At 40.6% G+C, this 121896-nt stretch overlaps 2 protein-coding genes across 3 annotated transcripts; both read left to right on the plus strand.

The window, feature by feature from the left end:
* The first annotated feature begins 23342 nt into the window (after nucleotides 1-23342).
* LOC146267960 (zinc finger protein 862-like) lies at nucleotides 23343-25522 on the plus strand. Its single transcript, XM_084709421.1, is given in 6 exon segments — nucleotides 23343-23419; nucleotides 23593-23751; nucleotides 23753-24290; nucleotides 24443-24672; nucleotides 24752-24984; nucleotides 25083-25522. Coding segments are annotated over 6 exon segments (1677 nt in total).
* Nucleotides 25523-30981: 5459 nt separating this feature from the next.
* myom2b (myomesin 2b) lies at nucleotides 30982-121047 on the plus strand. 2 transcript variants are annotated; one of them, XM_084709059.1, is made up of 36 exons: nucleotides 30982-31125; nucleotides 32062-32167; nucleotides 33466-33523; nucleotides 33678-33832; nucleotides 33972-34058; nucleotides 35719-35807; nucleotides 35928-35978; nucleotides 36907-37071; nucleotides 37205-37366; nucleotides 37676-37817; nucleotides 55081-55280; nucleotides 55459-55512; nucleotides 56190-56317; nucleotides 56422-56605; nucleotides 63516-63690; nucleotides 63785-63906; nucleotides 64655-64842; nucleotides 64985-65111; nucleotides 65195-65373; nucleotides 65487-65601; nucleotides 66022-66184; nucleotides 66317-66423; nucleotides 73703-73747; nucleotides 74112-74248; nucleotides 74360-74504; nucleotides 74610-74672; nucleotides 75273-75340; nucleotides 75512-75625; nucleotides 113507-113594; nucleotides 113689-113727; nucleotides 113932-114037; nucleotides 114630-114793; nucleotides 119340-119376; nucleotides 119751-119773; nucleotides 119887-119942; nucleotides 120179-121047. In XM_084709059.1, exons 2-36 carry the CDS (start codon nucleotides 32082-32084, stop codon nucleotides 120623-120625), a joined length of 4269 nt encoding a protein of 1422 aa, XP_084565185.1. In that variant the 5' UTR covers nucleotides 30982-31125; nucleotides 32062-32081; the 3' UTR covers nucleotides 120626-121047. The 2 variants fall into 2 exon arrangements, with proteins under 2 accessions (XP_084565185.1, XP_084565186.1); XM_084709060.1 differs by lacking the exon at nucleotides 32062-32167 and having other exon boundaries at nucleotides 31037-31125.
* Nucleotides 121048-121896: the final 849 nt, after the last annotated feature.

The raw sequence follows: 121896 nt of genomic DNA on the forward strand, positions 1-121896 counted from the left end.
AAGATCCACAAGGGCCTTTATTTCAAGCCAGTAAGTGAAGGAAGGGGGCTTGGTGAGCTTATCCATTCCAGAAAGCCTTGTATCTTTATGCATTAAGGCGTGGCCTGTAGCGCCACCTATGGGTAATGGTGGACCATTTGTGGTGTGGTAGTTACTCTTGGCCTATACTATTAATGTTTCAGGATTTTAAAAACTTTTTACCATTGCATATAAAATCGGAAATGCAATACCAACAGGATCCACATGGGCTTTGGGTAAAGTGTGGTAGTTACTCTTGGCCTGTACTGTCAATGTGTCAGGATTTGGAGACCTTTTTACTATTGCATACAAAGTAGGAAATGCAATGACACCAAGGTCCTCAAGGGCCTATGCTGATATTCAAGGAATGAGTGGGGGCTTGGTCAGCCCACACAGTCCTGATATGTTGCGTGTGTGTCTTGCCAAGCCCGCGCGTGTCAAGGGAAGAATGAGTGTCTGAGAATTTGGAGCATGCGCGGGGAGGAGCAGGGGACACATTTCATTGTAAATTTCCCTAGAAATTAGCCAAGCATGCATGTTTCAAAGATTCACCAAAAATCGACCTTTCATCTTAGAGTCAACTTTTTCTCAGATTTGTGTACTAAACATTCTCAAGAGTCTTCATATGAACTTGTTTGACTGGCTTACGTGTAAAGCATTGCGAACCATTGAAAAATGTATATTCTTGACAAATTGTAACTGTATAGAAAAATCAATGCTGCAGAATTTCCAATGGGATACCAAATCTGAAATGCAATAACATCAACATCCACAAGGGCCTTTATTTCAAGCCAAGAAGTGAAGCGCTTTAATCTTCACAAGAAGTGAAGTGCTTTGTGCTTTAGGGCGTGGCCTGTAGCGACACCTATTGGTAATGGTGGGCCATTTGTGGTGTGGTAGTTACTCTTGGCCTATACTATCAATGTTTCAGGATGTTTTTAACTTTTTACCATTGCATACAAAATCGGAAATGCAATACCAACAAGATCCACATGGGCTTTTGTTAAAGTGTTGTTGTTACTCTTGGCCTTTACTATCAATGTTTCAGGATTTGGAGAACTTTTTACCATGGCAAACAAAATCTGAAATGCAATACCATCAAGATCCACATGGCCTTTGCAAAAGACCAAGGAACACTCTCCTGAAATGTTGCGTGTGCGTCTTGCCAAGCCCGCGCGTGTGTCAAGGGAAGACCTATGGGTAATAGTGGGCCATTTGTGGTGTGGTAGTTACTCTTGGTCTATACTATCAATGTTTCAGGATTTTTATTACTTTTTACCATTGTATACAAAATCGGAAAAGCAATACCAACAAGATCCACATGGGCTTTTTGTTAAAGTGTTTCTTTGCCTATACTATCTATGTTTCAGGATTTTGAGACCTTTTTACCATTGCATACAAAATCGGAAATGCAATACCATCAAGATCCACATGGACCTTTTTTTCAAGCCAATAAGTGAAGGGAGGGGGCTTGGTGAGCCTATCCATTCCAGAAAGCCTTGTATATTTGTGCTTTTTGGCGTGGCCTGTAGCGCCACCTATGGGTAATGGTGGGCCATTTGTGGTGTGGTAGTTACTCTTGGTCTATACTATCAATGTTTCAGGATTTTTATAACTTTTTACCATTGCATACAAAATCGGAAATGCAATAGCAACAAGATCCACATGGGCTTTTGTTAAAGTGTTTCTCGGCCTACACTATCAATGTTTCAGGATTTGAGACCTTTTTACCATTGCATACAAAATCGGAAATGCAATACCATCAAGAGCCACATGGGCCTTTGCTAAAGACCAAGGAATGAGTGGGGGCTTGGTCAGCCCACACTCTCCTGAAATGTTGCGTGTGCGTCTTGGCCGCGCGTGTGTCAAGGGAAGGCTGAGTGTGTGTGAGATTTTGGAGCACGCGCGGGGAGGAGCAGGGGAGACATTCATTGGAAATTTGCCTAGAAATTAGCCAAGCAAGCATGTTTCAAATATTCACCAAAAATCGACCTTTCATCTTACAGTCAACTTTTTCACAGATTTGTGTTATGAACATTCTCAAGAGTCTTCATATGAACTTGTGATTGAATCAGAGTATCAGTTTTTGACTGGCTGATGTGTAAAGCATTATTTTAGCGTTAGCGATAAGTTCAATTTGCTTTATATCAATCATTTTTTGAGATATGAATTTGCTTTTGCACATGGTAACATGTTGTAGTGTCTTCCTCCGATCTACCAAGTTTAGTGTTGATATCTCAAAGATTTGCTGAGACATGACTTCACATCCTGTTTGGCGGCTTTTCTGATGAATTTGATTGGCTGTACCGGACAGACGGTTATGAGGATCAAAATTCCTTCGATAACTTTTGTGAGGCTTGGTCTGAAGATCATCTCTGGTGATTTTGAAGAAGATATGACAAAAATTGTAGGAGGAGTAGGCTTTCAAAGGTTTTTGATAAAACCGGAAATGGCGGGAAATCTATAGAACCGGAAATTAACGCCATGGTGTGCGTTGAACTCGGCTTGATCCACGGAATCCAATGGTACCTCATTTTTGAAAATGAGTCATACGGTTCAAAAGTTGCGTGTGTAAACACAAGTCCAACTTTGACCCATTGGTGGCGCTAGAGTGGTCTAATGGGAGACATGAAACTTGGTGTAGGTATAGAAGAAACTGTCCTTAATGAGTGTGCCAAATTTCACAAAAAGTTGTCGATGGGGTCTAGGGGCTGCCATTGACTCCCATGGTACAAGAATTACAAAATATAACTGCAAGCAGTAATGGCAGATTCCTCCAAACACTGCGAACCATTGAAAAATGTTTATTCTTGACAAATTGTAACTGTATAGAAAAATGTATGCTGCAGAATTACCAATGGCATACCAAATCTGAAATGCAATACCATCAAGATCCACAAGGGCCTTTATTTCAAGCCAGTAAGTGAAGGAAGGGGGCTTGGTGAGCTTATCCATTCCAGAAAGCCTTGTATCTTTATGCATTAAGGCGTGGCCTGTAGCGCCACCTATGGGTAATGGTGGGCCATTTGTGGTGTGGTAGTTACTCTTGGCCTATACTATTAATGTTTCAGGATTTTAAAAACGTTTTACCATTGCATATAAAATCGGAAATGCAATACCAACAGGATCCACATGGGCTTTGGGTAAAGTGTGGTAGTTACTCTTGGCCTGTACTGTCAATGTGTCAGGATTTGGCGACCTTTTTACTATTGCATACAAAGTAGGAAATGCAATGACACCAAGGTCCTCAAGGGCCTATGCTGATATTCAAGGAATGAGTGGGGGCTTGGTCAGCCCACACAGTCCTGATATGTTGCGTGTGTGTCTTGCCAAGCCCGCGCGTGTCAAGGGAAGAATGAATGTGTGAGAATTTGGAGCATGCGCGGGGAGGAGCAGGGGACACATTTCATTGTAAATTTCCCTAGAAATTAGCCAAGCATGCATGTTTCAAAGATTCACCAAAAATCGACCTTTCATCTTAGAGTCAACTTTTTCTCAGATTTGTGTACTAAACATTCTCAAGAGTCTTCATATGAACTTGTTTGACTGGCTTACGTGTAAAGCATTGCGAACCATTGAAAAATGTATATTCTTGACAAATTGTAACTGTATAGAAAAATCAATGCTGCAGAATTTCCAATGGGATACCAAATCTGAAATGCAATAACATCAAGATCCACAAGGGCCTTTATTTCAAGCCAAGAAGTGAAGTGCTTTAATCTTCACAAGAAGTGAAGTGCTTTGTGCTTTAGGGCGTGGCCTGTAGCGACACCTATTGGTAATGGTGGGCCATACTATCAATGTTTCAGGATGTTTTTAACTTTTTACCATTGCATACAAAATCGGAAATGCAATACCAACAAGATCCACATGGGCTTTTGTTAAAGTGTTGTTGTTACTGTTGGCCTTTACTATCAATGTTTCAGGATTTGGAGAACTTTTTACCATGGCAAACAAAATCTGAAATGCAATACCATCAAGATCCACAAGGCCTTTGCAAAAGACCAAGGAATGAGTGGGGGCTTGGTAAGCCCACACTCTCCTGAAATGTTGCGTGTGCGTCTTGCCAAGCCCGCGCGTGTGTCAAGGGAAGACCTATGGGTAATAGTGGGCCATTTGTGGTGTGGTAGTTACTCTTGGTCTATACTATCAATGTTTCAGGATTTTTATTACTTTTTACCATTGTATACAAAATCGGAAAAGCAATACCAACAAGATCCACATGGGCTTTTTGTTAAAGTGTTTCTTTGCCTATACTATCTATGTTTCAGGATTTTGAGACCTTTTTACCATTGCATACAAAATCGGAAATGCAATACCATCAAGATCCACATGGACCTTTTTTTCAAGCCAATAAGTGAAGGGAGGGGGCTTGGTGAGCCTATCCATTCCAGAAAGCCTTGTATCTTTGTGCTTTTGGGCGTGGCCTGTAGCGCCACTTATGGGTAATGGTGGGCCATTTGTGGTGTGGTAGTTACTCTTGGTCTATACTATCAATGTTTCAGGAATATTATAACTTTTTACCATTGCATACAAAATCGGAAATGCAATACCAACAAGATCCACATGGGCTTTTGTTAAAGTGTTTCTTTGCCTATACTATCTATGTTTCAGGATTTTTATAACTTTTTACCATTGCATACAAAATCGGAAATGCAATACCAACAAGATCCACATGGGCTTTTGTTAAAGTGTTTCTCGGCCTACACTATCAATGTTTCAGGATTTGAGACATTTTTACCATTGCATACAAAATCGGAAATGCAATACCATCAAGAGCCACATGGGCCTTTGCTAAAGACCAAGGAATGAGTGGGGGCTTGGTCAGCCCACACTCTCCTGAAATGTTGCGTGTGCGTCTTGGCCGCGCGTGTGTCAAGGGAAGGCTGAGTGTGTGTGAGATTTTGGAGCACGCACGGGGAGGAGCAGGGGAGACATTCATTGGAAATTTATCTAGAAATTAGCCAAGCAAGCATGTTTCAAATATTCACCAAAAATCGACCTTTCATCTTACAGTCAACTTTTTCACAGATTTGTGTTATGAACATTCTCAAGAGTCTTCATATGAACTTGTGATTGAATCAGAGTATCAGTTTTTGACTGGCTGATGTGTAAAGCATTATTTTAGCGTTAGCGATAAGTTCAATTTGCTTTATATCAATCATTTTTAGAGATATTAATTTGCCTTTGCACATGGTAACATGTTGTAGTGTCTTCCTCTGATCTACCAAGTTTAGTGTTGATATCTCAAAGATTTGCTGAGACATGACTTCACATCCTGTTTGGCGGCTTTTCTGATGAATTTGATTGGCTGTACCGGACAGACGGTTATGAGGATCAAAATTCCTTTGATAACTTTTGTGAGGCTTGGTCTGAAGATCATCTCTGGTGATTTTGAAGAAGATATGACAAAAATTGTAGGAGGAGTAGGCTTTCAAAGGTTTTTGATAAAACCGGAAATGGCGGGAAATCTATATAACCGGAAATTAACGCCATGGTGTGCGTTGAACTCGGCTTGATCCAGGGAATCCAATGGTACTTCATTTTTGAAAATGAGTCATACGGTTCAAAAGTTGCGTGTGTAAACATAAGTCCAACTTTGACCCATTGGTGGCGCTAGAGTGGTCTAATGGGAGACATGAAACTTGGTGTAGGTATAGAAGAAACTGTCCTTAATGAGTGTGCCAAATTTCACAAAAAGTTGTCGATGGGGTCTAGGGGCTGCCATTGACTCCCATGGTACAAGAATTACAAATAATAAAACCACCAATAACAATAGGTTTCCTCCTTACGGAGGAATCCTAATAATACTACCAATTACAATAGGTGCCTCGCAGCTTCGCTGCTTGGCCCCTAAATATAACTGCAAGCAGTAATGGCGGATTCCTCCAAACATTGTGAACCATTGAATTTTTTTTATTCTTGACAAATTGTAACTGTATAGAAAAATCAATGCTGCTGACTTACCAAGGGGATACCAAATCTGACCAATTCCAAATATAGCTGCAAGCAGCAATGAGGTGGCCAAGCAGTCAAATAACCCAGAAAACATTTTAGACATCCTCAGAAGAAGGTAACAAGTACACGCAGCAAGTTTGGTGTGAATCCATCAAAGATTTGCTGAAATACAACCCAACTTCCTGTTTGCTGGCTTAATGGCACATTTTGATTGCCTGTAGTGGGCAAACCGTTTTGAAAATTAAAAACCCATGTGAAAGCCATTGTGAGGCTTGGTCTGAAGATAATATCTGCCAAATTTGGTGAAGATTGGACAACATTTGTAGGAGGAGTAGAGAAAAAACTTTTTCAATGAATTCAAAATGGCGGCCGCATCAATTCGGCTGTTAACACAAGTTATTATGAGTCCCACACGGGATGTCCCAAGATATCATGAGACAAAGGAATCACTTAATAAAGGCAAACAAATCAATAGTTATTGGCCAAAACACATTTTTGCTTCCTGCGGCCACGCCCAGTGATCACATGACACCAAATTGTGTAGATATCCTCAATCATCAGTTCCGAGTCATCATACCAAGTTTGGTGTTGATATCTAAAAGATTTGCTGAGATATGACTTCACTTCCTGTTTGGCTGCTTTTCTGCTGAATTTGATTGGCTGTACCGGACAAACGGTTGTGAGGAACGAAATTCTAATCGATAACTTTTGTGAGGCTTGGTCTGAAGATCCTCTCTAGTAATTTTGAAGAAGATTGGAAAACAATTGTAGGAGCAGTAGGCTTTCAAAGGTTTTTGATAAAACCGGAAATTGCGGAAAATCTATATAACCGGAAATTGACGCCATAGGGTGCGTTGATCTCGTCTTGATCCAGGGAATCCAAAGGTACCTCATTTTTGAAAATCAGTCATACGGTTCAAAAGTTACGTGTGTAAACACAAGTCCAACTTTGACCCGTTGGTGGCGCTAGAGTGGTCTAATGGGAGACATGAAACTTGGTGTAAGTATAGAAGTAACTGTCCTTAATGAGTGTGCCAAATTTCTCAAAAAGTTACCATATGGTTCTAGGGGCTGCCATTGACTTCCATGGTACAAGAATAAAAAAAAATATAACTGCAAGCAGTAATGGCGGATTCCTCCAAACACTGCGAACCATTGAAAAATGTTTATTCTTGACAAATTGTAACTGTATAGAAAAATGTATGCTGCAGAATTACCAATGGCATACCAAATCTGAAATGCAATACCATCAAGATCCACAAGGGCCTTTATTTCAAGCCAGTAAGTGAAGGAAGGGGGCTTGGTGAGCTTATCCATTCCAGAAAGCCTTGTATCTTTATGCATTAAGGCGTGGCCTGTAGCGCCACCTATGGGTAATGGTGGGCCATTTGTGGTGTGGTAGTTACTCTTGGCCTATACTATTAATGTTTCAGGATTTTAAAAACGTTTTACCATTGCATATAAAATCGGAAATGCAATACCAACAGGATCCACATGGGCTTTGGGTAAAGTGTGGTAGTTACTCTTGGCCTGTACTGTCAATGTGTCAGGATTTGGAGACCTTTTTACTATTGCATACAAAGTAGGAAATGCAATGACACCAAGGTCCTCAAGGGCCTATGCTGATATTCAAGGAATGAGTGGGGGCTTGGTCAGCCCACACAGTCCTGATATGTTGCGTGTGTGTCTTGCCAAGCCCGCGCGTGTCAAGGGAAGAATGAGTGTCTGAGAATTTGGAGCATGCGCGGGGAGGAGCAGGGGACACATTTCATTGTAAATTTCCCTAGAAATTAGCCAAGCATGCATGTTTCAAAGATTCACCAAAAATCGACCTTTCATCTTAGAGTCAACTTTTTCTCAGATTTGTGTACTAAACATTCTCAAGAGTCTTCATATGAACTTGTTTGACTGGCTTACGTGTAAAGCATTGCGAACCATTGAAAAATGTATATTCTTGACAAATTGTAACTGTATAGAAAAATCAATGCTGCAGAATTTCCAATGGGATACCAAATCTGAAATGCAATAACATCAAGATCCACAAGGGCCTTTATTTCAAACCAAGAAGTGAAGCGCTTTAATCTTCACAAGAAGTGAAGTGCTTTGTGCTTTAGGGCGTGGCCTGTAGCGACACCTATTGGTAATGGTGGGCCATTTGTGGTGTGGTAGTTACTCTTGGCCTATACTATCAATGTTTCAGGATGTTTTTAACTTTTTACCATTGCATACAAAATCGGAAATGCAATACCAACAAGATCCACATGGGCTTTTGTTAAAGTGTTGTTGTTACTCTTGGCCTTTACTATCAATGTTTCAGGATTTGGAGAACTTTTTACCATGGCAAACAAAATCTGAAATGCAATACCATCAAGATCCACATGGCCTTTGCAAAAGACCAAGGAACACTCTCCTGAAATGTTGCGTGTGCGTCTCGCCAAGCCCGCGCGTGTGTCAAGGGAAGACCTATGGGTAATAGTGGGCCATTTGTGGTGTGGTAGTTACTCTTGGTCTATACTATCAATGTTTCAGGATTTTTATAACTTTTTACCATTGTATACAAAATCGGAAAAGCAATACCAACAAGATCCACATGGGCTTTTTGTTAAAGTGTTTCTTTGCCTATACTATCTATGTTTCAGGATTTTGAGACCTTTTTACCATTGCATACAAAATCGGAAATGCAATACCATCAAGAGCCACATGGGCCTTTTTTTCAAGCCAATAAGTGAAGGGAGGGGGCTTGGTGAGCCTATCCATTCCAGAAAGCCTTGTATATTTGTGCTTTTTGGCGTGGCCTGTAGCGCCACCTATGGGTAATGGTGGGCCATTTGTGGTGTGGTAGTTACTCTTGGTCTATACTATCAATGTTTCAGGATTTTTATAACTTTTTACCATTGCATACAAAATCGGAAATGCAATACCAACAAGATCCACATGGGCTTTTGTTAAAGTGTTTCTCGGCCTACACTATCAATGTTTCAGGATTTGAGACCTTTTTACCATTGCATACAAAATCGGAAATGCAATACCATCAAGAGCCACATGGGCCTTTGCTAAAGACCAAGGAATGAGTGGGGGCTTGGTCAGCCCACACTCTCCTGAAATGTTGCGTGTGCGTCTTGGCCGCGCGTGTGTCAAGGGAAGGCTGAGTGTGTGTGAGATTTTGGAGCACGCGCGGGGAGGAGCAAGGGAGACATTCATTGGAAATTTGCCTAGAAATTAGCCAAGCAAGCATGTTTCAAATATTCACCAAAAATCGACCTTTCATCTTACAGTCAACTTTTTCACAGATTTGTGTTATGAACATTCTCAAGAGTTTTCATATGAACTTGTGATTGAATCAGAGTATCAGTTTTTGAATGGCTGATGTGTAAAGCATAATTTTAGCGTTAGCGATAAGTTCAATTTGCTTTATATCAATCATTTTTTGAGATATGAATTTGCCTTTGCACATGGTAACATGTTGTAGTGTCTTCCTCCGATCTACCAAGTTTAGTGTTGATATCTCAAAGATTTGCTGAGACATGACTTCACATCCTGTTTGGCGGCTTTTCTGATGAATTTGATTGGCTGTACCGGACAGACGGTTATGAGGATCAAAATTCCTTTGATAACTTTTGTGAGGCTTGGTCTGAAGATCATCTCTGGTGATTTTGAAGAAGATATGACAAAAATTGTAGGAGGAGTAGGCTTTCAAAGGTTTTTGATAAAACCGGAAATGGCGGGAAATCTATATAACCGGAAATTAACGCCATGGTGTGCGTTGAATTCGGCTTGATCCAGGGAATCCAATGGTACCTCATTTTTGAAAATGAGTCATACGGTTCAAAAGTTGCGTGTGTAAACACAAGTCCAACTTTGACCCATTGGTGGCGCTAGAGTGGTCTAATGGGAGACATGAAACTTGGTGTAGGTATAGAAGAAACTGTCCTTAATGAGTGTGCCAAATTTCACAAAAAGTTGTCGATGGGGTCTAGGGGCTGCCATTGACTCCCATGGTACAAGAATTACAAATAATAAAACCACCAATAACAATAGGTTTCCTCCTTACGGAGGAATCCTAAATATAGCTGCAGGCAGCAATGGCGGGTTCCTCCTTAACATTGCAAACCATTACCAAATTGACATGACACAGACATGTATTTCACACATGTACACAATATTCCAAGACAATTGGATCAGTGGCTGATTTTAAGTCATTTTCAAAAATTCTTCACAAATTGTCACTGTAGAGAAATGTCCATGCTGCCGACATTGTGGGTTCTTGATACTCTTTTGTTCCCCATGAGCAATATGAGGCATGCGTACCAACTTTTAGAAATTTTGGACAAACGGGGTTAAAATGCTGTTGTCGTCGTTGTCATCTACCGCTTGTCCGGGGGTCGGGTCGCTGGGGCAGCAACCTAAGCAGGCCCCGACTTCCCTCTCCCCGGCCACTTCCACCAGCTCCCCCTGGGGGACCCCGAGGCGTTCCCAGGCCAGCCAAGAGACAGTCCCTCCAGCGTGTCCTGGGTCTTCCCCGGGGCCCCTTCCCAGTGGGACGTGCCCAAAACACCTCACCAGGGAGGCGTCCAGGAGGCATCCTGATCAGATGCCCGAGCCACCTCAGCTGGCTCCTCTCGACGCAGAGGAGCAGCGGTTCTCCTCTGAGCCCCTCCCGGATGACCGAGCTTCTTACCCTATCTCTAAGGGAAAGCCCGGACACCCTGCGGAGAAAGCTCATTTCGGCCGCTTGTATTCGGTCACCGCCCATAGTTCGTGACCATTGGTGAGGGTAGGAACGTAGATCGACTGGTAAATAGCGAGCTTTGCCTTTCGACTCAGCTCCTTCTTCACCACGACGGACCGATGCAGAGCCCGCATCACTGCGAACGCCGCACCGATCCGCCTGTCGATCTTGCGCTGCATTCTTCCCTCGTGAACAAGACCCAGAGATACTTGAAGTCCTCGGCTTGGGTCAATGTGCCTTTCATCAACCCCAAGTTTGCGTGCTACAGGTCTGTTGCTGCTTGTGAGTGCTTTCTGCACAGCTTTCTGTTTGAAAGCTAAAATATAAGAATGTTTTGGCATGCTAATTCAGATTTCTACAAAAAGGAGAGACACGCGCAGCTTCAATTTTACACTCAGCGTTTGTTTGACCTCCTTGTCTAGTTGTTTGTCTGCAGCGTTTAATCAAAGAAATATGGTATATGACAGCAATATTTTGTATGTAACTGGCCTTTTTAACATCACAAGTGGCCGCAGCTTTGCCCCTTATGGTCTAGGACTTCCCCTAGCTGCATTGCAAATCAAGAATAGAGCTTTTCATTTGGCCCAGTGGCAGACTGTCTGAGGTTGTCAAATGTCACCACTCATGGAATGCTTCTTGTCCAATAAAATAGACTTACTTGAATGGAACTAATTGTTGTGCACACATTTATATTCCAGTTATAAACAAACATCAACCATATTGTACATGGACAAAGTTGCTTCCTAATTGCATTCACTCTTATTTCATAGTTTTTGTGATGTCAAAGTAGAATAACTACATATGTGTCTTACATAAACATACACACTCAATTTTAAATCAATTGTAGTCAGTGTAGTTAAATGTGGTAATATGTCCATATCATTGTTGTGTTGGAAATGTATGTGAATGCTGGGTGGTTGACTATTTCTTATTGTATGATCTGTTTGAGATGTAAGCAAGGTAAATATTCCGTGAGGTCTTAAGATAGATAGCAGTTTTAGAATAAACAAATACTTTATTAGCAATGTACAAAATTTACAAGTTAAAGGCAAATGAATAAGTAACATGAATATAAGTAAAAGAACGTATGTCGAGCACACTCATGCTGTTTGAGGTTGTCAAATATCACCAGACATGGACTTCTGCCTAAATTGACATGCACCAACTCAGAGCAATGAGTTTCAACAACCATCAGCACAGTTATTCAATTTGTTGACTCTACTCTTAATGCAAGACTATGTTAAAGTTATTGTCTGACATTCTTTGTCGGCAACTGTTTATGGAGGAACCATCCCTCAACAAATTGCTTTGGTCATGCTTTCTTAAAAGTCTAGTCCTTAATTTAGATGTGCCAAAGAAGATGATAACATGACCAAGCTGTGTTTGGTTGATTCAACTGTATAGTTCTGAAGAAGAAGACCTTCTGTTTCTTTTAACAGTAGAATTAGCTGTGGCCAAACTAATCACAGAATGCCTACTAGTCTAAAATGTCTACTAGACTAAGGAGTGAAGGTGGGAGCTTGGTACTGTTGGGGCCATGTACTGTTATGGTTTTTGAGTCAAACAACTTGCTAAATGATTAAATGTCAAATCCAACTTTAAATGTATAAAAGAGAGAATTAAACCTAGAGGTTTAAAAGGCTACATTTGTTTAAACAAACTACAGACAGGATTTGGGGTAAAAGCTCTAGAAATTAGCCGAGCATACATATTTTAAATACTCACAATTAATCTACTTTTCATCTTACATTAAACTATTTTTCAGATTTGTGGGGGTGCCGTTATAGGTTCGAGAGGCTTTTTTGCTCCTCATGAGAAATAAGGCATATGTAATGAATTTCAGAATTTTGGGACAAATGGGATGCAAATGGAATCACTTTGAAAATTGACAATTGGGGGGGTGGCCGTAGCGCCACCTATGGATAATGGTGGGTCATTGTGGTGTGGTAGTTACTCATGGCCTATACCATCAATGTTTCAGGATTTTGAGAACTTTTTACCTTTGCATACAAAATCAGAAATGCAATACCATCAAGATCCACAAGGCCTTTGCTAGAAACTAAGGAATGAGTGGGGGCTTGGTCAGCCCACACTCTGGAGATGTTGCGTGTGCGTCTTGTCAAGCCCGCGCGTGTGTCAAGGGAAAGCTGAGTGTGTGTGAGGATTTGGAGCATGCGCGGGCAGGAGGAGGGGAGAGAGTGATTTCTCCAAAATAGCTCTGAAACTAGCCAAGCATGTATATTTAAAATATTCACCAAAAATCTACTTTTCATCTTACATTCAACTTTTTTTCAGATTTGAATACTAAACATTCTCAAGAGTCTTCATATAAACTAGTGATAGTATCAGAGTATCCGTTTTAGACCGGTGGATGTGTAAAGCATTATTTTAGCGTTAGCGATAAATTTGATTTGCTTGATATCAGTCATTCTTTTAGATATTAAGTAAATTTTTCAAATAAGAACATGTTGTAGTGTCTTCCACCGATATACCAAGTTTGGGGTTGATATCTTAAAGATTTGCTGAGATTTGACCCAACTTCCTGTTTGGTTCCTTTGTTGATGATTTTGATTGGCTGTACCGGACAAACAGTTTTGAAAATCAAAAATCCTATTGATAACTTTTGTGAGGCTCAGTCCAGAGATCCTCTCTGGCAACGTTGAAGAAAATTCGACCAAAAATGTAGGAGGAGTAGCGAAAAAACGTGTTTCCTCAATCTTTATTGTACAGAAAAATCCAATATGGCGGCCGTTATAGGTTCTAGAGGCTTTTTTGTTCCTCATGAGAAATAAGGTATCTGTAATAAATTTCAGCATTTTGGGACTTATGGCCTGCAAATGGCATCACTTTAAAAATTGACATTTTGGGGCGTGGCCTGTAGCGCCAACTATTGTCTCACATGGCCCATGTTTGGTATGGTAGTTACTAATGGTCTGCAGTTTCAACATGCCAAATTTCACAACTTTTTACTATTGTGCTCTAGGGGCTGCCATTGACTCCCATGGGTAAAACATAATAATAATAATACCACCAATAACAATAGGGTTCCCTCCTACCGGAGGAACCCTAAATATAACTGCAAGCAGTAATGGCGGATTCCTCCAAACACTGCGAACCATTGAAAAATGTTTATTTTTGACAAATTGTAACTGTATAGAAAAATGTATGCTGCAGAATTACCAATGGCATACCAAATCTGAAATGCAATACCATCAAGATCCACAAGGGCCTTTATTTCAAGCCAGTAAGTGAAGGAAGGGGGCTTGGTGAGCTTATCCATTCCAGAAAGCCTTGTATCTTTATGCATTAAGGCGTGGCCTGTAGCGCCACCTATGGGTAATGGTGGACCATTTGTGGTGTGGTAGTTACTCTTGGCCTATACTATTAATGTTTCAGGATTTTAAAAACTTTTTACCATTGCATATAAAATCGGAAATGCAATACCAACAGGATCCACATGGGCTTTGGGTAAAGTGTGGTAGTTACTCTTGGCCTGTACTGTCAATGTGTCAGGATTTGGAGACCTTTTTACTATTGCATACAAAGTAGGAAATGCAATGACACCAAGGTCCTCAAGGGCCTATGCTGATATTCAAGGAATGAGTGGGGGCTTGGTCAGCCCACACAGTCCTGATATGTTGCGTGTGTGTCTTGCCAAGCCCGCGCGTGTCAAGGGAAGAATGAGTGTCTGAGAATTTGGAGCATGCGCGGGGAGGAGCAGGGGACACATTTCATTGTAAATTTCCCTAGAAATTAGCCAAGCATGCATGTTTCAAAGATTCACCAAAAATCGACCTTTCATCTTAGAGTCAACTTTTTCTCAGATTTGTGTACTAAACATTCTCAAGAGTCTTCATATGAACTTGTTTGACTGGCTTACGTGTAAAGCATTGCGAACCATTGAAAAATGTATATTCTTGACAAATTGTAACTGTATAGAAAAATCAATGCTGCAGAATTTCCAATGGGATACCAAATCTGAAATGCAATAACATCAACATCCACAAGGGCCTTTATTTCAAGCCAAGAAGTGAAGCGCTTTAATCTTCACAAGAAGTGAAGTGCTTTGTGCTTTAGGGCGTGGCCTGTAGCGACACCTATTGGTAATGGTGGGCCATTTGTGGTGTGGTAGTTACTCTTGGCCTATACTATCAATGTTTCAGGATGTTTTTAACTTTTTACCATTGCATACAAAATCGGAAATGCAATACCAACAAGATCCACATGGGCTTTTGTTAAAGTGTTGTTGTTACTCTTGGCCTTTACTATCAATGTTTCAGGATTTGGAGAACTTTTTACCATGGCAAACAAAATCTGAAATGCAATACCATCAAGATCCACATGGCCTTTGCAAAAGACCAAGGAACACTCTCCTGAAATGTTGCGTGTGCGTCTTGCCAAGCCCGCGCGTGTGTCAAGGGAAGACCTATGGGTAATAGTGGGCCATTTGTGGTGTGGTAGTTACTCTTGGTCTATACTATCAATGTTTCAGGATTTTTATAACTTTTTACCATTGTATACAAAATCGGAAAAGCAATACCAACAAGATCCACATGGGCTTTTTGTTAAAGTGTTTCTTTGCCTATACTATCTATGTTTCAGGATTTTGAGACCTTTTTACCATTGCATACAAAATCGGAAATGCAATACCATCAAGAGCCACATGGGCCTTTTTTTCAAGCCAATAAGTGAAGGGAGGGGGCTTGGTGAGCCTATCCATTCCAGAAAGCCTTGTATATTTGTGCTTTTTGGCGTGGCCTGTAGCGCCACCTATGGGTAATGGTGGGCCATTTGTGGTGTGGTAGTTACTCTTGGTCTATACTATCAATGTTTCAGGATTTTTATAACTTTTTACCATTGCATACAAAATCGGAAATGCAATACCAACAAGATCCACATGGGCTTTTGTTAAAGTGTTTCTCGGCCTACACTATCAATGTTTCAGGATTTGAGACCTTTTTACCATTGCATACAAAATCGGAAATGCAATACCATCAAGAGCCACATGGGCCTTTGCTAAAGACCAAGGAATGAGTGGGGGCTTGGTCAGCCCACACTCTCCTGAAATGTTGCGTGTGCGTCTTGGCCGCGCGTGTGTCAAGGGAAGGCTGAGTGTGTGTGAGATTTTGGAGCACGCGCGGGGAGGAGCAAGGGAGACATTCATTGGAAATTTGCCTAGAAATTAGCCAAGCAAGCATGTTTCAAATATTCACCAAAAATCGACCTTTCATCTTACAGTCAACTTTTTCACAGATTTGTGTTATGAACATTCTCAAGAGTTTTCATATGAACTTGTGATTGAATCAGAGTATCAGTTTTTGAATGGCTGATGTGTAAAGCATAATTTTAGCGTTAGCGATAAGTTCAATTTGCTTTATATCAATCATTTTTTGAGATATGAATTTGCCTTTGCACATGGTAACATGTTGTAGTGTCTTCCTCCGATCTACCAAGTTTAGTGTTGATATCTCAAAGATTTGCTGAGACATGACTTCACATCCTGTTTTGCGGCTTTTCTGATGAATTTGATTGGCTGTACCGGACAGACGGTTATGAGGATCAAAATTCCTTTGATAACTTTTGTGAGGCTTGGTCTGAAGATCATCTCTGGTGATTTTGAAGAAGATATGACAAAAATTGTAGGAGGAGTAGGCTTTCAAAGGTTTTTGATAAAACCGGAAATGGCGGGAAATCTATATAACCGGAAATTAACGCCATGGTGTGCGTTGAACTCGGCTTGATCCAGGGAATCCAATGGTACCTCATTTTTGAAAATGAGTCATACGGTTCAAAAGTTGCGTGTGTAAACACAAGTCCAACTTTGACCCATTGGTGGCGCTAGAGTGGTCTAATGGGAGACATGAAACTTGGTGTAGGTATAGAAGAAACTGTCCTTAATGAGTGTGCCAAATTTCACAAAAAGTTGTCGATGGGGTCTAGGGGCTGCCATTGACTCCCATGGTACAAGAATTACAAAATATAACTGCAAGCAGTAATGGCGGATTCCTCCAAACACTGCGAACCATTGAAAAATGTTTATTTTTGACAAATTGTAACTGTATAGAAAAATGTATGCTGCAGAATTACCAATGGCATACCAAATCTGAAATGCAATACCATCAAGATCCACAAGGGCCTTTATTTCAAGCCAGTAAGTGAAGGAAGGGGGCTTGGTGAGCTTATCCATTCCAGAAAGCCTTGTATCTTTATGCATTAAGGCGTGGCCTGTAGCGCCACCTATGGGTAATGGTGGACCATTTGTGGTGTGGTAGTTACTCTTGGCCTATACTATTAATGTTTCAGGATTTTAAAAACTTTTTACCATTGCATATAAAATCGGAAATGCAATACCAACAGGATCCACATGGGCTTTGGGTAAAGTGTGGTAGTTACTCTTGGCCTGTACTGTCAATGTGTCAGGATTTGGAGACCTTTTTACTATTGCATACAAAGTAGGAAATGCAATGACACCAAGGTCCTCAAGGGCCTATGCTGATATTCAAGGAATGAGTGGGGGCTTGGTCAGCCCACAAAGTCCTGATATGTTGCGTGTGTGTCTTGCCAAGCCCGCGCGTGTCAAGGGAAGAATGAGTGTCTGAGAATTTGGAGCATGCGCGGGGAGGAGCAGGGGACACATTTCATTGTAAATTTCCCTAGAAATTAGCCAAGCATGCATGTTTCAAAGATTCACCAAAAATCGACCTTTCATCTTAGAGTCAACTTTTTCTCAGATTTGTGTACTAAACATTCTCAAGAGTCTTCATATGAACTTGTTTGACTGGCTTACGTGTAAAGCATTGCGAACCATTGAAAAATGTATATTCTTGACAAATTGTAACTGTATAGAAAAATCAATGCTGCAGAATTTCCAATGGGATACCAAATCTGAAATGCAATAACATCAACATCCACAAGGGCCTTTATTTCAAGCCAAGAAGTGAAGCGCTTTAATCTTCACAAGAAGTGAAGTGCTTTGTGCTTTAGGGCGTGGCCTGTAGCGACACCTATTGGTAATGGTGGGCCATTTGTGGTGTGGTAGTTACTCTTGGCCTATACTATCAATGTTTCAGGATGTTTTTAACTTTTTACCATTGCATACAAAATCGGAAATGCAATACCAACAAGATCCACATGGGCTTTTGTTAAAGTGTTGTTGTTACTCTTGGCCTTTACTATCAATGTTTCAGGATTTGGAGAACTTTTTACCATGGCAAACAAAATCTGAAATGCAATACCATCAAGATCCACATGGCCTTTGCAAAAGACCAAGGAACACTCTCCTGAAATGTTGCGTGTGCGTCTTGCCAAGCCCGCGCGTGTGTCAAGGGAAGACCTATGGGTAATAGTGGGCCATTTGTGGTGTGGTAGTTACTCTTGGTCTATACTATCAATGTTTCAGGATTTTTATAACTTTTTACCATTGTATACAAAATCGGAAAAGCAATACCAACAAGATCCACATGGGCTTTTTGTTAAAGTGTTTCTTTGCCTATACTATCTATGTTTCAGGATTTTGAGACCTTTTTACCATTGCATACAAAATCGGAAATGCAATACCATCAAGAGCCACATGGGCCTTTTTTTCAAGCCAATAAGTGAAGGGAGGGGGCTTGGTGAGCCTATCCATTCCAGAAAGCCTTGTATATTTGTGCTTTTTGGCGTGGCCTGTAGCGCCACCTATGGGTAATGGTGGGCCATTTGTGGTGTGGTAGTTACTCTTGGTCTATACTATCAATGTTTCAGGATTTTTATAACTTTTTACCATTGCATACAAAATCGGAAATGCAATACCAACAAGATCCACATGGGCTTTTGTTAAAGTGTTTCTCGGCCTACACTATCGATGTTTCAGGATTTGAGACCTTTTTACCATTGCATACAAAATCGGAAATGCAATACCATCAAGAGCCACATGGGCCTTTGCTAAAGACCAAGGAATGAGTGGGGGCTTGGTCAGCCCACACTCTCCTGAAATGTTGCGTGTGCGTCTTGGCCGCGCGTGTGTCAAGGGAAGGCTGAGTGTGTGTGAGATTTTGGAGCACGCGCGGGGAGGAGCAAGGGAGACATTCATTGGAAATTTGCCTAGAAATTAGCCAAGCAAGCATGTTTCAAATATTCACCAAAAATCGACCTTTCATCTTACAGTCAACTTTTTCACAGATTTGTGTTATGAACATTCTCAAGAGTTTTCATATGAACTTGTGATTGAATCAGAGTATCAGTTTTTGAATGGCTGATGTGTAAAGCATAATTTTAGCGTTAGCGATAAGTTCAATTTGCTTTATATCAATCATTTTTTGAGATATGAATTTGCCTTTGCACATGGTAACATGTTGTAGTGTCTTCCTCCGATCTACCAAGTTTAGTGTTGATATCTCAAAGATTTGCTGAGACATGACTTCACATCCTGTTTGGCGGCTTTTCTGATGAATTTGATTGGCTGTACCGGACAGACGGTTATGAGGATCAAAATTCCTTTGATAACTTTTGTGAGGCTTGGTCTGAAGATCATCTCTGGTGATTTTGAAGAAGATATGACAAAAATTGTAGGAGGAGTAGGCTTTCAAAGGTTTTTGATAAAACCGGAAATGGCGGGAAATCTATATAACCGGAAATTAACGCCATGGTGTGCGTTGAACTCGGCTTGATCCAGGGAATCCAATGGTACCTCATTTTTGAAAATGAGTCATACGGTTCAAAAGTTGCGTGTGTAAACACAAGTCCAACTTTGACCCATTGGTGGCGCTAGAGTGGTCTAATGGGAGACATGAAACTTGGTGTAGGTATAGAAGAAACTGTCCTTAATGAGTGTGCCAAATTTCACAAAAAGTTGTCGATGGGGTCTAGGGGCTGCCATTGACTCCCATGGTACAAGAATTACAAATAATAAAACCACCAATAACAATAGGTTTCCTCCTTACGGAGGAATCCTAAATATAACTGCAAGCAGTAATGGCGGATTCCTCCAAACACTGCGAACCATTGAAAAATGTTTATTCTTGACTAATTTTAACTGTATAGAAAAATGTATGCTGCAGAATTGCATACCAAATCTGAAATGCAATACCATCAAGATCCACAAGGGCCTTTATTTCAAGCCAGTAAGTGTAGGAAGGGGGCTTGGTGAGCTTATCCATTCCAGAAAGCCTTATATCTTTATGCATTAAGGCGTGGCCTGTAGCGCCACCTATGGGTAATGGTGGGCCATTTGTGGTGTGGTAGTTACTCTTGGCCTATACTATTAATATTTCAGGATTTTAAAAACTTTTTACCATTGCATATAAAATCGGAAATGCAATACCAACAGGATCCACATGGGCTTTGGGTAAAGTGTGGTAGTTACTCTTGGCCTGTACTGTCAATGTGTCAGGATTTAGAGACCTTTTTACTATTGCATACAAAGTAGGAAATGCAATGACACCAAGGTCCTCAAGGGCCTATGCTGATATTCAAGGAATGAGTGTGGGCTTGGTAAGCCCACACAGTCCTGATATGTTACGTGTGTGTCTTGCCAAGCCCGCGCGTGTCAAGGGAAGAATGAGTGTGTGAGAATTTGGAGCATGCGCGGGGAGGAGCAGGGGACACATTTCATTGTAAATTTCCTTAGAAATTAGCCAAGCATGCATGTTTCAAAGATTCACCAAAAATCTACCTTTTATCTTAGAGTCAACTTTTTCTCAGATTTGTGTAATAAACATTCTCAAGAGTCTTCATATGAACTTGTTTGACTGGCTTACGTGTAAAGCATTGCGAACCATTCAAAAATGTATATTCTTGACAAATTGTAACTGTATAAAAAAATAAATGCTGCAGAATTTCCAATGGGATACCAAATCTGAAATGCAATAACATCAAGATCCACAAGGGCCTTTATTTCAAGCCAAGAAGTTAAGTGCTTTAATCTTCACAAGAAGTGAAGTGCTTTGTGCTTTAGGGCGTGGCCTGTAGCGCCACCTATGGGTAATGGTGGGCCATTTGTGGTGTGGTAGTTACTCTTGGCCTATACTATCAATGTTTCAGGATGTTTTTAACTTTTTACCATTGCATACAAAATCGGAAATGCAATACCAACAAGATCCACATGGGCTTTTGTTAAAGTGTTGTTGTTACTGTTGGCCTTTACTATCAATGTTTCAGGATTTGGAGAACTTTTTACCATGGCAAACAAAATCTGAAATGCAATACCATCAAGATCCACAAGGCCTTTGCAAAAGACCAAGGAATGAGTGGGGGCTTGGTAAGCCCACACTCTCCTGAAATGTTGCGTGTGCGTCTTGCCAAGTCCGCGCGTGTGTCAAGGGAAGACCTATGGGTAATAGTGGGCCATTTGTGGTGTGGTAGTTACTCTTGGTCTATACTATCAATGTTTCAGGATTTTTATAACTTTTTACCATTGCATACAAAATCGGAAATGCAATACCAACAAGATCCACATGGGCTTTTGTTAAAGTGTTTCTCGGCCTACACTATCATTGTTTCAGGATTTGAGACCTTTTTACCATTGCATACAAAATCGGAAATGCAATACCATCAAGAGCCACATGGGCCTTTGCTAAAGACCAAGGAATGAGTGGGGGCTTGGTCAGCCCACACTCTCCTGAAATGTTGCGTGTGCGTCTTGGCCGCGCGTGTGTCAAGGGAAGGCTGAGTGTGTGTGAGATTTTGGAGCACGCGCGGGGAGGAGCAGGGGAGACATTCATTGGAAATTTGCCTAGAAATTAGCCAAGCAAGCATGCTTCAAATATTCACCAAAAATCGACCTTTCATCTTACAGTCAACTTTTTCGCAGATTTGTGTTATGAACATTCTCAAGAGTCTTCATATGAACTTGTGATTGAATCAGAGTATCAGTTTTTGACAGGCTGATGTGTATAGCATTATTTTAGCGGTAGCGATAAGTTCAATTTGCTTTATATCAATCATTTTTAGAGATATGAATTTGCCTTTGCACATGGTAACATGTTGTAGTGTCTTCCTCCGATCTACCAAGTTTAGTGTTGATATCTCAAAGATTTGCTGAGACATGACTTCACATCCTGTTTGGCGGCTTTTCTGATTAATTTGATTGGCTGTACCGGACAGACGGTTATGAGGATCAAAATTCCTTTGATAACTTTTGTGAGGCTTGGTCTGAAGATCATCTCTGGTGATTTTGAAGAAGATATGACAAAAATTGTAGGAGGAGTAGGCTTTCAAAGGTTTTTGATAAAAACGGAAATGGCGGGAAGTCTATATAACCGGAAATTAACGCCATGGTGTGCGTTGAACTCGGCTTGATCCAGGGAATCCAATGGTACCTCATTTTTGAAAATGAGTCATACGGTTCAAAAGTTGCGTGTGTAAACACAAGTCCAACTTTGACCCATTGGTGGCGCTAGAGTGGTCTAATGGGAGACATGAAACTTGGTGTAGGTATAGAAGAAACTGTCCTTAATGAGTGTGCCAAATTTCACAAAAAGTTGTCGATGGGGTCTAGGGGCTGCCATTGACTCCCATGGTACAAGAATTACAAATAATAAAACCACCAATAACAATAGGTTTCCTCCTTACGGAGGAATCCTAATAATAAAACCACCAATAACAATAGGTTTCCTCCTTACGGAGGAATCCTAATAATACCACCAATAACAATAGGTGCCTCGCAGCTTCGCTGCTTGGCCCCTAATAAAACTAACAATAACAATAGGTTTCCTCCTTACGGAGGAATCCTAATAAGAAGAAAAGGTAGAATCACTTATGTGGCTTCGCCGCTTCTCGGCTTGGCCACCAATAACAACAGTTTCTTTAGTAGTTTATGCTTCTCTGCAACTCTGTTGATTACAGTGACTGTGTCCAAAGCTGCAAGTACGTCCTTTTTCAACGTTAATTTGTTTGGTCATTATCATCGTCATTGTCATCATAGCATATGCACTTGCTCCACAGATTTATAGCTGTAGGCCACGGCATCTGACTCACATTTTTTCAAAATATACCACAACGTGTTTACGGTTTCAAGCGCTGTGTACAGAAACATAGAAGCTCTCCCGGGCTTTGGGGTTTGCCTCGGAGCATTCGTTTTCGTCACACAAACGTGGCAGCCGCCCATTAGTGTACAGGTGTATGACGTAACCAACCAAACCTTTGATTGGTCCAAGACTCTCCCAGAGCATCATGGGAAATCATTTGCCGCGAGAATCGAAGCTAACCGTCTTAATACATCCATGAAGCTAACAATAACAATGGATCCAGGGATCGAGTTAAAACTTTTCAAAGTATGTGGCGCCATATCGCCAGTGTAAAAAAGCCCGCCGCGGAATCAGCAGTAGCTGTGGAGTGCAAAGAAAAAACGAGAAAGAAAATGTATTTTTCGAATAAGTGGCGTATTGATGACAATGGGAAAACTAGGGAATGGTTAGCCTACCTTCCCGGCGAGCAGTCTATGCATTGTACTTACTGTCGAACCTACACGTCGCCAGAAAATGCTAACAATTCGTTCGTCAGAGGAACAACTAACCTTAAATTAGAGGCAATAAGAGACCACGAGTCATCCAAGTCTCACATCAAATGCACTGCCATACAGTTGGCGAAGACAGAACCCCAGGAGCAGAGTGTGGCAATAAAGGCTATCTGCTCCATGCAATCGGCGCAATTGGACCGGATGAGAATTCTGTTCAGAAACGTACATGCGATCGGCAAGAAGGGAAGACCTTTTCGGGACTATGTTTGGATGTGCAAGTAATTACTAACTTGAAATTGTGTTTTGTGATGGCTAGATAGATAGCTAGTTTTAGCAACAGCGAGCAAATAATGCAGCATAACGCACATTGTTAAATGGATAAAACAAATTACATATTTGTAATGGAGGTCAGTGTTATTAAAGTCACAATTGTCCTGTGAACTCCTTTCAGAGTGGATGAGCAGAAAGGACTGGTGATAGGGAAAACTTACCAGAACAAGAAGCAGGCCAGAGTTTTCATGCACTACATTGCTGAGGTGGCAAAGAGGGATCTTAAAAATAAGATTGAGAATTTAAAGTGTCTGGCAATTATGTCAGATGGATCAACTGACAGTTATGGAGGAAGAGTTTCTGTACACCAGAGTGAGCCAAGCAGGGAACGTTGAGGTGCACTTTGTCGGAATCCAGGCTGTTGAAAAGCCAAATGCAGAGAACATCACAGCAGCCATCATAAGGATGATGAGAGAGGTGTGTGAGGATGAGAGTTGGCAGAAAAAACTTGTTGCTTGTGCAACAGATGGAGCAGCAGTGATGACAGGGTCCAGAAGTGGAGTGGTCAGCAGACTACATGGCGACAAGTCCTACATCCTGGGTGTCCATTGCATAGCCCATAGGCTGGAGCTGGTATTTAAGGATGCAGTGAAGAGTAGCCCCCAGTGCAAAAAGTTGGATGACCTCTTGTCTTCCCTCTATGTGTTCTATCACAAGAGTCCACTCAACAGAGCAAACCTGAAAAACAGCTTCAAGGCGTTAGGAATGAAGCCACTCATTCCAACTAGAGTAGGAGGTACCAGGTGGCTTGCTCATCTCTTCAGGGCACTAGACCACTTCCTCAGAGGCAATAGGGGCCTAATCCAGCATTTTGAGCAGGTACAGTAGTATAGGCTAAGGCAAAGCTAATGATAATTTTAGTTTAAATTACTTGACTAAACTGAACTGACTCAACATAATAATACTTAGGCCTATAATCAATAATTGAAAAGTTGAACAAATTGATTCAAATGTGCAATTGTGTGTTGAAGATCCAGTCACCAGATTCGGAGGGGGTGAATCCTGTGCAGAAAAGCAAGGCACGTAACTTCTACCAAACGGCAAAGGATCCAGCTGTAGTGATGTTCAGCTGCTTTTTGCACGACAGCCTGACCCACCTCAGCAACCTGTCTGCATCCATGCAACGGCCATCTATAACAGTGGCAGAGGTTCGGAGCAGCCTGATAGCCACACAGGCTGTCTTAACTAAACACAAGAACAGGTAGGTGTGCGTGCATGTGTGTGAGGCAGAATATTTTTAAATATAATGAATAAAACATAGTGCTTTGTTGTGTTCTAAGACCCGGACCCAGGCTTAGGTCATTCTTAGAAGATCCAGCCACATTTGAGGGTGTTACCTTGGCAGTACCCAGAGAGGACCTCTCCCTGGCTGGTGTGAACTCCAAAAAAGACAAGCTGATAGACACATTTTGCAGCAGTATGGCGACACAATTTTGTGACTTCAGCTCTGGAGTACTACATGCTTCCAAACTGGTGGATATCACAAGCTGGCCGAAAGCAGACACACGTGAAGGTTATTATTAAGCACATTCAACATACATATTCTAAATCGTTAAGTAGAAACGTTTTACTGTTTGTGCTACCTTAAGTTTTCCTTGTGTGTGTCTGCAGATTTTGGAGATGCAGATGTGGATTGTCTTATGAAGCACTTTGGTCCACAATTGGCTTCCTCTGGGGCCGATTTGGATCTGATTCCAGACCAGTGGACGTTCCTCAAGAGCAGTTTGTACCAGCAGCATGAGAACATGGAGCAGATGACCTGGCCGGAGATAAACCAGAGACTGGGAGGCCAGTGCCCTGATTTCCTTCAGCTTGTTGACATAGTACTCTGTATTCCATCATCCACAGCAGACTGTGAGCGGGGTTTCAATTTGATGAAACAAGTGAAGAGTGACTGGAGGTCAGGTCTAAGGTTGGACACACTATCTGACCTGCTCACAGTGCAGCTAACCAGCCCTAACATTGAAGACTTTGATCCAGACTCAGCCATCCAGCTGTGGCATCAGGCCAGCGTCAGGAGGCCAGACTTCATGGAAAGAGGAGCCAAGTAGAGGAAGACCCAACTTGAAGATGACAGTGAAACGTCTGAGGAGGAGGATGACTCTGAACAAGACTAAAGTGACACTTTATTATTTTACTGAGAGATGAGTTATGAATTAATTGATATCTGAACGCAATCTGTTTGCACTTAAAATAAAGAAATGTAAATTTAAAGAAATGTAACATGTCAAAAGATGGAAACTATTTCACACTACAGATGTTTTTTTATGTTTTTTTTGTTTTGTACATTAAACATGTAGACCTTTAACTGTCTGATCAAATGTTTTATTTAGTTTACTTCTATTTTGATCAGAAACAGTCTTTTGTTTTAGATAGTCGGTCACACAAGAGGCAGTCTGTTTTGTTCACCATTAAGGCAAGGTACATTTACTTATATAGTACATTTCCATTTGCCAATCTCCAATTTTAATAATGAAAAAGAATGTAGGCCTATTAGAGCAATTCAAAATATGCTAGTGCATTATCTTTTATAAATTTGATTTCTGGAAAAAAGTGGCAGGTAAAAAATAAAAGTGGATGGTAAAATTTGGCATCCACCTGCCATGTGGCAAAAAAGTTAATTTCCCACCCTGCACAACAGCTCACTGAGCACTTCTCCTCAAATCAGCTTTATGAACCTCTCCAGTCTGGATGTCTTCTTCACCACAGCACTGAAACTGCATTAGCTAAGGTAGTCAATGATCTATTATTAGCCTCTGACGCGGGCTCTATCTCTGTTCTGGTTCTTCTAGACCTAAGTGCAGCATTTGACACTGTGGATCATGAGATTCTCCTGGAGCGTATGGAGAACTATGTTGGGATTTCTGGTACTTCACTTCAGTGGTTTAGATCCTATCTATCTGATAGATCACAATATGTCCACTATGATGGCTGCTCATCCAGGAGCTCCACTGTAAAATACTGAGTACCATAGGGTTCAATTCTAGGCCCTCTGTTATTTTCACTCTATATGTTGCCTTTAGGAAACATAATTAGAAGCTCTGGGGTAAATTTTCACTGTTATGCAGATGATACTCAGCTATACATGTCCATAAAGCCTGGAGAATTTCCACATGCTATGGAAAAATGTGTTTCCGGGTTGAGAACTTGGATGACAGCAAATTTCCTTCTTCTTAATTCGGATAAAACCGAGGTTCAAATTTTCGTCCCTAAAAAATACAGAAATAATGTATGCAATCTGACCTTAGACTTATCCGGCGTCAAAGTATCTCAAAGCCAGCTGGTAAAAAATTTACGAGTAACATTGGACCCAGACCTTTCGTTTGAGTACCATATTAAACAAATCACCAGAACCGCATTTTTCCATCTATGAAATATTGCCAAAATACGAAAATTCCTCTCAAAGGATGATGCTGAAAAACTAATACATGCTTTTTTAACGTTCGATTGGACTACTGCAATGTGTTGTTCTCTGGCCTCCCAACTACCTACTTGAAAAATGTACAGCGGGTACAAAATGCTGCCGCTAGACTATTGACCAAAACAAGAAGGTTTGATCATATAACATCTACTCTTATCTCTTTACACTGGCTCCCTATCCAAGCCAGAGCTGATTTCAAAGTTTTATTACTAACTTACAAATCTCTGCATGGATTGGCACCACTGTACCTCTCCGGTCTCCTTGCACCCTATTGCCCCACAAGGACTCTAAGATCTCAAGATACCGGCTATCTGGTAATACCCAAAATTAAGAAAAAAACTGGTGGAGGTAGGGCGTTCTCATATAGAGCACCTCTTCTCTGGAAGAAATTACCTGTCTCAATTAAGGAAGCTGATACTGTTTCGACATTTAAAACTAGACTACAAACGTTCTTGTTTAGCCAATTCTATGCTTGTTAGAGGTTAGTATGCGTGTACTTTCTAAGTAAACCTGAGGTGTGCGTTTGCCTATGTGTGTATCACATGTAACTTTTAAATTGTAATTTTACTTATGTTCACACTGCCCATTTAGATGTTACAGATAAAGTAAACCTGTTAATGTATATTGTTACTGTTATAGTTCCGTTGCTCTATATTGTTATTGTTATAGTTTACTTGTTGGAGACAACGGGGGACTGGTTGTTTTCATCCTTATTCTACGGTGGCCCTGAAGTGCAAATGACACCCCCTAATATGAGTACATCCCCCAAATGAAAACACTCCCCCAGAATATGAGTCAACTCCCCCCAAATCGGATGACTTGATCACCTCCCCCCAATACAAAAACACGCTCCCCCAAATGGAAAACGACATTACATTCCAATACCCTCTTAGCTTTGTTAAATTGCTGCACTAGTCCACACTTGACCAGTGGGGATCTCATTCTATTACGACTGTAACTGTTAGCTGTGCCTGGCATTCTCTAATCCCTGCTCTCCTCTCTCTGTCCCCCCCCCCCCTCCTCTCTGTCTGGTTTGAGCTGTCAAGACCTGCCTGGTCGTCGGTCTACCAATGCTGGACCCGGTCGTCAACCGGAACCCAGTCTCCATGACGGCCAACACCGGTCCCATCCAATGTCTATAAAGCCGAACAATGGATTTTGGTGTTTCAAAACCCATTGACATTGTATGACTATGTTTAGCTTGTGTTCTGCTCCTCTCTCTTACCAACCGTCTCTGGAGGAGGGGATCCCTCTCTGAATTGCTCCTCCCAAGGTTTCTTCAATTTTTTCTCCCGTTGGGAGTTTTTCCTTGTCTTCCTTGAGGGTTTAGGTTGGTTGAGGGGCAGTTCTATGGGCGTATGTGAAGCCCTCTGTGACATGCTTGCGTGTAAAAAGGGCTATACAAATACATTTGATTTGATACTTTGTTAGCAATTAAACAGGGCTGAAATGTCACATGACCAAAAAGCAATTGAAATTTGAAACATTGAAAAAAAATTCTAAAACTGTGTGAGATGAAAATGAACAAACTAAAGGCTGCGCAACATGTATGCATAGTCAGAGAATAATCTCAAAGTAATTTTAGGATTATAGGTCACATGACCAAAAAACTATAGAAGTTTGAAATATTCAAAAATTCACTGAAGATAATGTGAGATAGAAATGGACAAAGGCTGTGCAACATGTATGCATAGTCAGTGAACACTCTGAAATGAATTTGAGGTATATAGGTCACATGACCAAAAAGCTATTGACGTTTCAATCTTTCATAAATTCTTCTAAAATTGTGTTTGATAAAAGTTTGAAATCTTCAAAAATTCACTGAAAATAATGTGAGATAAAAATGGACAAACTAAAGGCTGTGTAGCATGAATGCATACATCTTGAATAGTTTAACATTATTTTGATGCTCATAGTTCATGTTGTTGAAAATCTATTGACTGTTGAAATTCTACATTTGTAATTAGTTGATGGTCCCTAAACACATGCGTTGTTGAGGCAGCAAAAGCATTGGCCTAACGGCCGGTCATAGTGGTTTTAAACGGTTAAAATAACACAATACTGGGCGTCTGAATGTCTGTTGACTATCAATCTTCAAACCAACTTTACCACAATAATTTACACAGTTTTTTCAGATATACAATTTTACAGTTTATAGGTCTGATATTTTATAATTAGTAGACATTGTATAGCATCATTTTAAACATACATTTCTTCATATGGAAACAGGGCTGGACTGGGACAAAAAATCGGCCCTGGGATTTTGGGACCAGGCGGACCACACCCACAGTGACTGGTCAGACACATTCCCTGCAGACAGTCCGTTAAAATTTGCGCGCATTCTATAAAATGAGTTGCCTAGTGTTCTGCGTTCATGTGATAGTTTTGGATCTTTCAAGAAGGGTCTCAAGGCTTATCTGTTGATCTTACACCTAAATAATTTATTAATTCTTAGCTATGATTTGTATATTTATGGTATAAAAAAATATATACATATTGATATTTGATATTGTATTGTTATTATTAAAATGTTGCTTAATATTGGCTTAGCAACTTTTTAAACAGTTTAGTGTTAATTTTAATTCTTGTAAGATTAATATTTTGTCGCCTTGGACAAAAGTGTCTGCTAAATACTATACAGATACTATACAAACACACACACAGTCTCCCTTCCTTCCCTGTTAATTTGCCTACTCCTTACCATGTCCTCAATTACTCTGTCTTCCATCTTTTCCTCACTCGCTCCCATGGCCCTGTCATGGTCACTCTCCTTCTCCTCGGCTTCTTCCCTGACCCTGTCTGTATGTTTCTGCCTCTCTGATCCAGCTACCTCTCCGTCTTCCTCAACAGGTAAAGCTGATGATGAAGCAGTTAAAGCCCCCCCAAACAAAATTCTTTTGGGCACATTTTGTGACATTCGCCTGTAGATTTAAAAAAATATTTTTCTCCCTTAACTTTTCTGCACCTCCCTTGCACTTTGGTGGTCGTTTCTCCATTTTAGCTATGCTTAATTTGAACAATGCTAAGCCAGCATACGCATTAGCCAACATCTTGTGTCTCAGGGCCTGCGGGAGGCGATATTATGAATCAGAAGAAGGAGGTTCCTGGATTTGATTTGGACAAGCCAGTGCCAATAAAGAAAATTAACCAAAGGGCCGTCTCTATGGGCTGGCCTGACCAACAACAAAAAAAAGCCAATAAATTATATTGGCGATTTGGCCCAAAAATGCGTCGGCCCACTGAGAAAATGCCCTGTAATACCAGATGGCCAGTCCAGCCCTGTGTAGAAAATTATGTAATCTGGAATACCACTGCTGTAGGCTATTTGTGTACCAAACCAGCTTGTTAAAAATAGTGCCTGGTTGAATTTCACATTTCACTTGGGGATCAGAACATTCTTAACCACGTCTTAAAGAGTAACAACACACCCCCATTCTCTGCCATAGGCTGCCCCTTTATATCATCGAAAATGCTTTCCAGTTAAAAGTTGTGGGTGGGGGATTTTTTAAAATCATAAATATTCCTGAAATGCTAGAAATGATCGCTACATTAATACTGCCAATGAGTCTATCATAGCCTGCCTCATAAAGGCCCTCTTGCATCACACATTTCTTAAAAACTTTTCAACCTGTGGGGGCCAAGAAGAGTAGGCATTTACAACGAAATTTTTGCAAAACACTTTTGCAAAGATTTATCAGAATCAAGATTAGGATTGATTAGTTTAGCCCCATGAATGAGGAGTTATTACTTAACAAGGGGCTTAACGTCAGATTTTGGTGTTTAGTTACCAAGGTAGGCTATCTTCATATAGAGAGTGCACAACAACAATTTGAATACTTGAATAATGCCAGTGTTAGATGTACATTATTGTGGTAAATATCCTCCGGCTTAAATCAGAAATGTTTTTGTGCCTAGGCAAGTAAGTTAACGTTAGTTAAACACGACTAATATTCAGCACACCTTTATAGTCAAGAATAAGGAACATCATGTGTAATTAGCCTATGGGGGTGATCAAATCTCGTCAACCCTCGGTCTTCAGCACAAAAGGGCTCAAACGAAGCAGATGTGATGGTTCGAGTTGATGTGAGTTATATTTAGACGTATGCCTAGCCATACATGGGTGGCAGAAGCCGCAGGCAGCTCTCCGTCGGGTTAACGTTGTTTTCATCAGCGACTGACTCCTGAAGGGTTCAGGTTGACACACCTCTGCAACGACCTTGCTATTCTCTTGGGGTAAGTAGGCCGTTTTTTCTTCCACCCATACCGAGATTTTCACAACAGGTGAAACAGGAGGGTCTGCACTTTCACAAGTAGGATATTTATTTTGTTTAATTAGGCTACATCATTGGAAATCTTTACAGAAAATAATTCAGTTGTTAGGCTTGCTCGGTTCCATCTTAATCCCTATTTGTACAATCCATATTTGATAGAAACAGCGGGATTATATAGATTTTTCAGGTAAGTGAGTATGAGAGTAAAATCTGTTATGGTTCTGCTGCGGAGTTAAAGTGTCAGCTGCTGATATTTACAATGCCTGCCAGGCTGATGTAAGACATTTTACAATTGAAACATACCCATATAGATGGTGAGATTTACATTTAAAACAAATATTAAAATACTCTTTTTTACTTGGTGACCAACAACGATATATATATATATATATATACATTTGGTTTATTTTTTATTACATGTCATGGGATATATTTTGTGCTGCTGTAATATATGGGTTGTAAAATAATCTGGCTCACATGGAATGCTGCCAGCTTCAAGTGAAAAAGATGAAGATTAAATATATTCACCACACTAAAGCCATGCACAGGATCCTGATACTTATTGAAATATTCTCTCTATAGACTCTATTTCCAGACAAGTTTAATTCTGAAGTTGTAACTGAAACTTTGTGGATGATTTCTTTGACCACTAATCTGCCCTCAACTCTAAACCCAGGCATAATGGAGTGTGGAATAAAGACTCCACAATCCCGTAGCCTTTATTGTAAACCTATGGAGAGTTTTAAGAGTCAGCATTGGGCAAACAGAACAGGCACATGCGCCTCATGCCCATCTACAATGGCAAGCTACCTCATTATTATATTGTGACTCCAAACCACGTCCACTACACTTTTACTGTTGCCAATGTGAGGTACAGTGTGTCTGGTTTGACTCACAGGTCAGTAAAAGTAATCAACTATGGCTGCAACCGTCTACAGACACAAGCACTTCAGCCATGACTACCACGATACTCAGAGCCCGTATGTGGTCAAGGAGTACTCAAGGTAAGGTGTTTAGGTACTCACCAGATACAGGCCATGTCTGAAACATTCCAGAAGTCAAGAGTGCCGGACAGATTTACACACTATTACCTGCAGAGCGGGAAAAAAGCACCAACTAAAGCACTTTAAAGCAAGGCCTTAAAAAACAACAAAACAATTAATTCAAATCTAAATTCAGATCTCTTCAGATTTCTTCTTCAGTGTTGGTTTTTATACCCTGACTGAAAAAACTGGTGCAACAGTCAAAGTAGATCTGTTCCAGTAAACGTTTCAAATGGCTGCCAGTGTGTTCTAGTTAACTCTAAATTATAACTCTTTAATAGCCTAACTTGCCTGTTCCATCACCCAATCTTACATCTACATCCTCCCTGCTAATTGCCTGTCTCACTTTACTATGGTCACCAGTACCATTAGAATCCACACAAACATTTAATTCTTAAAAAATCTCTTAAGCAATGAATAGTCTCCTCTTAATGAATACATTCTAATTTTGCAGTGTTTACCTGTACTCAGTCTATCTGATTAGCATTCTAGAAAAATTGCAGTTATTAACACACTTGTAATTTAATTATGCTAGTAGTACACAATTACTTTCAAAATTACTTATATTAGTTCTGATTATACTATAATACAAAACTAATATAAGCAGTGCCAGGCACAAACAGATTCATTGTTTTGTGTCATCCTCTGAACTGCACAATCAAATCTCAAATTCAGGGTAATATACTGTGGTGGGTGTTCCATACAGTGTCAAAAGAGAAGAGCCTAGTTTCTGTCTTCCATTATTCACACTATTCTACTGTTCTATAACTGTCGACAGAATAGTTTTTCTCCTGACAAATTTCCAGCCGCTTCTATTGATACAAATTCATGATGATTCATCGACTCTAATCTCCATGTATGCAGAAATGATGAGCATTAGCTGCACTGGTTGCATTGTACTGTAGGCCCTGATCTGTGCTGTAATACTACATGTACTTTACCTGTCGACATACCAGAAAGTTTGACCTGAACATTAAAATCCTGAACATTTGTGTTGCCATGCCACACCATGAGGCTTAATCGTACAGGCTGATGAGTTTGTGTTGCTCAACTTTTCACCATGATGATACGATATGATATGATTTATACTAGTTGCATCTGCTTCAGTAACAATACTCATGCGGTTTCAGGCTAACTAAAGCCAGAGTGTAGTGATTTAACATATCCAATTATGCTATTTAGGAATGATAAAATGGTGCACTGTAAAACAATTTCCTGTTTCACACGTGAGAGTAACAGTATGTTCTTTGTTTCTGTAGCTCTGAGGTGGTGGAAGACGATTACCAGTACAAAGCAGAGAAACGAATCCAAGGAGTGGTAAGGTCTAGAACCATTTGTGACTTGTTGTTTATATGTCTACTTGACTTTGAGTATACTTGTCCATCTGTGTGTCAGTTACTCAAGTTGATGGGTTAAGCAGCATTCCTTCTCAGGGTGGTAAATCTTTATGTTCATAAACCTTGTTTCCCAGGTGAGGAAGAAGATGGTTGAGAAGTACATTCGTGAGGAGTCCATGATCAGGGGCCCTAAGTTTGTGGTCCGACTCCGTTCACACACTGTGTTTGAGAACACACCTATAAAACTGTTCTGCACTGTGGAAGGATACCCCACACCTGTGGTAAAATGGTCAGCAATAGTTAATATTGGCTATAATGTTGTCACATAACTATTTACAGCAAGAAGCATTGTCTTTTCTATCAAGTGGTAACATTGTTTCAGTCATTATGTGTCTTAGAGTGTGTCCTTTCTACTTGTCTCCCACCAGGTATAAAGATGGCATCATCTTGGATAACGCATCAGGAAAATATGTTGTTGGTGAAAAAGCTGGAAGCCACACTTTGGAGATTTTTAAGTAAGTGTTATTCTATGAATGCTGTATTTGTAGATGATTATTTTACCTAATTGATCTAGATAGAATAATACACAATATTGTCAATTTGTTTAAATAATCCAAGACCATGGTGGGTCATGGCCTATTTGTATTATTAAAGAAGAATTTGAATGAAGATTACAGTGTGATATTGAGTTAACACATAGCTCATACTGGGTACTGTAAGTTGAATAGGAGACTGCGGCTATACCACTGTGTTGGCAGGGAAGCTCTGCTCATTCCTATTTAGTCCCTCACTGTGGTAGGCCACTCCCACATCTTCAGGAGTGTCAGCTGTTCATGGTCAAGTGCTGACTTCAGTGACACAAGATCCTGCAGCTACTTAAAGAGCTTTGAGCTCATACTCATTTTACCCTTCTCTCCCCCTTATCTGTCTGGGAAGGAATCTGGGTGCAAGTCTTAAAACTGCTGTAATTCCTTAATGCAAATGAAGGGATTCAGTAATATCATACAAACAATAATTTCCTAAGATTCCTCTAACATGCCTCTGCGGTGAAAAATCTGAACAGTAAGGTGTGACAAAATAAAGTAATAAAGAGTAAGGAAATGAGATATGGAAAGAGAATTGAATAAAGAAAGGGAAAGACAGAGAGAGGATACTAGGATAGGGTAAGACAATAAACGAAAGACAGGAACAAAGAAGGAGAGAGAGGAGACAGAGTGTGAGAGTAACTGAAGGCAAGCCAACAAGTCAAGGTTGTGTTTCGTCTCTTGCAGCTTGACATACAGTACTTGTCATTCATGTCCTCCATGTAGGACAGCTCAGCAGTGCAGGGGCCAGCATTGATCAGCTCTTGTAGAGGCCTGAGGTGCTAGTAGAGGGAAAACGCTTACACTATTAATGGCAGATTTGGGTCCATTAATCAAAGAAATATAAAAAAGAATGTTTCACTCTTGAAATATAGCTATTAGTGCCAAACAAATGGCCCATTTCAGGAAAAAAAGTATTTTGCAAATTATGCAGGCTACCGAAAAAATGTTATGTCCATAATTTGAATATACATTACCGCAAAATACAGTTTTTATAAAGTGGGGTGTCTAGCAGTATCAACTGTACATTTCAAAATAATTGCCCATACAGTCCATGTTCATTTATTTTATACTTTAATAGTTTATCGTCATTGAACGTTAACTTCATGGCATTGCTTTACCAAACTTTATTTATACATATATCATGTATACAAGGGGGTGCGCGAATTGCAGACTTCGGTCCGTGTCCGGGCCGAGTAAAGGTTCAATCTGAACCTAGATACGTTTCTTATACAGAATTGTTAAATTAAATACTGATGAAGCAACTGTTATTTTCAATTATCTCAGCTCAGCGCAGCTGGAAAAGTCCCAGACAAGTGCTCAATACTATGATGGGTGTCCAATCACGTGTGTTATTTAAATCACTTCACGAAACTCCAATCAAAGCGAAAGTTTACAGTGCATGTTAGGAGATAGACGGCGAGAGAAGCAAAAGCTGAAGCGAGAAAAGTTGTAGAATGGCGTGTGCAAAAGTCAGGGAAGAACATATTGAGGTAAGCTTCAGTAAGACAAATCATTGCTGTTGAATATGTTAGCAATGTGGTACTGTTTCCATCTCAAATGTGTGCCATTTTTTCTCCGTGGGGGACAGGTGTGAAACTCAGGACACTGCTCAATACACGGCTGTAGCAGGGAACATTCATGGCCAGGCCTCCACACAAGCCTCCATCATTGTCAAGAGTAAGTCTGGACGCACACTTCTGTCTGAAAGTGTTAATTCAGCTCTGCTCTTAACTTAAACATGAAACGCTGAAAAGGACTTGTTTGATCAGGTGTGTTTATAAGATATGTTTTCTACAGGGTTTAAATTAGAAGAGGAGACATCTGTGTATGCATGGCTGCCTTACCAGAGTAAGTCCTACCAACATCTACACCTACTAGCTGAGAGCTCTACCCACTGACCTCGACCTAAATCTTCTGGAGCTGCAGAGAGGCACATCAGGATGGTTCTCATCGACACAGGCTCAGCCATACAGTATTTGGATGGAAAGACAGGAGCCTTGATCAGGCTTCCTGAAGACATGTTAGGAAAACACTGTTGGTTAACTTCTGTGTCTGACAAACACATACTGTATGTCATGGCGCCTGAAAAGTCAAGGGGTTGGTTTTATGTGTCGGTCTGTTTTTGAAAAGGAGAGCGATAAAACTGATTGAAAATAAATTATCTTGCACTGTGTAGATTTGGCTATAGCGTAATAAGTTATTCCTTAATCTAGCTTTTTCATAGCTTTTACTGCACTAAAAATCCATTAAAACAGCACTAAACTGATTTTCTGCCCTTGTATTTAGAGCCCTCTTTCAACAGAAAAACTCAACCAGTATGTTGCATCAATATGAAGACATTGTAATATACATTGCATTCACATTTTATTCATTTCTGTGTGCCTTTCCTTGAGAAAACATAAAATGTGGGATTCATTTGGTCTTTTTTGAAATTTTAAAGTGAACAGATCACACCAATGATGTGTATTTAGTTTGAACATTGGGGTTGAAGTAACATAACACAACATTAATAATATTAAAACATCGTTATCGTTTGAATATTGGGGGGGTTACCTCCCCCCCACCTCCCACAAAACTACACCATTGGATTACACAATACATTGAAATACAAATGCTTAGTGATACACCGCAAGCTTAATCATTTTTATGATTGCTTCCAATAAGCAATTTAGTGCTCACTTAGTCCTGAAAGGGTGAGACCTAAGTTTGTCTTGATGAGGTAGTGCTGCTGACGGTTCATTGTATTGATTGTGTGTATCTTCTCTGCTTTTGCTAGTTCCCATACTTCCAAAGATCCAGTACACCAAGATTAACATTACCTTCCTTGAGACCTTTGGAGCAGTGTTTGCCACAGAAGGAGTCTCAGCCACTCTGACCTGCACCATGACAATCAGTCCTAACCTGGCTAACCTGCAGCCCGAGGCCCAGTGGTTCAGAGATGGTAACACCTCAACGTGTGCAGTAACTAACACATATTTTAATATAAGCCAAAACCATTCTTCAACCCTCATATTGTTCACCTTTTTGTGTCTTCTCCTAATTTGCATCCTTTTCGTGCTCATTTGTCTACTCAGAGCACCGTCTGTTTGATTCCAAGTGGGTGAAGATGGAGCAGGGGCAGTGTGTGGCCTCGCTCACTCTTCCTCACTTGTACAAGGAAGATGAGGGTCTATACACTCTTCGCATGGTGACCAAAGGGGGTGCTGCAGAGCACAGCAACTTTGTCTCTGTGGCAGGTAGGACTGGGCATCCAACCTACCATTCTTCTGACCAAAAGGATCTCCTGGTCCAAAGAAGACACCTCAGCTGAGGGAGATGTGATTGATTCTGATATATTAGCAGATCAATCTCAGACAAAAATGCTTTTTGATAAGTCAAGGGTTAGGGTTAAATTAAGTAATTTCCGTTCTATTATGGAGTGTCCTGTCTGTAATCCTAATGATGCAAATGTAAAGAAGCATTCAGATTTCTATCCAACAATTTGAAAATAACTATATTAATAGTGAAAATTGTGTAAACAGGCATTCTGTTTCTGCTCCCATTAGACGGCCCTCCCCCCGTGCCGGGAGCTCCTGGTGCCCCCATGGACATCAAGATCCACGATGCCAACAGAGATTATGTTATTGTGTCCTGGAAGCCCCCCAACACAACTACAGAGGGGCCTATCATTGGATACTTCGTAGACAAGTAAGAGTTGGAGGACTGCAAAGACACTACTGTTATTCTGCATACGTATTATTATTATTGGGTGTGCTTTGCCTCGGCAAGGGCACAACCTTTGTACTCTCACATATATGGGGGTCAGATGGCTGGGCGGTTAGGGAGTTGGGCTATTAATCAGAATGTTGTTGGTTGGATTCCCGGCCGTGCCAAAATGACGTTGTGTCCTTGGGCAAGCACTTCACCCTACTTGCCTCGGGGGGAATGTCCCTGTACTTACTGTAAGTTGCTCTGGATAAGAGCGTCTGGTAAAATGACTAAATGTAAATATTAGGGTTGTCAAGCTATTAAAATATTATAATATAATCGCGTTATTTCGATTAATCGCGATTAATCACAATTAATTGCTAAATTATTAAATCTATTTAATCTGTTAAAATTATACCCCAATAAAATATGTTTTTGTTGAAATAACATTAATATTGTGTATTTAACTTAAAATAGGCCTAACTGGAGGATAATGTCCATGTAACAAGTTCAGATGGAACACAATTTAAATTGTGAGGGAGTTTTATTCACTCACCAACTATACTGCTGTATAATAAACATCCACAACGCCTACTACGATATCCTGCTCCATAATATTCAAATCTCACTCAAACATTCAGATACGTGAGCAACCACAGATTGACCTTAATATTGAACAATACAGTTTCTATTTTGTTGAACCCAGTCAGCTGCTCGCTTCTTTTGCGAGTGTTGTCCGCCATATATTACCGGAGCGAACGCTGCTGCTGCTACCGCTAACGCTGCCAAAGCTGCTGCTAGCTGTGTGCTTTGCTTGTGATAGTTTAGGCTGGAAGTACTCCGGTGATAACTAAACTCAGCCTGACAATCAGTACACACAGCCTTAGTTTTGTCAACCGAGCCAACTTTTTGAAATGGAACTTCCCATCTAAAAGCCCTCTCTCCATCATTCAGCTACCGTCGGCAGTCAAAGTGATGTGACGACAAGTGATTTCCAGGCTCAAAAAGAAACCTGCGTTAACGGCACTATTTTTTTTGTTGCGTTAGTGAGATTGAGTTAACGCGTTATTAACGGCACATTCAAACGAACGTGAAGTTGGCTAGCAACAGCAGCAAGGCTTGCTTACTTGTAGCACAATTCAGCTTCTCCACGCAGGGCTCTAGACTGAGACCAAATGGTCGCTTTTGGCTTTGTTACTGACAATGATCGCTTTAAGCAAACTTCTTTTGAATGAGCCATTGCCCCCTAAATAGATATCATGCTTATTTACGTGTTCAAGGGCATATTTTCAGTTAGCAGGTACTGTTTGAATTGCGATTCCATTTAAAAAATACTGCCGGTGACAACGTTGTTAGAATAGCTTGTTTCAAAGGGGGTTCAGCTTGTTTAATAATAAACAGACCCATCTGCAACCGACACAAGCAAGCACACTCTACTATTTCCCCAGAAATTGTACCCTTTCTAGTTATTAGTGTGTTTGCTGAAAGCAAAGTCACTACTATTATTCTGCATACTTATTATTGGGGGCCAAGCAGCAAAGCTGCTAGGGCACCTTTTGTTTTTGTTAGTTATTTTTATCATTAGAGGCCAAGCAGCGAAGCTGCTAGGGCACCCATTGTTTTTGTTAGTTTTAAGTCTTAAGTCTTTTATTTGTCAGGTACACAGAACAACACAAGGTCAGACTGGGCACTGAAATTCTTAAGACAAGACAACGCAAGCACCTGGCATAACATAACATACACAGAACATAATTAACATCTATGCTGAGCTTAAATAAGTGAAACTTCCTAAATATACAGATAGCAATAAATAATCCACTATACTAACCCTAAATGCACATATAATCTATTCAACCTATAACGTATTCTAACCTAGGTGGAGTACCGTACAATAGAGCAAAATTACAGATAGTGCAAAATTACAGATAGTGCAACCAGCAGCTGAGAGTGACAGTGTGTAAGTAATTAAGAGGCCAATCAGTGACTAAGTCAATGACCATACAGGAGCCTGATGGCGAAGTACAGTGAGGTACAGTAGTGCAATGTTACTGGTGCGACCAGTAGCTGAAAGTGACAGTGTTTAAAGTGACTAGTGTGAAGTGTGTCAGTGGCCATATCAATGTCCATTCAGAAGCCTGATGACCCTTGGGTAGAAACTGTTGTCCAGTCTGCGTGTGCATGACCGGATGCTGCGGTAACGCCTGCGAGACGGCAACGGGGTAAAGAGACTGAAGGAAGGGTGGTAACAGTCTGTTAGAATCCTGCCATCCTTTCCTGAGGCAGCGTGTTTGGTAGGTGTCCTGTAGGGCTGGGAATGTCCTGGGGCCCGTTTGTCGTAAGGGTTGAAGCTAAGTTAATCATTTGTCCCTTTAGCCCGTTAACATTAGTGAGCTAACTTAAAACCGCAAATATCGGTTCGTCGACGGCTGATCCGCATCCAAATCATGTGGTTAATTTCAATCAGGCTAAACTTATCAGGGCAAGTGCACGAGCACGTCCTACTTCAAAAGGCAGGAAAGGTCGATCATCAAAACCGTGATTTTCTAACGGTATAATGGCGGAAAAGACGAAATAGAGAGCGGTGATATTCTCGCCATCTGAGCAAACTATTATAATGAGTCTCTACGAAGACAATAAGCATATTATCTTTGCTAAGTCAAACACCACCACCGCTGCCAGAGCAAGACAGGCATCTTGGCAAAAAAATTGCCGATAAACTAAATGCGTATTTTGGTCAAATGTATAGGCTCATCTTTAGTGCCTTATTACCCCAATCAATCAGATCACATTTCTTTAAATGTGCCTGCTGGCAGTAGGCTTAATGGAAATTAATCTCCGAATTAGATCTTGCTTGCGAAAATAATGATATCAACTCTTTCAGAATAAGTATAAAAACAAGGCCAAAGAGTATCTAATTGCTACAAATTCATAGACACTTATGACGATATATGTAGGGTGATATCAGGTAAAATGGCCCACTTTTTGGTAAATCCTTGGGACAACAATACAATACCATATATGCCTTTTCCATGTGTTTTTATGATTACTTATGACAGTTTTTGATTTTTTGTTGTTGAAATGATGTAATAAAATATAATAATTTAGGCCCTACAGTTCTTGAAACATCAGCTGTGCCAACTTTTTTTGCACGAGCAGTTTCAGGTCAAATGGACCAGCTGTTCAGGTAAAATGGGCCAGTGAAACTGCAAAGGGAAATAGTAATTTATCATCAATTTTATTTTTAAAACACAGTTGCTTATACAGCCACATAACATTTAAACTGCATTAAACAAACATATTCATATGTGCCATAATAAAAAAATGATCCTGAAGCCAAGACTCGTCACAGTTCCATATATATGTGACGGTGTGCCCTCAATACCCAGCTCAACCAAAAGGCTCTCATACTGGTTAAACCACTGGCTAACCACCTCTTTGTTGAGTCCAGCAGCCCGTGCTGCAGACAGGACCTCTGGCTTGTGCATCCCAAGCTCTGGGTTGTGCTTTAGAAAGTTCTTAAACCAGTAATATCCGGCCCTCCCTGCTGTCTTGAAGAAACCAGATATGTTGTTCTTGGCTGCAAAATCAAAGGCCACTTGCTGGACATCACGTTTTGTGAAGGGAAACCCCCTCTGCGCCAATGTGTTGAAGGTGGCAGCAAGCTCCCTGTCCACCTCCTGTGGAAAATAGGGCTTCCGCCCTGACACATGTTCACTGCCAGTCACCTTTCCACTGATGCGTTTTTGCAGTGTGGATCGCGGCACACCCCATGCTCTTGATAAGAGGTGCACACTCACTGTAATTCCTTTCTTCTCTCCCTCCCTGTATTCATCTAAGACCCCCTTCATCCTCTCCTCTTTCCACAGATTGTAATTGTTTGGCCTTCCTTTCCATCCCTTGTTTTATCTTTGTATCTTTTCCTCTCTGGTCCTTGCTCCTCCTCTCTTTTCTCTCCCTTTCCTTCTCCCTCTCTCCTCTCGCTTCCTTCTTGTTCGCCATACTCACTGTACATCAAATATCTACTACCATTATTTCTGTTGGGGGGGTCATGGTGTGACACACACACCCTCACACTCCAACACATTTGTATGTGTGCATTTTAGCTGAAACCACGTTGCCCATTTTACCTCAGTGGGTTAAGGTAAATTAGGCCACCAAGAAAAACATAACTTTTTCAAAAAATATGTTCATATACCAAACTAACAACATTATTTCTGATTGATGCCATCAAGACAGATATTATGCATAGTTTTTTATGTGCATGTTTTTTATAGATTTATCATCCTTATAATACTTTAGTTAGATTTGGTATGCCAGGCTACTTACCATGCAGCTTTCTGGTGCAGTCTTGTTTGAATTATTGGCCCGTCCACCATAGCAACCATAAAGCAATCAAATCCCCCGTTACTTGTCAGGGCTGGGACCCTCAAACCTTAAATGGCCCACTTTACCTGATGGCCCATTTTACCTGATATCACACTATATATGTGTATATGCATGTAGGCCTATGTGTAAATCCCTCTTTGATTTCATTGACTGGGACATGGCCAGGGAATATGATGAGCTGATTCATCAGCTGGTTAAGCGCCAAGTACACTTTTCTTACTGCAACGCATGCTGTGGCTTTGCCAATGTTTTGTGCATTGCTTATACTGATAAAAATGTACCTGACGCAAAAAACCTCAAGTCTGAAGCACAGTAAAAGTTTCAAGTAGCTTTGTTGTCAATTTCTTCACGTCAAGATATAAAAAGGAATCTATGACGTTTTCCACTCTCCCACAGTGAAACATAAAAAGCACAGGCACAACAGATGATACATTTCTTAAGACATTGCGTTACATATTCACATACAGCAGCATAAGCTTATAAAGCACAAAACTTTGTGTGATATTTGCAATGTAGCCTACGGCCCGAGAAGGTCTTGCAAATAATCCTTGTCGGCTGAATTGATATCGCTCAAACAAGAACTCATCCGTGTGAAATAAAGGATCTTGGCGATCGCAAAGAACTCTATTGGTAATGGTATGGAAAGCTAATCGAACTAGAATATATCTCCTTGGTCAGCTGGGTCTCTCAAACAGGGAGCTGCCAATTATTTTCCGGGGGTGTGGCAAGCTTATCCAGATACACTTACGTTAGCCTGCTCTGGAGCAGGTTAGTGCTAATTGATATGTTACTATGGTGATTTATTTAAACTTGCTTCCACAAACCAAAAAGAGGGGCGTGTTTTATCTTAGCCTGAAAATTTGAATTAGCTCGCTAAACTGCTTAGCGAGCTACGACGAATACCCCCCTGTAGGGCTGGGAGCTTCCTGCTGCTGATGAACTCAGCAGGACGGACTACACTTCGTAGGGCCTTGCGGTGCCTGTCTGTGCAGCTCCCATACCACACTGTAATGCACCCAGTCAGAATGCTCTCTATAGTGCATCTGTAAAAGTTAGTGAGGATGACTGAGTTTATACCAAACTTCTTCAGTCTCCTCAGGAAGAAGAGGCGTTTACTGGCCGCTTTGACCACCTCCGTGTGAACAGACCAGGTGAGGTTGTTGCTGATGTTCACCCCGAGGAACTTAAAGCAGCTGACCTTCTCCACTTCGGATCCATTGATGAGTAGGGGTGCATGCTCCTCCTCCTGCCGCCTCCTATAGTCCACAATCATCTCCTTGGTCTTGCTGATGTTGAGGGAGAAGTTATTGTCCTGGCACCATGATGTCAGGGTGTCAACCTCCTCTCTGAAGGCTGACTCGTAATTGTCAGAGATGAGGCCCACGATGGTTGTGTCGTCAGCAAACTTAACAAGGAGGTTGGAGCTGTGCGTTGCCACACAGTCGTGAGTGAATAAGGAGAACAGGAGAGGGCTGAGCACACAGCCCTGGGGGATGCCTGTGTTGGTGATCAGTACGGATGAGGTGCGGTCACCGATCTTCACCACCTGTGGCCTCCCCGTCAGGAAGTGGAAGATCCACTTGCAGATGGAGGTGCTTAGTCCCAGGTCCACAAGCTTGGAGACCAGTCTGGAGGGGATGATGGTGTTTTATTAGGATTCCTCCATATGGAGGAAACCTATTGTTATTGTTAGTTGGGGTTTGCTTGCCTTCGTTGTCTCCCATTGTTATCTCACATATATATTTATTATTCTTTCTTTTCCCACCCCTAAGGATCCGGCAACATTTGGACTACATAGACAATGTCGCTGTCAAAAGTTTTGTCTTGCTAGCAAATGAGTTGCTTGCATTTTTATTTACGTTCCGTTGCACAGTTTAGGAGGTGAAAACGTTTTTGTGGCAAAAAAGTGCATTCTGTCAACGAAGGGTACTCACTAGCCTACGTCACTATGTCAGCACACGTTAGCAACGACGCATGGATACAAGGTGATATAGACGTTCTAGCATGCAAGTTGGAGCTTGGATTATGAGTGAAAAATACCCCTCCAAAAAAATCCTAGTCCAACTATTGGACTTTGTTGAGAAAGCGATTTCGAGTGAAACTGCCATCTCGGATTTTTGATTTAGGTCGTGAAAGTCTTTGTAATTTGAACGATTGCCGGTCGCCCGTGAGACCGCCTAGTCTTAGTATTTTAGGCGGCAGCCATGCTAGAAAGCGTCATAGTAGCTAGTATTTTCGTAATTTTATAGGTACATTTTACAAAAAATAAATAAAAAGGGAAACGATATGACTATTGTGAAGATAGCCAGCGGGTCAGCATATTTTTGTGATTTGTGTAAAACTTGGAATTTGAGTGAGACCGCGTCTTGTTTTGATGTTAGCCTCACTGGCAGTGTGTAGTAGTAGGCTACTGCCTTCTATGCCACAGCTATGGCTAAACTTTATATGTCAAAAGAAACATAAGATTACAAGTGGGTGAAATTATCATGACCTGTGGTTTCAAACCAGTGTAGCTCACTGCAACGGTGTAGCCTACTACTAGTCTAGTACCGTAGCTAACAAAAACATCTCCACAGCTGTTTGCATTAGAAAGTCAAACAAAACGGCGGCACATGTTCGGCACTACCCTTACTTAAATCAAGTCTTTAAATAGGTGAAACTATCTGACTAGTGACTACTAACCTGAACTCCATTGCCACAGCCTAAACTTTGTCAATCTGTTCATGAAAATAATTCATTTCAGCCTAGACCGTACAACGGAAGTAGTTAACGTTAAACTGAATTCAACCAACGCAATCGCTACCAAGACGAACACAGTATAGTGGTAGTAGTAGTACAGTACAATTTACCGGGGCAGCTTTTCCACACAGGGCTATGTCGCATTTTGCCTTGTTACTGATCGCTACCACTGATATTTTTATGAATGAGGGATTTTCCCCTAAATAAATGTCAAGCTTATTTATGTTTTGGGGACATATTTTCAGTTAGCAGATGGAAGCTACTATTTGAATCGCGATTCCATCTGAGATAGCTACTGCTAGTAACGTCGTTGTTAAAATAAGCTTCAAAAGGGGGTTCTTTATTAATTAATGCAATATGAGTAGGCTAAATGCCTGAAAATATCACAAGAAGGGAAAAACTTAGAATGACGTTTAAGTCATAGAAATTAGGTCAAATTTAACACCGGTCTGCCAAATATATGCGTTTTGATTCAACTATGAGGTTGCTGATCACCATTCCCCCTGGCAGGGGAAATGAGAAGACAAATATTTCATTCTACTCTTCACTCTTAGTATTCTGAGTTGTAAATGCTTTTAAATCCTATGTAATCTTTATAAATAATAAGTAGGCTATGCATTTTAATATAAAATATACAGAAATATCAGTTGTAAAATGTAATGTGCAATCAACATAAGCAAGCACACCCTACAATTTCCCCAGAAATTGTACCCTCACTAGTTTTATTCTTTTTTTAATTTTGTTTAATTCTTGTACCATGGAAGTCAATGGCAGCCCCTAGAACCATATGGTAACTTTTTGTGAAATTTGGCACATTCATTAAGGACAGTCACTTCTATACTTACACCAAGTTTCATGTCTCCCATTAGACCACTCTAGCGCCACCAATGGGCCAAAGTTGGACTTGTGTTTACACACGTAACTTTTGAACCGTATGACTTCAAAAATTAGGTATCATTGGATTCCCTGGATCAAGACGAATTCTATGGCGTCAATTTCCGGTTATGTAGATTTTCCGCAATTTCCGGTTTTATCAAAAACCTTTGAAAGCCTACTCCTCCTACAATTTTTTTCTAATCTTCCCCAGAATTTGCAAACATCATCGTCAGAGCAACCCTCATTCAGGTATTACTTTTTTATTTGATTTTCAAAACCGTTTGTCCGGTACAGCCAATCAATATCAGCAACAAAGCAACCAAACAGGAAATTGGATCAAATCTCGGCAAATCTTTGAGATGTCAACACCAAACTCGCTATTTTGACTCGGAACCCTCTTCTGAGGATGACCACACAATTTGGTGTCATGTGATCACTGGGCGTGGCTGCAGGAAGCAAAAATGTGTTTTGGCCAATAACTATTGATTTGTTTGCCTTTATTAAGTGATTCCTTTGTCTCATGATATCTTGGGACATCCCGTGTGTGACTCAATCATTTGTGATAATAGCCGAATTGATGCGGCCGCTATTTTGAATTAATTGAAAAACGTTTTTTCTCTACTCCTCCTACACATGTTGTCCAATCTTCACCAAATTTGGCAGGGATTATCTTCAGACCAAGACTCAAAAGCTATCACATGGTTTTTTGATTTTTGAAACTGTTTGCCCGCTACAGGCAATCAAAATGTGCTGTTAAGCTAGCAAACAGAAAGTTGGGTTGTATCTCAGCAAATCATTGATGGATTCACACCAAACTTGCTTTGTGTACTCCTTACCCTCTTTTTAGGATGTCTAAAATGTTTTCTGGGTCATTTGACTGCTTGGCCACCTCATTACTGCTTGTAGCCATGTTTGGATTTGGTCAGATTTGGTATCCCATTGGTAAGTCTGCAGCATGGATTTTTCTATGCAGTGACCATTTGTGAAGAATATACATTTTTTAATGGTTCATGTCATGTGACTAAAAGGGGGCGTGGCCGGAAGCATACAAGTGTTTTGGCTAATAACTGTTGAAGTGTTTACCTTAATAAAGTAATTTCTTTGTCTGTTGATGTCTTGTGAGATATCAAGCTTGACCATCGATAATATTTCATAACAACCGAATTGACGCGGCCGCCATTCTGGCGTTAATGGAAAAGTGTAAAAACCTTCTGTACGCCCCAAATGTTGTCCAATGTTTATTAAATTTGGCACAGATGATCTTCAGACCAAGCTTCACAAAGGTGTCGGATGGATTTTTCATTTTCAAAATTGTTTGTTCGGTAGAACTGATCAAAGACGACACGTGAGAGCATAACTCTCTAATGTGTCCGATCATCACCAAACTTTGGTTCCTTCCTTCCCATGAGGAGCAGAGGAGGCCTGTGGTGTTATACCAGAAGAAGAAAAAACTATTTGAACACTCAGTACTCTTGAACGCAAAGAGATATTTCAACCAAACTTGGTGTGTTGCATGAGTGCAACAGGTTGCTGTGACTTAATTTGTGCAATGGAGGCCTTGTCCTGCTCTGGACTGCTTGGCCCCTCCATTGCTACTTGCAGCTATATTTATTATTATTATTATTATACTTAGGCATAGGAGTCTATTGCAGCCCGTAGAACCGTATGGTAAAACGTTTTGAAATTTGGCACACTGATTGGAGACAGTCTACTAATCAATTTTACCAAGTTTCATGTTGACCACTCGAACACTATACCAAGGGGTCAAAGTTGGAGGTGTGTTTACACTCATAACTATTGAACCGTAAAACCATTTTTCTAACGTGAGGTATCATTGGATTCCTTAGATATAGAAAATTTGTCTGGACCCTGTGACATCATTGTCATCGAGACGGTTTTTCTGCCATAACGTATTTTCTGAAAAACCTACTTACTCCTCCTAGGCCGTTGCTCTGATTATCATGAACATCGTATTAGATCATCTTCAGACTATGCCGACAAAATTTTTAAAAATTGTCAAACCGAACAAAGAGCACGCCAAAGCAGACGTGAGGCCTTAAATCTGCAACGGTTTACCGTGTGGAGACGAAACTTTGGAAATGTCATCACAAGCATGATTTGCCGGTCGTTACACAGTTTTGGCACAGCACCAACTACTGGTCAGGTAATTTTTTGCTTATATCTTCTGAATAGTTCATAAATCACAAGATTGGTCTCTTTTGATTCTATGTGGCATACCAAGTCGAAAGATATTACATTGTCCCGTGTCTGCCATTTGGGGCATTTGCCATTTGGAATTTTCATAAAAACCTACTTTTTTGAACTCCTCGTTTACCGTTTCTCCTATTTTAATGAAAATGTAATCAAATAATCTTCTGACCACAATCACCTTGATATGTCAAAATATTACTGAATTAGAGCTGTTTATACTTGGGTCAAATCTGACAACGCTTGCCACATGAGAAACGGTTTACTTTTTTATACAGTAACTGAACACAACAATTCTGCAGTGAGAATAGCTCACAAGGATAAGATGGGCTCCTCTGAAATGCAAGGTCATAGGTTCGAATCCAGCCACAATCATCAAGCATGATACTGGATTATCTGTTTAGTGAAACTGGAAGCCAGGTACGCCACAGTAGCTGTCTAGCAATATAATCATAATAGTAACGATAATGTTGTATATGCTTTGTAGATATAATGCTGCTACATATAGACAGTGCATCAGATTTCTAGCATAATAACTTCTCAGTTATCAGTTTGACCAAAAATGACAAGATTGGACTCTTCTGATTTTTTGTGCCATACCAACTCGTGAAATATAACACTTTCCCACATCGGTCATTTTAATTTTGTCCTAAAATGATATATTTACTGAATGCATTGGCGTATCATTACAAAACTCGGTATACGTCTTTTGCACAATGCCATGAAGGTAATCAAAACATTTCGGTGTAGCGCCACCGTGTTGCCAAAAAGTATAATGCAATAAAAAAAAGAGCTTTTTTTAAAAATTAGTTTTATTTTGCTGCTTTAGCTACTGAATGTCCATATTTTGTGCTACTTGGCCCCTTCATTGCTGCTTGCAGCTATATTTTTTATTCAGCTTACTTAATATTATTCCTCTTTTGCATTTTTTATGCCGCCTAACTAGTTTCACACCGTTTAAGCTGGAAACACCATTTAAAATGTATTTGATAGAGGCTGGAATGCTCTAGTGTGCTATGACTTTTGGCACTGATAACGCTTACCATTTTTATGATATTCCAGTCTAATGTGCAAAACCTTTTCATGGGGTTCAGAATGTTTACGTCAAATTCTATTGTGATGTCATAAAGTACTTTTAGAAGCTTTTCTCACCTAGTCACTTTTCACACTGTTTAACCATTTCCTGCCTGAATATGACTTGCCCTTTAGATGCGTGAGTTCTAAATATTTCCGAGGCTTCCAACAGAGTTATTTTTCCAAAACGGAAGCTAGCTAGCTTTAGTTAGCTTCCGTTACCTAGCAATAGGGATGGAGATTTGAACTGATTTCACTATTCGAATAGTATCCGAAATTATTTTTGAATAACCGGATAATCTATTTTTATTAATGTGGTTCTGTTATGTCATTAGCATGACGCAAAGCATACAGTCAACACATGAACCACAACACATTCTGGCAATAATCTGGACTATTAAGATATTAGATTACATAAGGGTTGAATAAAGAAAACAAATGAAAGATCATTTCATCAACATGACAAAAAGACAATGAACTTGAAAAAATGCTGCATCACCAGACGTATAGGCTCTTAAATTGGCGGCATAGCGCTGAGTTTATTACTATGTGAAATTAAAACTTGAAATACTTTGGAAGACATTTAACACATTGGGTAGGCTATTCTCGATAAAAACGAAAGACACACATGGAGAAATATTGCATATTAACTTGGAACCGGAATCCTCGGTGAGCCACCACAGAATGCAAACATAGCCGATTACGCTAGCTCTACATGGCTGCTGGTTAATAAAAAAGCCACAAAACCATTAGCCATACGCATTTTTATTCAGCAAAATGAGCATATAAACATGCTCAAGGGAGCGGCGAGTATGGAGTCAATTTAGGCCGGCGTAGAATAGACTGCAGGAACTGAGGTTGTTGCGAGGTAGGCTACTGCTTAGCCAGGATACTATGCTTCTTGTAGCGCCAAATGAAATGAAAGGACACTCGCAGCAGAACGCAGGGTCATGTAGCCAACCCTTTTTGATGGTTTTCATAATTTCTAACGTCGCAACTATTAGAATTCTCAACACGACGTGATGTTTTTTCATTAAAAATAACTTTTTTTAGGGCTGTGAAATGATTTTTAAAAAAGTAATCAAATTAATCACAGGTTTCTCTGGATTAATCATGATTAATCACATATTACGGATTTTCCGAACTTTTGTCATTAGTGTGCGTCTTTGATTTTGCGGTACCTTGATGCCCGAGTCACCCGTTGCCACTCGCAAAACTTTGGTGAACCCCTCGTCCTCAACAATATCAATCGGTCTATAGCTTTTTGCAATACATTTCGCAACTGTGCAAGTCACCTTGTCACAGGCAGACTTAGTGGGGGCCCTACGCTGTTCAGTGAGGGTGGTTTGAAGCATTCTACTTGAACTCCCCTCGCCGACCAACGCATGCTTTGCGTTGAGGTGGTATAGGTTACTTAAGGCTGGTATTGCTTCGGTGAAACGATAACATTCAGTCATTTAGCAGACGCTCTTATCCAGAGTGATAACGTCTTCCCGCAGAGTGTGCATATCACTTTGGTTTTATTGGATGTTCCATCGTAGTTTTTTTGGAACACGAACTTCTCATCCAGAAGCTGCAGATTGGGTTGAATTGTGGTTATATTAAGTTAAATGCGTTAAAGAAAAATAACGAATTAATCCTGTAATTTAATCATAACGCATTTTTTTCACAGCCCTACTTTTTTATATTAAACTAAGCTCATAAGTATTCGAAAAAAGTATTCAATTACTAACCTACTTTAGGATATTCGATTAACCACGCCCATCCCTAGCAACCTAGCATAATACTCATACCAATGCTACTACCTGCTAGTGTTACTTGTTGGGGTGTGCTTGCCTTCGGCGCGCACAAACCATTGTTATCTCACATATATATTATTATTTGTATTATTCTTTTTGCCCCCCTAAAACTTTGTCAATATTTGTACTACATAGACAACCTACGTGTCAAACGTTTCGTCTTGGTCTCGATTGAGTTGCTTGTATTTGGATTTACGTTCCGTTGCACTGTTTAGGAGGTTACAACGTTTTTGTGGCGACAAAGTGCCTTTTGTTGACGAAGGGTAATCTGTGCAAGCTACGTCACCACGTCAACACACGTTAGCATGGATACAACATGATAGACTTTCTAGCTCGCAAATTGGAGCTTGGATTACGAGTGAAAAATACCACCCACAAAAAAATCCCAACCATTTGGTTTTGTAGAGAATGCGATTTCGAGTGGAACTGCAATCTTGCATTTTTTATTTAGGTTGTGACAGTCTTTGAAATTTGAGCGAGTGCAGGTCGCCCGTTAGGCCACCTCGTCTTTTAGGCGGCAGCCATGCTAGAAAGCGTCATAGTAGTATTTTTTGAAGCTAATTTTATAGTTCAATTTTACAAAAAACGAAAGAGGGAAATGTTATGACTATATGACTATTGTGAAAACAGCCAGGTGGTGAGATTTTAATATAGATTGCTGTAAAAACGTTGATTTGTTTGCTACGTGAGAGCCTGTCAGCCTCCATTGACGATTGCGGCAGCAACAAGTCAACAGTGTTGACACTCAGTCAATCTGCGTCTGGTGAGTATTTTCTTAATTTCGTACCAGGGTCAATTCTACATCTAAGTGGACAGCAGTGTTTTAAAGATATGGCGACTCCGAAGACAGCCAGCGGGTCAGTAGTTTGTTATTTGTGTAAAACTTGGAATTTGAGTGAGACCGCGTCTTGTTTTGACGTTAGCCTCAAAGTCACAGACTCGGCTCTCCCACTGGCAGTGTAGTAGTAGGCTACAGTACTGTCTTCAATGCCACAGCTATGGCTAAACTTTTATGTCTTATAATACGGGTGGATGAAATCAAGCATTATGATTTCATTATTTCATTATTGAGCAATAAAGTACTGTACGCCTTTTCACATTAACCTTAAAAAGGGCGCGTTCCATATTAGTGCGCACTTAAAATAACTAAGAGGTTGCCGAAGAAAAAGACTGTCTACAAGTACTGGTGTTCAGCAGTTTATTAGCAAGCTGGACTAGCAACAGTCGGTTAATTTTTGAGCAATAATATTGCACTGTCCCGTGCTATCAGTGCTAACTAGCTGGTCTAGCTACTGAAACGTTGGAGCTCAGGTCTAGCCTAAAGTTGCCAACTAGATATCCACTTATTTAATTTTAGCTTCGTAGGCACGCAATTACATGACCTGGTCTTGGCTTCTTAAAATGACGTTTCCCACGGATGCACATGGAGATATCCAAATCAACATAAGCTAACTACAACAACAGCCTAATGTTAGTCTATCGAGTCCCAAGTCACTCGTAACTAGTTTACAGCATTTGTAGACTAGCTAGCTAGCATATACCCAGTGCCTACAAGACATTTATGATTGATTTAGAATGTTTAGGCCTGATATTTAAATTAAATATTATTTTATCGAAAGTGTCCCATTGTCGTTGTTAGTTTAAAGGCAACTTTTATAAAATGAGCATTGAGAATGAATAAAATGGTGCAAGATCTAGCTAGGCTAACAAACGTGAAGTTCACAATGTTGTTTGTCCGTTGCATAGCAACAACCACACGTCACGGGACTATTTTCTCTTGGCTACTGAAATGCGATTTTGTGCTGAAAGGCAGCTTACTATTTATATACTATTTATAATTTCGCTAGTAACCGTATTATAAAAGCAATAAGGTACTTGAGGCTGTACATTATTGTCAATAATGTACGGGTTCCAGGGTTTGCCGTTTTGTTTGCTAACAACACCCTGGAACCCGTACATTATTGACAATAATGTACTGCCTCTCGTACCTTATTGCTTAATTATTACACGGCTGTTCTTAATGCTGTAGAATGCTCCATTCACTTAAATGGGGCTTCCCAACGTTCTGCTGTGAACAATTTTCTCATATTTGACCGTTGCTATGCATATTTGACCGCTGTCAAGGAAAGTGGCCTTTTTGCTTCTGATTTACGTCTTTCGTAGCATTCCGCAAGTAGTTCGGTCATTTTTCAACACCAGCGTACTCCGTTGCTTAGCGACGTCAGCTGATCTGAAGCCTAAAGAATGTTCAACGTCTATGAAGTTCAACGTCTTTGGCAAACTGTTTCTCTGCTGATCAACACTACGAATGGTAACAAATAAATTGTAAAAAGACACACTGTGTTGAGTAATTTCATTCTACTCTCCACTCTTAGTATTTTGAGTGGTAAATGAGCAGAAAAAAATAATAATCAAAGGCGGCTGCTGGTCTTGCAAAGAGGGGAAACCTAATTTTCGGCCTACATCATAAAATGTTTCAATTTATTTGGCTAGTTCACTGGCTAGTTCACCCCTACATCTCTAGCATAGCCTACGGTATGAATGAATGAACAAACAATCTAACAAAACAATATTAATCTTGAAGTAGGAAATGTGGGTATTACGTCAAACTGAAACAAGGAATGTGGAGAATGAAATGTATGGCTAGCAATTTTGCCAAGCAAATACCAAGAAATAGGTTGCAGCAATTTGTCTTTTGACTACACTTGCAAAATCTGCGAAGGGACTTTTTTTTTTCCTTTTTATAGTACAAAATCGCTGTCAATCAAAAGGAGACGCAGTCTTTCGACAGACCCTCCAATCATCACGCGGAAGCCCAGCGTCCAGGCCAGCGTCCAGGCCAGCCCACTCCTCCATTCACCTCCAGAGACGGCAAGCGTCCAGGGCGGTACATAATCACAGCATTTATCCAATGACCGTATAGTTTTGAAACACTGAAAAAAACTGTTCAAAGCAACCCCATTAAAGTCCATGGAAGCTGAGCTTCAACAGGGAAATGACTGTGGTGCTACGGGAATGTATGAGAATGAAATCAGTCAGTCGAGCTGCTAATATATGTAGATAATTCTGAACAAACTCGTCTTCGATATGAATGTGTTCAAACGCATTTAAAATGTTAACACAATAGTAAATATTTGACCATGAATGGTTTTTAATGTTAGAGGAAGCTGAGCTTCCCTTGCAGTCTTACAGAAATTGCCACTGTTTTAAATCTATGTAATCTTTATAAATAATAAGTAGGCGATGCATTTTTTATATAATATATACAGAGATCAGTTGTAAAAATGTCATAAAAAATGGACCACTCTGCAACCGACGCAAGCAAGCACACCCTACAATTTCCCCAGAAATTGTACCCTCTCTAGTTAGCCTCTTAATTGTACATTTTGAAGCCATACTATAGCGTTTGTCATATAGTTTTTGTTTATCGGAAAAAAGTTGGTTGGAATGTTCAGAGTCACACATGTGCGACGGTACTCGGTATGGGGGTCAGATGGCTGAGCGGTTAGGGAGTCAGGCTAGTAATCAGAAGATTGTCGGTTTGATTTCCGGCTGTGCCAAATGACGTTGTGGAGAATGTCCCTGTACTTACTGTAAGTCGCTCTGGATAAGAGCGTCTGCTAAATTATTAAATGTAAATGTACTCTGTGGGGCGGGGCCCGCTTTCGAACGATCACATATGTGCGATGCTACTCCTTAACGGGTTCATTTGATATTAATATACCTAAACTGTAATACCATATTGAAGAAAATAAGTAGGGCTTTTATGGAAGCAAATCAGTGACATGTTTTGAATTTTAAAAGACATTTAATACTTAATATTGAAATTTAAACTAAAATAAAAGACATTTAAATTGTGAAATTCAGGTTGCTCAAATATGAATAGTAAAAAAAAAAAAGAATTTAGAAATGTAGGCATAAAAAAAAAAAAAATTGAAATGTACCTTTTCTCATTTTCAAGTTTTATTTTCAGCTTACATGGATGCTGACACCAGCTAAATAGGTATAAACAAAGAAGGTACAATGATATGTTTATGTAGATTTTCTCAATTTAGTTAATAGCAACAACATAGCAGTTAATCTTTTTACCTAATATCAGACAATTAAGTGTCCCCAAACCTAGATGAAGCCTAGCCTATCATCTACAATAGCCCTGTGAGAATATGTCAATGCGTTTACAGGTGTGAGGTGGGCACAGACAACTGGGTGCAGTGTAATGACTCCCCCATCAAGATCTGCAAATACCCAGTACCAGGCCTATTTGAGGGTCACTCCTACTACTTCCGGGTCCGAGCGGTCAACTCCCATGGCATCAGCAAAGCCTCGCGCATGTCCCAGCCCATCGCTGCTCTTGACCCCACTGAGTTTGAACACCTCCATGGTAATGTTATTACAAGTTTAAACAACACATACACATGACCTCACGAAATCACACATGTATACAAACACACACAACTCATTTATTGTGCTTGTCATTACATAATTGGTTCTGATATTTTAAATGAATATTAGATTAATTATATTTTCATTAAATTCATTATGTGCTTTGTTTTTGACAGCTAAGAAATTGGGTGGCAAGCTGGACGTGGTGTCCTACCATGATGACCTTGCAGGTGTTAAATGACTGGCTGCTCTTTGATGCTGCACAGATGAATGTGGATCCTTGAACCTCTGAGAGAAAAACTAACACTTCTCTCAAAAAACTGTCCTTAAAGGGACAATTCATCCAAAAATATAAAATTACATAGTATTTGCCCTCTTACATGCTGTACAATTTAATTGATATTCAAATGTAAAGGGATCTTAGCTTTTGTGTGTAGTGCAGGGCCTAAACACTAAAGTGTCAACACAGTCCAGTGTGAACAGACTATCATTATTTCATTTGGGTTAAAGACATGCCAGCAGCTTGTATCCTGGCTGTCATCAATATAATGACACATCAATCAACAACCACGTCCCTCCATCATCTCTCCTTATGACTGTATCCCAGTAATTAGTGCTGATTATGCATCTAGATCTGCATCATCGGACAAATGCTGATTGGCTTTTGATGAAATTTCCGTCAGGATTTTCACAGCCATCTGTGAGGTTATAACACAACACAGCAACAGACTCTGTGCACAGTGTTTGTGTACATGGTGTGTGTATGCCTTCTATAGATATGGACCCCTGTCTCTGCCATTCTAGTGAATTGAAGTGTGTCCACACAAGACAACGGTATGATTTAAGGCAAAATGGTTGTATGACATTCTAAGTCACATTGTGTGTGTGAATGTGTTTGTGTCTGTAGCTGATGGTGCTGTTCCTGAGGTTCCCTCTGGTGTCCGTGCCTCTGAGATTGACAGAACCTATGTGGTCCTGTGTTGGAAGCCTGTGGCCTATCACGGCAAGGCTCCTATGTGGTACTACATAGAAAAGGTACTAGTATTGTAATGTGTTTTTGTGTGTGACTGTGAGTTATAAAATAATTATGTGTTTGAATCTTTGAGTGCATCTGAGTAACAGCATAATCATTCCCCCAGAGCCTGTCTCAGAGCGGAGTGTGGCAAAGAGTGAACACCCAGGTGCCTGTGAGATCTCCTCGCTATGCTGTGTTTGACCTGACGGAGGGCAAACAGTACCAGTTCCGTGTTTTAGCAGCTAACATGTATGGATCCAGTGAGGCCTCAGAACCCACCAAGCCCATCCACACTCTAGAACTAAAGGGTAAGGGCATTCCTTCCATCTTTCTATGCTCTCCTCTCTATTTTTCTCTCATCTACTGTCTTTGACTTACCTACCTACCTACCTACCTACCTACCTACCTACCTACCTACCTACCTACCAGGGATGCAACAATACAGTCAGCCTACGGTTCAATACAAACCTCAGTTTTTTAACCACGGTTTTTGGTTTCGATCTGACTGTTTTCTGTCATTCTATACTTAGGTGACATATAGACAATTATTTTCTTTATTTTAAATCCAATTTAGCGACTTGCCAAGGTAATTCCGTTGCCGCAAAAAAATCTAATTGAGCAACGAGCGATAAATCTGGCAACTTTCTGCATCTTGTAATTTTTTGGGTTAATTACTTTTATTTAGAAATGCCAATCTCATTACAAACAATGAGTATAACAGTGTTTCCCATACATTGATTTATTTGTTGCGGTCACAACAATAAAATATAGCTGCAAGCAGCACTGGAGGGGCCAAGCAGTCCAGAGCAGGCCATGGCCTCCATAGCACTTGTGCAACAATTAACAGCAACCTGTTGCACTCATGCAACACACCAAGTTTGGTTGAAATATATGTTTGCGTTCAAGAGTACTGAGTGTTCAAAGTTATTTTTCTGGTATAAAACCACAGGCCTCCTCTACTCCTCGTGGGAACGAAGGAACCGAAGTTTGGTGATGATCTGACACATTTTTGCCGAGTTACGCTCTCACGTGTCTTTTGCGGCTTTGCCGCCGCCTTTGATCAGCTCTACCGAACAAACGGTTTTGAAAATGGAAAATCCATCAGACAACTTTGTGAAGCTTGGTCTGAAGATCATCTGTGCCAAATTTTGTAAACATTGGACAACATTTGGGGCGTGTAAAAGGTTTTTACACTTTTCCATTAAATCTAAAATGGCGGCCGCGTCAATTCGGTTTTTATGAAATATTATCGATGTTCAAGCTTTATATCTCACAAGACATCAACAGACAAAGAAATTACTTTATTAATAAAATAAGCGAGCGGCAACCATGTCTTCACGTCATGTGAAATATGTCACAAAGTTCATAATTGACAGTTTTACAGTCAATTCTACATCTAAAAAGTCAAGCAGGGCAGCTTTCAAGAGATATGGGAATTCTGATTTTAGCCAGCTGGTCCGATTATTTTTCTGATTTGTTTAAACTGGCAATCTGAGTGAGACTGCATCCTCGTTACATTGTTTTGACGTAAACCTCAGTCAGGCTCGCTCACTGGCAGTGTGCACAATGTTGTATTTCACTCCATACTACACCAGAAACGTTGTTGCCCATAACACGCTAGCATTCTGCTAATGAATGCTGATTGGTTAGGGAAGGACTGACTATGACCAGAGATCCCGCTTGATGGCATCCAAAGCTGAATCATAATGTCAGACCATTAGCAACAACATCAGCAAGCCAAAACTGTTTCTGCATGTGTATTGACAGCGAGAGCCTAACCTGTCAGCTGTGTTGTCGATGCCTCGAGAGAAAAAAGGAAGAGACCAGAGCTTGCCGTGAAGCAGGATCTCTGGTTGTACAATGTGTATGACGTCATTGATATTTTAAAAGGCTTTTTAGAACAGAAAGTCGACTTAAAAAAGATCAAACACCCAGCAGTGTGTATTTTTTGCCACCCCTTTCAAATTCAGAATTCAAATTACGAGACAAAAATTATATCCTGAGAAAAGTGGATTTTGAGGGGTATAGCTCCATAGACCTAGCCTGGCTCTACCGTCCTACGTACTTCCGCCCAATTTTGATTTTGCTTCTGTACTCGGTCTGGCCATTCAGGACGTTAGTCAGATTTTGCAGGTACATTTTTAACCGGCCAATCAGCGAACAGAGGGAGTGGCTGAGAACGATGACGTTGATGTCGTGCGCTAGTTTGTGTTGTAGTTCCGTGATGGCGGTGGAGAAAGATGCGAGCAAAGCCATTCAGTCCGTTGTGGCAAACTGACGAATATCTATAAACTAAAGCCGGAGCAAGACCAAGTTTTGCTGAGTTTTGTTGGTGGCCATGATGTTGTGGCCCTCCTCCCCACAGGGTTCAGGAACAGTTTGATTTTCCAGCTACGGCAGCTAGCTTGTGTTGGGACCGGGCAGTCTTGAGCGGTGGGACCACCAGGCGGTTGTCTGAAGAAGACTGTAGTTGACGGGTGGGGGTGTAAGGTTGCAGGAGAGACTTGATGTAGTCGGGTGCAGTCCCGTTCACTGCTCGGAAGGTCAGTACCAGGGTCTTGAATCTGATACGGGCGTTGATAGGTAGCCAGTGGAGAGAGATGAGGAGCGGGGTAACATGGGAGCGTCTGGGTAGATTGTAGACTAGGCGGGCCGCTGCGTTCTGAATCCTCTTAAGAAGGCGGGTTGCACATGCTGGGAGACCAGCGAGCAGCGAGTTGCAGTAGTCCAACTTGGAGAGGACCAGTGCTTGGATTACGAGTGCTTGAACTGTTGCGACCAGTTTTTGAAACAGTGCGAGCATTTTTGACTAACATTTGCGCATGTGCAACCTACAAATTTTGAATTCATTGGGTGTGCACAATGTCAGCACAGCAACAATGCATAGATACGACGTTCCAGTCAGACAGCGATATCAGTGTTCCTTCTGTATTAGTACCGTAGCTAAAAGTCTAGGAAAGTTGAGGCTATTTTTCACTAGGTACCTATAAACCTAGCTAAAAGTCTTGGAAAGTTTAGGCTATTTTTCGCTAGGTTCCTACAAACGTCGTAATCTGCCAGACAAGTGGGTTCCCCTGCGTTCTTTTGGTGAGCAATTTCACAAGCCTTTCTTAACCGGCGTCATGGAGCCTAGCAGCTAAATACTTATTTAGCACTAGCGTTGCTACTGTATCCCTGGCTGTGTTTGAGCTGTTGCGCTGTTATACTCAGCAAGTATCGTGTTGTGGTGTCGGAGGAGGACTGATTGAAAAGTGCATCATACATTTAAGTAATTTAGCTAAGACTTGCATGTACAGTATGTAATGTCACATTAAATGTTGTATTTAAACTGAAGCTTATATGGTGTGTCGCTGTATATCAGTTGTACAAATGACAGTAAAAAAGAACTGGCCCATCTGCAACCGACGCAGGCACACCCCACAATTTCCCCAGAAATTGTTCCAGGAGCGATTCTAGGATCAGGCCTTTAGGGGGGCTCAGCCGCCAATGAGAATGTGACATGAATACAGTGCCTTGCAAAAGTGCTAAACGTAAACCCCCTTGCTAATATAAATCCCTGATTTTACTGGATAACAATTGATACATTTATATATTATTATGCAAAATATTGAATGAAAACACTAAGGATGTCCCTTTCTTCATGAACTACCAGCAGCAAATGATAATAAACAATATATTTAAAAAATATATTATTTTTAGGGGTGCTGAGATTAAATTTAGGGGTGCTTGAGCCCTCCTAAAAAGGGTCTAAACCAAGGGCGTAGGTTTGATCTCAGACTCGGTGGGGACATCCACCCATCAACCCCCCCCCCCTCCCCTGGAGCGCAAATCAAGATGCCATTCTGTATACTATCCCTAAAGAGCTAGTATAAATGTATAATCTAAAAAATGCACTCTCCAAAAAAAGAGACTGTAATGCAGAACAACAAAATGTTTTATTATCATAAACCTCACCTGAAGCCCTGATGCTGTTTTCTCAGCCTGCTCTACATCTGGAGTGTTTTCATGCTGTTTTTCCTGCATACAAAATGGTTCATTCATTTTGTAGCCTATCCTATGGTTAGCAAGTTTAACCCTCCTACCATATTGTCTACAGTGTTATTTGGACATGAATAATCAAACAATGATTCATTATATTTGAATAACCAACAGTGTTAACTTATTCACACTCATTCAACTGTTTTTTCCTAGCCTGACGTTGTCATACTCATAATTCTAGTCAGAATATGAGTCTGAGAACTCTCCGTTGGGCTTTGACTACGGGGCGTGTTTCAAACGAGCCTGGAAAACAAATGCCTCTTCGCTCAATTGGATAGACCTACAACCGATCAGAGCAACGTAATATGTTGTTTGTTCAAAACAAATTCAACTTAAGCGCTCTTTTGTGACGTGGTGATTACGTTACTGTTGATCATCTGTCCATCATCGTATAAAGCCCGCCCTGGCAATTTCATTGGTACGCCCAGATTCTGGTTTTCTGTAGTTGTTCCCTAATACGAGAACCTCCAGACCCAAGTTCCCGACCAAATTTTTTTGTGGGCGGGGAGAAGTTGGGCTGGCAGCCAGGCTAGTTTTTTCCATCACCTGTCTAGAAATGCAGTGACAGTCCATCAACTGTGAATTTGTCCTAGGCTAGACTCCTAACCTTGGTTAAAAGATTAGCTACAGAAGCTAGGTTTAGCTGTAACAATATCCTGGTTAACATATAATATCACCAGTTAATACTTCATCCACAGTAGAATCTGCATTTGAAAGCCTGGTCACTACCACTGCTAGTGTGGCTAGTTAATTAGCCTGACTTACACTGCTTTTTGAAAAAGCTTTGTATGTCCCCAGGATTCTTGCAGGTTTCAGTGAGTCAAATTTAAGACCTTTTTAAGACATTTTAAGACCATAAAGATTGCAATTTAAGACCTACACAACGCATTACCCCAAAAATATTTTAATCAAAAGACATTCTGAAAAAAAACATGTAATATCTATGAAAGGAATTCATTAAAAAAAACATACATTTAATTTACAGATAAAGCAATCACAATAGTAACCAAATTGAATTTTTTGGGGGCAAAGTTTGCAGCGAGTCTTGTACCTGGAGCTGGGTACTGCTTGTAACCAACAGCGGAAATCGCTGTGATCTAGCTATAGGTGCTTTCGACTTCATGCAGCGCCGGCGTCGTCTGCAGCCGGCTGCGGCGCTGCATGAAGTCAGTCCATGTCGAACGCAACTCATGTCTCGTTGAAAGTACTTTCCCATTTTCCACTCGTAGCCGAATTTTAACAAACTCTGAGGAAGCGCCTACGTATTTCGCATGCAGGTATTACAGTTATCACGGGATTTGTAGTTTTATCACCGCGTACATACCAACACCAATAGGCTATCCTCCAGAAAGAAATACAACACACGGAACCAACGTTTTGAGGGCAGCGTTCTGCTGGTTTTGTTTGTAGCAAAGACTCGTTTTGTAGGCTACGACTCAATACTTTTATGCTACCTTGTAATAACTTTCTGCAGACTGCGTTTCTGGAAATTAACGAGGGTAAAACCTTTTTAAGACCTGACTAAATGAAATTTAAGACCTCGGATGTGTTGTGTCTGTGTGATTGTCTGTTTTTTTGTGTGTGTGTTTGTGCTTTGTAACAATGTTCTTGTGTGATATGGTAGTTGGAGAAAACATGGATACTTATGCCATTGTTATGTTGCATTGTAAAAGTAAAAAAAAAAAGTGAATTATAAAAAAAAAAGTTTTCACGGTGGATTTGGAGAAGCTTCAAATAAATAAATAGTGTTCAGATTTTTTTGGTGCAGCGTTTAATCGAGGGCGGCGTTTATTACACAATGTTCATTTTTGGTGCAGTGTTTATTCGAGGGCGGCGTTTATTTGAGGGTGGCATTTAATCGAAGAAATACGGTATTAATAATTAAAATTGTAAAATACATTATTATCAGAAAAAGAAATGCAGCAGCCATGTATATTTCCAGTCAATGCACACAACTTCTGAGGGCTGTGTACTGTTAGTAACTCCCTAATAAAGTAATTATTCCATCTTTTATCAGTAATAGCAACTCCTTTAATTGAAACAACAGGTATAAGATTCCTTGTGGTCCTCCAGCATTATGCAAAGGTCCTAGACACACTTGGCTGTTTCTGGTAGAGGAGCAGTGTAGTCGCTGAGCATATCCATGTAGTCAGCCAAGTACTCTATGGCATGTACCCAGGAGCCCCACCTGGAATGGACAGCATAGACAGGCATTACAGAATAATTTCCCTTCTCTAGCATGAATGCTCTAAGCTGCTGATGACGCTGAGGTTCCTGACATAACACATTCTTTACCAGAGCACAGAGCCTGTTTACCTCACCAAACAAATCGGGGGAAATCTCAAGCACCAGGTTAATGAGGTGGGCAAAGCAGGTTAAATGTCTGGAGTTTGGAAAGAGACCTTCTAGAATGCAGGTGAAGGCCTTCTTCATGTAGCTAGATGAGTCACTCCCAAAAGCCCAAACTCTGTTCAAAAAACAACCTGGGATACAGTAGTAAAATGAACTTTCTAAAAAAGCCAGGTCTGCTACAACAGCTTGTTCACCTATTGGTTGGAGCAAGATGGCCAGTGGACATCTACCACAATATGTGGTCTCATCAAGGACAATGTAGATGTCCTTTCTCTCTACAGGATCTTTGATGTCCTGCTCATATTGCGGATAACGTTTTGGCAGGTACTCTAGGTATGCAGGTGGGATGGTGCTGGAATGGACCCACCCTACTTGCAGTGTTTTTTCAGAACCTTGACAATTTTGGGGCCTTTTCAAGTGATATATCTGCCTCAATTAAAGCTGGGTTAGGCAAGTTTTGACGTCTTCTTTCATTGCCCAAGTACGGTTACAATCCAAAGAACACAAGTCACCAGGGCTGTTTATCAATCCGAATAACGCTAAAAACTTACTTGCGTTCTTTTGAAGAACGTTCTCGCAAGCATCCTTGCGAGAACGGTCTTGCAAGACCTCAAGGACGGAGAATTATTTGAGATGCGTGTGTTCTTGCAATGACTTCTGGGAAATCAGATGCGTTCTTGCTGACCAAGTCACCATTGGATGCATCCTCGATTGGATTGATAAACAGCCTATGAACGCCAAAAATACCCGGAAGTGTTCTTGATCTTGCTTCGCGGCGATTCGCGGCTCTAATTATTTTACTGTATGTTGTATGTTGTAACTTTACAGGTGTGCCCTCTGCTCCGGGCCAGGTGATCGCCACCAGAGAGACAGACACCTCCGTTCTTATTCAATGGGCTCCACCAAAGGAACCCAACAACCTGATTGGCTACTACATTGACGCCTGTGTGAAAGGCTCCAAGGACTGGCTGTCGGCCAATCACAAACCTCACAAAAGCACCAAGTATGTACAGGACTCAGACGTCTGAATAATCCTTTCTTCTGCTTTATAGCACATGGAATTGTTCTGAATAATACTCTGTTTTATTTGTGTAAAGGTTTGTGGTGCAGGGTCTGACTACAGGGGAGACTTATGTCTTTCGTGTCCAGGCCATCAATGAGCTAGGTTTGAGTGATGAGTCACAAGAGTCCTCTCCTCTGTCTGTTAAAGCTGCCCTCAGTGAGTACACAAACACACACTCTGTCTCTCTCTCACACTCTCTTATTTTCTCACCCTCACTCTCCGCTCAACAGAATGGATATGCATGTCGTTAGTTATGTAGCAAACCAAGTGCACCATTGATTTGCCAGCAGATTCAGAAACTGCAGAAACAGAATGTGACCAGTCTACTGTGTTCTAACTGGTGGCATGATCTCTTTAAAGCATCTGTCTGTTTTCTGTCATGCAGTTTGGGGGTTTTAGATCATCAATGAGGAAAACTGGTGTTTTTCCTCATTGACAAGTATGACACGATTCTGTAATTGTAACCTAAATACAATGTGTTTTAAATACAATGTATTTAGTAAAAAAACAATTACCACTTTGGAGAGTTATTGATTCTTAGAGAAATATACTTAAAGCATGTGCTGGATTTGGCTTGGCAGTACAACAACACTTTGATACTCTAACATTACCAGTACTCTGCAATTCTCCTCTCCCTTACTCCTGTGCCAGTCCTAGCAAGATAAGTGTGTAAGCCAGTGTAATGCCTGCTGGATCTCCTCAGAGAAAGCCAGCATGACATGATCTAATCTTAGGCACAGCATACACTATCATATAATCTTGAACTCTACAAATGTTTAAATGTAGTGAGTAACTACATAGAGGAAACAAGAATATGGTATCATAAATGCAATGTAATTATAAAATTCAAAGGTAACAAAACAATGTATAACATGCCTTAAGACTGCTCCCCTTACTGTTACAGCAACTCCATCTGCTCCCTATGACATTGCTTTGCTAAACTGTGATGGCCAATCCATGGTGCTGAACTGGAAGCGGCCCTCCCACTCAGGTGGAGCCAAGGTAGCAGAGTATTACATTGACAAACGCAAGATTGGCACAAGTGTGTGGAAGGAGGTCAACATTCCTCCAATTAAACAGAGACTCCATAAGGTACATCCCCATCCTAGCACTACCATAACATATCCCCGACACTATCCTAATAGACCCTGGGTTTCTACTGGGAACCAGTCATTTTTATCAGCGTTTTGTGGTTCTAAGTCTGGTTCTGGCTGGTGTTTCTTTTTGAGTGCAGGTGGAGAACCTGTCAGCTGGCAGTAAGTACCAGTTCCAGATTTACGGAGCAAGTCTGGCTGGTCTGGGAGCTTCCTCCGCCCCAAGCATGGTCTTCAGCTGTGAGGCTTGGACCATTGCAGAGCCAGGTATGACCCACACCTTACGCCTGATAAGGAACATGCATGTCAAGGCAAAGAAGATGTTATGATACACGGTATGTGTGTCTCAGGCCCTGCCTACGACCTGACCTTCTGTGAGATACGTGATGATTCACTGGTGGTGGAGTGGAAGACCCCTGTTTATACTGGGGCTTCAGAGATCACAGGTTACTTTGTTGATTACGCCATCAAGGGTTCTGATTCATGGACAACCGCTAACGAAACAGCTGTCAATCATCGCTTCCTGAAGGTAAGTCTGATACACTATTACACACGAAATAAGTTTTTAAAAGTACTTTTTGCAACATAGCCCTTTCCCAAATCAATATTGTAACACCATGTGACTGCTTCTCTCTTTGCTAGGTGGTGGGCATGGAGGTGGGATATACCTACGTGTTCCGTGTGCGTGCTGCTAACAGTGATGGCGTTGGGGTGGCGTCTCTGGCTTCTGACCCAGTGACTGCCAAGGCACTGCCAGGTATCACAATATGGGGATATCTGCACTTATATCTGATATCTGCACTTATATCTGCTCAAACCTTCCATTGGTTATCTGCCCTTGACGAGGAACAGTAGACGTTAAGTCTAGAATTGTCCTGCAGCATTGTCCTGGGAATCTGGGTCAGGGTTGTGGATTTCCCATTTTGATAATAAGCATGAAGAGAAGGTTGGAGGAGATTGTGGAAGGAAGGAATCTGATGAGTAATTTATGACCTGCTGGATTTAGAGTGGTGGAGTGCAGGGCAGTAGACCACCTTTTAGGGGGCATTGTGGAACTCTCTTAAAATAAGGCTCACAAATGGGGAAGAAGAGTGGAGTTGAGGAAAGTTATCCTGTACAGGCATATGAACAATTTACTAAAGACACACAATTCATGATTACTCCATTTTCCCTACAGGTGTTAAGGAGGTGTCCTGCTCTGTGGACTCTGATTCAGGTGACTTAGTACTGTCATTTGAGAGCTGTCAGATGTCTGAGGGCACCACCTTTGTCTGGAAGAAATCCTACAAGGAAATCACTGACTTCTCCAAAGGCATCATGGTCAAGACAGTGGGCAGCATGTAAGCACAGCACAGACCTGAGGACAGAACACAAAACAACACTTGACTCAAGTACAAAAGCACTCTTTTAGAAATGTGACTTTTGCTTGCCATTATCTCTACAGCTCAGTTGTATTTTTCTGTGTTTTACAGCTCAAAGTTGATCTTCAAAAACCCAGATAAGGAGGATGTGGGAACCTTTTCCGTGTCAGTGACCAACACAGACGGTGTTTCTGGCAGCTACAGCATCTCAGCTGAAGGTAGCATTAGGCAATGATCCTTTCTTGTCAATGCCATATGTCTACTATAATGATAGATAATTAGAAAAGCCAATCTTTCTTATAACGTTCTTTGCAGGCCACAAATAAGCCAGACACTTTCTTCAAGATTTTGGGGCATAATACACTCTGACCCCCTCGCTATCTGAATTGCAATGTACTACTAGTGCTATCTTTCATTGAAGCAATAAGGCATCTTTCTCTTCTGGGAGATCTTTTTTTTTGCCACAATTAACCGGACAAAAAGGCGTCAACATTTGATAGACAATTCCCTGGTCTGAATATGTCCACTATTGCAAACATTTATCATATTCCGAAGGAAGAAATATTTATGCATCTAAATCAGGCAAGATAAATTAGAATGGGCTATAGGAAAGGGAATTGTTTGTGTGGCATATAATAGGCCTATTTTAAAAGACGAAATTCTTGTATTAAATACAGTAAGCTACATCAAGACCGTTTGTATGATTTGAAATGGTCTTTCAATACAACACTAGCATTTAATTATCACGGCAAAAAATTACACTGCACTGAACTGTAACTAAAGTGAAAATAACAAAACCTGTAATTATCATCTGTGAACAAATCATTCCCGTCTTCTATGCTAAACCAAACAGTCAAGTAAATATTTAACGAAAGCCCGAAGACACAATCAACTTGAGATGTAAACAAATCCTTTCTGTTTCCTCTACTGAGCCTAAGCAACAGTCACATGACAAAGGAACCAAATAGTCGTACCCGAAGATACAGTCGAGAGGTGAACAAATCTTTTACCTGAAGACACAGTGGAGAGGGGAACAAATCCTTTACCCAAAGACACAGTTGAAAAGTTAGAACAAATTATTTCTCAGTCATCAATCAGTCCCTATGCACGGTCACAAGAAAATGAACAAATCACTCTCTGAGACTACTCGTTACTCCCGATTCATAAAAAAAAAGAAAGAATCATTCACTAACGACACCACTACAATACAGCTGCCTTGCAACGCTCCTTTTCTTAAAGTCTGTGGAGGACAGAACAAAACCTAATTGCAGCCCACGTCACAGACGCGCCTGATGCCTGTTTCATAAAGGCCGCTCAAAAAAGCTTGACTTAAAGTCCCAAACCTGACTTGAATAAGCTTAACAAGTCAACCAGGGCTAAAGCGGTTCCACAAAGGCCCATTTCAGCTCACGCAATCCTACCAATTCAAGTCAGATTTAAGTAGTCAAGCTAATCGCGCGTGCACCCTATTCTTAAGCAGCCTGACAGGTGGAACATGGATTATATCGATCCACCATGGCAAAAAGCAATGCACACGGCCACGTGACTTCTTCCAGAAAGAACGTTCCCTTTAAGCAGTTCCCTCATCCACCACTTCATCAAAATAAAATGACAAGCAATGATTGACATGAACGATGTAGGTTGAGGTCGTTTTTATAGACCTTTACTTCTTTGATTAAAAAACAGCCACCCTCTAAACACATTAAATTAAATTGACTTTTTTTTACATTGTTTAAAAAGCCTACTATTAATTAGTACATTATCCAGTAGCCAAACTTTTTAACATGGTTTCGGGAAAATTAAGGATAGATTTATGGATTTAGGTTTGTTTTGCAATTGGTTACTGTTAATAATTATGTAACTATGATAATTATACTGGGATAATTTAGATTGAGATAACGTAGGCTATGAAGGTTTGTATCATTCTGAAATAATTGTTCATCATTGTTTAATGCATTAGGCTAAATGTTGTAGCTTATGTATTTAAGTTGATTTTCTATAAATGTAGCTTACATATTGAACGGAGGGAGAATGAGAAAATGAGAATGTCCATGGTATGAAAATGAGAATGTCCAATCATTTCCCGTTTGGTCAGTGTTACAGGAATGTCTGGTTAAGCAACAACAAGCCTGACAGTTAGCCTGCCCCGGACCACGCTTGTTTTGAAGCATAAGTTGCCATAGTAACTGAGTTCAAACTATGTTGAGCTGGCTTTCTGGAACTAGATTATGGAACGAATGAACTAGAAATTAGTCTGACGAACTGACATAAGCCTGGCTTATTTGTTAAACTCGCTTCATGGAACAGGCCTCTGTTGTAAATTGACGCGGCAGGGAGGACGAAAGATAAACTTGTTAGAGCGCCTCAGATGCACCTGGTGTAAGTAAGGGGTTAGGAAATCGTTCGTCTGTTGATTTGATAATCATGCAACAGCACAGAATCGACAAGAAGGCTGTCATGCCCTGATAATGCATTATTTTATTATCATTATTTTACAATGGCTTTTGGTAACAGCCTGTAAAACTAAGATCAATTGTACGATGGATTCTACGATCAATTAGTTATTCGACCTGATTGGGTAAGAAAGCTAAGGCCATAGACCCATTACGTATAGAAAAAGTTATGCCAGTGTAGGGGTGTAATATTGGCCAATTAACCAATTGATCGTAAAATCCATTGTACAATTGATCTTAGTTTTACGGGCTGTTACCCAAAGCCATCGTAGCTCTTGAAAATAATCGTAGATTAACAAGAGCTCCTGTATATATATATGTATATATGTATATTCCGAGATTAAAGACGTACATTTGCAAGAAAAAAAGTCAGAGATTCTCTGTGTCTTTATAAAGACAGAAATTTGCCAGAAAAAAAATCTGAATTGTACTTTTTAATGGAATTCAGCAATAAGGAAATGCTCCTGATTTTAGCCCAGAATCACCACATTGTAATAAGCATTTGGACTTTGAAAAGACATTGCTGTGATTTGGGACTATTCAAAAGGAAACATCATGCTTATTTGGATGAGGTGATAGTTTTGTGCATCAGGAACTATAATGCAATTGACATATGGAAGGATATCGCAGGTTAAATCTACGGGCAATTCAAATGGGATTTTTAGTTCAACAGGACACAATACGACAGATTCTCAAATAAGTCGATGATCAAGGTGTGGGTCAGCTTAGAAGAGTGCAGCAGTTTTTTCTCGCAAAATTACAGGTTTTTTTTCGCGCAAATTTACGACTTTAATCTCGGAAAGTTACCCCCCTTCCTCCGGTTCAGTTTTTTTTTTTCAACCTACCTGGCCCTAATACGCCATCGTACCTGAGCAATCATAGATCGCTAAGTGCATCTTAAGCAAAGACTCAGTGGAGACACCAACAGGCCAACCCTAAAAACAAGTAAATAAGATTCTATGTGTACAGTGATTAATACATTATTTTGGTGTATTTAACCAAAGTCTTAAATTTGCAACATATCATTTCCGCATCCAGAAAGGGTCTTAAGTAGTTATTCAGAGACAGGTACCAACGGTTTTGTGATGAGCATGTTTGTGAAACGCACATAAAATATAACAATTGTTCATTATTTTGCTAATAGAAAAGGCTCTTAACAACTAAGATCAATCGTTATCGGGAAACGCAGCCCAAAACTATTCTCCTAGGTTTAAAGGAAGAGGAGTAAACTGAACAGTTCATTAATATTAACCAATTGTGCTGGAATTACTATTAGTCTATGGCTTAAATTAGAGCAAGAAGGGTCAAAGTCAAGTTAAAGGAAATAGATATTTAATTACATTGCAAATCAATTAAGAGGCAAATGTTATAGAATAAAGGTTTGAACTCTTACCTACTCTACCTTGATTATTGTAAATCAGAGAGAGAAAGAGTAAGAGGCAGGTAGGGCTGAAACGATTTGTCGACATTATCGACAGTGTCGACAATAAATACATTTAGACAAATTTTTCTGTTGTCGACTTGTCGTTTGATCTCAAATTACCTATTTTAATGGTCTGCAATAACGCGTTTTGATCAGTGTGGGACTGTTAGCCTGGCTGCCAGCCCAACTTCGACCCGCCCACAAAAAAATGTGGTCGGGAAGTTGGGTCTGGTGGGTCTCGTATTGGGAACAATTATATAAAACCAGGAGCTGGGCGTACCAATGAAATTACCAGGGCGGGCTTTATACGATGATGGACAGATGACCAACAGTAACGTAATCAACAACGTCACAAAATATCCCTTGGGTTGAGTTAGTTTTTTAGGCAGTCAGGAGAAGAGCTTGTGTTGGGACCGGGCGGTCTTGAGCGGTGGGACCACCAGGCGGTAGTCTGAAGAAGACCATAGGTGACGGGTGGGGGTGTAAGGTTGCAGGAGAAACTTGATGTAGTCGGGTGCAGTCCCGTTCACTGCTCGGAAGGTCATTACCAGGGTCTTGAATCTGATACGGGCGTTGATGGGTAGCCAGTGGAGAAAGATGAGCAGCGGGGTAACATGGCAGCGTCTGGGTAGATTGTAGACCAGGCGAGCCGCTGCGTTCTGAATCCTCTGAAGAGGGCGGGTTGCACATGCCGGGAGACCAGCGAGCAGCTGGGTGGAGTAGTCCAACTTAGAGAGGACCAGTGCTTGGACTAGCAGCTGGGTGGAGTGCTCAGACAGGTATCTCCTGATCTTCCGGATGTTGTAAAGGGTGAATCTACACGACCGGGAGACTGCAGCAATGTGGGCCGTGAGGGAGAGCTTGTCATCCATGGTAACCCCATCACTCAGGGGGAACGATGGGTACAGCTATGTGTCGTCAGCGTAGCAGAGGTAGGAGAAGCCATGGGAGGTGATGATTGTTCCAAGTGAGGTGGTGTACAGAGAGAAGAGGAGGGGTCCAAGGACGGAGCCCTGTGGGACACCAGTGGAGAGCTGGCGAGGCCCTGACAGTTTGCCTCCCCAAGAGACCTGGTAGGATCTTCCCAACAGGTAGGATGAGATCCACTGGACAGATCTGGTGGTTAACCGTATCAAACGCTGCAGAAAGGTCCAGAAGAATGATGATGGATGACCTGGAAGCCGCTCTGGCAGACTGGAGGGCAGTGGTGACTGAAAGGAGGGCAGTCTCTGTGGAGTGGCCTGTCTTGAAGCCCAATTGGTTGGGGTCAAGCAGGTTGTTCTGAGAGAGAAAGTTTGACAGTTGGTTAGATACAGCACTTTCAATTGTTTTTGAAAATAAATGTACCAATGATACCGGTCTGTAGTTCTGGAGGACAGCAGGGTTAAGGGAGGGTATTTGAGTAGACGGGTAACTCTGGCCTGCTTGAAGGCAGAGGGAAAGGTGCCGGAGGTAAGAGAGGAGTTTAGGACATAGAGAAGAAAAGTTATGATGGAGGGGGAGATGGTTTGAAAGAAAGGGGAGGGGATAGGATCAAGTGGACAGGAGGTGGGGCGATGAGAGAGAATGAGGTCAGAGATCTCTGCCTCAGACAGGGAAGAGAAAGAGTTTAGACATTTAGTTGGGTCAGTCGTGGAGGGTGAGAGGGTAAGAAAGGTGGATTTTGGGAACCGACTGCTAATGTTGGCGACTTTTTTCTCAAAGGAGGAGAAGTCGTCTGCTGTCAGGGTGGAGGGAGGGAGTGGGGGAGGTGGGTTAAGAAGGCTGGAGAAGGTAGAAAAAAACTTGTGGGGGTTTGAAGCAGAGTTAATTTTGTTCAGAAAGTAGAGGGTTTTAGCACCAGTTATGTGAGAAGAGAAAAAGGATTTAAGGAGGGAGTGATACTTATCAAGGTCCAGACCGTCTTTGGACTTGCGCCATCTCCTCTCAGCTGCCCGAAGGGTGGACCGTTCTTCACAAATAACATCCGTAAGCCACGGGGCAGGAGGGAGAAGATCGCGCAGGCCTGGTTGACAGGGGACAGAGAGAGTCAAGTGATGCAGTTAGTGTTTAACAAGGAGTCGGTGGCAGTGTTAGTGGGGTGGGAAGAGAACTTGTCAATGGGACGGAGGGAGGATATTTCAATAGAGGAGAAATGGGAGGGAGATACGGAGCGGAGATCGCGCCGGAAAGTTACAAGGGGAGGGGAGGTAGGAGGGGTTGGAGGGAGAGAAACAGAGAATTGGATAAAGTAGTGATCAGAAATGTGCAGTGGGGTTACAGAGGTTAAGTCAGTGATACAGTTCAGGACAAGGTCTAGCTGTTTGCCTGCCTTGTGGGTCACCGGTGTGCTCAGCAGCGGCAGGTCGAAGGAAGTCAGGAGAGACAAGAAGTCGACGGCCTGCATTCCTTGGAGGTGGATGTTGAAGTCCCCAAGGACTATCAGGGGGGTTCCATCATCCTGGAGGACGCTGAGGAGCATGTCCAGCTCCTCCACAAAGTCAGCTAGCGGTCCTGGTGGGCGATAAAGAACAATTAAGCATGCTTTGATAGGATCAGTTAGCATCACATAATGATGTTCAAATGATTTGGCAGTAACAGGGAGTGGTGTGGATGTGTATTTCATATGTGAGGAAAGAAGCAACCCTGTCCCACCACCCCGCCCGGTTGAGCGGGGTGAGTGAGTGAAGGAGTAGTTGACGGATAGAGCAGCTGGAGTTGCAGTGTGCTCTGGGCGGATCCATGTCTCTGTCAGTGCAAGGGCATGAAGAGAAGCATGAGATGCAAACGCCGGGATGAAGTCTGCCTTGTTCACAGCAGCCTGGCAGTTTCAGAGCCCTAAAGAAAGAGAGAGGGCAGGTGGAGAAGATCTGGATAGGTAATGAAGGTTAGAAGTTGACCGTATATATTTTGTGACATATCTACGTCTACGGGTAGTGTAATGAACAGGAATGCTCAGGAAACACATGCTAGCTATGAAAATGTTCTAGGTAGAATATAATATAAATAGGGTGATACTTATCAGAAGAGGTGATCCCGGCCCCGTCGGCCTTCCTCGGTGGACTCCCGCAGGTAGACTCCTTGTCTTTGTTGGACTGAGTGTTCATGCACCGAGGCTGCCAGACGAGGCTGCCTCTGTAGTGCCAGCCGCCTTAAATATGCAAGGCGCAGATGACAATGACCCTAATTATTCTGCATCAGTCAGTCTGTTACTTGTTAATAAAGTTAATTAAATGGTGAATGACATGGGTTAATGTCTCTCAACGATTAGTCGCTTCATCGTTCTAATAATCGTTAGATTAGTTGATTAACAAAATAATAGTTTGTTGCAGCCCTAGAGGTGAGCAAGGAGAAGGAGGAGAAGGAGTAGGAGAAGCCAGAACTGAGGAGAAGCCCTCTGGATTTCAAGTCTAGAGAACAATGCTTCAAAATTGCCTTTATACCCAACTATTATCTGTAGAATCAAATCTTGACCCTTATCAACATATCACCTAAAAGAAAAGTCTATAGAAACGTTTACATTGTTTTCTCACTTGCCAATGTTTCTCGACCTAGGGTTATAATAGAATAGTGAAATGTTATTCAGTTGTTACCTGCATTGTTTACATCAATTTTATAGCTGTTGTTCACTGTGTGTTGCAGCACTGGAGAAGATGCTGGCCCAGAGTTTCGACATTCGCCACCCCAGTAGGTTGACCTTTTGATCTGGCATTTAATCATCATCTTCATCAACTTCACCAGTCATAACACTCTCAGAGTTCCCTATCCACTTTGTCACTTTGAATTGTGTACTGGTATGTTTCACCATATCAGCCTGCTGGAGCCTAGGTTACTGCTTTTGGTTTGAAATGAATAATGTAAAAAAAAAAGTATAAATAAATAAGATGGATAGTTTAACAGATCAGTCTTTGTCAGTGCTGGCTTTGCCTTTCATGTCAGGAGTGTCTTCCTTTGAGCTAATGGCATTTCATTAATGAGAAACATTTATTTAAAAAAAGACCTTACATCTCTTTACATCCTTATCTCTTCTTTCCTCTCGCTCACTCTTTAGTCATCCCCTTGAAGACTGAGCTGGCCTATAAGATCCTAGAGAGAGGTCGTATGCGTTTCTGGCTGCAGGCAGAGAATATCTCCTCCGGAGTTTCATACAACTTCTTTGCCAACAACAAGGAGCTTTCAGGAGCTGATGTAATATAACATTTCTACTTCATTTTCAGTGTAATGTCTTCTTATTTTTATGCTGTCTGATTGGGTTTTGTAATGGGTTTTACATGATCTTCTGTGTTTGTGTCTGTCCAGCCCAACAAGATGGGTCATGATGTTGCCACAGGAGTGATTGAGTTTATCCTGGATCACTTCACTGAGGATAGTGAGGGCACCTTCACAGTGCAGATTCAGGATGGGAGGGGCAAGGCTCAGTCTTCCCTGGTCCTTATAGGAGATGGTGTGTATTTGTGTGAGAGTCAGAGACTATGTCTATGATGTTTAATCTGTTGCAGTGGTCTCTGTGCTCAATCCAGGACTTCAATGTGACTTGTTTGTGCTGCAGCTTTCAAGGCTGCCTTGGCCGAGGCTGACTACCAGAGAAGAGAGTACATCAGGGTTAAGGAGGGTGAGAAAAACTTCTATCCTGTCATAAACACATAAAACATCAGGCCCCCTTATCTGAAGATGAACTAGACAAGGGGTACTCAATTAGAAACTCAAATTTCTAAATTTCATTCAGTCCAGGCTACGAAACAGTTTTGCTAAGGAAGAAACACGTAGACTATCGATAAACAGGTAGGCTATTGATAATTTTTTGCCTGTGTTGTTGCGAATGACACACAACCTGCATCAGAGGTTGCTGCCAATGTTGAGTGAGGGAGCTGTCATGGTGATTACTATGACAGCATCTGATTGGATCTTTGGATTGGAAACAGAAGATAGAAACCACATCTAGTAGGAAAATAATATAGGCGTGAAATCACGCACCAATGAAAACTCACTTGGATCATGACTAAATTAGAATGTTGATTTTGGCTTTGGTCCAAATTGTATTGCGTCTGGGTCTGGACCGCCTATTGAGTACCCCCGTACTAGACCCATTTTCACACTACGTTATTTCATGGAACTACTTTTGAATAAAGTAGACGAAAGTAATAATTGGCACAAATAGGTTATTATCTAAATGTACTGTACATGAATGAAATCTCCCCACCCACTCCCTCAGGCCCCCACTTCAGTGAATTTCTGTCTGTCAATGTGGGGGATGACTGCTCTGTGTCTCTGGTCTGTAAGGTGAGTGCAGAAGGCTACTGGGAAAGTAAGGCTATAGCTGTGACTGACAATACAAGTAATACTATGACTACATAGTTGTGTACTATTATAATACTGTTGCTGTGATACTGTGACAATGTAGTGTGTTATATAGTCGGGACCAGATATGGATGTCTGTGTGTGGTCCTGCAGGTGGCTAATCTGACAAAGGAGTCTGAATTCCACTGGTTTAAGGAAGACACTGAGATGGTCCCTAATGAAAAAACAGACCTATCCTCTGGGGCCTGCAAGCTTCCCCTTGCCCAGGTAACCCCTCCTCATTGCCCCTAACCCACGTAACACTCCCTAATTACACCGTGCCGGAGAAACTCTGAATTGACTTCTCTTCCAGAGCAAAGCAGAGCAGTGAAAGTAGGGTTGTTAGCTATCCAGAGGGCTGTTGAGAGATTCAGTCATGGTCACCAGTGACCAAGGTAACATGTGTTTATGTGAGAGCACTGCAGCCCCTAAGAAGAGACCCTGAGGGAACAGATTAGAACACTATTCCACACCGTGTCCTACATTCCTGCAGATCTACATGCACACACAAACACACCAAATACACAGAAACACACAGCAGTCCTTCTCATCTCTAATGCTATTATACAAATAATCTCAAACCAAGATCTCTGTTGGGAAGTGCACGGTTTCATTTATTGTCATCACAAGTTTGTTGCACAGAACTTCCAATGTGATTATCTGGCATGTGAGTAGTAAAGGACAAAAAAACAGAGAGATATAGAGAGCGCAGAGTACGGCTCTGAAATCTTTTGTAAAAGGGCTGATTGGATGAGATGATTGGATGAGCCATCTGCCTGTCACCGTCTATTACTGAAAAAATTATGCCTTCACATGCTAGTCAGAAGATCCATTTTACCATTTGTTAAATCGAGAATAGGAGGACGTCATGATCAGGTGCTTTTGTTGTTGGAAAGATTAAAAATGGCGTCCGCAAACGTTTTTGGCACCATCATATTGTGGAAATCCTTTTTTGATTCCATTATGCACCTGCTAGAGGAGGAAATGAATGCAACTAAACACAAAGCTAAGTAATCCATGTAAATATATTTTACTAGTCAATCTAAACGAGTGGTCAGGATTTCTTTATTTATATTGCATATTTTTACACGTTATACAAAATAAAGAGAATAAAATAAAAACAACTTTTTACAAGGAATGATAGGCAAATATGTGATTTTAGAGTATATCCATAAAAAACACATTAGGCATTTAAAAGCAAGCTACTGGAAAATACTGGACTAACGAGAGGCCTACTTACCTGCCTAAAGGGTTATATTTTACCAGAAATACCATCGGACACAAACAAGATTATAGAACACAAGATTTTAAAGTAAGCCTGTAAAGCTAGTTATGCAGCAAAGGTAAAAAGCTTGTGGAGATCCTATTGGCTTGTAAAGCCTGTCACCAGCAATAGTAAAGAGAGAGTACAGACCACAAAGTATCTATCCGCTCTGCTGGCTTCACAAAAACTGGTACCCTGGTACAAAGTCGGTACGATACCAGAATTTCTGAAGTATCGGCTTGCAGTCAGATGCTGACAAGCAGTGTTGCCAAAAAAATCTCACCAGAAGTTGCTAGTGGCTCTCTGTCAAATCGCTAGATTTGTCGCTAGATGTGATTTGTCACTAGGGAAGGCAAAAGGTTGCTGAATTAAGCGACAACATTGTTAAATTGGCAACACTGGACAAGCAGCTAATGCTGCAGGGGCTCCACTAAAAGTTGTCAACAAGAAAAGTGGAATGGCCATGAATGGAAATAGCTTGGGTGTGAGGCAGATGACAATGAGAACATTGTCAATCACCAGAAAACAATAAGCAAACATCACCGTCCAGAGCTTTCAAGTTTGCTCAAAAGTATGGCGTGAGGTTTCAATACATATAATGTATGGCTTGAGTGTCACGGCAAATGCATGAGACTTGAAAGCCCTGGCCGTGCATGTTCTTAATGGATACATATTACAATACCTAATACTGGGGCATACGAAAGGAGAGGGCACAGCAGGCTCAACATATTTTACAGAGGCTTCTAGGTGACATCGTTTGCTGAAATTTCAGTTTTGAAGTTTGGGATGTATATTTACATTTTGTGCTTGTAGTGCGACCAAAATTTAAAGAGCCCCATGAGTTCTGTTAATGTCTCCACACAGTCCAGTTTCCACAGACATTTTCTTTTGCCTTTAGGGACTCTCGAGGACCAGGATTGAACACCCCTGCTCTAGAAGCAGACTTAATAGATCCCAAAAACATCTCTCCTTTCATTTCCTTGAAGATATTGCTGGGCTGTCTTTCCAGTTTGTGAAGTCTGTCTTAGTGAATATGGCACACAGCAATGCCCTTGATCCTCTTTTGTGTCATGGTTGATCGCAACCAATAGGTTAATGAAAGGGAGCGAGCCAAACATTTCCATTTTAACCAGCCAAATGAACAGGGCTACTAACATCATCTCCATGACAACCAGGAAGACTCCCAAGCCTAAAAGCACAAACCCCGGCTCAACAACAAACAAAAAAAATTGCCATTGAAATGCCATTGGCTGCTTCAAGTCAAACACACCAACTGTTAGCTAGACTCTAGCTCATCTGCTTTTTATTAACGCTGATTTGCAAGGAATGCAAGAATAGTGAAAACACGTAGACTAATAGGCATGTAAACTAGTTTAGCTTACTAATGCAAGAGCATAGGTAGAATGTGTGATGATTTAGCCTAGTTTATTGGCAATGGGGCTAACGTTATTTCATGTTCCTGACTGTGTTTCATTCAAATCCAAGTCCATGTTGTTATGTAAATCTACAATTCAAGATGCATGTTTGTCCAGATCTATGTTTCAGCAAGATAGCTAGAGGTAACTGAAGCTGTGAATCACGATAGTTGTTTGCTAAGCTGTAGTGCTAATGTTACCCACCTAAGATGATCCTGGTTGCTTCGACAACAGAAGTGGAAAACAACTAACGTAATAATTTCAAATGATATCTAGTCAATCTGTTCAAAACAGTGTTGTGTACACACAATAGATTTATTCGTACGTTTTTATTTCAAGTCTCCACCTTCCTGGTTTCAGTGAGTGCTGTTGGCCGTGCTGCGTCGTTGCTCTGCAGCTTCACTCTGTAAACCAACCAGAGCGCAGCTCATCAATATATTCATGAGTATACCATGAAAGGAGAAAACCTAGTATTTTTTCCTGGGAAAATTTCACTGGATGTATCAGGGGGCATAGAACTGCACCCGGGCCATTTCCAGCTCAACCAATGTTACATACCCTATTCAGAGACCTAAAAGAACTGTTCAACAGAGAAGCAGTAGGCTAGCTAGTCATAACAAGATTATTATCGTTTTAACAGCTGAAAATATAGTTCAGATAGTAATAGCAGTAGCAGATGTAGCCTACCATTGAGTGCATTTACTCGGCTTTCTTAGTAGGATTCAAACATACAGCAGTAGGGCCGATACAAGAAGACATGGCGACACTTTGTTGCAGAAGGATGATGGTGCATGTAGACGTGTTTATTGAGTAATCGCATAACTAATTACACATGTAAACGGAGCAATTGTATTATTGGTATAAAGTGACAATTGCTATCGGGTTTTTCATGGTCAAGAGAACGCACTCAGTGGCGTAGTAGAAGAAAACAGTAGCATTAGCATAGTAGTTAGCAAAAGAGATATTAGCAGCATCTTCAGAATTAGTAGTTGTAGTGTGGCATAAGATATAGCAGTATCAGTAGTGGTAGTAGTTGTGTTGTGGTGCTCATAGTCTTTAATGAGACGACTTGACTGAATCGCTTGTCTTGTGTCTCCACTAATCAATTAATACCAATCACCTGTGTAAGAGACTGGCAATTGTTTGTGTGGTTGCCACTGTGACGGTGCAGCTATGGCTGCTAATGCGCTGAAGGTAGGGACTACCAGAAATTTAGCAAGAATCCACACCTCAAACAAGTTAACGTAGATGCAAAACTATACATCCAATACAAAGAATAAAGATATTTTCCGAGACCCAAGACTCTGCCGAAACCAGAGATGTCCTTTTTATATCTGAAATACGACTATAACGGCAGTTTATAAATCTTGTTATTTTTTGTTTTCTGTAACGAATTTGTCACCACATTTGCATTGGACTCTATGGGGCGAGAGTTGGACTTTGTCTCGCTTTTGTGGGGCTCTGAACAAATGTGTAAGTCTTTTAGATTCCACAGACAACTGTCTACAACCAGCACAAAATTAGCAATCTATTGATCCAAAAACGAAGCATGAAGAGCAAAAATTGTGGCAATGGTGGCAAACTAGAAATATGTTTTCAACGACACCCGAAGCTTCCCTCCGCTCTAAGCGATTCAGTCTACACTGTGGGCTTTCTCCTAAACACCCATGTAAATCTCAGAAACGGTTTGAAAAAGTCATTAAACATAATCAGTGATATAAAAAAAAGTTGAATAGATATCAAAAAGCTGAATTATATAAAAATAGTTTAGGGTTTTGTCAACGTTTTAAAGTTTAAATGGTGGCTCTAGCTGAAAGATTGAGGAAGAATAAGGATTTGGAAGTTGAAGAAGTTTTAAAGATTACATGACATGAAAACTTCATTTTATGAGGTTATTTAACATTAATATGAGTTCCCCTAGCCTGCCTTTGGTCCCCCAGTGGCTAGAATTTTCGATAGGTCTAAACAAAGCCCTGGGTGTTCTTCACCGCCTTTGACAAAATGAAGGCTCAAACGCTCTGTTTGAAAATCTCCAAGTGACGAAGATACGAGAAAGGTTACCTCCCCTCTCTCTGCTTTGCCCGCCCAGATCATCTGGCCCGCCCATGAGAAACTGAGCTACCACCGTGCAATGGCAAGTGCATATCGTTTTTTCCTGGAGAGACATCATGGCGAGCAAACAAACGAAGCACAACAGTTGCTCAGTGCTTGGATGTACAAATGCAAGCACAAGTCTTTATTTAATTCCTTCATCCGAGCCTCTGCACAACCAATATCTCAATTTTATTTTCGCTGGAAATGCGCCGCCACAACTTCCCAAAGTTGTGCATGTCTGCGCCAAACATTTCAGCCACTACTGTTTCCTCAACTTGAACCAACACAAAGCTGGCCTTGATGCAATTAAATTCTGGATCATTACTAAATCTCCGTGGTCAAGCTACAAACCTTGGACAAGTAAGTTAACTAAAGCTATATCATTTTGTTGCTTTACTGTATATGGTTACCTAGCTTGCTACCCTTAGAATGCGGCTGATACATAAGCTCTGCAGCTAACAGCTGAGTTACTGTTGCTAACGTAAAGATAAATGGCATCAAGTGTGTGTGTGAATACAAACGCTGTAACGCCAGTGTTGTACACTTCTTTGTCATTTGGATAAGCTGTTAGTGTTATGGCGTGCGCGATATCCGCCTTTCTCTACATTGAAATGACTGAGTGTGCACCTCTGCAAACCAGGGTGATCAGATTAGAATGGCTAAATTCGAGGCATTTTACAGCAACGGGGGCTACGAGCCATCGATACATCCGTTGTAAACATTAGCGCATGTTGCCGCCCCTCTCCTCCTCATTAGCATTTAAAGCTACAGGCAAAGAAACAGCGCGTTCTGATGAAAGCTAATTGTGGGACTACTTGTAATGGCTATAATTCTGTACCATGGCTGAATTTCGGGAAAGAGACTTCAGATACAGTATAAGGGGACCACTAAGGCCTATATAAAAGCATCCAAAAACAGCATGTCATGTCACCTTTAAGAAGTTTGAAAGGATTTGAAAGAAACTCCATTGGAAACCCATGTTAAAAATATTATGAATATTGATTTATATTAATTCAAGCATGAGAGGTACAAATCTGAAAAGTCAGAGCAGTCATAGCCTGAAACTGCTAAATTTTTTGATAGCTGAACGGTTTTAATAGCTGAAGATTTGAAGGCGCTGAAAGGTGCCGCGGAAGAAATAGAAGAATAAGAAGAAGTTGAATAAAGATTCAAAGAACAATACTTGGAATGCTGAAGCAGCATTCCAACAATAAGAAAGAGAAAAAGGAAATGCTTAACAGCATTCTCACAATAATAATAATAAAGAGAAACAGAAAACAATAGTGAGAATGCCTTCGGCTAGCACAAACCATTGTAATCTCACATATATATTATTGTGAGAATGCTGTTAAGCATTTTCTTGTTTCTCTTTATTATTCCAACTTCTTAGTTCTTCCGCCGTTTTTTGGCCTTTAACTAGTCCTGCATACTTTCACTGATTCCTAAATGTTCAGCTCCTTCAGGAGATGATGGCTATGACTTTTGGTATTTCTCACGTTTTTTTAAATACTTTTTAGACAATTACAGTTTTTGTGCAAATTATTCTCCCATTAAAAGTAATGGTAAATCCTTTCAAATCATTAAAAAGCTTCCTCCTCTTTCAAACTTAACTGCTTCACCATACTTTCCGCTAGAGACACCATTCAAACTTTAAAATGTTCACAAGACATTCAGCTATTCCCAAATGGTTCAGCTTTTTCAAATATTCAGCCAATTTTCAATCGTGACAGTTTTAAATACATGAAAAATTTAGCTCCTTCTTGGTTGAGCAGGCTGCTCTTTTTCTGATATTCAACTAAATTGACAAACAAATTCCTCTGACGTTCATATAGTTTAACTTACAGTTATACCTTAAAATGTAGGAAAACGTGTCCTCTTTCAGGCAATGTAACTATTAAAGAGCTCACATTTACAGATTTTCAGCTTTGAGCCTTGAAGCGAGAGCAGCCTTTCAAATTCTCTCACTAACTTCAATGGAGAGGTGGGTAAAATTCGTCAGAGAATTTCGAAAGTAGACGTGTTTTTAAACTGCCGGTAGAGTTGTATTTCTGACCGCAGAGACATATAAAGGACATCTCTGGTTTCGGCAGAGTCTTGGGTCTCGGAAAATATCCTTATATTTTGGATTGGGCGTACAGTTTTGCATCTAGGTTAACTTGTTTGAGGTGTGGATGCTAGCTAAATGTGTCATTCTCTTTGCCCAGCATCTTTAGCGAGTACAGCTGCTCCATTGCAGTGGCAACCAAACAGACACGCACCATGAAAGCAGAATTGGGTAACGTTTTGGAAACTGCAAAAAGAGTTGTATTTCTGACCGCACAGACACATAAAGGATATCAATGGTTTCGGCAGAGTCTTGGTTCTCGGAAAATATCCGTATTTTTTGGATTGGACGTGTAGTTTTGCGTCTAGGTTAACTTGTTTGAGGTATGGATGCTAGGCAAATTTCTGTTATTCTCGACGAACCAATTAAGTTCATCATTCATCAAACCCGATTACTAGCAATTGTCGGTTTATGCCAATAATACAATTACTCCGTTTACATGTGTAATTAGTTATGTGATTACTCAATAAACACGTCTACATGATTATTTTTTATCAATCGTTGTATGCTTCACGGACGAAACTTGCACCATTATCCTTCTGCAACAAAGTGTCGCCGTGTCTTCTTGTATCGGCCCTACTGCTGTATGTTTGAATCCTACTAAGAAAGCCGAGTAAATGCACTCAATGGTAGGCTACATCTGCTACTGCTATTACTATCCCAACTATAATTTCAGCTGTTAAAACGATAATATTCTTGTTATGACTAGCTAGCCTACTTCTTCTCCTGTTTAACAGTTCAGCTTTCAACTTCTCCCGCATTGTAGGCTATTTTAGCTCGTTAGCTTTGTTAGATCATGCAGTTCAGCTTCCACACTGCCTCACATTTTTGAAATTCATTTCAGCTTTCAACTTGCGGGTATTTTCTCATTTCTATATTTTCCACAATAAAAAAAAAAAAAAAAAACGTTCAGCTCCTTCAGGAGATGTGTGCTATGTGTTTTGGTATTCCTCTCTTTTATACTTAAAAAAAAGTTAAGGTTTTTATGCAAATTATTCTCCCTTTAAAAGTAATGGTAAATCCTTTCAAATCATTAAAAAAGCTTCCTCCTCTTTCAAACTTAACTACTTTAGCATACTTTCAGTCCTCCTCTTTCAAACTTAACTACTTCAGCATACTTTCAGATAGAGACACCATTCAACCTTTTAAAACTTTCTACAAAATTCTCACTATTTTCAGCTTTATTAGCATGGTCAGCTAGCCTCATTCAGGTTTTCAGCATTCTCACTGCTGTTTCGCAGGAACAGCCTTTTCTAGTTATTGTTTATTTTCACGCCCCTAAGGCTCAGTCAATATTTGGACTACATAGACTATGGTGGTGTCAAGTTTCGTCTTGGTAGCGATTGCGTTGCTTGTATTTGGATTTACGTTCGGTTGCACAGTTTAGGAGGTTACAACGTTTTTGTGGGGACAAAGTGCCTTTTGTCAACGAAGGGTAATCTGTGCTAGCTACGTCACCACGTCAACACACGTTAGTAACGACGCATGGATACAACGTAATAGAGACTTTCTAGCTCTCAAATTGGAGCTTGGATTACGAGTGAAAAATACCACCCCCAAATATTACAACCATTTGGCTTTGTAGAGAAAGCGATTTCAAGTGGAACTGCAATCTCGCATTTTTTATTTAGGTTGTGACAGTCTTGGAAATTTGAGTGAGTGTAGGTCGCCTGTGAGACCGCCTAGTCTGTTAGGCGGCAGCCATGCTAGAACTCGTCCTAGTGGTAGCTAATTTTATAGTTCAATTTTACACAAAAAAAACTAAAAGAGGGAAATGTTATGACGATATGACTATTGTGAAAACAGCCAGGTGGTGAGATTTTAATATAGGTTGCTGTAAAAACGTTGATTTGTTTGCTACGTGAGAGCCTGTCAGCCTCCTTTGACGATTGCGGAATGTTGTCAACAGTGTTGATACTAAGTCAACTGTCGATCTGCGTCTGGTGAGTATTTTCTTAATTTCGAACCAGGGTCAATTCTACATCTAAATGGACAGCAGTGTTTTAAAGATATGGCGATTGCGAAGACAGCCAGCGGGTCAGCATAGTTTGTTATTTGTGTAAAACTTGGAATTTGAGTGAGACTGCGTTTTGTTTTGACGTTAGCCACAGAGTCACAGACTCGGTCCGCTACACTGGCAGTGTAGTAGGCTACAGTACTGTCTTCAATGCCACAGCTATAGATAAACTTTATTATGTCTTATTACACGGCTGTTCTTAATGCTGTAGAATGCTCCATTCACTTGAATGGGGCTTCCCTATGGAAGCAAATCGTGACCAAAATTCAAATGAAAATGCATTACCAGAAATGCTTTTTCATTTTAAGAATGTGGCTGCATTATTTGACTCATAAATAAAATTGGTAATCAATCATCCTATTTGCATTTTAATTTTCTTCTTGAAGACTGCTCATTCTTTCACTTAATTAAAATGAAAACGAAAAATACATTTGAAATTTAATTTTCATAATATGCCCCAGCAAATAGATACCAAAATTCAATTTGAAATGTAAAATTCGAAAATGAAAATGCATTTCCAGAAATGCGTTTTCATTTTAAGAACGTGGCTGCAAAATCGTGACCACAATTCAAATTCAAATGCATTTCCAGAAATGCATTTTCATTTTCAAGAACATGGCTGCAAAATCGTGACCACAATTCAAATTCAAATACATTTCCAGAAATGCGTTTTCGTGTTCTTCCCGCAAAGAACTGCCCATAATTTGAAAACGAAAATGCATTCTGAGCGGCGCAGCCTCTCTTCTTCAGCTCCCTGCTGACCGAGCTACCCATCTTGTTCGGTAGGGGGCGGTGTGCACATACGCATTGCATTACATGGCAAAATTTGCCGGGAAATTGATTGAATTGCCGGGTCTTCAGAGGACGCATCACAGATCATGGCGCTCCCTCAAATTGTGCAGACACTGATAGAATTAGCTGAGCTGGTAGAAACTAATAATATATCTGAGTCTGATGCCCGTGACCGAGTAGAACAAACTGAGTTGCTAGTTGCTTGAGGAAGACCCAGATCATCTGGGATAGCACACATACGTCTTGCCGACGTCGGCCCGATGTGTAGAAGATACGTCGGCAAGATGTAGTATGGAGATAGTTGGTATTTGATCGAAACTGACTTCCAGACGATGTGTGGACGATGAATCAAATCCCACCCGGCCGCACTACAGATATATTCTGATAACTCCTTATATGCTGTTAAATACTAGGCTATGTTCGATTTCTCAGAAAGCAAATATTTCACTATCCATAACCGATATGAAATGTCACTTAGCAAATGAACATAGCATATAGGCTGAACATTGACTTTGATAGGAATAAGGACACAATGAAAAATATGCTTGACCATCCAAAATTACAGTAGCTAGCTAGCGTGACTTGATTCAACCTGGATTTTCTGTGTGGGTAATCTGGGTATTATAATTAAGAGACACAATTGAAGTTCATGATTTTATATCAGGCTAAATGTTGATGGCATCAACTCTTAAAATAACTCCAACACAGAAAAGAAAACAACGAAACATAAATAGGCTAGGTTTTGCCAGTTGTTCCACGTCTTCTATCGGTCTCCGAGTCTGTCTCGACTCACTTGGTAACAGTAACTGACGATTTTGGCAAAGGAGAAGACACAAGTTTTTACAAGTTTCATAAGCACTTGCTCCATACTGTTCTTCCAACGAGCAACTGAGCTTTTGTTCTGAGGTAAAGTTTGGTCGTTCTGAAATTGTCTACTTTTTCCTGTGAAAGCAAGCTGTTTCACCTTTGGCCTATTTCAGACAAAATCTGAATTTCCGCAATATGAATCTGAATTTCAGCAATCTGAATTTCAAGAATCTGAATTTCAGCAATCTGAATTCCTGCAATCTGAATTCCTGCAATCTGAATTTCAAGAATCTGAATTCCTGCAATCTGAATTTTTGAAATGTGTATTTTTGGATCAAAATAATTCAGTTTCATTAAATTCGGCATACAAATAATTCAGATATTATATATTAAACAGCAAAATATTAAAGTTTTATGAAATTCGACACACAAATATTTCAGATCTTTCATATTCAAATTCAGATACTTTTGTCAGCTTTCTAGCTCCATAAATCCGTTGCTTTGCATCCTCCGACGGATGGTCTGGTGGCCTACGCCGAACAGCTCCACTATGTCCTTTATTTTTAAACCATTTAATAAATAGTTTTTGATGGACTCGAACGGGATGTAGATGGTTGGTCGTCCCCGTCCCATTCGAGTCTCCACAGCATCCAGCCGTTCCAGGACTGAAGAGAGGTTTACTATGGCAACCTCATTAATGTGTACGTCTGTGACCACATACATATATACTGTATGTCTGTCTGTGACGGCAGAGTATGCAGCCAAGCTCTCTGTGACTTGTTCTACTCGGTCACGGGCATCAGACTCAGATATATTATTAGTTTCTTCCAGCTCAGCTAATTCTATCAGTATCTGCACAATTTGAAGGAGCGCCATAATCTGTGTGATGCGTCCTCTAAAGACCCGGCAATTAAGTCAATTTCCCGGCAAATGTTGTCATGTAATGCAATGCGTATGTGCACACCGCCCCCTACCGAACAAGATGGGTAGCTCGGTCAGCAGGGAGCTGAAGAAGAGAGGCTACTGACGTCACTCTGCTGCGCCGCTCAGAATGCATTTTCGTTTTCGAATTATGGGCAGTTCTTTGCGGGAAGAACACGAAAACGCATTTCTGGAAATGTATTTGAATTGTGGTCACGATTTTGCAGCCATGTTCTTGAAAATGAAAATGCATTTCTGGAAATGCATTTGAATTTGAATTGTGGTCACGATTTTGCAGCCACGTTCTTAAAATGTAAACGCATTTCTGGAAATGCATTTTCATTTTCGAATTTTACATTTCAAATTGAATTTTAGTATCTATTTGCTGGGGCATAGTTTGAAAATTAAATTTCAAATGTCTTTTTCGTTTTCATTGTAATTAAGTGAAAGAATGTGCAGTCTTAAAGAAGAAAATTAAAATGCAAATAGGATGATTGATTACCAATTTTATTTATGAGTCAAATAATGCAGCCACATTCTTAAAATGAAAAAGCATTTCTGGTAATGCATTTTCATTTGAATTTTGGTCACGATTTGCTTCCATAGGGAAGCCCCATTCAAGTGAATGGAGCATTCTACAGCATTAAGAACAGCCGTGTAATAAGACAGAATAAAGTTTATCTATAGCTGTGGCATTGAAGACAGTACTGTAGCCTACTACACTGCCAGTGTAGCGAGCCGAGTCTGTGACTCTGTGGCTAACGTCAAAACAAAACGCAGTCTCACTCAAATTCCAAGTTTTACACAAATAACAAACTATGCTGACCCGCTGGCTGTCTTCGCAATCGCCATATCTTTAAAACACTGCTGTCCATTTAGATGTAGAATTGACCCTGGTTCGAAATTAAGAAAATACTCACCAGACGCAGATCGACAGTTGACTTAGTATCAACTACTAATTTTATTTATGAGTCAAATAATGCAGCCACATTCTTAAAATGAAAAAGCATTTCTGGAAATGCATTTTCATTTGAATTTTGGTCACGATTTGCTTCCATACTTCCCAACGTTCTGCGGTGAACAATAGATCTAGGCTCTGTTCGAAAACTCTTAAAATGCGTCCTTCCTTCCTTCCTTTTAAGACAGCGAGGTCTGTTCGAAATGTCTTAAATCTTCTCTTCCTGTCTAATAAGATACCTTGAAATACGTCACATAACGGTCATTTTTTAAGAGAGCATCTGAGCTGCCTTGCTGTCTTAATGGCGGCACGTATTACCCATAAATCTGTGCGCGGGGTTACCGTAGGCAACAAGTTAAACAGAATCCTTTCACCGCCATTGCTCTACGTTTTTACAATTCATATTTCAGCTAAACGGTACTTATAAATCAGTATCTAAAAAAAAATGTATCGAGAATTGGGCAGTGTAGTTGCTGAAAATGTACTTATTTTATTGATAACACTCCTAATTTGTAAATTTGCTCCGACTTTTCGATAACGTACAGTCAGTAGCTAGCATCGTAGTGCAGTGCAGACACTAGTTGCTGCGTTTAATCATAATCCTATCAATTGAGTGAAATACAAACACAAATGTTATGAGCTATTGAGCTTATATCTAACACAAGATTAAATACAGCTTAACTTGACTTAGTGTGACAACAAACTCAATGCAATTCACTGCCGTCTGACAAAGTGCGCTAGTGCAAGCACATAAGTACACGCAGCGCGATGACGTGCATCCTGTCTTAATAGGCTGTTCGAAAACAACGTTTTTTAAGATACCTTACCCCGAAGAGAGCTGTCTCGTTAGACACCTGTCTAGTAAGACATCAAGGATTAAGACAGCAGTCTAAGTTTTCGAACACAGCCCATATCAGAATGTTTGTAAACATAGGTTGCCAAGACACTTCCGGGTGGAACTGTCATCCTGTCAACAGCCGTTAGTATGGTAGCATAGCATAGTAGTTCATAGTAGTTCATTTAAAAGATTAGATCGAAAAGATTAACGTCATGCCGAAATCTTGTTGTGTTTGGGGTTGTAATGTCAAATGTAAACAGGCATGTAAAGGATAAGGCTTTTTCCGTTTTGACACGGTTAAATCGCAATCGACCCACCGGAACCTGTGGACAACGTTAGCATAGATCCAGCTATAATAGCCTAGTCTACGTTTACCGGGCGGTCTCGCTGCATTTAACGGTACCAATGGACAGGCTGGCAAACAACCACTCATGACCGTGTTTAAGGAAGACATTTCCTCACATATCATTTATAAAACGTTTTTGTTGGGTTGCTGTTGGGTAGCATAACGTTGGGTAGCATATCGTGCAAGCTTGCTAGCGTGAGAGTTACTAGTCCAGTTGATGTAAATAAACAAACCACACACAGTGGCGTGATCTGGCTTGAGTAATCTCGCAGGAAATTCGAACGTTTCTTCAATTTCAGGCCTAGGGCCTAGACTTCAGGTCAAACTACAAACATCATAACATATCTATGTAAATGCCAGGTGCTTGCGTTGTCTTAAGAATGTGCATCGGACAATAAAACACTTGAACTTGAACTATATGAAAACAATATATATATGCTATATACAGACATATACCTACTATGTGAAACACTCAGTATTTAACTGATAAGAAATCTTAATGTTTGCTTTATCCAACATTTGCCTTTCTACTGTCAACTCTGCTTGCTCATCGATCCACAAATCCTCAAAACTGCTCATAATTACAATGATAAAGTTTCCGTAGTCAATAAGATAGATAGGTACTTAATTAACCTCCGAATGAAAATTATTGTGTCCAGACAGATAGCTAGAAAGCTCACACAGTCCAGAAAATCTTTAATCGTTAAGTTGGATATTGTAGCTACAGCAGTAGCTAGCGATCTTAGTCACTGTATACAAGTTTGATACACCGTTACAATATAACGCCATTATTCGCTAACAATATCAACAGCAACGAAATCGGGAACATCTCGTTCTTCAGTTCACAAGCATAATCATGAAACGTGTTATAATCATAATAATAATAATAATAAAACGTGTTCGTGGTTAAATGACATGGAAAATCCTGTTGGCTTCAATGGTTTGTTAAGGTTAACTATCGCTAGCCAAGATTGATGTTATCCACCCGGAAGTAAGATATTTGTTGTTGTGACGTTAGGCTGAAATGTCCTATATCGAACTTATTTGTATTATTTATAGATATATGTATATTTAGGAGGTTTACTTATTTAAGCTTCGTATAGATGTAATTTATGTTCTGTGTACTTATGTTAGGCCTATGTAAATGCCAGGTGCTTGCGTTGTCTTGGGGGGCTTTTTTTTCAGTTAGCAGACGGTACTATTTGAATCGCAATTCCATCTGAAATACTGCCAGTGAAAACTTTGTTACAGTAGCTTGTTTCAAAGGGGGTTCCTTGTTTCAAAGGGTGTTCTTAATGCTTGAAATGCTTGAAAATATCAATAGAAGGGAAAATGGACCCACCTGCAACTGAAGCAAGCAAGCACACCCTACAATTTCCCCAGAAATTGTACCCTCTCTAGTATTACTTGTGACAAACACGTTAACTCCTCACTAATTACTCAAGCGATCCCACATGAACTACTAGTGATGTGGACAAATATTTTAAAGTGACAAACATGTTAACTCCTCACTAATTACTCAAGCGTTACCTTGTCATCCCGCAGTAACTGTGATCTTGACCATTACTTCAAAGTGAAAAACATGTCAACACCTCACTAACATGTCACCCCGAAAGAACTACAACATGCAGGGATTGGGTCTACAATTTTTTTTTTTTTATATGCACTGGAAGATTTCCATGAAATCGTAAAAGAAAATCCTACATAATGCAAAAATGCACATGGGAATGCAAGAATAAAGCAAGGTAAAATCTGTCTGAATTAAAGGTCACATGACAAACGTTTCTTTTGGAGGTTATTTAACATAAATATGAGTTCCCCTAGCCTGCCTTTGGTCCCCCAGTGGCTAGAATTTTCGATAGGTGTAAACCAAGCCCTGGGTGTTCTTCTCCGCCTTTGAGAAAATGAAGGCTCAAACGCTCTGTTTGAAAATCTGCTCCTTGTGACGTCACAAGGAGCCAGGCTCAGCCCCCTCCTCTCTGCTTTGCCCGCCCAGATAATCTGGCCCGCCCATGAAAAACTGAGCGACGATCGTGCAAAGGCAAGTGCGATATCATCTTTTCCTGGAGAAACATCAAGGCTAGCAAATGAAGGAAGCATACCAGTTGATCAGTGTTTGGATATACAAATCAAAAGAAAAGTATTTTTTTTAGTTCCTTCATTCAAGTCTCTGCACAACCAGTATCTTAATTTTATTTTCGCTGGAAATGCGCCGACACAACTTCCCAAAGTCTGCTCCAAACATTTCTGCCTCTACTATTTCCTCAACTTGAGCCAATACAAAGCTGGCCTTGCTGAAATTAAATTCTGGTTTATTACTCTCCTTGGTCAAGCTACAAACCTTGGAAAGTAAGTTAACTAACGCTATATCATTTTGTTGCTTTACTGTATATGGTTACCTAGCTTGCTACCCTTAGAATGTGGCTGTGACATTAGCTCTGCAGCTAACTGCTGAGTTACTGTTGCTAATGTAAAGGTAGATGGCATCAAGTGTGTGTGTGAATACAAACGCTGTAATGTGAGTACACTTTTATGTTATTTGGATAATCGTTTTGCTGTTGGTGTTATGGCTCGCGATATCCGCCTTTCTCCTCATTGAAATGTCTATGAGTGTGCACCTCTGCAAACCAGGGTGATCAGATGAGAATGGCTAAATTCGAGGCATCTTACAGCAACGGGGGCTACGAGCCATTGCAATACATCCGTTGTAAACAGTAGCACGTTGCCGCCCCTCTCCTCCTCATCAGCATTTAAAGCTACAGACACAGAAACAGCGCGTTTTGAGGAAAGCTCATTGTGGGACTGCTCGTAGTGGCTGTAATTATGCACCAAGGCTGAATTTCAGGAAAAATACTTCAGATACAGTAATAGGGAACCACAAAGGCTTATATAAAAGCATCCAAAAACAGGATATCATGTGACCTTTAAACATTCTTTGTTTGGTACAATGATGAAACCTAGCATTTAAACAAAAATTCTGTATTTTGGAATGAAACATTCAACACATTCAACAAACTGTGATGAGAAACTGAGTCAAACATAATGGCTAAATAAGTCATAAGTACATGGTTAACCTTAACCCAAACCAATGTAAAGGCCTACTCACTCTATAATCAGTCTAGCATTGGCCACTACTGCAAAATACAACAGCAACGCAATTCCAAAGGGATGAAAATAATAATAAAAGAAGAAAGAACAAATGTCAGGACTCTAAAATAACTTGCTAGATAACCCAATTCAGAGAACAGGAACGTGGCCCAAAATGCTAGCTACAGTTGTTGCTAGCTGTAAAGCCAGGCTAGCTGTCGGCTAGCTTGTAAAAAGTCCCATTTATACAAGCTGTATAGTATTGCATTCGAAATTCGCACTCATTTTACTATTTGAAATTCAGCTAGTAATCTAAGGGATTTTGTTAGCCAAATACTGGATATTTACCATCCATAAAAAAGTATGTCTGATTTTGCACTCCAAACTTACTCATTGACGGTGCACCAGAGTACAAAGGTATAGGGAAAACATGACATGGATTTCAGGACAAATAGGTTTTGTTAATGTATAGTGTAAGGCAAGACGACTGGGGATTTGATATTTTCGGAGCTGCAGAAAGAGTACTGACAGTTACAAAAAGTCACGAAATTGCCCGCATAATCATACAGTATGATCAAATATGGGGGGGGACGTGTCCCATAATCATACAGTATGATCAAGTATAGGGGGGGACGTGTTATAATCACCTCATTTGAGGCCTGAGCTTCTGAAATGTTATGACCATGTTAAGAGTAATAAAAAAACAATTGTTCACTTTTTAGACATGTTACTTCTGTGGTTAGTAATTAATTGGTTATTCTTTCTTAATTGGTCATAGTTCACAAGTAGTTCTCTAGTTCTCTAATCAAATACCTACCAAGGAACGACCTTTGTACTAAATTTGCTATTACTTACTGCTTAGTTAATCTTGGTTCCATATTAGTTAATAGTATTAAATTTGGTGTTAATGTAGTACTACCTATTACTTCCTGCCGCATAGCTACTCGTTAACAACAAACCATTATTCTAAAGTGTTACCTTGTAATGTCCAGCTGCTTGCAAGTGTACCTTGTGATGGTACAGCAGCCTGACAATACTTTGACATGGTCAGACTCTCTGATCCTCTTAAACTACACAACATTCACAATCAGGATGACCAACAGGATTATATTAACTAACAAACAATAACACTACAAACATCTAACTGAATGAACACAACAACTGAAATCCTTTGCGCGGCTGTTGTAGCCAAACTATTTTCCACAAGACTTAGTTTTTTGGCATGCCGCACTGCATGCTGGGTGCTGACGCTGATTATCTAGCTGTGCTCTGACTGCGTGATATGACAAGATGCTTGTGACGCGCCAGTAGCGGACTGGCCATCGGGAGAATCGGGAGAATTCCCGATGGGCCGAAGCACTTTTGGGCCGGAGGGCCTCCGAGAGGGCCCCCGGCCCTCTGACCCATAATTTTTTACTACTAATAAAAATGTTGGAAGAAGATTGAGCAACACGGTTTGCCGGCCCCCCTTTCCTCCAGGCCGGTTGGTCTATTCCAAATGAACGTCTATGCAGCCCTTAGTGCCGCTTATACACAACAGTGACACTGACAGATCGAAAGTTAGCTATAGAGACAATATAAAGATGGAAAACTAGGTTAAGAAACGTAAACGTAATTACCTTCACAAGACAATGTTTTACCAATTGGACAAAAGGCTGTGTTTGTTTGTTTTACATCAAGCTCAAAAAACGACATTTTGCTCAAATCAGCCAAAATAATTTGCACGCGCGCTACACGCGCTCGTATTAAGCGTGGAAGTCCCAAAGCATCACATCAGGCACAGAATTTGCATGCATTAGCAGGGCGCTCGCTGTGGTGGCATATACGGGACCGGTTCTGGTAGGCTGGTCTGGATCAAAGTCCAGGGCCTATTTTTACTCCCAGTCCGTCCCTGTGACGCGCTAAGGTCTCGGAGTCTCCTGCATGAACCAGTTCTGCCTGATTAGCTGTTTGGACACACTCTGAAGTTTCCTCCAGGATCACAATGACTCTTATTGAGAAACGTGTTGCTCTTGTAGGTTAGTCATAACAAAGTTATGTAAAGTTAAGTAACTGTTGCACTCGCTGTAAAATATTTTACTGTTGATTGTTCTTCTACAGGTACAGTCTTACACTTTTTGAGGTTCATGTTGTTTTAATTTGTAACTTGTATAACTGTATGCTCTTATGGGGCTTCCCTTTGGCACTTAGTTTTTTCACAATGTATGCTTCATGTTTTGGATGCTTGCAATGTTTGGGACTAACCCGTTGTTATGATCAGTGACCTATGCTCTTTTGTAAAGCTCTCTCTTGGAAGTTGCTTTGGATAAATGTAAATGATGCTAGCAGTAATTTAATCATTGGTTAACAAAAGGTTTAATGCTTGTTAAAGCACAACTCAATTTGAGTAAAATTGGGTAATAACCCGCGCTGCTAAGAAGGTGTGCCCCGACTGCGTGGTATGAGAAGATGCTAGTGATGCGCCAAGGTCTCTGAGTCTCTGCATGAACCAGTTCTGCCCGATTAGCAAGCTATTTTTTCTTTTTTTTAAATGTTTTCTTAACGATTGAATGCAGGCTAGCTAAAAACAATGTTAGTTAGCTTGGCAAAACTGGTTTTCATAGTAACAGAAATCAACAAATCTGATCAATCAAACTTCAAAGCAGAAAAGGGGGGGGGGGGGTGGCAGGAACATTAAAAGTTTAGTGTACAGTAAAAGTGAAAAGCGCATCTTTCTTTCTTGAAGCTGCGTGTGCATCCTCATTGTTTGTAAACACAAGACCCCATCTATATGTATAAGATACCATCCAAGCTAACAATTTTGACAAATCTGACTTCAGCTTTGTATGCCATATGTACTGTGTTTTAGTTGTTTGAGTTAAACAACTCGCTAAATGAATTAAATGTGTTATTTTTTTACCTTTTTAAAGGTAAAAAAGTTTAAAAGGCTACCTTTGTCTAAACTGACATAAACCAACTCAGAGCACTGAGTTTCAACACCTCTCTGTCACCATCTGTCTCTGGAGTGGGGGGTGGGGGCTTCATATCCAACAAATTACACCCCTGAACTTTTAAAACAGATCTAATGGCCTACTACAATTGTAAATATCCTATGGCTTCTTCTCCAATTGGGCATCGATACAATGCCATCTAATATCTTCTGCACAGTTTTTGGGGACTTTCCACACCGGCACCCTTTTTCCAGTTCCTCTATTCTGCCCTACTACATGTGTTTTTTCAACACCAGTTACAATCAAACCTGGGCAGGGGTGGCGCCAGATCATTTTTAATGCAGAAGCTGGGGGGGGTGCTAGATCGTTGACAGGGGGAGCTGCGCAATTATATATATAAATATATTATCTATAAATATTATTATCAAACAAGCAGCGATGCGGGATCCTCCGCAAAATGGCAAAAGATTATAAAAATGTACATTGTAGAAGATTGGGAGTTGGATAGCAGAACTACTTCATGTTTGCGAAAGAAGAACCACCCATTATTATCCTTTTGGAAGAGGAGGGTGAGGTGGATGTTCAGGAGGAAGATGTAAACACCAGGCCCCTGTAAAAAGAGGATTTAGTGACTCCTATCTGGCCAAATGGAAGTGCATCCACAGACCCAAAAGCTCATGAATCCCATGGAAACAAAGGCAAATGTGTGAGATGTGGAGCACAAATCATCCAAGAAGCAGTACTTCTCTTGAGTGGTTTTTATTCAGAGGAATAATTATTGGATTCTGGTCGAAAGTCTCACTTGAACTGGTTTCATCACTTAAGACACTAAAAGTCAGCAGTTTGGCATACTGGGACATGGAAAGGATTAAACATTAAGACTTTCATCAAAGTAAAAAATGCTGGTTTATCCAAATTCATCAATGTCCTCAAAAAAGGAGTCTGCAGAACTGCTGTGTCTGTTGGGTGACTGTCTGTCTCTGCAGGGCTGGCAGGCAGGGGCGTCTTAATAGCACTTGAGGCCCCTGGGCTATGGAATTTGTTTACATTTTTTGAGGCCCCCGCCTGCTAATCGCAAATGTCAAAAGTTTTGTCTTGGTAGCAATTGAGTTGCTAGTACTTGTATTTACGTTCCGTTGCACGGTTTAGGCTGAAATTCCGTTTTTGTGGCAAAAAGTGCTTTGTGTCAACGAAGGGAACTGTACCTACGTCAAAACGTCAGCACACGTTAGCAACGACACATGGATACAATGCATTGCTGTTGCACTCACAGCAAGTATTGTATCGTGACATGGTGTAGCTGCATTATACATTCAAGCAATACAAGACTTGCATGTACAGTAAGTAATGTCACATTAAATAATGTATTTAAACTCAAGCTTGGGTGGTGCGTCACTGTCTTCAATGCTACAGCCTAAAATGTATGTCAAAGAAACGTTTTTAATTTCCGGCGCATTCAAACAATCCCCTCAGTGTAGTTTGGTTAGCAACAGCAGCTAGGCTAGCTTGCAGCTAGGCTAGCTTGCTCGTAACACAATTCAGCTTCTCCACGTAGGGCTCGAGACTGACTGAGACCAAAAAGTCACGTTTAGGGGCATATTTTCAGTTAGCAGATGGTGGCTACTGTTTGCATCGCGATTCCATCTGAAAAATACTGCTGGTGGTGACAACGTTGTTAAAATAGGTTCAGCTTGTTTCATAAATGGACCCATTTGTAACTGACGCAAGCAAGCACACTCTACCCTCTAGTTTTCGTTACATTTTGTTACATTTTGTTTAGATAAGGGGGAGGGGGGCCTCCCTCAACATCCGCCACCGGATGCCACTGTAGAGCAGAGTATTGACACCGCGAATATGGACATTTATCATCATTATTATTTTGTGTTATTATTAAGAGACCCCTGATTGGTCGAGGCCCCGGGCTTAAGCCCAGGTAAGCCCATGCATTAAGGCGCCACTGCTGGCAGGCAGGGGCAAGCAGGGCCTGCAGGCAGGCAGGGCAGGCAAGCTGAAGAGAAGCTGTCCAGCTAGAGAGGGGTAGTCCAGCAAGGGGTCTGTGTTGCTCTCAGCATCCTCTGTTGTTGTTCTCAGCACGCTCTTTTGCACTCTGTTGAGCAGGCCTCTGCAGACCTGTAAAACTGAAGAAAGGGTCCATGTCAGAGGCCATGTGAGAGCAGGGTTTTTCCTGCATAGAGAAAATGTTGGCGCACGCCAAAGCTGTGCAATGCATGTCAGCGAATATGTTCTCAATAGTATGTTTCAAGTAGGCTACAGCCAAACCCTCGTTCTGTTTTGAGCAATAGTAATCGAGTTGATAAGCGTGTCTTCTTGTCTGATCAATACGCAACTGTGAGGTGCGCGAATGGACAGAGTGGCCACTAAACTGTCGTTCCGCTGCGAGGGCCAGCCCGACGTGCACGAACACTTGAACAAATGAAAATGAAATTTCCACTCAAAATGCTGACAAAAGTTTGATTTACGATTTCCAACGCAGCCTCCATTGGTATTCTTAACGTATAATGATAATATATAGTGCAGTGTTTCTTCTATGGCTAAATTTCTGCCGCCACGGTATCAGAAATCGGGCTGTACAAAACTTTAAGCCGTCTATCAGCAGTGATTGTTAGAGTGCATGTCGGAGAATTGCACGGACACGCGCTTCACACCGCAGTTGAGATTGCGTGTGTGCGTACTAGGGATGGGCGTGGTTAATCGAATATCCGGATATCCTAAAGTAAGTTAGTATACAAGTACTTTTTTCGAATACTTATGAGCGTAGTTTAATAAAACAAATGTTTTTAATGAAAAACCGTCGTGTTGTGAATTCTAATAGTTGTGACGTTAGAAATGATGAAAACCATCAAAAAAGGTAGGCTACGCCTGCGTTCTGCTGCGAGTGTCCTTTCATTTCATTTGGCGCTACAAGAAGCATTGTGTCCTGGCTAAGCAGTAGGCTACCTCGCAGCAACCTCAGTTCATGCAGTTTTTTCTACGCCGGCCTGTTCGTAAATCGACTCCGTACTGGCCTCTCCCCTGAGCATGTTTACATGCTCATTTTCCTGAATAAAAATGCGTATGGCTAATGCAGTTGTGGCTTATGTATTTTCTTACTAGTAGCCATGTAGAGCTAGCGTAATCCGCTGTTTATGTTTGCATTGTGTGGTGGCGCACCGTATCCTATAGGATTTTGGTTCCAAGTTAATATCCAAGTTAATATGCAATATTTCTCCATGTGTGTCTTTCGTTTTTATCGAGGATAGCCTTCCCAATGTGTTTAATTTAGTCCAATGTAGCCTACTTTTTATTTCACATAATTATAGGCTAATCGCTTTTCCGCCAAATTAAGAGCCTACGTCTGAAGACGCAGCGTTTTTTCAAGTTCATTGTCTTTTCGTCATGTTAATAAATTGATCTTTCATTTGTTTTCTTTATTCATCCCTTATTTAATCTAATAGCTGAACAGTCCCAATTATTGCCATAATGTGTGGTGGTTCATGTGTTTACTGTATGCTTTGCGTCACGGCAGGCTAATTAACGGAACCACATTAACAAAAATAGATTATCCGGATATTCGAAAATAATTTTGGATACTATTCGAATAGTGAAATCAGTTCAAATCTCCATCCCTAGTGCGTACTGGAGAACTGTAGGTCGTATAACTTATGTTGTAAGTTCATTTAAGCCTGTTATTGTATAAGTCTATAGTTCTTGCAAATTTAAAATCAAGTTAACTGGTGATTCTTGTTGTTTGTATTCTTCCCCTGCTAGCTAAATTGCACATGTCTGTTTATTCATAGCGATTGCTGTCCTTGCTCAGGTTTGTATTTTAGGTGCATTATTATGCTGAAGTAGTTTTAATTGATGAAAAGTGGGTTTATTATATTTGCTACAGAATGCTTAGCCTATAAAGATCAAATGAAGCAAGCAGTGTACATGCTTCAGAGTGGCCTACCTTAATCAATAGGCGAGGCTACTGACCTTTTACAATAAGTTGTTATGTCAATTATTAATTGGCAGCATTTATGCCATTTAGAACATACTTTATGAGTGTAAGGTGTCTTTAAGTAGCCTAACTTTATTGCTTTAGGGGAAATAGGACAAACATATGTGTGTGGGGGGGGGGGGAGAATATATATATATATATATATATATATATATATATATATATATATATATATATATATATATATATATATATACTTTTTTTTTTTTTTGGAGCACCGAAGACCCGTTTTGACCCAGGAAAAACCCTGGAGAGACCTTTAAATAGCCTGACCTACTAAAATTGGCAAAACTAGCCTAGCTAACATATGTTGCTTTCTCAGGGCATATGACAAATGAAACAGGCTCGCCTTGAAAAATCTGATATACTGGTTATCTTTAGCAGGCTCTTTTATACTAAAGGCAGTCCTTCCTGATGTAGGGGTGGAAGATATGGCCAAAATCTTCTATCACGGTATGAGTAATTTTATATCACAGTTACAGTATATATCACGGTATAGTAATTGTTCTGTAAATTCAATTAAGAAATGGTACAAAATAACCATACCGTACTTAATCATCACGCTCGATTATTTATTACAAACAAAACCAACTGCCTCACATGAGACAACACTTGAGTTATAAACAAAAGACTCAAAAAAGTTAAACCAACATTTTTCAAAATGGAAAAAAACCCTAAATAAAGTACAGTGTGCATTCTGTGCAAATGTTTAAGAACAATATTTAACAATAGAACAATATTTTACAATATAAAAAATCACACAGCTTTGTGTAAGGATATATACACTGTCAAACAGTGGCGCATTTAGTGATTTGGGGGCCCCAGACTGTTCTCATGAATACAGACCCCCTTAACTCCTATTCTCACTCGTTTCAATCCATATAATAATTATTAATATAATAATAACAACTAGAGAGGGTACAATTTCTAGAGAAATTGTTGGGTGTGCTTGCTAGCGTCGGTTGTAGAAGGGTTCGTTTATTAACTGTAATTTTTACATCTGATATTTCTGTATATTTTACATAAAAATGCGTATGCCTATACTATTTATGGAGATTGCATAGATTTAAAAGCATACATTTGTTGCTGCTTATCTACAATTCAAAATAGAAAAAGTGAAGTGTAGAATGAAATGGTTGTCTTCTCATTTCCCCTGCAAAAGGGAATATTGATAAGCTATAGCAGCCTCAGTTGAAAAGTTGGATCAAACGAAGATATTGGGCAATCTGGTGTAAAACGGTGCTGACCTCTTTAAGTTTTTCCCTTCTAGCGATATTTTCAAGGATTTAGCCTTCTCATATTGCATTAATTCATTTAGAACCCCCTTTGAAACAAGCTATTGTACAACATTGTCACCGGCAGTATTTCAGATGGAATCGCGATTCAAACAATACCATCTGCTGACTGAAAATATGCCCCCAAAAACGTAAATAAGCTTGACATTTATTTAGGGGGAAATGGCTAATTAAAAAAAAGTTTGCTGGAAGCGATCATTGTCAGTAACAATGCCAAATTTGGTCTCAGTATAGAGACCTGCGTGGAGAAGCTGACCCCAATAAATTGTGCAACAAGCAAGCTAGTAGTGATCGGAAGTTCGGTTCATTTGATTGATTCGGTTCTTTGAATTTCGTTCAGTAAAATGAATGAATCTTTTTTAGAGTCATTCGTTCATTTCAACGGGGGGGGGGGGGGGGGGGGGGGGCTATACGTCCACTGCAAACACGTATGATATTCTCATGTAGGTTAGTGCATGACTTGTGCACCAGCAGATACTATTTCAAAATTAATTCCTGCATTAAAATAATGTATCATGAGTTTGTATGATTTGGTCATGTATTATCACACTAGCATTTAATTATCACGTCAAACAATTACACTGCACTAAACTGTAAGTGTAAATGTAAAGTGAAAATAACAAAACCAGTCAGTATGATCAATTGAGCGAATATCATTCACGTCTTACTAAAACAGCGGCAACGCAAAGGGAATAAGAAAACTGTTCCTCTACTAAAAAATACAATGCAGGTCACGTGAAAAATGATCCAAAGACTGGTAGAAAGACCGAGTCGGGAAATGAACGAATCGTTCTTTCCTCTAGATACAGAGCCTAGGCAGGTCACGTGAAAAATGATCCAAAGACTGGTAGAAAGACCGAGTCGGGAAATGAACGAATCGTTCGTTTCCTCTAGCTACAGAGCATATGCAGGTCATGTGAAAAATGATCGTAAGCCTCGTAAAAAGACCGAGTCGGGAAATGAACGAATCACACGTTGAGAGGACTCGTTACTCCCAAGTTCTTATAAGGATTTGTTCAAAATGAACGAATCGTTCACGAACGACACATCACTACAAGCTAGCCTACAGTAGCTGCTGTTGCTAGCCAAACTTCACTGAGCATCATTGGATACCAGTGGAGAGAAAAATGACGTTTCCTTCAGTAGTTTCGGTTTGGAAACTACTTGTTTACTCTCCTCTTTTGTCTTTCTTTTTTGGGCTTTGCTCGGGGAGATGCATTTCATTTAGCAAATGTTTTTTGCATTCACGTCACTCTTCTACTGTCTCATATTAACCAACTGAAATTACGTGCTTTGCTGAGCAGTTGCTGCAATCGATGGAATAGTCCACAGTAGTATGGGTGGGAGGGGAAGCCTGCGTTGACCAGAAGTGTCAAGTAACGAAGTACAAATACTTTGTTACCTTAAGTAGAAATTTTGGGTATCTATACTTTACTGAAGTAATTATTTTTCAGCCGACTTTCTACTTCTACTCCTTACATTTTCACGCAATTATCTGTACTTTCTACCCCTTACATTTTAAAAATAGCCTTGTTACTCCAATTTCAGTTTGGCTTGTTTTCATTCTGGCTTGTCCTTAAAAACACACACAAAGAAAAATTATCCAGAAAAATCGCGCCATCCGGATAGAGTGACTTTGATTGTGGTTGGGTGAGAAGTATAAACATACCATTCCGACACCCTTATTGATTTATACGTGATGCATCACCTGCACATGACACAAATCACGTCAAACTCCAGCAAGGAAATAGCAGACGTATGTAGCGTATGAAGATGTCCGCGGCAGAGACTCAAGAGAACTTGAGTAAAATGTCCTAACCATGCACCAGCGAGGAGGTTGGTAGCTAGGAAGATTAGCCACCCTTTCTACATCCCTGGCCGTACCTGGAAGAATTTTTCGACATGTTGGATGCAAAAACAACTCCTTTCGAATGCCCTACAAGCTCTGCGCACCCAAGTAGGCTACCACGAGCTAATGGCTTTCACAAATTCGCCGTTTAATTTGAATAAAGGCTATTGATAAGATGCCTCTGAAGTTTGACTTTTTGAACCATTACAGTACTTAAAGGCAACTAGTTAGTCATGATATCTTCCGCTCCATGAAACACATGTTAATGCTAAGTAGTAGGCTACACATATGGTAGGCTACTAAAATGCGTTCATTTTGAATCAGGTGCAGCCCACATTTTTCAACAATAACATTTCAATATAACAAGTCATTATGGCCTTTGGAAAGAAATATTTTGGGGGGGAGGTGTATTATAGACCGTGCATTATAGACCCCTGTGCCTAAGCTTTTGTCCTTAATGTAATTGTTTCTCCGTACATTACTACTTTTACTTTTATACTTTAAGTAGTTTTGAAACCAGTACTTTTATACTTTTACTTGAGTAAAAAGCTTGAATTGATACTTCAACTTCTACAGAAGTATTTTTAAACCCTAGTATCTATACTTCTACTTGAGTAATAAATGTGCTTTTGACACCTCTGGCGTTGACACAAATAGAATAAACGCTCTGTTGGACGTGCACAGGATATTTGAAGGGCAGTTGCTCTGGCTTGAAAAAAGGGCACCCCCCCCACCCCCCCCCCAAAACATAGCCTGCCTACTAATGATAATAATTCATGTCATGCATTACTTCCATCATTTATTCTTCTTGTTAAAACAAAATGTTATGAACTAACCATCAGCAGACATGTAGGTTAGCTTTGTTTTCCTATCTAAAAATTAGCATGTGATAACGGGCTGGTTGTCTGGTAGGCAAGCTAGCCGTTCGATTATTCAGGCTAAATGTGGCACACTGAGCCTGGATTTTTGAAGATTTGAATTTATTTGATAAAACTCACCTTTTCTGACAACGTCAAAGCAGTTTTTTATCGACACAGAACAAAACAACCGTGACCGTTTAAGTGCAAGAAAATGCAGGCTCAGGTGGCGGTCGCGTGCAGCACCGGAGTGTAAACAGAGAAGGGGGCATACTTCCACACTCGATGCCCATAGGCTTATCGATTGGAAGTGAATAAGACTACTATCTGAAATGTTTCGGGTGGTGATTTTTTAAATCTAGGTCTACATGAAATTCTGCAGCTGTTTAAAATCACTATTATTTATTTATTTTCCTCGGAGGGGCACTTTGACTCGAGGAGGGCAAAAGGGCACTTGCCCAGGCAACCTTAGCCTGTGCACGTCCCTGCTCTGTTGGTACTTTGTTGATACTTTTGGGGGAGGTTATGACTTTTAATTGATTTATATTATTAGGGTTCCTCCGTAAAGGGGAAACCTATTGTTTTCGTTAGTTTTATTATTATTATTATTAGGGTTCCTCCGTAAGGAGGAAGGCAAACAAAAAAGCCTCAAGGACCCATAAGGTCCGCCTGATATATTTTCCTGTACAGTGATAATTGGGGAAAACCTTCAAAATAACTCTTCTCTTGAACCAAAGGTCTAATTAACTTGAGATTTTGTACAGATATGTATCATTGACGTATTTAAAAACGTTACTTATAGCAAATGAATAAAATACAAAATGGCTGAAAGGGGTGTATTTATATAGAGTCCACATTGCCTCAATATGTTTGTGTCACTAAATCAAATGTCATTTTGAATGATGGGTTTTCAAACCTAATAGACTTTAAGGTGACACGCCCCTGAAGTACCATAACAATTTCACCTTGATATGTAAAAATATGACCAAATTACAGCTGTTTGAACTTGGACCAAATCTTACAATGGTTTCAGTGCTTTTCTGCGGCATGTGATGATGTTACCACTTGTACTGAAAGCCCGCTCTGATGGGGTACTTGTGGCTGGGATGCACAAATACTTTTTTGCCAGGCTGGCCACCCGTGGAAAATTGGCCTCATGCTGCCTCCACCATTCCAGTGGGTTGGTCTCACCATCAGTCTCCACTGTTTGTATATAGCTGTTAAGCTCCCGTTTTTTATGGACTCTGTCTGATTGAGGGACAGCGTGGCCTTGGTGTGATTTGAAGAAGCTGCCCAAACTCCTCTTCTTCTTACCAGGAGGAAGCTTGTCTGTGACGGCATCAGCTGGTGGAATGGAGACTCCCTCTGCAGACTGTTAAGCCACCAGGCTCTCAATCTCTGCAGCAGCTTTGGACTTCATGTGATCCACCCTCTCTGCCTCCATGTATGTAATTTTAAAGCGAGGGTCAAGAAGGGAAGCCATGTCAAGCAGGTCTTGGCTGAATGGTTCAGCATATTTTTCATTCAAGTACTAGAGAATGTTTGTTTTGATGTCCTTGGTTAGCTCGGTGTCATCATCCTGTGGCTTAAGAACCTGCTCATTGAAAAAATGGAGCACAGGTTTTAAGTACAACATACTCACGGACTGCTCCCCTGACAAGGCATCTGTGAACTCAATGTGAGGGCTCAATGCCTTGTTCACAGATTCAAGAACATCCACGTCCTGCCATGTTAGAACCAGATGCCTGGGGCCTCATGTAGAAATGTTGCGTACGCACAAAAAGCTTGCGTACGCTGGTTTTCACGCACACTTTGTGATGTATAAAAATGTTCTTGACGTGAGAATGTGCGGGCCTTCACAGAAACCTTTGAGCAGACGTGAGAATGTGCGGACCGTACGCAAAGTCTTGTCTGGCTCTGTAACATGGCAAATTCTAACTGAAAAGTGTCGAGACTCACCAAACATTACAAAATAAAGTTTCCACTAGTACGTTTATGACGTTGACTATTCAAAAAGTTTGATCATTAATGTGGATAATCACATCAAAATGCCAAAACCCAAAACGGGAAATGCTATATAGCTTTCTGTTTATACCGCCAACACTTAATAACTTCTGTTAAACTTGAGGCTGTCAAACGAACGACAAAATCACTCAGGAAATGCATGTCAGCTTACCCTATAGCTGCCATGCTGTTACGATGCGCCACCACTCGTTTCTCCATTTAAAGTTTTATATCGGACCATTTCTTCTTAATTTCTGCCATGGTCCGGTTCTCTGAACCCACAGCATTGATGGCCCTATAATAATCATTATTTTATTTGTAATGCACTTTACATTCAGCTAAATCTCAAAGTGCAGAAGGTTTAAAACAAGAAAGGGCGCAAATAGTGACAGTTTTCCACTCTGCCGACTTTCTTTTGATGACAGGCCGCCAAACAGGACACATTTTCTCGCCTCCACCTCTGTTGTCAGAACCTCGATCTCACAGTCCCCGTATTTCTTCGAATAAACGCTGCGGCGTTTAACATTCATTTTTGGTCCAGCGTTTTTTCGAGGAAGGAGTTTATTAGAAGAAATACGATAATTCAGAGAAAGAAATGACCTCAGGAGCACATTTATAGCCCATCTGCATATTAATTTATGGGAGGAGGCAAGGCGGGGTCAGTGGCTCGTTCACGTGCGGTCAATCTCACGTTGATTGTGATTTATAAAGGAAAGGTGCGCAGGATCTGGCGTACGACCGGTTTTATACATGCGAATATTTTTGTGCGTAGGTACTTTTCGGGTTTTGGCCGTACGCCATCTTCTGGTAAGAAAGCTGCGCAATCCTTTATATATGAGGCCCCTGGTCTTTCGGTCAGCCCGAAGAACTTGTGTTAGAGCCTTCTCCTGCTCAAGGTCTCTTTGAATCATTTGTTGTTGAGAGCCCCATCTGGTTGGAGTCTTTGTTATGAGTGGTTGAGCAGGCAAGCCCAGCTCCGCCTGAGCAATGGCCAGTTCACGCTTCCTTCTCCTAGTATTGGAGAAAGCACTCGCCACTTTCTTGCAGACACCCACTGCGCATTCCACTTGGGGCACTTTCACGCTTCTCTCTGTTTATAAAGATGGGGCGGGAAGATTTGTATAATAAATGTTTTGACAATAGCTGACAATTACATTTACATAGCATTTATCATTTTGCTATCATGTATATCATTTATTACTATTATCAGCATTCCAAGTATTGTTCTTTGAATCTTTATTTAGCATCTTCTTCTTCTTCTATTTCTTCCATGACACCTTTCAGCGCATTCAAATTTTCAGCTATTAAAACCGTTCAGCTATCAAAAAATTCAGCAGTTTCATGCCATGGGTGCTATGACTTATCAGCTTTGTACCTCTTATATTTGAATTAATATAAATCAATATTCATAATATTTTAACATGAGTTTCCAATGGAGTTTTCTTTCAAATCCTCTCAAACTTCTTAAAACTTCTTCAACTTCCAAATCCTTCTTCTCCCTCTATCTTTCAGCTAGAGCCACCATTTAAACTTTAAAACGTTGACAAAACCATTAACTATTTTTAAATAATTCAGCTTTTTGATATCTATTCAACTTTTTTCAATATCACTGATTGTTTCATGACTTTTTCAAACCGTTTCTGAGATTTACATGGGTGTGTACGAGAAAGCCTAGAGTGCAGACTGAATCGCTTCGAGTGGAGGGGAGCTTCGGATGTCGTTGAAAACATATTTCTAGTTTGCCAGCATTGCCACAATTTTCACTCTTCATGCTTCGTTTTTGGATCAATAGATAGCTAATTTTGTGCTGGTCGTAGACAGTTGTCTGTGATATCCAAAAGACACACATTTGTTCAGAGCCCTACGAAAGCGAGACAAAGTCCAACTCTCGCCCCATAGAGTCCAATGCAAATCTGGTGACAAATTTGTCAGAAAAGGCAAAAACAACCAGATTTAGAAACTGCCGGTAGAGTCGTATTTCTGACCGCAGAGACATATAAAGGACATCTGTGGTTTCGGCAGAGTCTTGGGTCTCTCATTTTTTTGATTGGACGTATAGGTTTGCGTCTAGGTTAACTTGTTTGAGGTGTGGATGCTAGCTAAATGTGTCATTCTCTCTGCCCAGCTCGTTAGCGAGTACAGCTGCTCCATTGCCGTGGCAACCAAACAGACACGCACCATGAAAGCAGAATTGGGTAACGTTTTGGAAACTGCAAAAAGAGTTGTATTTCTGACCGCACAGACACATAAAGGATATCAATGGCTTCGGCAGAGTCTTGGGTCTCGGAAAATATCCTTATTTTTTGGATTGGACGTATAGTTTTGTGTCTAGGTTAACTTGTTTGAGGTGTGGATGCTAGGCACATTTCTGTTATTCTCGACGAACCAATAAAGTTAATAATTCATCAAACCCGATTTCTAGCAATTGTCGGTTTATGCCAATAATACAATTACTCCGTTTACATGTGTTATTAGTTCAGTCAAGACAATCACATATTAGATTTGAGCATTTATTGTTACATGACATGGACATGTAGATTTACTTTGGCGGAGTGGGTGACCTAATGGAAGCACTCCCTGCCTCCTCGATGCAACACATACATACATAAATGACATATGAGGCAGGGAGCAATAGAGATATAATCCCCCTGTTGGATAGACATACAGACAGCATGGGGGAGAAGGGGACGGTGGAGGGTGGCAGCAGCACTGATAATACAACGACCGGGGTGAGTGTGTGCATATCCGCGCGTCTTTTAAAGACGCCTTATCGGACGTGTCCCAATGGATATGCGCTGCTAACATGGGTGTGGTAGTGGGTGGAGTAAGGAAGGTGGAGTTACGGTGCGTTCACACTGCAGACTTTTTTACCGCTCTGCTCCGCCGGCCTTCCCACAGTGCACCACGCTTGGGGGCGTGTCAGACAGATTAATTCAGAGCTGTAGTGTCTCTTAAATCACTGTTGTAGTTCGTATAATGTCATGGCAAATGTGCAGACAAAATACAACTTTTACACACATTAAGCAAAAATCCGATACGCTTTCTGGATCTGACATGATCTTATCTACAGCACACAATAGGATATCTTTTTCCACTCTTTTTTTAGGCCGAGTGAAAGATTAAATGCCACCCGCACTCTATGTACAGTAACGGGTCTTGTTCCGGCTGGAAAAAAAACATGCATCAGACATAAACGTTGACATGTGTAACCTTTTATTATATTACTCGAAATCTCTGCAAATCAATCGCTAGATTATGACTTGCCACTACACATTCACTATATGGATAGCGAGTGGCTGCCAGCCAGCATTTCAGCGTTGAATGTCAATCGTGTGCTGGGTGAGCTAGCTAGACTATGCAGCTAGCACAGAAGAAAGTTACGTGATGTGAAAAACTGAATTAAAGTACAAAATACAACACACCAGGGACGCCGACAACCTCAGCAACCCTGCGCCAGGCATAATTGTTTTTGTTCACATCTCTGTAATTGAACATAGACGTATCATACACTACTGGGTATGAAGAAACACATACGATGAGATGATCTTCCATCTTGAAATTGTCAAACCTAGAAATGTTTACCATGACAAACAGTTAGTTACGTTACAAGAAACAAGAAACCAACCCGATTGGCCATCGCTGGCGTTTTCACGCTCCTCATTTACATAAAGAAAATCCAACTTTCGCCGCCCCGCTCGCCTTCCCACAATGCCCTACGCGGGCGTCAACGCCTGGTTTCATTGAAAATGAATGGGAAGCCGACGCCCCGCTCTGCCCGCCCCGCTGCAGTGTGAACGCACTGTTAGACGCCTTAAGTCCCTAATCACTGACTGACGCGCACTGCCCGATTGCCCTGCCAGAACTAGCTGCGCTTATTTATGCGAATACTCGCGAGGGAGTCAGATGGCTGAGCAGTGAGGGAACCGGGCTAGTAATCTGAAGGTTGCTAGATTGATTCCCGGCTGTGCCAAATGACGTTGTGTCCTTAGGCAAGGCACTTCATCCTACTTGCCTCAGGGGGAATGTCCCTGTACTTACTGTAAGTCGCTCTGGATAAGAGCGTCTGCTAAATGACTAAATGTAAATGTAATGTACTCAATAAACACGTCTACATGGTTCTTTTTTATTAATCGTTGTATGCTCCACGGACGAAACTTGCACCATCATCCTTCTGCAACAAAGTGTCGCCGTGTCTTCTTGTATCGGCCCTACTGCTGTATGTTTGAATCCTAATAAGAAAGCCGAGTACATGCACTAATGGTATGGCTATAATTTCAGCTGTTAAAACGATAATATTCTTGTTACGACTAGCTATCCTACTTCTTCTCCTGTTTAATAGTTCAGCTTTCAGCTTCTCCCGCATTGTAGGCTATTTTAGCTCTTAGCTTTGTTAGATCATACAGTTCAGCTTCAACACTGCCTCTTTTGTGTGACTCACACATTTTTGAAATTCATTTCAGCTTTCAGCTTGCGGGTATTTTCTCATTTCTGTATTTTCAGCAATAAAAAAAATACATATATATTTAAGAAAAACGTTCAGCTCCTTCAGGAGATGTGTGCTGTGTTTTGGTATTTCTCCCTTTTATACTTTTTTTGTGCAAATTATTCTCCCTTTAAAAGTAATGGTAAATCCTTTCAAATCATTAAAAAAGCTTCCTCTTTCAAACTTAACTACTTCAGCATACTTTCAGTCCTCCTCTTTCAAACTTAACTACTTCAGCATACTTTCAGATAGAGACACCATTCAACCTTTAAAATGTTTTTTTTTAAATGAAAAACAATTGTTTTTCAACTTCTCAGTTCTTCCGCCGTTTTTGGCCTTTAACTAGTCCTGCATACTTTCACCGATTCCTACAATTTTGGAATCAAAACGTTCAGCTCCTTCAGGAGATGATGGCTATGACTTGTGGTATTTCTCACTTTTATACTTTTAAAAGAATTAAGGTTTTTGTGCAAATTATTCTCCCATTAAAAGTTATGGTAAATCCTTTCAAATCATTAAAAAGCTTCCTCCTCTTTCAAGCTTAACTGCTTCAGCATACTTTCAGCTAGAGACACCATTCAACTTTTAAAATGTTCACAAGACATTCAGCTGTTCCCAAATGATTAAGCTTTTTCAAATATATTCAGCCAATTTTGAATTGTGACAGTTTGAAATACATGAAAATGTAGCTCCTTCTTGATGTTTATGATTGAGCAGCTCTTTTTCTGATATTCAACTAAATTGTCAAACAAATTCCTCTGACGTTCATATAGTTTAACTTACAGAAACAAGTTATACCTTAAAATGTAGGAAAACGTGTCCTCTTTCAGCCAATATAACTACTAAAGAGCTCACATTTACAGATTTTCAGCTTTGAGCCTTGAAGCGAGAGCAGCCTTTCAAATTCTCTCACTAACTTCAATGGAGAGGTGGCTAAAATTCGTCAGAGAATTTCGAAAGTAGACGTGTTTTTAAACTGCCGGTAGAGTCGTATTTCTGACCGCACAGACATATAAAGGACATGTCTGGTTTCGGGAGTGTCTTGGAAAATATCCTAACATTTTGGATTGGACGTATAGTTTTGCGTCTAGGTTAACTTATCTAGATCTAGGTTAACATCCTAGATCTGAGTTAATAAAATAATCTCATTAAATAATTTTTTTATTTTCTCTTAATTGATCATTTTTGTTGTTGTCAGCACATTCAACTATGTAAAGAAAAAAGTATTTAATGATATTATGTCATTCATTCAGATCTAGGATGTGTTATTTTAGTGTTCCCTTTATTTTTTTGAGCAGTGTATATGGTCCCATTCACCCGTGTTTCTTACTGCACCATGGCATGCCCATTTCTGAACGTTTTGGATGACGAAGCATTGATATTGAGACGTGCTTTCAGACGTGAGAGGTTAACACATGGTTTTACAGATTAAAGTGTGGATTGAAGTCACTTATTTTTCTAGTTTCTTTATCTCCAGATACAGTTTCCTCAGTGTTTTTTTCATGATTTCAAAACAAAGGTCCAGATCCTGGAGACTTTTACTGACAGCAATCTGTGCATCTGCCAGCTCAATTATCTGACAGTTTGTAAATTCTGTAAACCACCCATTGATTAGCACAGCAGGAATTGTGCATGATTCAGATTTCCTTTAGCCCATACTTACTATGTTACCAGGCTGGCTATCAGGCCGTAGCCTACTGCATCTGGATCCTGTTACAAATATATATTATGAGTGCTATATAACTGACTATTATTGTGTTAATTGTTGTGTGGTTTTATGTTGTATATTCTCATGTGATGCCTTCTTGCTGCATACAAATTACCCTTCTGGAGCAAAGAATAAACTGAACTGAAATGTCTTCTCATCCATTATGGGCTAAATATGCATTTCCATACGATTTACATGATACCTCAGGCCTCCTGGAGTCCAGTGACACAGTCTCCTCATCATCAGCTGCAAAAGCCCGACCCTAAACTGCAGACGTTCCTACCCTTTGCCATATTGAATAGACTTTGTATTGACAGGATGTGCCAAGCCATGTGCTTTTATTGAATAATACTCACTGGATCTTCGTCTGGTGGCAGGAGAGTAACTGTGTCGCTGGACACACAAGGCCTGCAAGTACCTTGTATAAAGAGGGCAGTTTTTGCAGGTGGTCAGTAGCTGTCCCACCCTGAATCCCTTCCATCACAGGCCTACCTTGGTTTAAGACGAGAGCCAATTCCCCAGCTGGGGTGAATCCTGGAGCCCCCCACCCCCCCAGTGCCAGACATGAGCCTTCTTCCTAACTGCTAAAATCAGTTTAGATCAAATATGTTGCAGGCATCTTGAAAGTAATTACATACCATTTACAAACTGTTAAGGCACTTACCAGCCGGCAAAATTTTTATATTTTATCTTGACTGGTTGCCAGGATCTTTTTTGTCCAGTCATGTTTGTTCTGTATGAACATTAATTGTAGAAATATATTTAGAATTAGACATAGCTTATAGAGATTTGTGCATATGGTTGTAAAACATATTCTTGCATCGTGAATAAGGGTTTGAAATGAGGCCTTGACTTTAGGGTGAATTAATTCCCTCTGCTCACTTTTAAGGCAAAGTAGGCTAAATAATAATACATTTTATTTACATAGTGCTTTACATGGTAGGCTACTCAAAGACATGTTGCAGTCAAACCAGCACATTTAGCACATAAACACAGATACAGCAATACAACCAACACATAAAACAAGCATATTAAAAGCAATTAAAATAGAGTGTACAACTTTCCTAGTAAGTAGGCTAGATATTTTTTCATCCTTACGCATTCAGTCGGTCCGCGATTGTCTGCCGGGCTTTTCTCTCTGTTTAATAACAACAGCCGTATTTCTGTTTTTACATATTATATGCTTCACTATGCTTCAATTTCCGTAATTAGTTGCTGCTTAGCGGGTGAAAAATATGCCTCACGCGTCTTCTCCATTTCTGCATCAGCCAATCTGTGATCGATACCATGGTCTATTTAAGAAAGCCGTGAAGGTGCACTTATCCCAACTATGTACATCTGGATTGACATAGCTTCACCTTCTCATCCTGGTTTGGCAAACATGCAACTGAATAAGCCGTGATGAGCGGATTACACTAAGTCCAGCTGCGCTTTTTCAGTTATCCTGGATTTCTTTATTCTACTTTTGTGCTATAGCCCCCAGTTTGGCTTGCTCTCTTTACATCCGAGTCCCTTCACTCTGATTGGTCCTCTTGTCTGCAGCAGGTCTGGTCTGATATCCTGGGACCCAGGCACTCTGCAAATATAATCAGTGACTGCATCATGGGCACTGTACACTAGTTACTTTAATGGTTAATTGTCAAAAGATGCGTCCCTCCTATTAACGCCCCATCCACAATAATGATTAACAAAACCCGATGTACATAAAGTGTAACAGGGCTCCCTCAGTAAAAATATACAAAATGTAAATACTTAGCTAGATATTTGCTATTAATCATAGGTAGATAATTTGTTGTCAAAGGACATGATGGCTAGATAACATTTTGTGTTGACTACATTAGTTAGCTAGCTCAGATTATTCCTCAGCTGTTATTATCCATTCAAACATAAAAAACCTTTAAAGTTGTTTCCATCCTGTAAGCTGATTGGCTGACACCATGGCCTACTGTGACTTTAAATGTGCAGCCAGATCGCAGCACAAAGTCAACATTTCAGTGTGATGAATAAATGCACACATGGAGACCAATCCATAGCCGTAGTCCTTAGTCTCTTGCTTTCCGAGTTGCTTTGATTTAATGTTTAAATGCGTCTGTTTTTAATGGTCAATAGTACATTACATGTTCTTTTCTAAAATTAATGGAAAATATTGGTAATATAGGCATTTTGTTCACAAGGAAGTGACCTGAAGGATTACTCCATTGTACCAAAACCTAATGGCAGGAACGATGGAGGGAGAAATGGAGGATAGAGCAGGGAAGTGTCTTGTACTTCTGGTAGACAGCCTCATTAAGTTATTTTCTTAATCTCTGAGCTACTCTTCACCTCTATTCCTTCTAGTTCTCCAATAAGTCCACAGGAATATACAAAGCTTCCATCAGTGACAACAGAGGAAAGGACCTGTCCCAGATTGACATCTCTGGACAAGGTATTATCTCTATCATATCACTTAAACTAATTATTGATAATAGTAGAGATGTAGAATGGCTTCATTGGACTCTACATCTGTTTTGTTCACACAGTTTTTGCTGACATCATCAATGAGATTTCTAAACTTGCTGGTAAGTTTAGGAGCTCTGCAACTCTTATCACTTCTGCCACCAGCCACCTTCTCTGTGCATGTTGAAGGAGCTCTATAACATGAGTGTAAATACAATATACAATGCTGATAATATTAAACAAAGTTCACTACAATCTCTAGTTGTGTGCTCGTGATCTTGTGTGTTATCTGGGCCTCAAAATAATATGATGAGATATCTCTCCAGGTTCCACTGCTGCAGAGCTGTCCATTCACTGCACTGCTACAGGCATCCAACTTCAGTGCCATATGAAATACTACACCTCAGAGATGAACATCTGTTGGCTGCACACGTAAGACTCAGAGAGCAAGGATGTGTGAGAGATTTTTTTTCTGAAAGAGTGAGAGTTTCATTCTGAACCGCTCCACCGTGACTCACTACTGACATGCTTTTATTGAAAACACTAGAGTAAGAGATAGCTTCCCCATACACATTTTCATATCAGTAAATACAGCTCCCTATGCCTCTCTCTCACTTTCCCAAATCAATACAATCCCACTATAACACCCACACTACTCTCACTACCTACTATCACTGCACTACTAATATAATGATTTATGTTATGTTCTATTCTTGCTACCTGCTGTCCTCAGGCTAGACATACACACAATACAACCTGTGGAATGCCATGGGGGTTTTGGGTACTGTAGTAAGGGACAGCAGTGTGTGTAGATTAGATCACACATAGAGAAGGCATGTTCAGACCAACCATCGATTTGTTTATAGTAAACCAATAAAGTCATGCCCCATAAAGCAAGTTGACCTAATAAGCCAGGCTTATGCCAGCAAAAGTAACTGGTCAAATTGTATCATGTAATGTTGACTGTGTTGTACTGTAAACATCCGGGCAAGGTTTTGTTTACAAAAATGTTTATGCCCGTCAGTGAGACTAAGCTTTCCAGCTCAGAGAAGGTGGTGATTGGAGGAACACCATCCATGGCTGTCATGGAGATTATTGAGCCAGTTGATAAGGACAAGGGTGTATACTCCATCCAGATATCTGATGCTGAGAAGACCTACACCCGTACCCTAGACCTTTCTGGAGATGGTATGCAAACTGACTACACATTCCATCCCCCAATAGAGTTCGACACCTACACTCAATAACCCTGGAGCTGTCAGGAGACTACATATACAGTACCTACATCTTGTGTATAACCTACCAACAGCTTAACTATGTATTACTTGCCTACTACTGTGGCTACACTTACACCCAAAACTATATTGAAGTACATATTTAAGTACTCACAAAACTACATCTGAGGTGATAATCTTATTTTTTAGAATTTAAATCGAGTTGGACTTGTTTCTTGTATAAATGGTATATCTAATGACTTAATAAGTAAACAGCACATTATCATATCAAGTAGAGTTGTCTTACTGCACTTGCAGTCAAATTGACTTGTTTTAAGGAAAAGCAAGCTCATATTTTTGCATTTAAATTTGATAGGGCATTTTTGCAGTGCCCTCACACTCTGTAGCTGTACCACAAATCCTAGACCTGTCTGGGTAAAGACACAACCTGTTATACCAAAGTCATCTGCTGTGGCTCTTACAGTTTGTATGACAAACATGATTAGGACTAGTCTCTGAAAGGTTGGGGATTGGTGTATTGTAAACAGTAACTAGAATCAGAGAAAGAGACTTGGGTGGAAAGCTATTTCAGGTGCAACAGAACTACATTACAATAATGAGGTATGATATTATTTTGCTTGATCATTCTTGATCATTTTGCCTCCAAGAGAAGTAAGCATGGAGAGTGAGCAAGAGAGCAAGACAGAGAAAGAGAAATGGTGAAACACAATTCCAGAAAAGTTGGGACGTTTTTTAAATTGAAATAAAATGAGAACTAAGACTTTCAAATCACATGAGCCAATATTTTATTCACAATATAAATAGATAACATAACAAATGTTTAAACTGAGAAATGTTACACTTATCCACTAAATTAGCTCATTTCAAATTTGATGCCTGCTACAGGACTTAAAAAAGTTGGCACGGGTGCCACAAATGGCTAGCCTGGCTTCCAGACCAACTTAGCCCCGCCCTCAAAACAATTTGGTCGGGAATTTGGGTCTGGAGGGGCTCGTATTGGGGACAAACTATATAAAACCAGGAGCTGGGCGGACCAATGAAATTGCCAGGGCAGGCTTTATACAATGATGGACAGATGATCAACAGTAACGTAATCAACAATGTCACGAAAGAGCGCTTAAGTTGAATTTGTTTTCAACAAACAACATATTACGTTGCTCTGATTGGTTGTAGGTCTATCCAATTGAGCGAAGAGGCATTTGTTTTACGAGTTTGGTTGAAACATGACCCATAGTCACAGCCCAAAGGAGAGTTATCAGACTCATATTCTGACTAGAATTATGAGTATGTCAACGTCAGGCTAACAAATGGCTGAAAAAGCAAGACATTTGGAAAAGATTCAACTTTGAGAACATCTAGCAACTAATTAAGTTAATTGATATCAGGTCTGTAACATGATAAAAGGGATGTCTTAGAGAGGCAGAGTCTCTCAGAAGTAAGGATGGGCAGGGGCTCTCCAATCTATGAAAGAGTGCGTAAAAAGATTGTGGAATACTTTAAAAACAATGTTCGCCAACGTCAAATTGCAAAGGCTTTGCAAATCTCATCATCTACTGTGCATAAAATCATCAAAAGGTTCAGATAAACTGGAGAAATCACTGTGCGTAAGGGACAAGGCCGAAGAACTTTATTGGATGCCCGTGGTCTTCGGACCCTCAGACGGCACTGCATCACTCATTGGCATGATTGTGTCAATGACATTACTAAATGGGCCCAGGAATACTTCCAGAAACCACTGTCGGTAAACAAAATCCGCCGTGCCATCTGCAGATGCCAACCAAAGCTCTATCATGCAAAAAGGAAGCCATATGTGAACATGGTCCAGAAGCACCGTCGTGTCCTGAGGGCTACGGCTCATTTAAAATGTACTATTTCAAAGTGGAACTGTGTTCTATGGTCCAACGAGTCCGAATTTGACATTATTGTTGAAAATCATGGACGCCGTGTCCTCCGGGCAAAAGAGGAGGGAGAACTTACATTTAGTCATTTAGCAGATGCTCTTATCCAGAGCGACTTACAGTAAGTACAGGGGCATTCCCCCGAGGCAAGTAGGGTGAAGTGCCTTGCCCTTCAAACGACACAACGTCATTTGGTTGGTATTGCCAGGAATCAAACCAGCAACCTTCTGATTACTAGCCTGATTCTCTAACCGCTCAGCCATCTGAGTCCCTTCCATCGTGTTATCAGCGTTCAGTTCAAAAGCCAGTATCTCTGATGGTATGGGGGTGCATAAGTGCAGACGGTATGGGCAGCTTGCATGTTTTGGAAGGCATTAGGAATGCTGAAAGGTATATAAAGTAGGGCTGTGAAATGATTACAAATTTTTATCAAATTAATCACAGGTTTCTGTGGATTAATCATGATTAATTACATAATTACATCAATCGGTCTACAGGTTTTTGCAATACATTTGGCAACTTGTCAAAGGCAGACTTAGTGAGGGCCCTACGCTGTTCAGTGAGGGTGGTTTGGCGCATTCTACTTGAACTCCCCTCGCCGACCAACGCATGCTTCGCGTTGAGGTGGTATAGGTTACATTAGGCTGGTATTGCTTCGGTGAAATGATAACATTCAGTCATTTAGCATTCAGTCATTTAGCACACACTCAGAGCGATAATGTCTTCCCGCAGAGCAGGGCTCCAGACTAACTTTTTTTACTAGGAGCACAGTAGCCCCTGACTGAAAATTTTAGGAGCGCAAGCGGAAAATTAAAGGGCACACCTTATATTGACCTGCAATGCATGTATTAATGTAACTGGAGAGGGTACAATTCAGTGGCAATTTTAGATCCTTTTTAGGAGTGCTCAAGCACTCCTAATATTTTAATATTTTCTTAAATACATTGTTTATTATCATTTGATACTGGTAGTTCATGAAGAAAGGGACATCCTTAGTTTTTTCATTCAATATTTTGCATAATAATACATCATTGTATTCATTGTTATCCAGTGAAATTCTGGATTTATATTAGCAAGGTGGTTTACGTTTAGCACTTTTGCAAGGCACTTTATTCATGTCACATTCTCATTGGGGGCTGAGCACCCCTAAAGGTCTGATCCTAGAATCGCCCCTGGAACGTACCATTTAAGCTTGAGTTTAAATACATTATTTAATGTGACATTACGTACTGTACATGCAAGTCTTAGCTAAATGACTTAAATGTATGATGCACTTTTCGATCTGTCCTCCGACACCACAACACAATACTTGCCGAGTATAACAGCGCAACAGCTCAAACACAGGCAGGGATACAGTAGCAACGCTAGTGCTAAATAAGTATTTAGCTGCTAGGCTCCATGACGCCGGGTAAGAAGGGCTTGTGAAACTGCTCACCAAAAGAACGAAGGGGCACCCACTTGTCTGGCAGATTAAGACATGTTCGTAGGAACCTAGCGAAAAAATATCTTAAACGTTCCAAGACTTTTAGCTAGGTTTATAGGTACCTAGCGAAAAATAGACTCAACTTTCCTAGACTTTAAGCTACGGTACTAATGCAGAAGGAAAGCTGATATCGCTGTCTTACTAGAACGTTGTATCTATGTGTTGTTGCTAACGTGTGCTGACATTGTGCACACCCAATGAATTCAAAATGTGTAGGTCGCACATGCGCGAGTGCTTGTAAAAAATGCTCGCACTGTCTCAAAAACTGGTCGCAAAATGCGACCATTTGGTTGCAGTCTGGAGCCCTGCCGCAGAGTGTTCATATCACTTTGGTTTTATTGGATGTTCCATCTTAGTTTTTTTGGAACACGAACTTCTCATCCAGAAGTTGCAGATTGGGTGGAATTGTGGTTATATTACGTTAAATGCGTTAAACAAAAATAACGAATTAATCCTGTAATTTAATCATAACGTGTTAACGCGTTATTTTTCACAGCCCTAATATAAAGGTTTTAGAGCAACATATGCTCCACTCCAGACAACGTCTATTTCAGGGAAGGCCTTGTGTCTTTCAGCAGGACAATGCAAAACCACATACTGCAGCTATTATAACAGCATGGCTTCGTCGTAGAAGAGTCCGGGTGCTGAATTGGCCTGCCTGCAGGTCTGATCTTTCACCTATAGAGAACATTTGGCGCATCATTTAACGGAAAATATGTCAAAAGAGGACCACGAACACTTCAACAGGTGGAAACCTATATAAGGCAAGAATGGGACCAAATTCCAACACCAAAACAACAGACACTCATAACCTGAATGCCTAGACGTCTTCAAACTGTTTTGAAAAGAAGAGGAGATGGTAAACATGCCCCCGTCCCAACTATTTTGATACCTGTAGCAGGAATCAAATTTGGAATGAGCTCATTTTGTTCATAAAATTGTAAAATTCCTCTGTTAAACATTTGTAATATTATCTATGTTCTATTGTAAATAAAATATTGGCTCATGTGATTTGAAAGTAGTTTTGTTTTCATTTTATTCCAATTTTACGTCCCAACTTTTCTGGAATTCGGGTTGTATTATTGCTCAATTGTGTGTATTGTTTTTCAATTCTACAGTTTATGAAAAAGCCTATGCAGAGTTCCAGAGACTCAAGTAAGATAATCATATTACACCCCCTTCCCTTCACCTGCTACCTCATTAATGAGGTGTAATTTACCCGTGCTCACATTAATCAAATTACATGTTACTTGTCTGTCAGTTTGCCAGAATCACATCACTGATGTCCATGTATCATATATCCCTTTATGTCCTTTTTATTCAGTTTAAAACTCAAACATAATTTTCACTGAAAACAGTAAAAAGCAGGACCTCTAGTTTGCACTTTTTAAGAGACATTGAGGCAATGCCATATTGTTCCAAGAAGCCAGCAGTAATATAATTTTCGAATAAAAACCCAATGATTTGATGTGCGATGGGCAGACTTGTGCTGATGACCTCCCTAATGCTCTTGCTTTCCTGTGTTTTAGAGCGGAAGCGTATGCTGAGAAGAGTAAGTTTGTTTCGGATCAGGGTTCTTAGTTGATTCTGATGTGACGTATTGCTTCTCACTCAGGAATGTGTGTTGACCTGAGATGATAATGATACATTGTCTTTTATCCTCAGACCGTGGCAAGGTTGTAGGTGGTCTTCCTGATGTGGTCACCATCATGGAGAAAAAGGTATGAAAGTAGTCTGTGGAACAAAGAGACCAGGAAAATTAAGCCTAAAGATGTTGTAGGCCTCGACCTGCTAGAGAGAGAAAGGGACACATAAAAACACTGTTATATGAGCTCATATTTGAATTTTACTCTAGAGTTATGGTGCTAAAAACCTGCTATATATTGACAGACAGGTACTGTGTGTGTGTGTGTGTCCGTGTTTATTACATCACTTTGCTCCATTTTGTTGCCCCCAGACCCTGAGTCTAACATGCACAGTGTGTGGTGACCCCAAGCCCCAGGTGACTTGGTTGAAGAATGGCCAGGAAGTTGAGCCTGATGACCAGTACGTGGTCTCTCTGGACTCTGGCAAATTTGCCAGCCTCACCATCAAGGGTGTGTCCCTTGAGGACTCAGGCCGCTACACCATGATCGTTCAGAACAAGTATGGTGGCGAGTCCATAGACATCGTAGTCAGTGTGTACAAACATGGAGAGAAGATACCTGAGGCTAAGCCAGCCCTCACGCCTATAACCATTATCCCCCCCAAAGGCCCTATCGAGATCCCCACCTCTAAGATGGCAGTACCCACTCCTGCAGCCCCTGCCGCTGCTGCTGCTAAGTCCCCTATTCCCCCAAAGGGAACCAAGTCCCCTAGCCCTGCCCGCAGCATGAAGAGCCCCACCCCCACCAAGAAGAAGTAAACTCTCACCATGTTGTTATGCCATCACAATAACCAGTTCTTACCCTGGACTGGAGCATGAGTCTGTATAGATCTATTGTGGTGTTGTTACATACCAGTGATTTGTTTTGGAGTGGTTATCTGTCTCATACCTTCTGCTCTTTCCTCCTCCTCTGTTGCCTTTAATGAGCTCTGGTGATTCATTTGTCAAATCACTGTTTTCAAAACTGCTCTTACAGTAGGACATTGAACTACAGGCTTACCCTCAGGTTAGATGAGCCTGTAGTGTGTCGATTACACCCTCTTTACCAACCCTCTCCCAACTCTCCACCCAACCCCTTTATGTCCCTCCCCTCTTACAATGGTCAGATAAATCAGTTTTAGCTACTGGTCTGCTAGCCTACTGTGTCCCTCCGTTGTTGTTAATAAAATGAGCAGAAATCATTGTGTTGTCCCTTGCTGACTACCACACACTAGAGGTGTTGAAATGAATCGAATAATCAATGCATCGGGATGCGGACATGGACGATGCTGCATCGACGAAGTGGCCAACCATAATCGATTATAATGGAATGATTATAATAATTTTCTGGTCGCGGCATAAACATTCAAATGAAAAATAACATTCTCAGTAGCCTAACCCGTTTCATCTAGATCTATGTCTACTAGTCTCATCTGGGTCTCATTTACCTGACGTCATTTGTCGCTATTCACATACGTGCCACAGCTAAATGGCTGAGGGTGGTTGTGAGATGGTCCTTAAAAACGCTCCAAGCGTTTTAAAAGTGGAGATATGGAACTTAATTTCGGATTTTACCAACAGGCTGGAAAGCACAAACTGGATAAATCGCATGCAATATCCAAAGCCTGTCACACCAAAATTAAATACGTCGGGAACACTACCAACTCTAGGAATCACGTTAGCTGTTTCCATCCTGAGTTGCTAGCAACAACACCAGCCTGGGCCAGCAACTCAGAGGATTCATGCAACTCTGTTTTCAATACTGCTAATAGTGCTGTCTGTTGTGTTCAGACTTTGTTAAATAATAAAGATTGTTTATATCTTACTACTTGTATTTTTGGATGAAAACATAATTGTTGGATCCAAAACTATGATTATTATGATTTCATTGTTAACCTTTTGCCTTTATGAAATCGTTATGAATTGTGCATGTTAGTCGGTCTTGAAGCGTGGCATGTCATCACAGCGTTTTGTCAATAATTAATATAGAAATAAGTAATATAGAAAACTGTATATTAAAATATACAGTATCTTAATGTATTCTTTCAAGT

This window comes from Hypomesus nipponensis, chromosome 11, assembly GCF_054491055.1.
Source record: "Hypomesus nipponensis isolate SF chromosome 11, ASM5449105v1, whole genome shotgun sequence".
NCBI classification, from domain to species: domain Eukaryota; kingdom Metazoa; phylum Chordata; class Actinopteri; order Osmeriformes; family Osmeridae; genus Hypomesus; species Hypomesus nipponensis.

Bases quoted from the DNA above. Each gene is read 5' to 3' on its own strand.
- myom2b (XM_084709059.1), top strand. From the start codon at position 32,082: ATGGCTGCAACCGTCTACAGACACAAGCACTTCAGCCATGACTACCAC. The intron at 65,374-65,486 runs GTAAGTCTGATA...TCTCTTTGCTAG, and splicing joins TCAATCATCGCTTCCTGAAG to GTGGTGGGCATGGAGGTGGG. The intron at 73,748-74,111 runs GTAGGTTGACCT...CTCACTCTTTAG, and splicing joins TTTCGACATTCGCCACCCCA to TCATCCCCTTGAAGACTGAG.